The sequence below is a fragment of the Nicotiana tabacum genome, chromosome 19 (assembly GCF_000715075.1).
Source record: "Nicotiana tabacum cultivar K326 chromosome 19, ASM71507v2, whole genome shotgun sequence".
Lineage (NCBI taxonomy): Eukaryota > Viridiplantae > Streptophyta > Magnoliopsida > Solanales > Solanaceae > Nicotiana > Nicotiana tabacum.
In genome coordinates, this window is record NC_134098.1 from 82,172,532 (window position 1) to 82,300,019 (window position 127,488).

General features: G+C 36.1%; 5 protein-coding genes and 1 non-coding gene across 13 annotated transcripts; 4 read left to right on the forward strand and 2 right to left on the reverse strand.

The window, feature by feature from the left end:
* Nucleotides 1–39,451: 39,451 nt before the first annotated feature.
* On the reverse strand, nt 39,452–40,979 carry LOC142173565 (uncharacterized). Its single transcript, XM_075239183.1, has 3 exons — nt 40,315–40,979; nt 40,122–40,182; nt 39,452–40,009 (listed from the first exon to the last, which is right to left on the reverse strand). Exons 1-3 carry the CDS (start codon nt 40,977–40,979, stop codon nt 39,452–39,454), a joined length of 1,284 nt encoding a protein of 427 aa, XP_075095284.1.
* Nucleotides 40,980–43,792: 2,813 nt separating this feature from the next.
* On the forward strand, nt 43,793–47,181 carry LOC107787405 (NADP-dependent D-sorbitol-6-phosphate dehydrogenase). Its single transcript, XM_075238922.1, has 6 exons — nt 43,793–43,992; nt 44,790–44,884; nt 44,969–45,086; nt 45,588–45,720; nt 46,253–46,472; nt 46,603–47,181. The coding sequence occupies exons 1-6, from the start codon at nt 43,860–43,862 to the stop codon at nt 46,831–46,833; spliced, it is 930 nt and encodes a 309-aa protein (XP_075095023.1). The 5' UTR covers nt 43,793–43,859; the 3' UTR covers nt 46,834–47,181.
* A 366-nt stretch (nt 47,182–47,547) lies between these two features.
* LOC107787404 (polyprenal reductase 2) lies at nt 47,548–53,450 on the reverse strand. 3 transcript variants are annotated; one of them, XM_016608970.2, is made up of 7 exons: nt 53,292–53,450; nt 52,964–53,121; nt 50,680–51,026; nt 49,684–49,918; nt 48,154–48,252; nt 47,980–48,051; nt 47,548–47,848 (listed from the first exon to the last, which is right to left on the reverse strand). In XM_016608970.2, the coding sequence occupies exons 2-7, from the start codon at nt 53,117–53,119 to the stop codon at nt 47,744–47,746; spliced, it is 1,014 nt and encodes a 337-aa protein (XP_016464456.1). In that variant the 5' UTR covers nt 53,120–53,121; nt 53,292–53,450; the 3' UTR covers nt 47,548–47,743. The 3 variants fall into 3 exon arrangements, with proteins under 3 accessions (XP_016464456.1, XP_016464457.1, XP_016464455.1); XM_016608971.2 differs by having other exon boundaries at nt 53,265–53,402; XM_016608969.2 differs by having other exon boundaries at nt 53,222–53,358.
* A 14,637-nt stretch (nt 53,451–68,087) lies between these two features.
* On the forward strand, nt 68,088–72,226 carry LOC107801378 (protein BASIC PENTACYSTEINE4-like). Of its 3 annotated transcripts, XM_016624704.2 has the most exons (4): nt 68,088–68,228; nt 70,610–70,781; nt 71,000–71,300; nt 71,397–72,226. In XM_016624704.2, exons 2-4 carry the CDS (start codon nt 70,713–70,715, stop codon nt 71,849–71,851), a joined length of 825 nt encoding a protein of 274 aa, XP_016480190.1. In that variant the 5' UTR covers nt 68,088–68,228; nt 70,610–70,712; the 3' UTR covers nt 71,852–72,226. The 3 variants fall into 3 exon arrangements, with proteins under 3 accessions (XP_016480190.1, XP_016480188.1, XP_016480189.1); XM_016624702.2 differs by having other exon boundaries at nt 71,000–72,226; XM_016624703.2 differs by lacking the exon at nt 68,088–68,228 and adding an exon at nt 68,258–68,691 and having other exon boundaries at nt 71,000–72,226.
* An 11,463-nt stretch (nt 72,227–83,689) lies between these two features.
* LOC107801377 (bZIP transcription factor 29-like) lies at nt 83,690–87,518 on the forward strand. 4 transcript variants are annotated; one of them, XR_001651627.2, is made up of 6 exons: nt 83,692–83,904; nt 84,118–85,505; nt 85,602–85,734; nt 85,818–85,902; nt 86,930–87,241; nt 87,320–87,518. XR_001651627.2 is itself a non-coding variant. In XM_016624699.2 (5 exons), the coding sequence occupies exons 2-5, from the start codon at nt 84,211–84,213 to the stop codon at nt 87,175–87,177; spliced, it is 1,761 nt and encodes a 586-aa protein (XP_016480185.2). In that variant the 5' UTR covers nt 83,690–83,904; nt 84,118–84,210; the 3' UTR covers nt 87,178–87,518. The 4 variants fall into 4 exon arrangements, 2 of the variants coding, with proteins under 2 accessions (XP_016480185.2, XP_016480187.2); XR_012703100.1 differs by having other exon boundaries at nt 83,694–83,904; nt 84,105–85,505; XM_016624699.2 differs by having other exon boundaries at nt 83,690–83,904; nt 86,930–87,518.
* Nucleotides 87,519–89,724: 2,206 nt separating this feature from the next.
* On the forward strand, nt 89,725–89,808 carry TRNAL-CAA (transfer RNA leucine (anticodon CAA)). The gene has a single exon. It is a non-coding gene; the product is annotated as a tRNA-Leu (tRNA).
* Nucleotides 89,809–127,488: the final 37,680 nt, after the last annotated feature.

Consider the following 127,488-nt stretch of genomic DNA (forward strand, 5'->3'; position numbering starts at 1 on the left):
CGTTTTATGTGGCTTTTCATTAACTTGTAACTTTATTTAATATCATTATCAACTACTTTTCTTTAATAATATATAGATAAATATATAATTTTTAATTATAAAATAAATATTTATTTGTTTTAAAATATTGCTCAAAAATGTTAAATTATTTAAAATTTAATATTATTTTTAAGTATTGTATATTTACTTTATTTTATTTTCTAAACTTATGATTTATAAATGTCCTTACATTATCTCTAATTTATTTTTATTTTTCAATATTTTTAGTTTTTGATTTTAGCTATTAGACTTGAGTTATGTGAACTTATATTATGACTTTTCTTATCATAATATAAAAAACTTTCTCATCTCAAATTTAAATAAGTTTTACCCTTTTTCTCTATGATAAAAAATCTTAATTTTTATTTTTTCTCTATTTATTCTTTATTTTTGATTTTATGTTATTCAATACCTAATATTATTACATTGTCATGTGAATTTTTATTAGCTTGTTTGAATTTAATATCTATATTTACTACAATCATTCTAATATAATATAGATAAAAATTAAAAACTTTCTCATCTCAAATTCATATAATTTTTATCATTCTATTTCTTAATTGGACCATATTTTTAAAATATTATGTTATGCTTTCAAACTTAAACTAACTGAACTCAATTCAAATATTAATCATAGAAAAATATTTTCTTAATTGTTTGAACACATTATATCTAAATGTTATAGTAATATTTACGTATAAAATATTCGTTTGCACGATTTATCAATATTAATATGACTTTATTATTCTTGTTATTAAAATATCTTTTACTGATTATTTAATTTTTCTCTTACCTTATAAATAATTTGTATACATATAGATATAGATACAAATATACATATAAATATAGATATATAGATTAGATTTGTCTAAGATCTATTTAGATTATGTATAAGATTCATTAAACTACTTTCATTAATAATGTTTCCATTTATAATTTCTAATTATTAATGTTGTCCTAAAGTTGTCAAGTGTGTTCATTTTAACTTGTTACTTGGCTTGCCACTTGGCTTAACCACAATGCATACTACCCTCCTTTTAATATAATATAAATTTTTATCACACTCATTCTAATATAATATAGATAAAAATTTAAAAACTTTCTCATCTCAAATTCAAATAATTTTTATCATTCTATTTTCTTAATTGGACCGTATTTTTCAAAAATTATGTTATGCTTTCAAACTTAAACTAACTGAACTGAATTCAAATATTAATCATAGAAAAATATTTCCTTAATTGTTTGAACATATTATATCTAAATGTTGTAGTAATATTTACGTATAAAATATTCGTTTGCACGATTTATCAATATTAATATGACTTTATTATTCTTGTTATTAAAATATCTTTTACTGATTATTTAATTTTTCTCTTACCATATAATATATAGATATAAATATAGATATAGATACAAGTATACATATAAATATAGATATATAAATTAGATTTGTCTAAGATCTATTTAGATTATGTATAAGATTCATTAAACTACTTCCATTAATTATGTTTTTATTTATAATTTTTAATTATTAATGTTGTCCTAAAATTGTCAAGTGGCTTTATTTTAGCTTGCCACTTGGCTTAACCACAATGCATACCACCCTCCTTTTAATATATTATAGATATAGATATTTAAGGGTTGTTAAAAACTGAATTAGAAGTATATCAAATCTATATTGCACTTTTTGAGGACTTATTGTCATTTGCTTGGTAAAATATCTGGACGAATAGACTATGGCAAGGCTATAATTTCTACACAAAAACTACAATAGTAACAACCACACCACTTTCCAACCCTTCCCTTCGATAACTAGTATGACCATCCCTCCCACCTCCTTTGTTGTATCTCAACCGTGGATACCACCAAAATAACCTGATTTAACCTCTATGAATCTAGATGAGACAACAACCCAACCTTTTTAAAAAAACAAAAAACTAATTACCCCCTTTTCCTGCACTGTTGGGTCAAGAAACGCGGATACAGTGTTCTGTACCAAAGAGTTGCAGATGGAGAAAGATTCAGGTGACGAACTTAACGATGATAACACCATACCGTTATCTATGGAAGACAAGAACAGACTGTACTTCCCTTGTAAATTTTCAGTTATTATCAAATTATTCGGAAAACGAATGAGCCACCAATATCTTAAATCAAAATTGAAAGATCTGTGGAAGGTTTCAGAAGAGTTATTGTTAATCGATTTAGGATTTTACTACTTCATAGTCAAATTTCTCAAGGAAGAAAGTATGCAAAAAGCACTTCACAACGGGCCTTGATTTATCAATGGTTTCTTTCTGTCAATTAAAAAGTGGCATCCAAATTTTGTTGCCTTTGAGGCAGAAGTCACCTACTCGGCTATTTGGGTCCGTTTACCAAAACTCCCTACTGAGTTCTATGACACAATTATCTTATCTAAGATTGGAAGCAAGTTGGGTCGTCTTCTTAAAATTGATATTTGTGCATCTGCAACTTTAAGGTGCAGATACGCTCTTATCTGTGTTGAGGTCCCAATTGGAATACCAGTCAAAACAAACATCACTATCGGAAGGCACAAACAAAATCTTTTCTACGAAGGAGCAGATATTTTATGTAAAACATGTGGCAAATTAGGGCATATTTAACTTAATTGTGCCTATAAGCCAACAACTTCACCAACGGAGATCGATCAGAAACGAAGCACTAAACCTCAACATGGTAGGGGAACCCAAACCCCACCACTTATTTACAACGAGGATGACACCTGGCAAACTGTTGTTTTCCCCCGACGAAGAAATAGAAGTAGCTCTAACCCACTACCGGTGAGAAAAGAAACGGAACAAGATATAAATGTTAAATTATATCATGTCACCACTGATAAGTATCTTGATTCAAAAACTTTTACTTACAAAGAAAAATCTAATTCTAAATCTTCTTCAAAATCTGTCTCATATGCTCACCTTAATTTGACTGCCGTTGACAATCATGAAAATGGTCTGACTAAGCCGCTAGCAAGCAACAGTTAAGCCGCTAATCAGGGGCAACTTAACTTAGAGTTAATAAAACCCAAGCTACAATCTAGCATAACTCCTTTGATGGCCCCTACTCCCAATCAGTCAATTGGTTTTGATAAAATAGAGAGCGCCCAGATCGCTAACATTCACATTTCTAAAAACACTTCTGTCAATGCTCACAATGATAGCCTTGCACCAACTATTATTGGAGACAAAATCATGGACGAAAATTCTTCTTCTGATGTTTCCAACTCAGTCCAATTTGGGAAGCAACATATAGATGTTCACCAAAGTGAACGTCTAGGTAAATTAACCACTCCCACTGTAATTTCTTTACCTAATATGTTCGACGCTCAACCTGAAACACAAATTCTCACCCCTGAAATAACCAAAGACATTCCCGTACACACTTCACCCAGTTCTTCTATACTAATGAACCAAGAGGATTCCAATGAGAATGATATCAATTCCATAACCATAAAGAATTCTAATCTTACTTTTCAACTTGGTAAATCTACCAATAGTAATGTTGATAAAAGACCCTTGATATCCTATCAAATTACACAACGACAATCCACAAGAAGAAACCTCAAACCTAAGGCTTAAATTGTGGGGCAACCCCCTAACCTTTCATACGAACACCCACTTCTCCACAATCTTGTGACCCACTCTCAATCTAACACAATGTGATGACCGAAAAGGTTATCTTATGATTTAGAACTCGATTCTGCGCTCTTAAGCCTTACAAATCTCATTTTTACCCTCCTTGATTTGTGTGCACAGTCCGGGCGTATTTCCGAAAAACTTTTATTGTGAAAATCGATAAAAATAAAAAAAATTGCCTTTAAAGTTAATTTTAGTTGACTTCGGTCAATATTTTTGATAAACGGGCCCTGATCCGTATTTTGACGATCCCGGTGGGTCCGTATCGATTTATGGGACATGGGCGTATGCCCGGAATCGAATTCGGAGGCCCCTAGCTCGAGTTATGAATTTTTGATAAAAATTAAAAGTCTAAAAATTTAATTATTTTTAGGAATTGGTTAATGTTTGGAATTTTTGATACCAGGTCCTTATTTTGGTTTTGGAGCCCGGTATAGGTCCAATATAATATTTATGACTTATCTGTGAAATTTGGTGAGAAACGGAGTTGGTTTGACGTGACTCGGACGTCCGGTGGTGAAGATAGAAATTTTAAAGTGTTCTTGAGAATTTCATTTGATTTGGTACTAAATTTGTAGTTCTAGGTGTTAGCGATTTGATCACGTGAGAAAGTTCGTATTATATTTTTAGACTTGTGTGCATGTTTGATTTGGAGCCCCGAGGGCTCGGGTGAGTTTCGGATAGGCCACGGAATGTTTGGACTTTGGAAAATCTGGTTTTCTGTAGATTCTGGTGCTTTCGGGTTTCCTTCTTCGCGTTCGCGAAGGCACTCTCGCAAACGCAAAGTAGAAACTGGGATGGCTGATTTTTACTCTACGCGAATGCGAAGTCCTGGTCGCGAACGCGAAGTGATTGGGGATTTACCCTTTGCGAACGCGACCGGCTCATCACGAACGCGAAGCATTTCGAACCTTGGGGGAGGAGTCAGTCTTCCTTCATCGCGAACGCGAGCAATGTGTCGCGAACGCGAAGGGGGACTCGGAAACGCGTAGGCTTCGTAGCTCTGCTCTTCGCGAACGCGACAGTGGCCTCGCGAACGCGATGCACACTGTCGCCCAGTGCATAAAACAGAATCAAAACGGGACTTAAGCCATTTCTTCAACATTTTCAAGAACCAAACGGTTAGAGGCGATTTTCAAGAGTCATTTTCTTCCCCAAAGTGTTGGTAAGTGATTCTAAACCATTTTCTTTCAATTACCCATTACATTTTATGAATTATCAACCTAAAATCTAGAGTTTTCATGGTAGAATTAGGGGCTTTGGGTAGAAACTAGGGATTTCGGAAATTTGGGGATTTAGAACTCAAATTGAGGTCGAATTCCAAAATCAATTATATATCCGGGCTCAGGGGTGAATGAGCAAATGAATTTTCATCTGAACCTTGGGTTTTGACCAAGCGGGCCCGGGGTCGATTTTCGACTTTTTAGAGGAAAATTTGGGAAATTTATATTTATGCAATGTAATTGACTCCTTTAGCAATATTTGATATTATTGAGTCATTTTTGAATAGACATGAGCGATCTGGAGGTGAATTCTAGAGGAAAAGCTGTGATTGATTATTAAGTAGTCTTCGGAGCGAGGTAAGTGTTGTGTCTAACCCTGACTTGAGGGAATTAGGAACCTCGGATTATTTTCTATGTTAAATTCATATGAGCGGCTTATATGTGCGGTGACGAGTACTTATACGTCGCCAATTTACCTGTTTTCCCTGTTTTCTCCCGTTTTTCTTATATTGTCTATTTCCTATGCCTAGTTGTTACGTATTTAGACTAGTGTTGTTAAATGGATCGTTCTTGTCATGTTTACGGATTCTCTGGTGATAATTGAGTATTTATTTCAAGTTGAGATTGATATTGTGGAACCAAATGTTAAAGTAAGGCTAGTGCTGGTTATTCTATCTCCCTGTTGTTATTTATGCATTGCATTATGGTAAGGGGGAGTGTTAATGCACAAAGGGTGATACCGTGCCATATTGTGAGTGTTAATGCATTAAGGGTGATGTCGTGCCATATTGTGAGTGTAAAAGTACGAAAGGTGATGCCGTGCCATATTGGGAGCGTTAATGCACGAAGGGTGATGTCGTGCCATGATATGAGAGTTAATGCACGAAGGGTGATGCCGTGCCGTTTTTATTGATTTTTATGGTGAGGTTGGGAGTAAAAGCACGAAGGGTGATGCTGTGTATTTTTCCTTTACTGTATTCGCCGTTCTTGTTGATTCACGATATATTGGTTGTTCCAGCTATCATTCTGTTGTAGTTCTTTGTCTCGTATTTTTCCCAGCATGTTTCCCCCTCCCGATATTTCCTGTCTAGTTCTTTATTATTGTTATTTGTATATACACTGTTAAATTGTACAGGTTCATTTGTAGGTGCCTTGCCTTAACCTCGTCACTACTTCGTCGAGGTTAGGCTCGACACTTACCTGTACATGGGGTCGGTTGTACAGATACTGCACTCTGCACTCTCTGTGCAGATTTTGGTACCGGCTTAGGTTGATCGAGATTTTAGCTGTTGGACCCGCTATCCGGAGACTCAAGGTAGATCTGTAGGCGTTCACAGACCTTGAAGTCCCCGTCTATCCTTTTGTTTTACTGTTTCTTTCATTCAAACAGTTGTATTTCTTTCAGACTATTACTTGTAGTGAATTCTAGAATGCTCGTGAATTGTGACTCTAGATCCGGGTGGTAGTAATTAATACAGTTTTTATATTATTCAGCCCTTATTATATTTTATCTTAGCTAATTATTATTATTTACTGAATGGAAATAAGGATTTTGTTTAATGATTCTCTAACGTTGGCTTGCCTAACAAGTGAAATGTTTGGCGCCATCACGGTCCCGACGGTGGAAATTCTGGGTCGTGACACACAATAGAGAATCTAGATCAATCTACCAAACCTTCATCTATTGCAGATTCTCCAAGCAGTTCCACTGTCCCAACAAGTAATCTGGAACCATCTCACACTTTCTTTCACTTTATATCCACCAACTCTACATCAATTACTACCAACAGGAGCTCAACTAAGCGTACTAGTGTTGGCGTCCATGTCACAACCACCAACACTAGTAGTGACTAAAAAATGAGAGATAAACATAGGAGTACAACTCACCGAACCCCTCACTTACTGAGTTCAAAGCACTCAAATATTCAGGGGGGGCCAAGGAAAAAAGCTTGTTTGCATCTTGCAAATGAAACCATGTAGGGGTCTATTCCTTGTGAGCCCTGTAAACCTAAACAATCCATTAGCCCCAATGAATAGCCACACTAACTTTGTCATATGGAACTGTAGAGGTTCCAATAATTTTGATTTTAAAAGATATTTTGGATTTATGTTAGACTATTATAATCCTTGCCTAGTTGCTCTCCTAGAGACCAAGATGGAGAATCACCAAACCCTTAGAGATGATTTCCTTTTCACGGATATGATCGAAGTGCTATTGTGCTTCTTTGGTGTAGTAGACTTATCACTGTTGACAGAATCGTCGTTACTAGCCAAGAAATTCATGCAATGGTTAAGGTATATTTCTCAACTCAACCCTGGCTCTTTTCTGTGATTTATGCTAGTAACTTCTTTAATTGTCGCAAAATTCTGTGGGATAATCTTATAGCTCTACGTGAAACTTATAATGGTCCTTGGCTTATTGGTGGTGATTTCAATGAGGTGCTCACTGCCAATGATAAATGGGGTGGTAGACAAGTTAATAATAATAGAGCAGATATTTTTTGGTCATGTATAAACAACTACAACTTATTTGATCTAGGTTTTAAGGGGAGCAAGTACACTTGGTCTAATAAACGAACTCGGAATGATTTGATTCTTGAAAGACTTGACAGATACTTCATTAATGAAATCTCTCTAATAAAATACTTCAATGATATCCTTAGGTTGGAAGAAGAGTTCTGGAAGTTGAATTCTTGTATAAACTGGATTACTGATGGAGATGCACATACTAAATTTTTCACATCTCGACCATTAATCAAAGAAGAAAAATAAATTATATTATCTCTTTTATAGATGATACTGGTAACTTGATTTATGACAAAGCTGATATAGAAGTCCATATTTTCAACTACTTCAAAGCCTTGTATTCCACTATTCATCTTGACGCCGCTAATCACTACAATTATTATCCTTTTCCCATTCTCACAGATTCAGACAAAATATATTTTGGAAAAGACCTCCGCGGCCATGAAATCTTTGAGGCTTTAAAATCTTTTAAGCCTTCAAAGCACCCGGACTAGATGGTTTACACCTTTTTTTCTATAAGAAATACTGAATAGTTGTCGGTCCCTCTGTCCTATCACTCTGCCATAATATTTTCACCATTAGTACCATCCCTTCGGAACTAAACCGTACTTATTTGTGTCTCATCCCAAAAATTGAAAATGCCAATGATTTAGAACTCGATTCTGCGCTCTTAAGCCTTACAAATCTAAGTTTTATCCTTTTCGATTTGCGTGCAAAGTCCGGGCGTATTTCCAGAAAACTTTTATGTTGAAAATCGATAAAAATAAAAAAAATTACCTTAAAAGTTAATTTTAGTTGACTTCGGATAATATTTTTGGTAAATGCGCCTGGATCCATATTTTGATAGTCTTGGTGGGTCCGTATCGATTTATGGGACCTGGACGTATACCCGGAATCGAATTCGGAGGCCCCTAGCTCGAGTTATGAACTTTTGATGAAAATTAAAAGTCTAAAAATTTAATTATTTTTCGGAATTGGTTAATGTTTGGAATTTTTGATACCAGGTCCTTATTTTAGTTCTGGAGCCCGGTATAGGTCCAATATAATATTTATGACTTATCTGTGAAATTTGATGAGAAACAGAGTTGGTTTGACGTGATTCGGACGTCCGGTGGTGAAAAGAGAAATTTTAAAGTGTTCTTGAGAATTTTATTTGATTTGGTGCTAAATTCGTAGTTCTAGGTGTTATTTTGGCGATTTGATCACGTGAGCAAGTTCGTATTATGTTTTTAGACTTGTGTGCATGTTTGGTTTGGAGCCTCGAGGGCTCGGGTGAGTTCCCGATAGGCCACTGGATGTTTGGACTTTGGAAAATCTGGTTTTCTGCAGATTCTGGTGCCATCGGGTTTCCTTCTTCGCGTTCGCGAAGGCACTCTCGCAAACGCAAAGTAGAAACTGGGATGGCTTATTTTTACTCTACGTGAACGCAAAGTCCTGGTCGCGAACGCGAAGTGATTGGGGATTTACCCTTTGCGAACGCGACCGGCTCATCGCGAACGTGAAGCATTTCGGACCTGGGGGAGGAGTCAGTCTTCCTTCATCGCGAATGCGAGCAATGTGTTGCGAACGCGAAGGCCAGGGGTAATAGCATTCGCGAACGCGAAGGGGGACTTGGGAACGTGTAGGCTTCGCAGCTCTGCTCTTCGCGAATGCGACAGTGGCCTCACGAACGCGATGCACACTGTCGCCCAGTGCATAAAACAGAATCAAAACGGGACTTAAGCCATTTCTTCAACATTTTCAAGAACCAAACGATTAGAGGCGATTTTCAAGAGTCATTTTCTTCCCCAAAGTGTTGGTAAGTGATTCTAAACTATTTTCTTTCAATTACCCATTACATTTTAGGAATTATCAACCTAAAATCTAGAGTTTTCATGGTAGAATTAGGGGTTTTGGGTAGAAACTAGGGATTTCGAAAATTTGGGAATTTAGACCTCAAATTGAGGTCGGATTCCAAAACCAATTATATATCCGGGCTCGGGGGTGAATGGGTAAATAAATTTTCGTCTGAACCTCGGGTTTTGACCAAGCGGGCTCGGGGTCGATTTTTGACTTTTTAGAGGAAAATTTGGGAAATTTAAATTTATGCAATGTAATTGATTCCTTTAGCAATATTTGATATTATTGAGTCGGTTTTGAATAGACACGAGCGGTTTGGAGGTGAATTCTAGAGGAAAAGCTGTGATTGATTATTAAGCGGTCTTCGGAGCGAGGTAAGTGTTGTGTCTAACCCTGACTTGAGGGAATTAGGAACCTCGGATTATTTTCTATGTGAAATTCATGTGAGCGGCGTATATGTGCGTTGACGAGTACTTATGCTGCGTTGACGAGTACTTATGCGCCGCCAATTTACCTGTTTTCCCTATTTTCTCCCGTTTTTCTTATATTGTCTCTCTCCTATGCCTAGTTGTTACGTGTTTAGACTAGTGTTGTTAAATGGATCGTTCTTGTCATGTTTACGGATTCTCTGGTGATAATTGAGTATTTATTTCAAAGTTGAGATTGATATTGTGGAACCAAATGTTAAAGTAAGGCTTGTACTTGTTATTCTATCTCCCTGTTGTTCTTTATGCATTGCATTATGGTAAGGGGAGTGTTAATGCACGAAGGGTGATGTCGTGCCATATTGTGAGTGTTAATGCACGAAGGGTGATGTCGTGCCATATTGTGAGTGTAAAAGCACGAAGGGTGATGCCGTTCCATATTGGGAGCGTTAATGCACGAATGGTGATGTCGTGCCATGATATGAGAGTTAATGCACGAAGGGTGATGCCATGCCATTTTTATTAATTTTTATGGTGAGATTGAGAGTAAAAGCACGAAGGGTGATGCTGTGTATTTTTCCTTTACTGTATTCGCCGTTCTTGTTGATTCACGGTATATTGGTTGTTCCAGCTATCATTCTGTTGTAGTTCTTTGTCTCGTATTTTCCTCAGCATGTTTCCCCCTCCCGATATTTCCTGTCTAGTTCTTCATTATTGTTATTTGTTTATACGATGTTAAATTGTACAGGTTCATTTGTAGGTGCCTTGCCTTAGCCTCGTCACTATTTTGTCGAGGTTAGGCTCGACACTTACCTGTACATGGGGTCGGTTGTACTGATACTGCACTCTGTACTCTCTGTGCAAATTTTGGTACCGGCTCGGGTTGATCGAGATTTTAGGTGTTGGACCCGCTATCCGGAGACTCAAGGTAGATCTGTCGGCGTTCACAGACCTTGAAGTCCCCGTCTATCCTTCTGTTTTACTGTTTCTTTCATTCAAACAGTTGTATTTCTTTCAGACTATTACTTGTAGTGAATTCTAGAATGCTCGTGAATCGTGACTCCAGATCTGGGTGGTAGTAATTAATACAGTTTTATATTATTCCGCACTTATTATATTTCATCTTAGCTAATTATTGTTATTTACTGAATGGAAATGCGGATTTGGTTTAATGATTCTCTAATATTGGATTTCCTAAAAAGTGAAATGTTAGGCGCCATCACGGTCCCGACGGTGGGAATTTCGGGTCGTGACAAGTTTGTATCAGAGCACTAAGTTGCCTAGGTCTCATGATTCACGAGCAAGTTTAGTAGAGTCTGGATGATCGGTACGGAAACGTCTGTGCTTTTCTTCTAGAGGCTATGAAGTTTAGGAACAAATTTCACTTCTATTCTTCTCTGTCGTGCGATTTTGGTTCTCAATACTGATTGAACTCTTCTACTCTTATTCTCTCGCAGATGGCGATAGCACGTACCACTTCCTCAGCTGAGCAGTAGCCAGTGCCTCCAGTGGCAGCTCCTACGCGGGGCAGAGGTCGAGGTCGAGGCCGTACCAGAGGCCGAGGTAGGGGCAGGGCTTAGCAGTGGAGCCTCAGATAGAGCTTGACGAGGAGGTTCCAGCCCAGACTGTTCCTGCCGGGCCAGCTCAGGTTTTGGAGGGGTTCATTTCCACCCCAGTACTTCAGGATGCTTTGGTCCGTTTAGTGGGCCTTATGGAGAGTGTAGCCCAGACTGGCGCATTTCCTATGGCACCAGCCGTCTCTCAGGCTGGGGAGGAGCCCAGACTCCCACTACTCCCACTCCGGAGCAGATAGCTCCCCAATATCAGGCACCAGCAGCCCAGCCAGTCAGAGTAGTTCAGTCGGTTGTCGCGGCAGAGGCCGGAGATGGGCCAGCTATGTCTTCTGAGGCTTTGTGGAGATTGGACAGGTTTACCAAGCTCTTCCCAGTTCATTTCAGTGGTGCTACTTCAGAGGATCCCCGGGAATATCTCAACAGTTGTCACGAGGTTCTACGTAACATGGGTATAGTGGAGACCAATGGGGTCGATTTTGCTATATTTTAGATGACTGGTTCTGCCAAGAAATAATAGAGAGATTATTTGTTGACCAAACCAGCTGGGTCGCCTGCTCTTACTTGGGACCAGTTCTCTCAGCACTTCCTAGAGAAGTTTCTGCCTATCACATTGAGAGAGGAGCATCGTCGTCAGTTTGAGCGTCTCCAGTAGGGCAGTATGACTATTACTTAGTATGAGACCCGTTTTGTAGATTTGGCCCGTCATGATATTCTTCTGCTTCCCACCGAGAGAGAGAGAGAGAGAGAGAGAGAGGGTAAGGAGGTTTATTGATGGACTTGCTCAGCCTATCAGATTGCAGATGGATAAGGAGACTGGGAGTGAAATTTCTTTTCAGGCGACTGCTAATGTCGCCAAACGAGTCGAGATGGTTCTTGCTCAGGGAGGTTAGGGGTCTGACAAGAGACCTCGTTATTCCGGTGAGTTCAGCGGTGCCTCATCTAGAGACAGGGGTACTTTTGGTAGGGGCCATCCTCCCAGAACGTTTCATTCAGCACTGCAGGCATCCCACGGTGCCTCAGGTGGTCGTGGCCCTCCGATGCATTATTCCGACCAGCTAGCCTACAGTGCACCACCAGCTCCTATCAGTGCACCTCCACTCCAAAGTTATCAGGGTGGTTACTCAGGTCGACAGGGTCAGTTTCAGGGTCAGCAGTCACTTCAGCCGAGGTTATGTTATACTTGTGGTGATCCGAGGCACATTGCTAGATTTTGCCCTCGGGCAATGGGCAGCTCACAGCATCAGAGTTCTCGTGCCATGGTTCCAGCACCAGTTGCTGCACCACTTGCTCAGCCAGCCAGAGGCAGGGGTCAGACAGCTAGAGGTAGAGGCTAGACTGTTAGAGGTGGAGGTCTGGCTGTTAGAGGTGGAGACCAGCCAGTTAGAGGTCGTCCCAGGGATATAATTCAGGGTGGTGGGGACCAGCCCCGGTGTTATGCTTTCCCAGCCATGCCTGAGGCTGAGTCATCGAACGTTGTTATCACAGGTACTGTTTCAGTTTGCAGTAAAGATGCTTCAGTTCTATTTGATCCGGGGTCTATTTACTCATATGTGTCATCCTATTTTGCTTCATATTTGGCTGTGCCCTGTGATTCTTTGAGTGCTCATGTGTATATATCCACGCCAGTGGGGGATGCTATTATTGTATATTGTGTTTATCATTCGTGTGTGGTTACCATTGGAGTCTTGAGACTCATGTAGACCTTCTACTTCTCGATATGGTTGATTTTGATGTCATACTGGGTATGGATTGGTTGTCACCTTATCATGCTATATTAGATTGTCACGCCAAGACGGTGACCTTAGCCTTACCGGGGTTGCCTCGATTAGAGTGGAGAGGGACTCTTGGCCATTCTGCCAACAGGGTTATCTCTTATGTGAAGGCTCGGCATATGGTCGAGAAGGGGTGTCTAGCTTATTTGGCTTATGTCCGTGATTCTAGTGTAGAGGTTCCTTCCATCGATTCAGTGCCGGTTGTTCATGAGTTTCCAGAGGTGTTTCCTGCAGACCTGTTGGGGATGCCACCCGACAGGGATATTAATTTCTGCATTGATTTGGCTCTGGGCACTCAGCCCATTTCCATTCCGACATACCGCATGTCCCCATCAGAGTTGAAAGAATTGAAAGAACAGTTACAAGATTTACTTGATAAGGGCTTCATTAGACCTAGTGTCTCGCCCTGGGGTGCACCTGTGTTGTTTGTAAAGAAGAAAGATGGATCGATGGGGATGTGTATAGATTATCGGCAGTTGAACAAAGTTACCATCAAGAACAAGTATCCATTATCGAGGATTGATGATTTATTTGATCGGCTTCAGGGTGTCCAGGTATTTTCGAAGATTGACTTGAGATTTGGCTACCATCAGTTGAGAATTAGGGCATCTGATGTCCCTAAGACAGCTTTTCAAACTCGGTATGGGCATTATGAGTTTCTAGTGATGTCATTTGGGCTGACAAATGCCCCAGCAGGATTCATAGATTTGATGAACCGGGTGTTCAAGTCCTACTTGGATTCCTTTGTGATTGTGTTTATTGATGATATCTTGATCTACTCCCACAGCCGAAAGGAGCATGAGCAGCACCTTCAGATCATTCTTCAAACTCTGAGAGACAGCCAGTTATATGCTAAGTTCTAAAAATGTGAGTTTTGGTTGAGTTCGGTTGCTTGTTGGGTCACGTTATGTCAGCAGAGGGTATTCAGGTGGATCCCAAAAAGATTGAGGCAGTTCAGAACTAGCCTAGGCAGTTCAGAACTGGCCTAGACCCACATCAGCTACAGAGATCCGTAGTTTCTTGGGATTGGCAGGTTATTACCGTCGGTTTGTGGAGGGGTTTTCATCCATAGCAGCCCCGTTGACCAGGTTGACCCAGAAGGGTGCCCCGTTCAGGTGGTCAGACGAGTGTGAGGCGAGCTTCCAGAAGCTCAAGACAGCTTTGACTACGGCACCGGTATTGGTGTTACCCACATGTTCAGGATCTTATACAGTATATTATGATGCATCTCGTATTGGTCTGGGTACGGTATTGATGCATGGTGGCAAGGTTATTGCATATGCTTCGCGGCAGCTGAAGGTTCACGAGAAGAATTACCATGTTCATGATCTAGAGCTGGCAGCCATTGTTCACGCACTGAAGATTTGGAGGCACTAGCTTTACGGCGTGCCATGTGAGGTATTCACGGATCATCGGAGCTTGCAGTATTTATTCAAGCAGAAGGAACTCAATTTGAGGTAGAGGAGGTGGTTTGAGCTATTGAAAGACTGATATCACCAAATTGTATCATCCCGAGAAGGCCAATGTGGTGGCCGATGCTTTGAGTAGAAAGTCAGCTAGTATGGGTAGCCTTGCTTATATTCCAGTTGGTGAGATACCGCTTGCATTGGATGTTCAGGCCCTGGCCAACCAGTTCGTGAGGTTGGATATTTTTGAGCCCAGCCGTGTTCTAGCTTATACAGTTGCTCGGTCTTCCTTGTTTGAGCGCATCAGAGATCGGCAGGATGACGATCCTCATTTACTTGTCCTTAGAGACACAGTGCAACACGGCAGTGCCAAGCAGGTTACTATTAGAGATGACTGAGTTTTGAGGATGCAGGGTCGTATTTGTGTGCCTAATGTGGATGGACTTCGTGAGTTGCTTCTTAAGGAGGCCCACAGTTCCCGGTACTCTATTCATTCAGGCACCGCCAAGATGTATCAGGACTTGCGGCAGCATTATTGGTGGAGGAGGATGAAGAAATACATAGTTGCATATGTAGCTCGGCGCCTAAATTGCCAGCAGGTAAAGTGTGAGCATCAGAGACCTCGTGGTTTACTTCAGAGGTTAGAGATTCCTGAGTGGAAGTGGGAGCGTATCACTATGGATTTTTTTGTTGGACTCCCACGGACTCAGAGGAAGTTCGATGCAGTTTGGGCCATTGTGGATAGGCTGACCAAGTCAGCGCACTTCATTCCTGTGGCACTTACCTATTCTTCGAGCGGTTGGTAGAGATTTACATTCGTGAGATCGTCTGTTTTCACGGTGTTCCTGTGTCTATCATTTTTTATCGAGGTACGCAGTTCACCTTGCACTTCTGGAGGGCAATACAACGTGATTTGGGTATGCGGGTTGAGTTAAGCACAGCATTTCATCCTCAGACGGACGAGCAGTCCGAGCGCACTATTCAGATCTTGGAGGATATGCTCTGCGCATGTGTTATAGACTTCAGAGTATCGTGGGATCCGTTCTTGCCCCTTGCAGAGTTTGCCTACAACAACAGCTACCAGTCAAGCATTCAGATGGCTTCCTATGAGGCATTATATGGTCACCGATTGTGTGGTTCGAGCCGGGGGAGGCTCGGTTATTGGGTACAGATTTGGTACATGATGCTTTGGATAAGGTCAAGATTATTTAGGATAGACTTTGCACAACTCAGTCCAGGCAGAAGATTTATGTTGACCGCAGAGTTTGTGATGTTGCATTCATGATCGGGGAGAGAGTGTTACTTCGGGTATCACCCATGAAGGGTGTAATGAGGTTCGGAAAGAAGGGCAAGTTGAGCCCTAGGTATATCGGACCTTTTGAGATTCTGGAGAGAGTGGGAGAGGTGGCTTACAGGCTTGCATTGCCACCTAGTTTAGCAGTTGTTCATCCGGTAGGCGATCCGTCCCATGTGTTAGATTTCAGCTCTGTCCAGTTGGACAAGGATTTGACTTACGAGGAGGAGCCGGTGGCTATTCTAGCCCGGCAAGTTCGCCAGTTGAGATCAAAGAGTTACCCTTCAGTTCAAGTGCAGTGGAGAGGTCAACCTATTGAGGCAGCTACTTGGGAGTCCGAGTCCGATATGCGGAGTAAATATTCCCACCTTTTCACCAGCTCATGTACTTTTCTATGTCCGTTCGAGGACGAACGGCTTTTTTAGATGTGGAGAATGTGATGACCCAAAAGGTCATCTTATATTTTAGAACTCGATTCTGCGCTCTTAAGCCATAAAAATCTCATTTTTACCCTCCTCGATTTGCGTGCACAGTCCGAGCGTATTTTCGGAAAACTTTTATGTGAAAATAAGAATTTTTGCCTTAAAATTAATTTTAGTTGACTTCGCTTAACATTTTTGGTAAATGGGCCTAGATCCGTATTTTGACGATCCTGGTGGGTCCGTATCGAATTATGGGACCTGGACGTATGCCCGGAATCGAATTCGGAGGTCCCTAGCTCGAGTTATGAATTTTTGATGAAACTTAAAAGTCTGAAAATTTAATTATTTTTAGGAATTGGTTAATGTTTGGCATTTTTGATATCGGGTCCGTATTTTGGTTTTGGAGCCCGGTATAGGTCCAATATAATATGTATGACTTATCTGTGAAATTTGGTGAGAAACGGAGTTGGTTTGGCATGATTCGGACATCCGGTGGTGAAGATAGAAATTTTAAAGTGTTCTTGAGAATTTTATTTGATTTGGTGCTAAATTCATAGTTCTAGGTGTTATTTTGGAAATTTAATCGTACGAACAAGTCCGTATGATATTTTTAGACTTGTGTGCATGTTTGATTTGGAGCCCCGAGGGCTCGGGTGAGTTCCTGATAGGCCATGGGATGTTTGGACTTTGGAAAATCTGATTTTATACAGATTCTGGTGCCTTCGGGTTTCCTTCTTCGCGTTCGCGAAGGGCGAAGTAGAAACTGGGATGGCTGATTTTTACTCTACGCGAACGTGAAGGCCTAGTCGTGAATGCGAAGTGATGGGGGATTTACCCTCCGCGAACGCGATCGGCTCATCGCGAACGCGAAGCATTTGGGACCTGGGGGAGGAGTCAGTCTTCTTTCATCACGAACACAAGCAAGGTCTCGCGAACGCGAAGGCCAGGGGGTAGTAGCCATCGCGAATGCAAAGGGGGACTCGCGAACGCATAGGCTTGGCAGTTGTGCTCTTCGCGAACGCGACAGTGGCCACGCGAACGCGATGCACACTGTCTCCCAGTACATAAAACAGAATCAAAATGGGACTTAAGCCATTTCTTCAACATTTTCAAGAACCAAACGGTTAGAAGCGATTTTCAAGAGTCATTTTCTTCCCCAAAGTGTTGGTAAGTGATTCTAAACTATTTTCTTTCAATTACCCATTACATTTTATGAATTATCAACCTAAAATCTAGAGTTTTCATGGTAGAATTAGGGGTTTTGGGTAGAAACTAGGGATTTCGGAAATTTGGGGATTTAGACCTCAAATTGAGGTCTGATTCCAAAACCAATTATATATCTGGGTTCGGAGGTGAATGGGTAAATGGATTTTGGTTCGAACCTCGGGTTTTGACCAAGCGGGCCCGCGGTCGATTTTTGACTTTTTGGAGGAAATTTGGGAAATTTAAATTTATGCAATATAATTGATTCCTCTAGCAAATATTTGATATTATTGAGTCGTTTTTGAATAGACACGAGTGGTTTGGAGGTGAATTCTAGAGAAAAAACTGTGATTGATTATTAAGTGGTCTTCGGAGCGAGGTAAGTGTTGTGTCTAACCCTGACTTGAGAAAATTAGGAACCTCGGATTATTTTCTATGTGAAATTCATGTGAGCGGCGTATATGTGCGGTGATGAGTACTTATGCGCCGCCAATTTACCTGTTTTCCATATTTTCACCCGTTTTTCTTATATTGTCTCTCTCCTATGCCTAGTTGTTACGTGTTTAGACTAGTGTTGTTAAATGGATCGTTCTTGTCATGTTTACGGATTCTCTGGTAATAATTGAGTATTTATTTCAAAGTTGAGATTGATACTGTGGAACCAAATGTTAAAGTAAGGCCTGTACTTGTTATTCTATCTCCCTGTTGTTATTTATGCATTGTATTATGGTAAGGGGGAGTGTTAATGCATGAATGGTGATGTCGTGCCATATTATGAGTGTTAATGCACGAAGGGTGATGTCGTGCCATATTGTGAGTGTAAAAGCACGAAGTGTGATGCCGTGCCATATTGGGAGCATTAATGCACGAAGGGTGATGTCGTGCCATGATATGAGAGTTAATGCACGAAGAGTGATGCCGTGCAGTTTCTATTGATTTTTATGGTGAGGTTGAGAGTAAAAGCACGAAGGGTGATGCTATGCATTTTTTCTTTACTTTATTCGTCCTTCTTGTTAATTTACGGTATATTGGTTATTTCGGCTATCATTCTGTTGTAGTTCTTTGTTTCGTATTTTTCCCGGCATGTTTCCCCCTCCCGATATTTTTTGCCTAGTTCTTCATTATTGTTATTTATATATACACTGTTAAATTGTACAGGTTCATTTGTAGGTGCCTTGCCTTAGCCTCGTCACTAATTAGTCGAGGTTTGGCTCGACACTTACCTGTACTTGGGGTCGGTTGTACTGATACTGCACTCTGCACTCTCTATGCAGATTTTGGTACCGGCTCGGGTTGATCGAGATTTTAGCTGTTGGACCCGCTATCCGAAGACTCAAGGTAGATTTGTCGGCGTTCACAGACCTTGAAGTCCCCGTCTATCCTTTTGTTTTATTGTTTCTTTCATTCAAACAGTTGTATTTCTTTCAGATTATTACTTGTAGTGAATTCTAAAATGCTCATGAATTGTGACTCTAGATCCGGGTGGCAGTAATTAATAAAGTTTTTATATTATTCCGCCCTTATTATATTTTATCTTAGCTAATTATTGTTATTTACTGAATGGAAATAAGGATTTGGTTTAATGATTCTCTAACGTTGGCTTGCCTAACAAGTGAAATGTTAGGCGCCATCACGGTCCCGACAGTGAGAATTTTGGATCGTGACACACAATAGAGAAACTAGATCAATCTACCAAACCTTCATCTATTGCAGATTCTCCAAGCAGTTCCATTGTCCCAACAAGTAATCTGGAACCATCTCACACTTTCTTTCACTTTAAATCCACCAACTCTATATTAATTACTACCAACATGAGCTCAACTAAGCGTACTAGTGTTGGCGTCCATGTCACAACCACCAACACTAGTAGTGACTAAAAAATGAGAGATAAACATAGGAGTACAACTCACCGAACTCCTCACTTACTGAGTTCAAAGCACTCAAATATTCAGGAGGGACCAAGAAAAAAAGCATGTTTTCATTTTGCAAATGAAACCATGTCGGGGCCTATTCCTTGTGAGCCTTGTGAACCTAAACAATCCATTAGCCCCAATGAATAGCCACACAAACTTTGTCATATGGAACTGTAGAGGTTCCAATAATTTTGATTTTAAAAGAAATTTTGGATTTATGTTAGACTATTATAATCCTTGCCTAGTTGCTCTCCTAGAGACCAAGATGGAGAATCACCAAACCCTTAGAGATGATTTTCTTTTCACGGATATGATCGAAGTACTATTGTGCTCCTTTGGTGTAGTAGACTTATCACTGTTGACAGAATCACCGTTACTAACCAAGAAATTCATGCAATGGTTAAGGTATATTCCTCAACTCAACCCTGGCTCTTTTTTGTGATTTATGCTAGTAACTTATTTAATTGTCGCAAAATTATGTGGGATAATCTTATAGCTCTTTGTGAAACTTATAATGGTCCTTGGCTTATTGGTGGTGATTTCAACGAGGTGCTCACTGCCAATGATAAATGGGGTGGTAGACAGGTTAATAATAATAGAGCAGATATTTTTTGGTCATGTATAAACAACTACAACTTATTTGATCTAGGTTTTAAGGGGAGCAAGTATACTTGGTCTAATAAACGAACTCGGAATGATTTGATTCTTGAAAGACTTGACAGATGCTTCATTAATGATGATTGGCTTAATATTTTTCGAGACGCTCATGTTAGTCATCTACCTAAAACTTATTCTGATCGCAACCCTTTTACTGTTAGATCTCCATGGTAATAACATTACTAGTATTAGCAAGCCCTTCATATTTGAAACCATGTGGTACTCGCATCCTGATCTTGTTAATATTATTAATGACTCCTGGAATATTAATCTTGACCTCCTACAAGCTACCTCACTTTTTCAATATAACATTACCTGGTGGTACAGGAATATTTTTGGAAATATTTTTACTAAAAAAAGACTATTTTAGCTAGACTTACTGGTATACAAAATTCTGCCAAGTATACCACTAGCTCATTCCTCCAAAATCTTGAAATCTCTCTAATAAAATACTTCAATGATATCCTTAGGTTGGAAGAAGAGTTCTGGAAGTTGAAATCTTGTATAAACTGGACTACTGATGGAGATGCAAATACTAAAATTTTTCACATCTCGAGCATTAATCAAAGAAGAAGAAGAAACTGTATTATCTCTTTTATAGATGATACTGGTAACTTGATTAATGACAAAGCTGATATAGAAGTCCATATTTTCAACTACTTCAAAGACTTGTGTTCCACTATTCATCTTGGCGCCGCTAATCACTACAATTATTATCCTTTTTCCATTCTCACAGATTCAGACAAAATATATTTAGGTAAAGACCTCCGCGGCCATAAAATCTTAGAGGCTTTAAAATCTTTTAAGCCTTCAAAGCACCCGGACCAGATGGTTTATACCTTTTTTCTATAAGAAATACAGGAAAGTTGTCGGTCCCTCTGTCTTGTCACTCTGCCATAATATTTTCACCACTAGTACCATCACTTCGAAACTTAACCGTACTTATTTGTGTCTCATCCCAAAATTCGAAAATGCCAATAATATAAAGAACTTTAGACCCATTAGCCTTTGCAATACTGCCTATAAACTTGTCACAAAAGTTATTTCAAACCGTATTAAACCTCTTTTAGACAAGCTTATTGGTCCTCATTAAGCTAGTTTCCTGAAGAATAAAAGAGCGGCCGACTGTGCGATCATTGTTCAAGAAGTTGTAAACCACTACCAAAAGATGAAAGGTTCAAAAACTAACATGATTCTTAAAGTCGGCCTTTAAAAAGCTTTTGATCGATTGAAATGGTCTTTCATACATCGTACACTCACTTTTTTTCCAATTCCCTCCAAATCTTATTAAACTTATTATGTCTTGTATTACTTCCTCCACTATGTCTATCCTTATCAATGGAAGTAAAACTGAGTTTTTTCCCCTAGTAGAGGCATCAGACAAGAAGACCCCATGTCTCCCTACATCTTTATACTCTGCTTAGAAATGCTCTCTAGAAATATCTGTCATGAGGTGGATCTAGGTAATTGGAACCCTATAAAAATTAGTATAACTAGTCCCTTGTTATCCCATCTTTTCTTTGCAGATGATCTAACCTTGATGGCCCGCGCGGATAGCAAGAATTGTGACTCTATTTTGAGAACTATGAATTCTTTTTGTGCGTTGTCGGGTCAAAAAATAAACCTTGATAAATCAAAATTCCTTTTGCAAATTGTGATCCCACCATCAGGGAAATTCTCTCTCATGCCCTCCAAGTTAATGAAAGTTCCACTTTCGGTAGATACTTAGGTTTTCCCATTTTTCACCAAAAATCAAAGTCAACAGACTTCCAATTCGTCATTAATAACATGAATAAGAAGCTTACATGTTGGAAGACTAGATCCCTTAATATGGCAGGACATACTATCCTTGCTACCTCTACTCTTAATAGTATTCCAAATAATATTATGCAATACCACAAACTCCCCAAAAATATCAATAGACTCATTGATCGAATCAGTGTAATTTTATATGGGGATCTACTGCTGAAAAATCCAAGCTTCATCTTATTAATTAGCATACCTTGACTGATACTAAGAATAATGGTGGACTAGGTATAGTTAGTGCTAAAAACAAGAATTTAACTCTTCACACGGACCTTGCCTAGCGACTTTTTAAAAATCCTCATTCTCTTTGGGCCCGAGTCCTCATTAATAAATATTGCTCTCATAGAAACTTCCAGTCCCAAACTTATACCCGTCAACGTAGAACTGATTCAATTATTTGGAGCAACATTCTTAAGGGATGATACTTTTGTAACCAAGATATCCGTTGGATCAATGGAAATGGTAAAAGCATTAAGTTTTGGCATACCCAATGGTTACCCAATACTCTCACTCTTAGAGCTACTATAGAGGGTCCTTTAACTACTACTGAACATGCTCTAAAAATTGCAGACCTTAATGATAATGGATCTTGAAACCTCAAAAATATCTCTTTTGACATACCATCCCACTTACTTAACACTATTAATAGTGTTCAGCTACCACTATTCCCAGAATATGAAGATAGGCCAATTTGAAAACTAACAAACACCGGCTGTTTTAGCTCAAAAACTGCTCGGACGCTTATCAAATCTAGCCACCCAAACACTCTTAACTTCTCTTAGATTTGGAAGCTCAAGACACCAAATAAAATAAAATTCTTTATTTGGTTATGTTATCATAATCGTTTACCAACCCTAGTCTACTTAAACTCAATAGGCATTAATATAGATAGACAATGTTCCACCTGTAGATCTTGTGAAGAAATCCTTAATCATATTTTCATTGACTGTGTGGTTGTTAAATCCCTTTGGCAAAGACTTGGTATTACTAGTATTCACACTCTTGGTAATCACCAATACTGGTTGGACAATATTGCAAACCTTCCTCTTACATTACCAAATACAATCTACACATGGAAAGAATTATTTCCCTTTTGTCTTTGGCATATTGGATCACTAGAAATAACAACTTCTACAATAACCTCACAAACTCTGCTTCTTTTGATCTGGTACATATGCGAGCTACAGAGTATGTTGCTCTAGCAAGAAATAACAGCAGCACGAAACCACCTCTAGCTTTCCACGTCAAATGGCATCCTCCTAAACAAAATCACTTCAAACTCAATATTGATGGAGCATTTCAAGATGGAGCAGGAGGTATTGGCAGAGTTTTCCGAAATAGCAAAGAGGATTGGGTGCTAGGCTACTACATGCAGATTCCTCAATTTGATCATACATATAGCGAGCTCATATCACTTCTACATGGTCTAAAATTAGCTTATGCTCATGGCCTTCATCCTCTGGAGGTCGATACAAACTGAACAGAGATTATTAACATGTTCACAACTAACTCCCCACAATATACATCTATCTTACATGATTGCAGGATACTAAGACAACAACTAGGAGATTCGGAATTAAAACACTATTTTCGGGAGCAAAACAAAGTGGCTGACTTGCTAGCTAAGGAAGAACTGAAAATTAAAAAAATTGGTGGTCCTATTATTTTAGTACTACTACCATCTGGTATTTTGCCTAGTCTTATGTTGGATATTTCTGGAGCTACATATCGTAGATCTATCTCTAGTTATGTTTCTAATGTTTTGTCCAACCTTGGCAACTTTGATGCTCAGAGGAGCTTGTCTAGTTGTACGAACAATATTTAAATTTATATATTAGCTTCTCTTTTGACCAAAAATAAAATCACGCCTTATTCCCAAACTTTAACTTTTACTACATGAATCATATAAATCTTCTAAGCTATTAGTTACTTGAAAGATAAATTATACGTTTATTCATTACAAGTGAATTAGTAACCTAAAAATTAAGAGGCAATTTCGCTTTTAGCCGCTCGGCTAAAACCTTTGACAATTTCTAGCCCACAAATCTATTATGCAAGTTAAAATCAAAAATTAATTATAATATCTAGCCAATAAAATAAAAATTTCACTAGTTGCATTCTAACCCATGTCAAGTATTTCAAGTGATTTTTGATCTTAGAAATCTCATTTACAATAAAAAAAAAATATATCTTCAGACCAAAGCAATGTAAAGTATAAAACTATTTCAGTCAAATAAGGTTTTTTCAATCACACAAATAGAACAATTCGGTCAAAAGTCCCAAAGAGCTGGTGAATTCAAAAAAATAAAATATTTTCAAAAGAGAAATTTTTTTAAAAAAATCACCAAATTACAAAAGAGAAACCCAATTGTCTTCTCCACAACCACCAAATTTCTTCCTATTATACACAAATTACAATCCCCTTTTTATCTTTTACAAAAAAAAAATTAAATTTTTAGTGATCCAATCTAGAAAAATATAATACTGCATAAGCAAAAACACCCATGATATAACAAGAAGAGGAAGAAGGCGATGTATAGATCGTACACGTATTATACATATTATACACTAGTATAAGATTGTTTTGCAGGGAAAAAGAGTGAACAATATATATATATATATATATATATATATATATATATATATATATATATATATATATATATATATACAACACGCTCGGAATACACTAAGATTACATTGTCAAACTCAAAATACTGTATATAAAACTTTTAAATACTGTATAACTGTAAATATGCATCTTCTATACACATATAATGCGTTATATAAAATTTTTATACAAAACTACACTTGCACAATATGTATCATTCATGTATAAATTATGTATATTATTTGTATATACTATATATAAATATTATATAGTATACATACACAATATATACATATTGTGTAGTATATTTAGTTAGTGTATACTTTATAAAAACTCAAAGTGTATAAAGATACACAGATTATACAAAAGATACACTAAATATGAATTTATTGTATATGAGATACACTAATTATACATCTCATATACAAAGACCTTTAGAATCCATAGCAGCAATAACTACCTGCACAAATACACTCCACCCTTCACTTCTTCACAGCAAATGCACAAAACTTCATCCCAAAAGAGTCATGGAGTTCACTCCAAAATGGCCAGTAAAACACCATTAAATAACCAACAACATTTAGATTGTATAAATGATGTTTAGAAATTATATAATCGTACATATACACCCTTTATATAAGATATATACATTATACATACATTTGTAAGGTTGCTGCAAAGAAGTCGGAGCCACGAATATGCACTAACGATACATTGGGGATACACTAAAATATAGAGGATACACTTTATATATAAAATTTATACAATGTAATAGTGTATATACAATTTTATACATTTTATAACAGTTTATATATAATTTTTATAATATACACTGAAAAATACAAGATACACTTTTTATGCAAAATTTATACAATGTAATAGTGTATATATAATTTTTATACATTGTAAAACAATCTATATACAATTTTTATAATAATATTATTAAACAGAATGTAATTATATATATATATATATAACGGTGCATATATATATATATATATATATAACGGTGCATATACAACTTTTATACATGTGTATATAAAACTTTATATGAAATTGCATTGTATCTTTCAAACACCGTTAAAATTTTAACTCGTCACCAATACTCACTTCAAAAGATCTGTATTTATTAAATATCATTAGTACCCGAAAAAGAAGATGATGAAGAACAAGCAATCACATAAACAAAAATAAGACGAAGAAGCAAACATTTATACATAATAATAAGAAGAAGCAAAATTATTGTGTTTCTCCATTTTTTTAAGTAACAACTCAAAATTACAAAATGAATCAATAAGAAAAGAAATGAATATAAGGAAAGGGGAAGATGTTAAATAAATTATGCTAGTGAAAAAATGCATGTCCAGATTTAGACAAGTGTCTTTGTAAAAGTCACTTGCTAACTACTTAGTAATCAGAAAAATAAATAAAATATAAATGCAAATGGAAGAGAGAGAAAAGTAAAAGGTGTGGGGAAAAGGAAAAGTTATGGGGAAGAGACTATACCTTGGGTAGAGAAAGATCAGGGGTCAAAGATGAAGAAAATATATGTATTGAGAAAAGTGGCTACAACTTATCAATAAATTGGACCTAAAGACTATTTCGGGTCAATGAGAAAAATATGGGTTAATAAAATTTTTGGAGGGCTATAGAGCATCATTTCCTCAAGAATTAATAAGACAAATAATTCTTTTATAGCAGATTAAATTGTAAAAATTGCATGGGCGCCCTATTTGGTCGCCCCTTTTTAACATGTACCCGCTTTATTTTTCTGTTTGCATCCGTATCCCTTTTTTTTGTTAAAAGCCTTTTAAAAAGATAATTTTGCCCTTCTTTATTAAAATACTACTTTCTCTCCAAATATACTCCAAAAAGACTACGATTTTGCCCTTCTTTATTCAATTTCTGGTTTTTTTGTTTATAGTCATCTTAGTTGAATCGTTTCCCTTTTTTTTTTAATGATAAAATAGTTTTCTAGGTTATACTTTGATTAGTGCATTAGTTTTCTAGGTTTTACTTTTACGATTGTGTTTTTAGGTTTTTTGAAAGCGTGTTTGGGTTTTTTGATGAAAATTCTATAAATTCTTCAGTGATTTTTGGATACTTTGATATTTTTATCAATTTTGAGGGTAAAATAGATGATTCTATTAAAGTGTGAAGTTTATAATACTTCAATGATAACTTAATTCTAGGAGCTGAAGTTTTGTGTTTTTGTTATATTATTTTATGAACTTCATCATTATTTGGAGTTGAATTTGTATTTTGTATTTATAACTTCAGCATTTCTAGGAGCTGAAGTTTTGTTTTGTGTTTGCTGAACTTCCAGTTTTTGATGAAGTTTTTGTTTTGTAACTGTTGAACTTCAACATTATAGTCCTGAAGTTTTTGTTTTTGTGTTTGCTGAATTTCGAATTTATGCTGAAATTTTTGTTTTGTAATTGGTGAACTTTCAGCATTCTAGGAGCTGAAGTTTTATTTTGTATTTGCTGAATTTCAGCATTTAGGAGCTGAAGTTCTTGTTTTATATTTGCTGAACTTAAGCCTTCTTAGACCTGAAGTTTTAACTGGTTTTTTTGATAATGTTCTGGCGTTATTTTTCCTATCTTTTATTATTTTTTAACAGATGGCATCTGTGAATCTTAAAGTACCTAAAGATCCTAAAACACCTAAAGCACGTAGAATACGCAAATCTCCTTCGGTCCCTATTGCTCTACCTACAAAACCAGGGGACAGATATTATGAGTTTAGATATTGGTTTAACTGTCGTGCTTACTGGAAAGGGGAACAACGGATTGAAGCATTATATTGCAACTTTCTTGACTCCTACACAACAGGAGAAGCTGAATAATAGTACATTTCGGTATATTATGGCTATAGAGAATTTCCATTGCAGCATGAAGTTGGTTCATTGTTTGATTCTTTCTCGCGTATTCACCAATCATCGAGACTCCATTAGTTTCAAGATTTTTGGTCATAATATGTCGTTCAGTCTTGAAGACTTTCATATTATGTACGGTTTGAGGATCACAACACATAATGTAGAAAAACCAGTTAAACAAGAGAGCAAGATTCTGAAGCGCTATTTTGGCAAGTATAAGGGTGCGACCTTGAAGGACATTCAAGATTATATGACCCGGAATAAAATTCAAAAGATGATATGAATTTCAAACACGTATGCGAGAGTGATGAAGATGCTGTGAAGCTTATAGATATTCTTGTTATGGAGTCTGTTTTGTTTGGAAAAAAAATGAATCAACTGTGTCGGCGGATTATGCAGCTATTATTGAAGACGATAAGGCTTGTGCTGATTATCCTTGGGGTAATGCGTCTCATGAGAAGCTAATTACCTCAATGAAACATTCTTTGGACAACCAGGACAAAAAGAAACCAACTGAGTATACTGCAGGTGGATTTCCATTTCCACTATGTGTTTGGTTCTATGAGCACTTCCCAGATATTCGGGAGAAGTATTTAAAAGAGGAAGACTTCCTTGATGCTCCTCAGGTTCCCAGGATGTTACGTTATGTATCTTTGGGAGAGCCTAAATATAAAGAACTTTATGAGGATTACTTCAGTAATCATGGTGTAAGTTAATGTTTTTTATTTTTTCGTTTTTCTGTAGTTGTGTTAATATGTTGACGTATTAGTTTTATTTTATTTTTATAATATACTTTTTTGTATTAAACAAAAATATCGGACATATAGGATCGTGGATATAATTCCTACCGAAGAGGAATTGAATTCAATGCCTTTAATTGGACAATTACCATGCAGTCGAATTCGTTCAAAGGTACTAAATCCGATTCCATCAACTGGTGAATCACCACGTAGTCGGAGTCGATCAAAATAAGCCAATCGAACTCCTGTAATTGGTGAATCATCACATAGTCGGAGTCTATCAAAAGAAGCCAATCGAACTCCTTTAATTGGCGAATCACCTCATACCCAGAGTCGTTCTAACCGTTCTACAATGGCGTTTGACAATGATGAATTAGTCAACACAATATGCCGTGTAAGTTTTGAGCTGAAGTTTTTTGTTTTTGTGTTTTGTAAAACTACAGCATGTTTTAGCTGAAATTGTTTGTTCTGTTTGTGATGAACTTCAGCATTCTAGCAGCTCAAGCTTTGTTCTGTATTTGCTGAACTTCAGCATATTTTTAGCTGAACCTTTGTTCTGTATTTTGCCGAACTTCAGCATGTTTTAGCTGAATCTTTGGTCTGTATTTGCTGAACTTCAGCATGTTTTAGCTGAAGTTTTGTTATGTGTTTGCTGAACTTCAGCATTCTTATATATATATACTTTCAAAATAGTGCATATGCATCATCATTTAATTTACAAGCATATACAAGTATTTTCATAATTTTTTATAATTTATAAAGGCTTTAAATCAATTTATTTCCGTATTTTTATTATATAAATACCCATTAATTACCTTACAAATAATTTTTATGATGATTTTATCATCTAAACTCATAATTTACACCCATATTAGGTTTTAAATATTTTTAGTATATTTGTTATAATTACATTTGCATTTTAAGGGCTAAATTACACATTTTGCAATAATAGCCCATATGTACATATAATTACATTATTTATATAAACAATAACTTTTTATATTTTTATAATGTTAAATAATTGTTTTTAATCATTTTCATGCACAAATGATATTTTTGTTATTTATCTATTATTTTTATAAATTATTTATTTGTCAAAATTGAGTATTTAAAATATGGTCGTAATTTCATAACTAATTTCAAACCTAAACTACCCAAACATAACCCAATCACCCCAAGCCCAACACCATTAGCCCAGTCCCTTACCCATTTAATTAAAACCCGACCCAACCCCTGCTTAAATCCCAGCCGTTGATCAAAAATGATCAATGGCTCATAAACGACCCCTCACTTTCCCTATATCACCCATCTCCCAAACCCTAACCCCATTTTCCCCTAATCCGTCGCCTCTCTACTCCCTTCCCTTTGAAGAACCCTAGTCCGCCGCCTCTCAAAAATCCTCCCTTAATCTTATTCCTAATGGGATTTTCTTCCCATTTACTTACCATTTCGACATATTTCCTTTATTGGTTGATTCTTTACGGTATTACTTAGTACTTGCCTAAACATGGCAAGTACCCTACTCTGATTCTGTCCTAATCGATCTTCATCTCTTGAATCTGGGCGATATTAAGTCCAAACACGTTATTTTGCACTGTTTGAGTCCGATTTGTTCGTATCTTGTTGATTCATACTTAACCCTAAGGTTAGGGTTTACAGATTCTCTTTGATTCGAACTGAAATTGGTTCAAGCTTTAATATTAAGTACTATCTCGTCTATATTCGCCTCATTATGTATGAATCTGTCTATTTCTGCCGATTATTTTTACTTGCCCTAAATTAGGGTTTCAGATCCTTTTTATTTGAACCAAATCTGGTTCGGTTCTGTGTTTTGTGAATAATATTCATGTCTATAATCATTTTATACAATATGTGATTCTTTGCCTTTATTTTCTGCCGATTTTGTAGAGTTTACCAAAAAACTAGGGTTTCAAAATTTTTCTTCTTTACTGATTGTTTGGATTAATTATATTTCCATATTTATGTGTTTAGTTTCTACACTATTTAAACCCCTCCCCACTCCCCTTTGGAAGTGGGGGAAAATCCATTAAAAATACTATAAACTAAGGCTGTACATTCTTCATTCTTGAATAAACTTGTTCTGTATTTTTGATTCCTGGCCGGCTGAAAGCCAAGGCCAGAAATTGCTAAGTTCTTGCTTTGTTTGGTGATACTCACAATATTGTTGGATTTCCTTCTTCCTTGCTTCATCTTAACTGGTGAGTTATCATATCTCCGCCATTTCATTTTGATTGTTTGTTTAATGTGCTACTTCAATTAGACTATGTTATCCTAAGTGCTATTACATTTATAGTTTGAGACATGCTTGAATCTACTTTGAGTTTGTTAGTTCGATTCTGCTTAACCTATATGTCACTGATAGCAATCTCTTGAAGTTTAAGTTTGTTATTATCTTACTCTTTGAACATGTTCTCATATCTCCTGGTATAGAATAGTGAACTAGGTATAGATGTCTTCCTTAATAGTATAACAAGTCTATTTCTGAGTGCATCATAATGTGGCCTGTTTGACTTTGTTTCTATTATATTTTGACACCCTTATACATGTCATGATCTGTTGCTAATTGATTTCTTCTTATGACACTAGTTTCTATACTTAACTTAAGTCCTGAAAACTGAATTAAGTCTGCCTAGGTTCAAATGTGTTGCTATTTGTTTGTGTTCTATGTGTGATTTTGTACCCCCTAATCCCATCCTACTCTCCAGAATTCTCACTCTTTGCTGGCTGAAAGCCAAAGCAATTTAGGTTATGTCCCTTGGCCTCCCTAGTGTGAGCACTGCTCGGGGTTCATATGAGACCCTCGTGAACTCTGACACACTAGGATTTGGTCCCTAGTCTTCTTTGAACTATTCTGATCATTCTTCTCTAGCGTGAGCCCTGCCCTGAGTTCTTGAAGCCCTTGGGAACTCTGACACACTAGAGATTTGGGTTATGTATGCTTATCCTTGAGATATGGGTGAATCATTCACTGCTGGTTACTGTGTATCTTTGAACATGGGCTTTTGGAGCTACTGTGAGTTGAAGGCCTGGCATGTCCAGGTGTATTTAGGCCTGTTGCAGGCTTCCTATAGTTTTTATACTTTGTAATTCATTCATTCAATTCTGGTCTGTAATAATTATTTGTAACAACAATTGGGGTATTAGTAAGTTAGGAAACTAGGTTTATTTTAACATTTGCATGAGAATGGGTAGAAATCCTGCCTATAGGTGTTTACTTTGCTCATTCTGCTATTGTATTAGATAACCTTCCTATAGGTGTTTACTTTGCTCATTCTGCTATTGTATGTTAGATAACCTGCCTATAGGTGTTTACTTTATTCAAATACATTCTGCTATTGTATGTTAGATAACCTGCCTATAGGTGTTTATTTTGCTCGAATATGCTCTATAGATAACCTGCCTATAGGTGTTTACTTGCTCGAATAAGCTCTGTGGATAACCTGCCTATTCTGCTTTTTAGATACCATGCCTTTAGGGAATAAAATAACCAAAGTTCAATTTGTGTTGCAGCATATTCATCAGGCATCATGATCATAGGATCATTTATAAATCTGCATTTTTAGAAGTCATGCTCATAGGGTTCTTAATTGATTGATATGCTATTGTCATACTTGCTCATTTAGTATATAAGAATTAAAACAAGTTTCAATCATCAAGGGTAGAAATCATGTCTATAGGGTAATCACTATTTGTGTTAAGCACTAAAATCAGGCTTTAAAACACTGCCTCGTTGAACACCAGTAGAAAGCATGTCTATAGGAACAACTGAGTAATTCTCAATATCTCTCGTGTTTATTACTACTAAATACTGAGTAAATCACCTAGATAGCATGTTTATAGGTTTCAACCGCTTATGCTTATAATCAGTAGACAACTGTGCAGTCACTTAGAAATTACTTTGCATAACTGCTCGCATGATTAAAATCCAGAATCATATAGAAATCATGTCTATAGGGCCTAACGACTTCAATTGTTGAAACTATCAAAACGCCTAATTTGTTTGTGTGCATTTGCTGCCTAAGTGTGGAGGCTAACCTGAGCCCTTATTTGCTTTTACCTGAAAGTCCTAACTGTTTTTGTATGTCGCCTAGTTTTCTCCTTTTGAGCAGCCTAAGTTAAGGTCTAGAACTACCCTGAAATAGAGGTCCAAATGCCTCCTGGACCATAGGCATAGGACGGGTAGTGCACGCATAGGGTACGACTTAGAATCAAGTAGAGCGCTTTAGGTAACAACTTTAATATAGTAATCGAGTAGCAGGAGATGATAGTCTGTGTCCGCTGAATAATATGAGTAACACCCCGTCTTAAAGGAGTTACGAAGTATTATTTATGTTGCACGGGGTGATCCTTTAGGCTAAAAAACTTAGGACCCCCGCCCATTCCTGTTAAAATAGTTCTTTCTTTGTCCAAATTATTTATTTTCTCTTAGACTAATTCACATGATTTGAGTTCGGTCGGGACCCACCGTTGTGGACCACGAGGAGTTCCTAACACCTTCTCCTCGAGTTAATCTGAGCCCTTACCCGATATTTGGTGACGCAAACTAGTAAACCTGAGTCATTTGCAAATAGGTGCCCTATCGCACCTTAATCCATTAGGTGGCGACTCTCTCTTTTAGTAACCCTTCCTTTTTAAAAGAGTTGTCAATGTCGAAATTCGATTTCACGAGAAAGAGGGGCGCGACACGCATGATCGCAAAAAATTTTGTTGAGGAGTTTCAACAGGATGAGCGGTCTTCTATTGTGGATGAGGTTATGATAAAAGTCAAGGTAAGCTTATTTATAGAGAAGTCTTTTTTTCTGCTAATGTTATTCAGATTAATCATTATTAGTAATTTTTTATAGGAATATTTTGATGAGAAGTTTGAAATGTTGTTTAAGATTGTCGATAAATCAAAAGGAATGGACGATGGTGATGCAGATTTTGATTTGATGAACTATCGATAATATGATAGGAGGAACGACTCGTTTGAACCTCTATCGGATATTAATACTGCTCATGATCCACTGCATAAAGTTGCAGATGAAAATATAACATGTGAGGAAGCGGCTCTTGAAGGTGATGTTCAAGTATTCGAGGAAGTTCAACGTGTTGAACAACAAGTAGAAGAGGAATGTACCAGTGTTGATAGACTGAGCAAAGATAGATATGATGAACAGTTATCAACCGAGAATGTAGGAAGCAAGAAAGGTGCAACTCATGAAGTTGTTGATACTAAAGAACATGCACCGAGTTGTGCTTTGGGTAGTGATATTGTACAAGGCAATGTATGTGGCGATGGAGATCATGAACCTATTGGTACTGAAGAACTGACACTGAGTGATGTGTGTACCACTATTGAGAAAGGCAATCCGTTTGCGGACGCAATAGCTATTTGCCAAGAAATTTTAAGTGTCGAGACACAGAAGTTTTCACTACATGTATAAATATTTTCTATATATATATATATATATATATATATATATATATCATTAAACCTCTATTCTTTATGAATATGGAGTGGAAGTTGAAAATAGTGGTGCTTCAATTGATACAACTCAAAAATTCTTTGATGCTGCTGCATTGCACGAAGATAGAGATGAGAAAATCCTTCCAGAGAATACTCAAATGCTCCTCGACGTCATTGCTGCACAATTGAATAAAGCTGGAGCTGTTGAGATTAACACAGGCATGCAGTCTGGCGAAACCGCAGTGGAAGACAAACGTCAAGGTATTCTATAGATCACAAATTTATTACATTTGATCCAATTATATATTTTCAGTTTGAAATTTTATATACTTTCTTTTCCTTTTTTATGCTTTTTGATGATTATTCAGAAAAGCTAAATGCAGCTGAAAAAGAAATTGGTAAGATCATTCGGCTATATGAAAAAGGAGAAATACATCTATTCACGTCTGTTGGCTCACAGACAGGTGTGAAGTGTGTTTGTATTATTTTTAAAATTTAGTCAGTATTATTGAGTATATATTTTTTTTTGCATGAAGATATAGGCGTATCTGAAGGTAATGGAAGTGGATCCGTTGGAATGCAAACACCATCTGTGTCGCAACACTTAGACCAGGTAGTTATTTTCTGCAATTCGATTACAAGGTATTTTTTTGCCTAATGTGTATTTTATATCAGTTGTATTTTATGTATATATTTTTCTTGCTTTTGTAGATCTCATCCGATGCATCACAACTTCTTCCAAATGCTAAGAGAAGGAAGATGTCCAGTTCTCCTAATGTTATGAGTGACACCAGTGATATCCCCAAATTCAAGTTATGTTCATTTTCGCTGGGTAGTACAGAAGGGACTGATTCAGAAGGTAATTCTACTGCTATTGTTGTTGGTGAAGAGAGACAAGAACATTGTGAACAGCAGGGAGTTGGTCAAGTATCTGCCACCATGGCTGTGGATTTTTCCCCTGCTGCTGAACAGCATCAATTAGTTATGACGGAACAGCGGGAAGAGCAAGCAAAAAGAAAACCAGATAAAATAGGGAAAATGATTCGTATGGAGAGTATTTGGTTGAAATATCCTTACGTCATTCCTAAACAAAAGCGAAGGGGGAAAGATTGGAAAGTAAGAAAGACTATACGAAGGTGTCCCTTCCATTATGTTAATCAAGACATTGCATTGATGTAAAGATTTACAGACTGGTTGAAGACGGATGCCAGTGAATATAATTCCAAGCCATTCAGATTAGCTGGAATTGATATTCAAAAGTCATTCTTTACTGAGCTTGTGGATCCTACCTCTTATCTTTCGGATGAAGTAAGTTATTAAGTTTGTTTTTGAATTGGTTTTCAACTGTATTTCCCAAAATTTCAGCTTATTTTTGTTTTAAATTTTATGTGCTATAATTTGGTAAACTTCAGTTTTATGCATGGTAAAACTGCTGAAGTTGTTTAGCTTATTTGCCAAAATTTCAGATTAAACTTGCTGAAATTTTTAACATGCAGTCTCTAGTTTTTTTCTAAACTTTAAATCAAACATGCTGAAGTTTTTTAGGTTATTTCCTAACGCTTCATACAGAATATGCTTAAGTTTTTGTCATGCAATTTATAGTTTTGTAATGCGTTTTTTCTAAACTTCATACTTATGCATGCTGAAGTTTTTTATTTCATATATTTTCTTTTGTTGTTGTTCATTTGCAGCATATTGAAGTGGGCGTATATTTCTTGCGCAAAAAATATTGCTATCACCTTCCAAGTTATCCAAAATCAAGATGTGCAATAACAAATTTAATTTTTGATCAGTATATAACTAAGCTGGCTAGTGTTCATACTTCAGATAAACAGAAGGAGAAAATTAGAATAAGGAACGAAAAGAGAATGGAGGAGAAAAACAAATGAAAGGGAAAAAGAGCAAATCAAAGAGAAAGAGGACTGCCAAAAAACAGGAATGTGAGGATTTTGAAGAAGAAGAGGAGATTGAGGATCTTACCGAGTTTACTTGGCTTATTGAAGAATCAACTGGTGAAAATATGGCCAACTACGTAAGAGGCATTGACCTTTCATGTGGTATCATATGGGCATCTGTCGAAAAAGTATTCTTTCCATTTCGACTTAAGCCAAGGTCGGGCCAGAGATCTACGCATTACTTTTTTGGAATTCTGCACTTTAAAGATAAACTATATATGTGCATGATTCCATGAGCAATACACCATATGAGCGTGCGGTTGAACATGTCCAAAATTATACCCGGTTGATCCCACAATGTCTTAAATGCTTGGACTTTGGCACACACAATAAAATTTATGGAAAAAATCATGTGGAAAAATTTGCAATTAAGTGGATGAACACACCCCTACAGGATAACAAGTACGTGTTTGGCATACGTTTACCATGCATCTTATGCTTATTGTTTATTCTTCTTGTGTTAACTATTCTTCAATTCTTTTTCATGTTCTTTTTGTAGTGTTGATTGTGGTATATTTGCTCTTAAGTTCTTTGATATGCGGTTGAAGCAAGAAGATGTCTTCAAATTCAATCAAATTCATGCGTTGATATTCAGGAGAGAATTGACTGCAAATCTTTGGGCTCATGGAAAGTGAAAACAAGATAGCGGTTATGAAACTCCAGAAGAGCAACTAAGATATGATTATGGAGAATATGAAGACACTCTATGTGAATTTTTTTTGATAGAGAACAACTTGTAAATGAAAAATAATTTTTTTTTCAAGGATGTAAGTGAAAACAAAATTGGATTTGTGAATATACATTAATTTTTGTGAATTATGTGATGTATGTATTTTAAATTTTTGCTCTATTCGCATTAATTAGTCTTTTAGTTGTCTTGGATTGTATCAAATACTTTTGTCTCTTTTATCATGAACTTAAGTATATTTTTGTGAAAATTCAACACACTAAACTTCAGCATGAACTCAATAACTTCTTGTTTAGGCAAAGTTTTGGATAAAAAGTGTCGACTGTAGGACAAAAAGTTCATTAGCATATTTAGCATATTTAGCATATTAGCATATTAGGATATTAGCATGAAGTTTTAAGTTCTGCATGTTTAGTATCAAGTGTTAGGAAATGAACAAAAAAACTTCAGCATGTTCAATCTGAAGTTTTAGCACATGAACTAAATAACTTCAGCATCTTTAGACTGAAATTTTAGCACATGGACTAAATAACTTCAGCATATTAGCACATGAACTAAATATTAGCATATTATCATGAAGTTTTAACTTCTGCATGTTTAGTGTCAAGTGTTAAGAAATGAACAAAAAAAAATTCAGCATATTCAGTCTGAAGTTTTAGCACATGAACTAAATAACTTCAACATCTTTAGACTGAAGTTTTAGCATATGAACTAACTAACTTCAGCCTATTAGCACATGAAATAAATATTAGCATATTAGCATGAAGTTTTAACTTCAGCATGTTCAGTCTGAAGTTTTAGCACATGAACTAAATAACTTCAACATCTGTAGACTGAAGTTTTTATGGGAAACTCATTGCTAACCCTCAAACTTCAGCATTTTTTGGTATTTTTTTAACTTGATACTTATCTTATTTGCATTTACTAGCTACTTTTTTCTCTTTTATTACCTACTTCATCTTACATTTAAATTTGTCTGATAATATAGTAAATGAGCTGAAAAGTTACTTTTGAATTTACAAATAATAAATGAAAACTTTTCCGGCTGAAGGTATTTTTTTAACTATAGAAAAACTGTGGACTTATTAGGCTGAAGTTACATTTCTTTTACCATTTGCCACCTACTTGTTTTCTTTACCACCTACTTATCTTGTTACATTCAATTTCTCCGAACGTAAAACAGTAAATAGACCTGAAAAGTTATCTTTCCATTTATAGATATTAAATTAATTAGGTGCACTCTTTGGCTATATTAACAATCTCTTCACTTGAAAATTTCATAGTCATCCATAAACTTCTATCATATTTCTTTAAATTTATATTCATCCTTAGCCCTTTAGCTTTTTAAAAGAAATAATGTTTGGTGCTAGCGGAAGTAGGAAGGTTACAATGGATGAACTTATGCAGAAATGGGAGAGTTTAAAGTCTGATTGGAATAGTAACATACCAATGGCTAATCTTATGCAGACGTGGGATCAAATAAAGGCTGATTGGAAAAGAATCAGACCACAGTTTTTTGCCGATGAATCATTCCAGAACAGGCTGAACCTCGAACGCAGTTGTGAAGGTTATTCAACCTCATTTGACAAGGTTGTCCAGCAGTTTGATTGTTTTAACTTTCCCATCTGGGACGACTATGCCAAGCTGCAAAACAACTTGAAGAATCTTCCTTATCTTATGGACAGAGTAATAATTGAACAAAGTGAGTTGCGTGATGAATTCAACAAATTGAAGTATGATCTCATTGGACTTTGTGGTCTTCTGCCCGAGTATCCTATAGTTATCTTGATTCGGATAATGATGAGATATATCGAGAAATTGAAGATTACTGTTTTGATGATGGTGATGATGCTTAGTTTTTGTAATCCTTTTTTTATGTTTTTCTTCTGTGTTTTTTGTTAATATTTTTTATGGCTCTTCTTTTTGTTTTGTCAATATTTTGATGATGGTCATGTTTTGTTAATGTTTATGTTGTTATATAAATGAAAATCTTGTTACGTTTTTTTGTATAATTTTTTAAAATTTTGAAGGCTACATTATGATTTTAATGTAATAACATAGTATGTCAACATAAAACTTCATGCCTTATAAGCTAAAGTTAGCAAATATAAGTTAGAAACTTGAACCTTTTTGATCTGAAGTTTATATCTTTTGATAGTCACACTTTATAGGCTGTAGTTTTTTTGCATACATTTTCCCGTTAATAAGCAATCTTTTAAGAGACAGACTTATATACGCAGAATTTTTTTTGTTCATTTCATAAAACGTCACATAAAACATGCTTAAGTTTTATCCAGCAGTCTGCAATTTTTGTAATGATTTTTTCCAAACTTCAGAGAGAATATGCTGAAGTTATTTAGTTCATTTTCTGAAACTTCAGTCTAAATATGATGAAGTTTTGTTGTACATATATTTTTTTTTTGTATGTGTGTTAAAGATATGTATTTCACTTACAGTTTTTTCTCGTTGAAGTCATTGCGTACTTTTTTAAAATGCAACCAAACCTATAAGCCGCGCAACAAAAATGAATGGTTTGTACTTCAAGCAATATATAAAAGAGTATTTTTTCAATCCAAGAGCTTATTTTTTTTATTTCTACGAAAACAATCACATTTCACATATATCATTCAATAATAAAAGTGTAAATTCAGACCAAGGATTATTGAACGTTGGAGTATTTTTCAGCGTGTTTCTTGGAATATGGATGGGGTGCTGGAGAAGACAAGCAAGTTGTTCTGTTATGCCCAATTTGTTTACATCGACTGCATTTGGTAGACTTCAATGGTACTGATTCAGTCGCAGGGATATGCCTCTTCTTTTGTCTTCTTCCTTGTAAAATCTCTACATCGGGAGGTTTTCTGATTTCAAATTCTACATTTTGTGAAATATCCCATGCATTTTGATCTGCCACAGTATTCACATGTCCTTCATATGTTTTGAACCATGTTTCCCTTGAATACCATTTTGAGCAGTAATCAGATTTCTGCAAATATCTCTTATTAATAGCAACAATTGCATATGGACAGGGTAATTCATCAAGTTAAAATTTCAAGCAGTCACAAGTTCTCTTCTTTAAGTCCACAATGAATTTTATTCCTTCACTATTTATTCTAAACAACATTGAATCAAGGTTGAACACCTAAGAAGGAATAAAAAAGTAAAAAAAACTATATTAGTGTATTATTGCTTCAAAAAGAAAAAGTATACAGTTTTTTATATGTAACTAGTAAATCACTGCAACAGATATAAAAAGCTGAAGTGATTATGCATTAGTTAATTACTTCAGAGAAAACACGTTGAAGTAAATTTTGAAGCTACTAAATATACTCACAAACATTTTGCAAGCCAAGTCCATTAGTCCATCTTCTTGTTCATCTCTTCTTCTGCCCATATTGATACTTTGTGAAAAGTTTCATGTGTTTTTTCTCTCCGTTCGTAAAACCATTCTCCCAACTTTTCTTGGATGAAATCTAACATTCTTAAAATAGGCATCTCTCTCGCTTTTAGTAACACGGAATTCATTAATTCTACCATGTTTATTGTCAGCATATCATAAAGTCGTCGTGGGAACCACGATCGAGCCCATCTCTCTGGCGGCTCTTCCATTATGTAATTGTATGTTTTCTTGTCAACACTTTTGATTTTGGACATTAACTGATTAAAATCTTTACGTTTGTATGACCTTGCATCGCTTTGAAAAGGATTTATTACTGTGGCTTTTGCATGTCTTCGTTTTAAATTTTTCTCAAAGTGATAGAGGCAGATACCATGGTGAGCTTCAGGATAAACTTTTCTAATCCCATTTGCGATCGATTGGTTTCTGTCTGATAAGAAAACCAGTTCACGACGGACTTGAATTACTTTTCTCATTTCCCCAAAAGAACCAAATGTATGCATCATTATTTTCTGAATCTGCTACACTAAAATATAGAGGAAAGATTTGATTATTTGCATCCTTTGATACAACAACAAATAGAACGCCATGATATTTAGACTTTAAAAATATTGCATCTAATGCAATCACGGGTCTACAGTAGCACCAATCAGCTAGTGATATCGCAGGAGCAAAGAACATGTGAGCAAATCTGTACAGTGAAACACAAAAAAACAAATCATAAGGTGTGAAGTTTTTCAAATAGGAACATTTGAAACTTCAGGCCGATGGTTAGTATTGTTTTCTTTACCAATTCTGCTCATCTCTTTTTATGCTATTGTACGTCCTTGGGTTTCTATGCACCATCATGTGGAGGTATGAAGGAAGAATATGGTAGTTCTCTTCCGGTGTTCCCCTTATGGAAGCAATAGCTTTTTGAATAGCGCGACATGCCTTGTGATATCCAATGTCAATTCCAAATTTTTTTTTCATTTCACTTTCTACAAAGGCTGGTGTAACCTCAATCTTTTTATCTCGAACATGTTCTAAAATTTGTTCACTTATAAAATTTGATGTAGCATACTTTTGATCTGATTTTCTTGCATCAACCGAGCATTCATGGTTGTTATGATATTTTATCACCCTGAAAAGTAAGGAATTTTTTATTCTGGTAGCACGTACATTCCAACCACATTTTTTCACGATGCATTTCAGCTCGTATCTCTTTGAACATGATCTAACAGCAGTGAATTCAACTTTTTGGTTTATCTCCAAGCTGCAGAAAAATTTAGTCATGTTCTTCTTGTTGTCAAAAATTGATCCTACTCTTACTTCCTCGGGCAATGTATCATGCCTAAGTATTTTACATGTTGGAGATTCTTTCAGCTTTCTCCTCACTTTTTTTCTTGATTTCTTAGAAGCAGTAGAAATTTCAGCAATTTCTTCAATTGTATCTGATGTTATCGGTATAAATTCCCTGCTTTCTTCATCTTCGTTGTTGCTTGTCATTGCAGAAGGTAACAAAAAACTTTGTTGGGTCGTTTGTTGGTTGTCTATTTGCATTATTAGTTGTCCTTCTTCTTTTTGGTCGTCAACAAACTGGTATGAATTTATTGTAGCGACAGGTAATTGTTGCAGCATTTCTTATTCTGAAGCAGCCGTAATGTTAGAAGGTTGTTGCTCGTTGTCTACTTCAATTATTGGTTGTTTTAGTTCATGTTGATAATTAGTAAATTGTTCTGAATCTATTGTATATGCAAGAGATGGTTTGAATGTTGCAGATTCTGAAGTAACTATACTGTCAGAAATGAGTTGTATTTTTTCGACGATAAAATGGCAATTCTTGTAGGCTGAATCAGTTGTTAGCAAATGTATACAGGTTCTAGTTCTTCATTTGAAGCTACAAGCATCCCTTTGCTCGTATTTAGTTTGATATCAAACCATATCTTTAGTGAATATTTGGTTGAATCAATATCTGTAATTTCACTAAATTTTTTTTGGAAAGTATTGAATGATACTTGTTTATTAAGCAGAACAAGTTCTATACCATGATCCAAGTATTTGAAATCAAAAGTCCACCTCCCATTGAAAGTAATAACAAGGCAAATCGAACTCATCCTGCAGAAGCATGTTTAGTGTCAAGTATTAGGAAACTGAACAAAAGAATTTAAGTGTGAAGTTCATAAAAAATTCATTAGAAAATTACATAACATGAGAAAAACTTAAGCACGTTTAAGCTGAAATTTTAGCAAATGTACTAGAATACTTCAGCTTATTTATACTGAAGTTTTCGAAAAAAAGCTCATGAAAAAGCTGTTTAATGCATGACAAAATTTAAGCATGAACTAAATTTAACTTCAACATGCAGGAGAAAATTACATAGTGCAGGAGAAAAACTTCAGCAGGTTTTTCCTGAAATTTTTACAAATGAACTAAACAACTTCAGCATCTTCTGCTGAAATTTCTGAAAAAGCTCATGACAAAACTATTGAATCCAGGACAAAAATTCAGCATATTTAATGCAGAAGTATTAGCAAATGAACTAAAAAACTTCAACTTGTTTATACTGCAAGACAAAGACTTCAGTGTTTTGGTGTGAATGTTTAGCAAATTATGTAAAAACTCAGCTAGTTAAATTCACTAGGAAATTACATAATGCAGGAGAAAAACTTCAGCAGGTTTGTCCTGAAATTTTTACAAATGAACTAAACAACTTCAGCATCTTCTGCTGAAGTTTCGAAAAAAGCTCATGACAAAACTATTGAATCTAGGACAAAACTTCAGCATATTTTAGTGCTGAAGTATTAGCAAATGAACTAAAAACTTCAGCTTGTTTATACTGCAAGACAAAGACTTTAGCGTTTTGGTGTGAAGGTTTAGCAAATTATGTAAAAACTCAGCTAGTTAAATTCACTAGAAAATTACATAGTGCAGGAGGAAAACTTTAGCAGGTTTGTCCAGAAGTTTTTACAAATGAACTAAACAACTTCAGCATCTTCTGCTGAAGTTTCGAAAAAAGCTCATGACAAAAGTATTGAATCTAGGAGAACTTCAGTTTTTTATACTACAAGACAAAGACTTCAGCGTTTTGGTGTGAAGGTTTAGTAAATTATGTAAAAACTGAGTTTGTTTAGTATCATGTTCTAGCAAACAAACCAAAAACTTCAGCATATTTGTCCTCATGACAAAACTGTTGAATGCCTATGTGTCCTGCATTTAACAGTATCCAGAAACAAATTTATTCTATAACTTCATGCAAGTGTGATTAAAATATATGGGTTGATTGAATTAAAACTTATAAAGCATGATGAATTCATGAAGATCAATCAGTTTCAAAAACTAATTTGAATTCTGAAGATGATTTGCAATACTTACAATGTATTTTGTAATTTTGAATTTGAAATTTGAATCTGGTTCAACTTTCTGGTTTCGTGATTATGGCAGATGCGAGAGAAGATCTGAGGAGGGACGGAGTGATGGAGGAGAACCGTAAAGTGATTTATGCGTGATGCATCTTTTATATGTTTTGGTCAGGGGTATAATGGTCATATTATTACGGATGTTTTGTCAACCGGGTACCAAATCAATAATTTTTAAAAATAGGGTACGGATTAAAAGTTGGCACAAATATAGGGTATGGCTGCAAATCCACCGATTAAATTACACTTATAGTGAAAAAATCATATTACGGATGTTAGTGAATGTAAGCTTAGGTCACTACTGAAAGTTTCAAACGGGCTTCTTTTCAATTTGAATCTTTTGGTGGCTGACCAAGATCCAGGTGATCGTCCAAGAAAGAGCTTAATTCATTCTATTTACTTTCGCATTCGGACTTGATGTGGGAAGAATTGGACTAATTGGGCCAACATGGTCTATAAACACGTGGAAATGACACCAGGTAGCCACTTTTAAGTATACTATTTAAATATATTCACATTTTATAATATATTTAAAGATTAGTCAATTCATTCAAACTTTAGGACTCCGTGTCCTAAAGTTCAAAAATTGTGTTCAGAAATTCGAATCTTATGTCCTAAATTTTAAATTAGTAGTTCATAAATTTTAGGATATTTAGTCCTGAATTTTAAATTAGTAGCTCAAAAACTTAGGATACAAAGTCTTTAATTTCAAATTAGCAATTCAGAAATTCAGGGTATTTAGTCTTGAAGTTTGGGTGAGCTGATTAATTTTTAAATATATTATAAATTATGATTATTTTTTAAATAGTAGGCTTAAAAGTGGCTACTGATGCACTTCACTCTTTTGGAGCCTGTAAGTTCAGTTCGGCCCATCAATATAAGTCGAAGCTAAATCTCAATTATTACAGATATACAAGTTCCAAGCAATCAACCAAAGCAAGTCCCAAAAGAAAAGTGAAAAATCGCAGAAATGGCGATTACACTCAACAGCGGCTTCAAGATGCCGATAATCGGACTCGGTGTTTGGCGAATGGAAGGCAAAGATATAAAAGATCTTATCTTTAACGCCATCAAAATTGGTTACCGTCACTTTGATTGTGCTGGTAACACACTCTCCTCTATTACTTTTTTTGCTCTTTTCGCTCTTGATAAAAGAAAAAAGCCCCCCCCCCCCCCCCCATTTAGATTACTAGCTGAATGTGATTTCCAGATTTTTACACATGGTTAGTTCTGGATATGTTCTTTCATAGTGTTATTTATCCATTGAAACAATTCTACTGTCCCTCCCTGAATGTTTTTGATATAGAAGCTTTTGCTTTCTATTAGCAGGATACGCACCCTTTGAGCAGCTGGTTAGGACGTTGAATTATATATATAGTTAAAAAGTTGTTGGTAAAAGATATGTGTTTGGAGTTGCAAATTCAGAATTTTTAAGAGAGCTTCGCGTTGCTTAAGTTGCGCTTCAGTGTAAGGCAAGGCACTAAGGCTTGCGTCTCATTGTCCACGAGTTCTACAAGTGAGGCTTGCTCAGTTGGTAAAAGCACCTCCACCCATGACCGTTATGTCCTGGTTTCGAGTCACACTTTCTTGGTAGGGGTTTTTTAATAATAAAAAAAAATTAAAAAAATCAAGCAGCACTAAAAACCAAATATAATTGAAAATAAGCGTATCAGCTTCTAAGGGAAGCTCTGTGAATGAATTTGTTACTTTATTCTTGAATTACATATATATTTTTATTTATTTTCCTTTATTGCGCCTTTTTTTTTTTTTTTTTTTTTTTTTACTGAAGCCCACACTTTAAGTGCACTTTGCGCTTAAAGCCCCTATATACCTAGAGCGATTTTTAGAGCTTTTCGCCTTTTGCAACACTGGTGATTTGACATTTGGTATTTGCTTGCAGCTGACTATCAAAACGAAGCTGAAGTTGGGGAAGCACTTGCAGAAGCATTTCAAACGGGGCTCGTGAAGAGGGAGGATCTTTTCATTACAACCAAGGTTAGTGTTAGAATGTTAATTTCATTTGTTTACATAGTTTTTAGATTTTGCTGTGAATTGCATATTTACCTCTCCTTTCTGCAGCTTTGGAACTCAGACCATGGTCATGTTCTTGAGGCATGTAAAGACAGCCTTAAGAAGTTACGCCTGGATTACTTAGATCTCTACCTTGTTCACTTCCCCGTAGCCACAAGACATACAGGTGACACTGATAGCCTTTTTTCCTTCAACTTTCTTCAGACTTTAATGTATTTATTCCATGTTTCTGTTTGTTTCGGGTTTTTGATTAAGAGTGAGAGAGGCCAAAACTCATAGCTGATAGGACATTTTACCAATTGCATCTTTATTGTTCATATCCTGACTATTGTTTCAAGTGCACATTTATACTGAAGACTGTTGAACATAACAATGGTATCACAAAAACACCAGTTTCGGACAACTAGCCTGCTGATATCAACTGACACATAATGATCTTTTTACTGAATACCTATGCATAAACTTTTCCGATGTCCAAATATTGATGCCACTGAAAACCTGAATTAACTAGTCAGCAAGATCATACTTTCTTTGATATTTAGTACAATCACATCGCATGAAATAGTTAGTGATCAATGTGCTGTAAATAGTTGCTCGAGTTTGCTTGAAAGCAAGAACCTTGTGTACTTTTGAAATGGCCAAGTTCTGTTGCTTTACATGGATGTAGGAATTGGTACAACAGCTAGTGCATTGGGTGAGGATGGTGTTCTGGATATCGATACTACCATATCATTGGAGACTACTTGGCATGCAATGGAAAATTTAGTCTCCCTCGGCTTGGTTCGCAGCATAGGGATCAGGTATACTACAGCTTAAAAATCTATGCTCCCCTTTATTCAAGCTTTTATTAGGTAGCACGTTCAATTTCGACATCCTTCGTGATGCGATCATGCTACAGATAATTAGTAGCTGATGTCAGGCATTAAAGAGAGGCTCGACTATTTAACTGGAAGTTTATTCCTCGTATTTTGCATAGTTCCTATTAGTTCTCTAACTTCTTTTATAAATGCATTATGATATAACATGTTCTGTAAATAATATGTATATAGGCATTGTTCTGATGGTTCCATGTGCAATGTGTATTCAGACTGCAAAACACATACTTAATTGGTCTGTACTCCGTAGTGCTTGAAATGAGCATCATTTCTTTGAATTTTGAATTCAGTATGCACTAGTTGTGAAATCAGCTCTTCAACCTACTACTTTACAGGCGTACTTTCAAATATGGTGCATCCTTGCATAGAAGAGTATGCTACTTGATAAATCAAGTTTAACTGATTTTTTAATTGACTAGGCTTTATTCTTAATCTTATAACGGAAATTGATGTGCAGCAACTATGACATTTTCCTTACCCGGGATTGCTTAGCATATTCCAAAGTGAAGCCTGCTGTGAATCAAATTGAGACTCATCCTTATTTCCGGCGTGAATCTCTTGTCAAATTCTGCCAAAAGCATGGCATCTGTGTTACAGCCCACACACCTCTTGGTGGTGCTGCCGCTAATACTGAATGGTTTGGTACAGTATCATGCCTAGAGGATCCAGCTCTAAAAGTAAATCCTTGTGCTCTTATATTTTCTATATTTATATTTTGTGAACTGTTCCTGTGGAAGTTTTGCAAAAATTTGATTCATATTGCTGGTTTGTTGTAACATAAGTTATCTTTGCTATTTATTGCATCAGGGTCTAGCTGAGAAATATAAGAAGACTGTGGCCCAGGTTGTTCTGCGCTGGGGCATCCAACGAAACACAGTTGTGATTCCTAAAACATCAAAACTGGAGAGACTGCAGGAGAATTTCAACGTTCTTGACTTCGAGCTCACCAAGGAAGACATGGACCTCGTCAAAAGTTTGGACCGCAAGTATAGGACCAATCAACCTGCAAAGTTCTGGGGCATAGACCTGTATGCTTAAACAGTTTCGTGCTTGATGTCTCGTTAGTGACCAGGAAAAGGGACTGAGCTTCTTAGACCAGCATCCAATTTGAACTTGGCGAAGTGAGATGATGTTAGGTATTAGTTGGATTGTATCTTACAACAACAAACCAGTGTATCTCAAAAGTGGGGGTCTAGGGAGGGTAGTGTATCTTATGTTTCTTTATTTCAAACTTGTATCAAGGATGATGGATAGTCCTGGTGGTTGAGTTTCTGGGAGAGCAGATGCCCTCTTTCTCGGGGAAACGCGTTTCCCATCTAAAGGCGATTAAAACTATCTGTTGAGTTAAACAGACTCAAAATTCAACTGGTTACATAATAGCATAAATGTTGTCTAATGAAATTTACGTGGAGTTTATCATCTGAATTAGATACGTTAGTAACTGAAGTTGGAAAACTAGGAATTTTGAGATCAAGCGATCATAATTGACTGTCTATGTTGCTCAGATACAGGTATCCAACATAGGTGTCAATCTGGAGATTGGAGGGGTTTGGTTGTTGAAAGCTAAGTTATATTTAATATTGACTGAGATATGACTTGCATTTTCTAAGAATCCAACACAAGTACGATGTTTTTGAGGATCCGAGTAACGTCGAGGACAATCTGATCTTATTCATGTAACTTCTGCTGCAACATCCACAATCTTCAATCATTTATGTTGCATGATAGGGAAGCTATAGGAAAAAACAAAAGGGAAAAAACCAATTGCTCCCATTGAGTCACTAAAAAAGTAGGCTAAGATTTTGATCCATAGATCTGTATCCATGGGTAGAACAGAGTAGATCTACCAGCTAACCCAAGAAACAAATCATCACATCTAGCTTACAAAACCTATATACAGTCACAGTTCCGCTCAAAGAAATATATAGCAGTTCTTGGACATTAAGCATTAATAAACAAATGGGAAAATAGCAAAACGATTCCTTGGATAGTTGTCAAACTTATGCAGATACCATCTATGTGTTTCTGCTGCTGCTAAGACAAGATTTGCCACCTGCAATTGCAACATGATGCATCACGTTGCAGAAAACAAGTAAACATCGCATGAAGAAGTGAACATGGGCAAGGAAGAAAATAGGTTTGGAAAGTGGAGGGTGCTTCTCAAGACTATGAACAGAGTCGTACCACAAATACCCAGAGTAGGCATATCGTAAGGTCTGAACATCCACTAGCAACCACGAAGCCAGCATATATAACCTTCAGTACGAGTAAAAAGCAAAAAGAAACGTGTAATTTAGATCTTGACAAAGGTAGGTAACGTAAAATATACAAAACATTAGTAAGAGAAAGAGAAGTTACAATCTCAGCCAAATAGTGAGGAGATGAAACATATTGAAACCAATCACCATGAGGGACTACATAATCATCACTGTGTTCTCTGTTCTCCCTCAATGACCCCTGATTGGCAAAGTAAAGGTGTTATACCACAAAAATGAAGCTACACCTACAGAATTCTACGGTCAACATTAATGGAATAACTAACAAAAGCATACAACAAAAACTACACCTCAATAACCGACACAAACATAACGTAAAAGAATCAGCTGTCAAGTTAAAAGAGAAATACCTTTATTTTAACAGGGCAAATCATATGATAAAATTTTAAGAACCAACAAAATATGAGTAAAAAACAACAGAATGAAGCAACAGATAAAGAAGTTAGCCAAACATCATTAGCACCTGTACTTAGGTTGTAATGAAGTACTTTGCACCTCCGTAAGTTTAAGTAAGATCAGTTTCAACCTCTCACTTCAATTTGCTTCAGTTTATTAATGGAACTGCATTTACAGTCCAGTGTATCAGATTTATTTACATACATTAACAAAAGTGTATAAGCTTGGTTATTCACCTTCACAGGCTACTGATTCAACCATTGGACTATAATCTTATGCTACCAATCAACCTCAACATCTGTTTATCCTTGTATTTACAATATCTTAATGAGAATCAACTACAAGGTCAAACCACACCCCAGTAATAATATCTGGAGCAGCGACTGTTGTCAGAATTCGGAACCCCTTATCTGCTAATCTACCATATGAAGAAAAAAAAAATCTAACTGTAATAGTCTATCTTAGTGGCGGTGAGATCCATTTCCCATGCGCACATATTCACATTTAAAACCTACGAAATAGCTAAATGTCAATCCATATTCCGACCTTGCTACAATCTTTACAAGCATGACACTATTGGCGTGCCTAGTTTTGTCTATTACGTAGAACTTATGATGAATAGATAGAGATTTTCGTTTATCATTTTTTTTTTTTTGATAGGTGTGTAGCCCCAAAAAAAATCACATGGAAGCAAATAAAAGCCAGTTGACTATAACATAAAAAATAGAAGTGCTTTTGCTTCAACTCAATCGGGACATAGCTACCCCAAATATGCCACACTTATTACTACATGTTTTAAGTTCAATTCTTGGAACAAAATAGTATTTTTCAGCTGTTATAGCTCTATCTTCGTATAATTCACATAGCAGGAATAAAGTGTAATTGTGACGTGGAATAGATTGTACTCGAAATTGATGAGGGTGAGCGAGCTCAAGTCAACATGAACGGAGGGCTCAGAGACTGAAAGCAATTTTGTCACCAGAAATGTGATCAGTGCTTTTAGCGATTTTCTTTAGACTAGAACTTAAAACCTTTGTTAGGTTTTTCATGAAAAAGCTCAAAGGTGTTTCTCAAGATAATAAGGCAACTAATAATTTCCCATATAGGAGAGATTAAGCACAAGGATAAGCACGTAACAAATTAACCAAGTGGCTAAAAGACAGTCCTAACTTCAAACACAAATCTGAATCTTTAATCAATAGTACATGGCACTTACAAGAATTGCATGACACCGACATTGATGAATCCAACCCCAACAGAAAATAGCTGCACCAATCCATGTGTACCATCGTAGTTGCACGAGAGGATTCAAAAACCTCCACCAATCAACCTCAGTTGCTAGCATCCTATCTTTTCCTTTAACAATAAACTCTTGAATCAAACTCAACCCGAACTTGTACACCTCTGTAGCATAATTGCAGCAAAGAGAGAGGGGAGCTGCGGTATAGAAGCTTGAATAAAAAATAAAAATAAAAAGTAAAATTCAGAAAGCGTTTTTGTCCATTGGATATCTTGGACTGTATGTGTTATCGAAACTACAAAAAGTCAGGTACTAAAAGAGAATTTACTAATGTTGACAGGAAATAGGGACTAAGATTTCTACACCGTGTGAATCATTTCAGATAATTTACTATACAAAATTACAAATATGATGCCTTTTAGCAAAAATAAAGCCCAGTTGGAAACTCTAAATAGAGATGACGAATTTAAGATCCGAAAAGGGGTGAATACCTAATTCACTAGCACTAGTGAGTGATGGCACCATGATCTTGCTATGTCACGTCAATTATGAGACTTAACATTAATGTAAACAGGAAGGGGCACCTTGACAAAAGAATCAGCCTATTTCTCCCCTGAATAACTCATGATCCGATCGTTGTTTCAGTTTCAGCAAGTGCAAAAAGGTAGTATCTAAATGATAAGACCATTTTACTATTTCTAAATGTGTATCAGGCCAATGAAGTTCTGATCGACATAATAATAGAAAGGGTGGCGAATATTGAAGTTCCTATTAAAGAAAAGAGAATAACACACCAAAAAGAGAACAACAAACACACAGAACAACAGGAGTCGGCTCTAACCTTAGACAGTCTACTAGCTGATATCCACCTTGATTATGGTAAACTATGTTTACTTACCCAGCTAATAAAACACAACAAGAAATATGGAAACATGTTACTAGAAAAAGAAACAAAGTAAGATGCCAACTTACAATAAACCTGTGAGATAGCCGAAAATGTGCATCCTGGCATAAGGACTATATTTAAACACGTATATTGACTCAAAGAGGCGTCGAAGTACTTGAGCTTCCATTAATAAAAGCAGAAAGACTGATAAACCAATCTTGCTTCTATGTTCCTTTGATGTGTGGGATCCTTGTAAAGAGAAGATACGTGATCCTCCAGTCAAGTGGCTAGCAATACTAGAAAAAAGCAATGGTTCTGAGATCTTTGGCATTGTACTGTAAGCATAAAGCCACGTTGCAGCTAACAGAAGTGTTGTCCAAACAAAAGCTAAAACATAGAAGTGAATGAAGAGTTTCTGTGGAACAGAGAGTTTCTGCAATTGAACAAACAGGCCAAAGGGAGTGACAGGTCAATAAAGTTGTTGCATATACTCCCTCCATCCCTTTTTAACTGTCTCTTTAGCTCTTTTCACGCCCATTAAGAAAGCAATAAATACAAGGTATAGTTTACTAAGTTACCCAATTAAATGCTTTTTGAGAATTGAGTAGTATTAAAAAGGAGTACTACTTCTTTAATATTAAGGGTATAGTTGGAAACAATTAACAAATTTAATCTTGAATTCCTAAAATGACAATTATTTGGGACAATTTTTTTGAGCTAAAGCAACAGTTAAAATGGGACGGAGGGAGTACTTTTTTTAACAGTTGCAGAAAATTTCTGTAAAAGCTGTAGTTAGTGAAGAAACAAGAAGATATTAAGAACAAATATAAAAAATACTAGTCAGCATCCGTAACGCAAATATGCATTGCAACTACAGAAGTTATTTTATCCATGGCATATACAAGTCTTACAAATACGACATACAACATAATTTAGCTTGAAACAAGAGACGGCTCACCAAATACTTGATATTGAATTTTATTTCAAACAACAAAATTGTCTTTTTAAAGCTGAATGATAATCGGGTTTTTTGAATTTCTCTCTTCCGGCCTATGTTGTAAGTTAGTTAGTTAGAAATCGAAACTGGACCTGAGAGAGACTAGACTTCTAGTAAGAGTAGGTGCGCCTTAAGTTGAGGAGAGTTGTTCACAAGCAGTGGTTATGAGCTCTTTCTTGTTCCGGTTCAGAAGAGGTTGCGCACCTTCAGTTGCACTATTGGATTGAATAACTTTATTTTTTAGTGCCAACAAAGTGCATGTGTTCTTGGTTAATAAAATCACAAGCATAGGCTGGAGGACTGATACTATAAGTAGGACAAAGGCCTTCGAGGAAGGACAATATGGCATGATAGAAGACACACTAGGATCAAGAAAGGAACAATTATCAGGATTAACACCCTTCTATCAATGCTTCGCAAAATAGAAACCTACCCAAAAGAAAGTGATGTCACTGAAAACCTTATTTTGAACCTCTAAAGATTCTGCAAGTGCATTTTTAAGTACTCACCAACGTATTGGTCAGGAAACTGCCAAAGAGTTGATCAGTACAATACTACATCAATTCTATCCCTGAATCTTCATGGACCATATACAAACTAGATTAGTTTTAGTTGAATTCCCAAAGTACTAATGTATCTCATCTTATCCGCGTCAACCAGAACTATTAGCTCAGAATTCAATCTGATCTAGCTGATTCAATGGAGATAATTATAGATCCTACAGCAGCGGATAAATTTTTCCAACCTACCAATTTCACCCCAAAGTGATGCATTAACATTCGTAACCTGCTCAGATCCCCTTTTAATTTTCTTAGCTCCAGTACCAGCCTTCATTAGATCAGGCACTATAAATGAAGAGACTTCTCCCCTAGAAATGCTACTTAATATTAAGCAATTAGACTCCAGGTCAGTTGACCTCGGATTATACAACACAGAAAAACTATCAAATTCTGAAGTGTCAATATCTTATCAGCACTACTAATGTTTTCTTAGCTTGATTTATTTGATTTCTCACCCCAAGACTGCACGACGACCCAACAATGCACATTGATCAATTTAGAAATAAATTATTAACCAATTGAACTATGCGTGCTAAAATGTTTTGGTAATGTCGAATGACGTTAGCTCATAGTAAGAACGCGAACACGCAAGAACAATGGCGGATGGAGCATGTAAACAACGGGTCTCGCCATTTTCGACACAGAGTCTAGACATATATGCGGAAAATAACCAAATATTTTAAAAATATTGCATTTTGAGCCTATTATTTCAAATGTGTAATGGTTTAAGTGCTGAAAATTTAAAAGTTGAACCGATCAAATTAAAATCCTGGATCCGTGCACAAGAAACAAGTTTTCGAATGGCATACTTACATTTGAGGAAGACTGCATAATTTTGCCACGCTTAGCAAACCCTAACAAGAACTGTTGAAAAGACCTAAGCGTTGAGGAAGGAATCAAAGCAATAACAATTGGCAAAGTTGCAGCAATCCATGCAGCTCTCAGCGGGGTGACCAGCCCTAACTCCATTTCTACAAAAAATAAAAGAAAAAAGGAACTAACAATTTTAGTTCAAATTCACAAATGGGGTTCTCTGATTTCTGCAGATTTTTAAAAAAGAAATACTTTTACCACAATAGAAGGAGTATAAAGATGCAAACTTTACTGAGCTCACGGGGTAAGTATGGGAAGAGAGAGAGACCGTATAAATAGTTGGATTGTTGATTCAGTGACGTGAGGAATTGGATATGCTATGCGTCTAAGTCTCGAAATTCAAGAAAACTTGAATATGAAGTGAAGGTTCCATTGCTTTTTTGCTTCTCGTCGTCGGTGTTGAATTTCAGTGTGCGCTGCGAACTGTGGTGAATTGAATTCACTGTTCTATATGAAATACGACAGGTTGGTCTCTTGTCTGCCCTTGCGACTAGGTGGGCATAAAATCCGAAAAAATTGAATTTCGAACCGAATGGAATTAATTTGTTATTTTATTTTTGGTTTTTTCGGTATTTCGGTATACTTCGATACAGAAATTTCGATATTTCAGTACGGTATTCGGTATTGAGTTTTTGATATTTCGGTATACCGAAATACCGAAATATTTAAATCCAAGCCCACCTATATTTCTATTTTCCAGCCCAATAAGCCTAAACCCAACCCCCAAGTCCCCTAAATCCTAATTCCCTAATCCCTTAGCGGGGCCTAGCAACCTCCTTAGGCTTAGAGACTTACGGACAGTAGTTTGAGAATTTAAAGAATCACTATTTTTGGAGAATATACACCGTCAATTCCATTTCTCTTCTCTGATTTGGCAATCAAAACACTATCACCTAACTAATTATTCTTGAAACAATGGCTTTGAGTTTTCCTTTGAGTGGTTGAATTCTCAGCAGAAGTTAGGCATATGTTAGGCAATAGGCAATTAGGCATAGCATAATCTCGGGAGATTTGAAAGATTTTGGTATAATATCGAAATCGTACCAAACCAAATAAGAAAATACCGAACCGTACCGAACTACTTTGGTACGGTATTTGGTATGCACAATTGATATACCGAATACCGAAATACCAAACCACAATTATTAAATATCGTACCGAAATATCGAACGCCCACACCTACTTGCCACGGGAGACCCGCGTGGAATTTAATTTTGCTTCTTAAAAATCCCAAATCTAATTTAAAAAGCCACATGAATTTATAAAAAAATACCCCCACCCCTCTTGTAATGAACCCCACTATCTTCACTGTTATGTCAAAAAAAACCAAAATTCTCTAGATTTTCGCCATTATTTTTTCATTTTAGCCATTATCACACATCAAATGGAATCTTCTCGAATCGACGATGAAGACGGCGAACTTTTAGCTTCTACTTCCAATACCTCTGCATACGGACGAAAACGAGCTCGTGGTGTATCCTAGCCTCCGACATGGTAAGTCAGGCTCGAAACATGACAATAAAGGACTCAAGATCGACTCCAACTCCCACCGGGCTAGAACCCAGAGACAGGACACCTGCCTTCGAGAATATCGAGGTCATGATCCCGGAATCGGTCATAACCTAAAGCGACTTTGAATAAACATTGTCAGCATAGCCAACTAAAGACCAAAATATCTGTAACCGGCCGGATATTACGGCGGAAATCTCGGCACGTACCGATAAAGAACCGTCAATCAGTAAATCAAAAGATTTTTTTACCTTTTATAGAATTGTACCTAAAGTAGGACTCCTCTACTATATAAAGGGGGTCTGGTAATTCATTGAAGATATTGTAACTCGCATTTCAAAGCAATACATAGTTATTCTATTTAAATTATTATTATTCTGCTTTTGTTCGTCAGTGCTTGTTGTTACGAGCCCAAATCGAGGGCAAATATTTCACTAAGGCTTAAATCGTCTTCCTCGTGTGGTTTGAGCTTACTTCATCTTTATTTATTTAATTGGACTTTATTTACTGCTTTGTGTCAAATAAATCCGTGTATCCTTAAAACCACTTACAAATTTAATTGTTATCCGATTTTGAGGGTAAACTACCTCCACTGTTACAGTGACAAATTCACTTTCAAATCCGATTCCGATTCCGACGACGGCGAAAATGTCAATACACTCGGTGGTTCCGACAGGAAATTTAGCTTAGACGAGACGGAGCGAACTCCAAAATTATTCGACCGGTTCTACGGCACTTCATCTTCCAATGACGAAGAGTTCAGCTCCAGTTCAGGTCAAAACAGCGTCGTTCGTAAATGACTTGGTTATATGATTCAATTCCTCGACCGTAAGGAGGGGCGGCCAAAAGGTAAAGCTACTAAAGTCATTGCCTTAGGCCCCCAAAATTAAAGGGCCCAATTATATTACTAGGAGTATACTATATTATTAAGCATAATATATACTTAAATTTATATAATAATTATTAATATGAGATTTTAAGTAATTAACAACTTATTTATTTATTTGTGGCTATAAAGATGAGTTATAAAATAAGAATAATTTTTTTCTCTTAGAAGTTAGCGTATTTTGTCTTCCTCTTCGGTTTTAATTTTTCCTCCTCTAAGTTCATTCATTTCTTTTATATTTTTGATTATTTTATTTTCTGACTAATTTTGTGTGTTTCATTATTATATGAATTTTACCAAGTCTCGTAATATAGCTTGGCTTTAGGCCACTAAATCTATTGAGCCGCCTCTGACCGTAAGCTTTCTTCGGAAATAGTTGCTGCTTCTTACAATAATACTAACGGCAAGAGCCAGTCGCAAGGTTTATCTGAGTTTGTAGGTAAAGGTGGCAATACTGGCTATGGGCTGGGTCGGAGTGTGGAGTTCGGGGTGGGCCAGGGGGTGCGGTAGGGAAATAAGAGGGGTGAGGGTATTTTTTTTAAATTAGATTTGGGATTTTTAAAAAGCAAAATTAAATTTCACGTGGCTTCATGGGTCTTCCGTTAGTGGAGGAGGACATATATGAGTCCATTTGTAGACGGCAAAGGCAGACAAGGGACCAACTTTTAACGGAGGGCTAGCATATCCTATTTCATATAATCGAGTGGCATTTTAGGACCTCTTCTGTTTTTAGTTTCCTTGTTCTTCCCTCCTCTTACCTTTCATGGTTACCTAATAATACCTAGTCATCTTTTGTTGATTGCTAGTATTACTTGTACTTAGGCACGCTAAGAACAATATATGCCAAATTAACAGAGAAATAGTATTTATAACAGGGAAATTACATGTAATTACAATTCACACGCATACATTGCAACTAAGTGACCTATATTTAAATTTCAAAGCTGTAGCCCAAAAATAATAGGTTAAGATTCAACATTCAACTCCAAATAGGTTCTTGAAATTACTATTCATTTTTTTTTTTAAATGTTGAAGCTTTTGATCTAATTTTCGAATCAATAATTGTGATTCGGATATTAGTCCATCAAACCAAATATATTTGGATAGTGAAAAATTAGATTTTTAAGATAATCTACCATTGTTGAACACGCTTAAATAAGTGAGTTTAAATTTCGAATATGTTTTTGTTAGAAATTTGAAGTGGATGTTACTTAGACTTGTCATAAATATATAAAGAGATTGTATACAAAATTTAAAATTATTTAATAAAAATTTAGACTGGTCCACCATTGTTGAACAAGCTTAAATAAGTTTATTTAAATTTCGAATGTGTTTTTGTGAGAATTTTGGAGTGAGTGCCCGTTGGACTTGTTGGAAATAATATAAGGAATCAGATTGTATACAAAATTTGAAGTCATTTAATACAAAATTTGAAGTCATTTAATGGAGATTTGGAATGGTTTTGAACAAACATTGCAACTGAAAATCGTGGAAGAAGTTCATCTACATACGTTTGTATAAAGGTGTATAATAGTGTATAAGAAGTATTTAATCACCCATATACACTATTATACAATATTATATATTATTATACAAAAATTGACTTCATCTTCTTCCCTGCGTCTTTTCTGAAATTTAACTCAAATCAACTCCAAAACACTTCAAATTTTAATTTTGAACTCCTCTTGATATTTTCAATTAATTAGAACAACACCCAATCGAGACAACTAACAAACTCAAAAAATCTTATTTTTGAAAGTGAATATTTGAATGGCCTTCACCGGTGTACTTCTATTCTTCAATTTTCTTACATCCACGTGCATACATTGCAACTAGGTGATACAATTATAATTTGCCAAAAGATAATAAGCCAAGGTTTTAAACAAATTACTTTTTTTCACACAATCAACCATTATTTTCACACAAAGGTAGCAGAAAATGCAAAGCAGAAGCTCCAAATAACTAAATCGGATAGCTTCCCATAATTTCTTTTCAAATCATGTACACATTGGGCTAAGCCGGGTAAAGATTTGAAATATGGTCCAATTTGCGTTATTTGGTCAAGTAATTCTAAGTGTAATTGTTCCGCTTGCGTTATTTATTTGTTTTTAGTTCCTCTTCTATTGGCCAAGTACTATATTAGAGCTAGTTTAACTTAGCTAAACGAAAAGTAATTAATAAGCATTAAGTATTGACAAAATTATTTGACAAAGTGTACTACTAATATTTATCCTTAAACATCTTAACTATTAACAATCAATTCATTCATTTTTTGGTAAATTAAAGGTAAACTCATTTGGTGAATTGTCCAAACGTCCTTCACAGAGATGAAGGTTTGTTTTCTCATATCCTCTACCCCATTCTCCTCGTACCATTTCCTTATGTGTAATTAAAAGAAATTGAACAAAAACGAGTGAAGTAATAGCCCTATGTTATAAATAGTATTTTATCTATGGTGAATGTCTATATTTTAGAGAGATTTTATGATTGTTACTTGGTGGCTAAGTCACTTTTTTTCTATAAATAGAGGGGTTCTATTTCATTGTAATTCATCCCAAATCAATAAGAATTCCCTCTCCCTACTTTTCTCTGCAATACTCTTCTTCTTCTTTTATTATTTAATAACACGTTATCAGCACGAGACTCTAACCAATTGAGTAGAGACTAAAATGATGAATCATTGGGTTTTGGATTTTGAAGCTAAGTCGTTGGATCGAGAGACTAATTAACAGTTTAGATGTATTTGACTCATCATGTCGTGGAAATTCATTCCGCATGGAAATTAATTTGGTGTAATGAGTTGCATTCTGTGATGATAGCAACGAATTGACAAATCAAGATTTTTCAAATTCGACGGATGAGATATGTTTGATCAGTTGCTTTTGTGCTAATTGCACTAAGTTTGAAAACAAGATTAAATTCTGGATTTAAGGTAAGTATTTTACTTTATTTTTCTCTTTTAAATTTTTAAAATTTTATAATTTGATTTTTAATACAAGTAAAGACAATAAATTTTGATTATAACTCTATTGGAGTTTATAAAAAATTATAACCACCCGAAGTGATAAAATTTCTATGCCATGATCAAATCATATATGATTATGAGCACAAGAAGTGAAAACTTGTCACATTAAATTTGCTTCATTCTCATTCCCTTAAGAGAATATGATAGCAGTATGTGATAAGTTTGAAAGAAAATAAAATTATTTCCATAAAGATATCAATGGATGTGGACGTGGCAATAGACGAAATTATAATCGCCATCATTGTGATAACGAGAATATTAAGAATTCTCAAAATAACCATTCACTCTGTGAAAGTAATATTTGTCATCGATTTGACATGAGATTTTGTAAAGCACATATAGATAATTATGGTTCATTCATGATGTGAATGTGACAACATCTGATTTATGAATACATATTCATTCTTGGAAGAATATGAATGTGCTAGTGGTAGTGAATATATCACACTCACCTCTAGAAGGAGGTTTGAGATGATATAAGAAAATAGTTTCATTATTATGGCATGAATGGTCATTGGTCACGTACCTATTGTAGAGCCAAAATATTTTAGCAATATGATTATTAAAAGACAACAATAATGCAAGAAACATATCTTGCATATAATTTTGACCATGACCATAATGGTATAACTTTCTCCTTAAAAGTTTATTCACCATATAAATGTTGATGAATACGTGATAGTACATAATTAATTGAGAGTTTTGGAAGAGCTAATTATACTATTTTGTATCGTAGTATGTCACGATCCAAAATCTAACCATGGTCGTGATGGCGCCTATCGTGTTACAAAGCAAGCCTATTTCCCAAATATTACTATTAAATCGATTATAAGAATTTAATAAAACAATACCAACATTTAAATTTCTCATAAACTAAATCAACTCTAAATATAATATAGAAAATACGAAAACGAGCCCCCAAATAACAGGGTGTCACTAAGTCATGAGTGTCTAAAACTATAAACTAAGATATATAAACTGTCTAACTGTCCAAAAGAAGAAATGACAAATGAAGTAACAAGGTCCTGCGGACGCTAGCAGCTACCTTGCAATCTTCACATATAGCCGGCCTGAACTCAATGATCGCCGTCTTCTAACTCACCTGGATCTGCACATAAAGTGCAGGGTGTAGTATGAGTACAACCGACTCAGTAGTAACAGAAATAACTAAGGAACTGAGCAGTAGTAACGAGCTAAGCAGAATAATCCAATTATTATTTCCACAATTAAGTACAAACATGAGTAGACAGGTAATTTCATAAATCAGTAAGACTACAAGGAAAATTAACAGGTAAATGCAGCAACAACAAAAGTAAATGCAACCTCACAGCAATGTCACTCTATCACTCAGAACTCGCACTCAGCACTCAACGCTCAACACTCTGCGCTCACTAGGGTGTGTACAGACTCCGGAAGGGCTCCCAAAACCCAAGCGCTAAGCACGGACAACTCACGTGCCATCATATCAATACCTGGATCCGTACGGACAACTCATGCGCTACGCGGACAACTCACGCGCTATGGTATCAATACCTGGACCCGCACAGTCAACTCACGCGCTACGCGGACAACTCATGCGCTATGGTATTAATATCCTCACAACCATGCCCTCGGCCTCACTCGGTCATGTACCTCACTAGCCTCACCATCATCGACAATTAAGGGAACACACCCCACATCAAGTATCACGACATATTAGCAAATAATAGAGACTGAGGTAAATATGTACAATAATTTCTATGACTGAGTACAAATAATGTGAGTATGAATAAAGCCTAAGCACGATCTCTAACATGAAGGCAGACAAATTCAACAACAAGTAACTATGTAAACACAGATGATGGCCATGAGGCCTCACGGGACAGACTAAGTCTCAATCTTTTGAGGTATACACCCACACGCCCGTCACCTAGCGTGGGTATCACCTCCAAACAGTCACACGATATCAAATTCTCCGGGTTTATACCCTCAAAGCCAGAGTTAAAACTGTTACTTACCTTAACAGTGTAAAATCCTACTCCGGAATACCCTCGTCTCTGGACTCGGTCTCCAAAAGCTCCAAATCTAACCATAATCAAATTAATACCATCAACATAGGCTAACGAAACGAATTCCACAATAAAAACTATAAAATATGTCAAAAATCCGAAACAGGCCAAAACCCGACCCCCGGGCCCACGTCTCTAAATTGAAATGACAGAATAATAAACCTCGTCCTCTCCCGAGTCTAAACATATATAATTCATCAAAATCGAACTCCGTTTGATCCCTCAAATCCTCACTTAAACTCTCCAAAACTCAAACTCCAACTCCCTTAATTTTCACTTTGAAATTATCAATCAAATCCCAAAATGAAGATGGATTCATGAAATATAACCAAAATTGAGTAGAGAACACTTACCCCAATCCTTATGGTAAAAATTGCCCCCAAAATCGCCCAAATCCGAGCTCCCCAACTCAAAATATGACCGAATGAACAAACCCTCATTTTATATATTTTTCGGCCAGCTATTCTGCCTCGTTTCTCACGCCAAACGATCCTGAAACTCGCTTTTTATGCTTCCAATGGATTCCTTGTGAAATATTTAGTCAAGTTAGGCTTTTGAATCACTCAATTTGACCTTATAATGAAGGAGATATGTGGGTTTTAATATTTGCAAATAGTGCAAATTTTTAAATACACCGTCAGTGACAATTACGTAATTAATCTGAAAAATCTGGTAACCTAATTCTTAGTAAAATGACCATAAAATCCTCATACGATATCCAAATTTGACGATTCTTTTTGCTACGGGTCTGTAATTATGATACGGATCTAATGCTTCAATTAAAAAAGAAATTGGAGCTCATTTGTTCAATATGATATCATTTATGCTTGAAGAAACGGCGTCGAAACATAAGAAAAACGACGCAACACAACCCAAACCTATCTGAAACTCAGCCGAGGCCCTCGGGACCTCAACCAATAATTCCAACAAGTCGTATATCACTACCCGAACTTAGTCGAACCTTCGGAACACCCAAAACAACAACAAAACACCAAATCAACCTCTGATTCAAGTCTAAGAACTTCTAAACTTCCAACTTTCGCCAATTCAAACCTAATTCTACCACGGACCTCCAAATTATATTCCAGACACACTCCTAATTCTAAAATTACCCAACGAAGCTAATCGAATCATAAAAATTCACATCCAAATTCGTTTACTCATAAGTCAACTTCCGGTTGACTTTTATAACTTAACTTTCTAATTAAGAGACTAAGTGTTCATTTCACTCCAAAACTACTCCAGACCCAAACCTACCAACTCGATACAACTCAACACCACTGAACAACACATAAAGAAGCATGAATAGAGAAACATGGTTATAACTCTCGGAACGACTGGCCGAGTCATTACATCCTCCCCCTCTTAAACAAACGTTCGTCCTCGAACGTGCCAAGAGTTGTTCTCAAAACCATCAAGAACTCTCTCTGAACCCCAATGGCACAAAACTAATCCATCAGGACTGAATCCTTCTAACTCAACCAAGCTACGCAGACTACCAAAAACCCAAGGACATTACCACAAAACACCTGCAGAACTCATTACCTCATACACACCTAAAGAACTAATTATACCCACTACCATGCCGATCCAACCTACTACCAAGATGTCCTATCTATCCGAGTTCCTTCTGAATTACCTTGAAATTGATACTTTGCCCCGCCATAACACCATAATCCTCAACCCAGACTCACCACACGAGACCCAAGCATAAAACCACACCGCCTTAAGGCTCATAAGCCGCTGAATACTCTCTTAAATATCCCCAAAAGTACCACAAGCACGCGCTCACACAATCAACACCTCAGTGCTCAAGCTATAGTAAAAACCCGACCTCATGTCCTCCAGACTGGCCCGACATCAACACACAGAAATCACATCTCGCACCTCATCCAGGGAACCACAAGTCGTCGATGCACAACTGATACCGAGCGCCCATGTGCGCATACGAATGCGTGGAAGGAATTCAAAGAGTTATACTTCAAGCTGAATCAATACCGCACGAAAAGAATTCAAGAATGTGAAATTTTCCTAAAGGTTCTGCAGCCTCTCGAAGATAAGTACAGACGTCTCCGTACCGATCCGCAAGACTCTACTAAACCCGCTAATGACTCGTGAGACCTATGTAACCTAGGCTCTAATACTAACTTGTCACGACCCAAAATCTAACCATGGTCGTATTACAAAGCAAGCCTATTTCCCTAAATATTACTACTAAATCGATTATAAGAATTTAATAAAATAATACAAACATTTAAATTTCTCATAAACTAAATCAAATCTAAATATAATATAGAAAATACGAAAACGAGCCCCAAACATCGAGGTGTCACTAAGTCATGAGCGTCTAAAACTATAAACTAAGATATATAAACTGTCTAACTGTCCAAAAGAAGAAATGACAAAAGGAGTAACAAGGTCCTACGGACGCTAGCAGCTACCTTGCAATCTCCATAGATAGCCGGCCTGAACTCAATGATCGCCGCCTTCTAACTCACCTGGATCTGCATATAAAGTGCAGGGTGTAGTATGAGTACATCTGACTCATTAGTAACAGAAATAACTAAGGAACTGAGGAGTAGTAACGAGCTAAGCAGAATAATCCAATTATTATTTACACAATTAAGTACAAACATGAATAAACAGGTAATTTCATAAATCAGTAAGACTATAAGGAAAATTAACAGGTAAATGCAGCAACAGCAAAAGAAAATGCAACCTCACAGCAATGTCACTCCATCACTCAGCACTCGCACTCAGCACTCAACGCTCAACACTCAACACTCTGCGCTCACTAGGGGTGTGTACAGACTCTGGAGGGGCTCCCAAAGCCCAAGCTCTAAGCATGGATAACTCACGTGCCATCATATCAATACCTGGATCTGCACGGTCAACTCATGTGCTACGCGGACAACTCATGCGCTATGGTATCAATACCTGGACCTGTATGGTCAATTCACGTGCTACGCGGACAACTCACACGCTATGGTATTAATATCCTCATAACCAGGCCCTCGGCCTCACTCAATCATGTACCTCACTAGCCTCACCATCATCAACAAATAAGGAAATACATCCCACATCAAGTATCACAACATATTAGCAAATAATAGAGACTGAGGTAAACATGTACAATAATTTCTATGACTCAGTACAAATAATGTGAGCATGAATAAAGCCTAAGCATGCTCTCTAACATGAAGGCAGATAAGTTCAACAACAAGTAACTACGTAAACACATACGCCCGTTACCTAGCGTGGGTATCACCTCCAAACAGTCACACGATATCAAATTCTCCGGGTTTATACCCTCAAAGCCAGAGTTAAAACTGTTACTTACCTTAACAACGTAAAATCCTACTCCGGGATGCCCTCGTCTCTGGAACCGGTCTCCAAAAGCTCCAAATCTAACTATAATCAAATTAATACCATCAACATAGGCTAACGAAACGAATTCCACAATAAAAACTACAAAATATGCCAAAAATCCGAAACCGGCCAAAACCCGGCCCCCGGGCCCACGTCTCTAAATCAGTCAAAAATGATAGAATAATAAACCTCGTCCTATCCCGAGTCTAACCATATATAATTCATCAAAATCGGACTCCGCTTGGTCCCTCAAATCCTCACTTAAACTCTCCAAGACTCAAACCCTAACTCCCTCAATTTCACTTTGAAATCATCAATCAAATCCCAAAAACGAAGATGGATTCATAAAATATAACCAAAACTGAGTAGAGAACACTTACCCCAATCCTTGTGGTGAAAATCGCCCCTAAAATCGCCCAAATTCGAACTCCCCAACTCAAAATATGACCGAATGAACAAACCCTCGTTTTATATATTTTTCTGCCAACTATTCTGCCTCGTTTCTCATGCCAAACGATCCTGAAACTCGTTTTTTATGTCTCCAATGGATTCCTTGTGAAATATTTAGTCAAGTTAGGCTTTTGAATCACTCAATTTGACCTTATAATGAAGGAGATATGTAGGTTTTAATATTTACAAATAGTGCAGATTTTTAAATACACCGTCAGTGGCAATTTCGTAATTAATCTGAAAAATCTGGCAACCTAATTCTTAGTAAAATGACCATAAAATCCTCATACGATGTCCAAATTCGACGATTCTTTTTACTACGGGTCCATAATTACGATACGGACCTAATGCTTCAATCAAAAAAGAAATCAGAGCTCATTTGTTCAATATGATATCATTTATGCTTGAAGAAACTGCGTCGAAACATAAGAAAAACGAGCGCAACACAACCCAAACCTATCCGAAACTCAGCCGAGGCCCTCGGGACCTCAACCAATAATTCCAACAAGTCATATATCACTACTCGAACTTAGTCGAACCTTCGGAACACCCAAAACAATACCAAAACACCAAATCAACTTCAGATTCAAACCTAAGAACTTCTAAACTTCCAACTTTCGTCAATTCAAGCCTAATTCTACCACGGACCTCCAAATTATATTCCGGACACACTCCTAAGTCTAAAATAACCCAACGAAGCTAATCGAATCATAAAAATCCGCATCCGAATTCGTTTACTCATAAGTCAACTTACGGTTGACTTTTCTAACTTAACTTTCTAACTAAGAGACTAAGTGTTCATTTCACTCCAAAACTACTCCGGACCCAAACCTACCAACTTGATACAACTCAACACCGCTGAACAACACATAAAGAAGCAAGAATGGGGAAACAAGGCTATAACTCTCGGAACGAATGGTCGGGTCGTTACATTGTAAGTCTCAAAGAAACTTATTGAGTTTCTAAAGTATTCGCGAAAGCGGATGGTTATATTGAGACTATAAATAATAAAGATTTAATATCTTTATATTACTACAACTGTAGTGGGATAATATGTATATATGAATACTACCCGCTTTATTGCCTGATTTGTATTACACAAATAAACAATATGGCGAAATTACATGACATAGTAAACTAGATGTTTATTGATATAAAACTCATGTCACAGTAAACTGGAAGTTTAATTAACAATTGTACATATCATGATGTAAACCTGAAGTTTACTAATACAGACAATTTTATCAAGCATGACCTATTGAGCAATCTTGATTTAGATGTGCAAAATAAATGAGAATTAACATGGGTAAGTGTTGAAGAAGTTTCTTTATGAATTCTCTTGTTTTGCTTGCTCTCGCGGTTATTATACCAACTAAAATTAGGATTGAATCCCTTGAATTTTTGAATTTATCAAAGGTGAATATGGGCCCATTCACCTGCCATGTATACCACATAAGATGCATGTATGAGATGGTTACATGTGCGATTATTATTAACCTGCAATCTGGTGTTTGCGAGGTAACTACTCAATAATTTAATTTAGAGCATAATTTTCAGATTTCAAGACAGTTCATCTTGATAAGTTGGTTTACATCACAGTTGGTTTAGCAAAATGATTTACTGAGTGCCTCCACTTAATAGCTAAACTGTTGTTTATGAGAACAAATTATCTATATCAGTTGATATACGTTATATACGAAAGTATATTACATTCTTCTCTCACAAGTGGTTCAGGCTCATGAACCAAATAGTTTCATCTTATTATTATTGATGTGCGGTGTATCTTTTGATTAAAACCACAACGCACAAAGGTGAATCCAAAGTTGTGGAAGCAAGTTAGTTTCTCTATCATGAGGGGGAGACAAGATAAATAATTGAGAAAAAAGTTACGTGGAATGAATTATCATTTGTACATCTAGATCCTCGAATAAGATAATATGAATTTGAAGATCATAAAAAGATAACTTATATGCAATATATTGCAAAGCATGCCAGGCGCATTTGCTGACCCCCAAAAAGTAACTATATTCTCACTACAAATGCTCCTATTAGAATAAGTCCTAAAATGACAAAGACTATGGTACGCTTAAAGCGTATAGACAAATTTATTTCAAGTAAAATTCTTGATAAAGAAGATGAGCAAATGATCAAAATGATCATAATAAAGTGGCAAGTGATTTAGAAGATCACATGACATAACATTTCATAAAATTCAGGAGAGGTTTAGGTACCTGAAAATATGAATGAAGAGATATCTATGTCATGTCTTTATGAAGAAAAAAAAAGATTGTTGGAACCAATATAAAATGTTCGTCGATTACGTCTATGATAACGTTAAATATACATGAGGATCTTAAGTCTGAAAAATAATTCGAGTAGAATTAGTTTCATATGAAGGACACATAGTTTTGGACATGTAGTTCAAACACTTGAAAGTATATAGTCAACAGAGTGTGCAATCACTTTTATCTATCTTATATGTCTAGCATGACATGAAAACTTGATATGCATCTAGAACTCTATTTATATGGCTTATATGACAATATGTGAAAGATTTAAATCGCTTAAAGCATATACAATTCTTGGTCCTGAAGTATCACATCCTAAGTGCAATTTGTGCACAAATGTATATTGCTATAACTATAAGCATGATAATGTGATAGCGAATTTTTTTGCCACTATGGAGATATTAAAAAAGTCATTCCATGACATTATATGAAGATATTATATATCTATCAAGAATGATGATTTCAAGGTGCAATATATTCATTCAAGTTAATATGGCTGATTTGTTTATCAAATCTCTACCAATGATCTTTTGAAGATGGTGCACAAGATTGGAATGCGAAGCTCAAGGATGTAAATTGATAATCTCATCAGGGGAGTTAATACGCGTTGTACTCTTTTTTCCTTATAAGGTTTTATCCCACTGGGTTTTCCTTACAAGGTTTTTAACAAGGCAACCAAAAGACGTATTGTTGGATATATGTACTCTTTTTCCTTCACTAAAATCTTTCCCCATTGAGTCTTATTTTAGTTAAGGTTTTAACGAGTCACATTATCTATTGAATAGACATTCAAGGGGGGAGGGGGTGTTATAAATAATATTTTATTTATGGTGAATGTCTATATTTTAGAGAAATTTTAGGGTTTTAAGTCACTTTTCTCCTATAAATAGAGGGGTTCTATTTCATTGTAATTCATCCCAACTCAATAAGAATTCTATCTTCCTACTTTTCTCTGCAATACTCTTTTTTCTTTTATTATTTCATAACACCCTCAAAGTTGATGATTTTAAATTTTTGTATATGCGGAATAACTTAAAGTTTAACGAGTGTTGTTCCTCGCTTGACTTACGGACAATACTTTTAACCTTTGACCTTAAAATTTAGCCGACCGGACAAACGACCGTCAAAAGTTAAAGACTTCCACAAAAAGTGTTATATTTCTTTATTTTTTCGAATAAAGACATTTTAATTAGGCCCACATTTAATAGTTGGCTCATGTCTGGTGCAAAAACAATTCAGTTGGCTTTGGAACCAACTTCAAAAGATCATACAATACTACTTTGTTTTACATAATAAACGTATTGATTTTTAGAAAATAAAGTGTTTTTTATTTTGGAATAAAACCCTATAAAATTACTATTGTTTCTCTATGTTACACGACAAATCTATTGAGAAGTTATATTTTTTAAATAAATAAAAAAGAAAAAATAGAGGACAATGGCATTTGATCTGAAAACATGTTTATCTTTCAAAAACTAAACCAATTTTTTTTTTAAATAAAAAAAAATGTAACTAAGTTATATTTAGAAAAAAGAATTAAACCCACTAGTTCCACTCCAGGTGTTGAGAAAAGGGTTTTCACTCACCGGCGATGCGCTATTGTTCATAAATTCTCTCGCCGATTCCCCCTGTAAGTTTCTTTCTACAATCTTCATCTTTCTCGCCTCATTTTCTGCATTCAGTTTCTCACTCTAATTAACTCCCTCTCTCTTTCATCACAGCATATTACTAGTTTTTTTTAATAACTGCGTCTGTTTGTTTTTCTGCGTGCGTGAAAGTTGAAACCCTAGTTTATCTGTTTTGCTCATATTTTGCCTCCCTATGCTCTCTCAATTGTCAGTTCATAGGTTTTTAATCTACAACACAGAGAAGGAAAAATATATTACCTTTCGTGTTTTGGTGTGCTGGGAAATTAATGGTATAGTGATCTTTGTTTAAGAAGGGTTTTATTTCATTATTTGTGCTGCACATTGATGTGCTAGAGAAGTATTTTAATTGGTTTTAGTTAGATGAATTCTCGCTAACTCATTGTGAATTACTAAATTGTGCACTGGAATTTATGGATTTCCTAGAGGCAAGGGGAAAAAAGACAGGTATTTTTTTGAGAAGAAAAAGTTGGATTTACTTCTCCTTTTTCTTATAGTTTGCTTGTTATGTAGTTCTGTGTTTTCATTGTGTTCCTTCTTCCTATTAAGTATGTATTCACGTACTTCCCCTAAACAGTATTTGACCTGAAAAAGAAAAAACAAATTGAATGTTATTTGAGATCGACGAATATTCTACTAGTACTATTGACAACTTGAGACGTGTGACTAGGAGGGAACTTCAGGCAGTTCTTTGCTGTTTTCTTAATATTAAACAGTTTAGATTTCTGTATCAATTTGAGCAGGAAAAGCAAGTCGGCTAAGAGCTAGAAAAGTTAAACAATGAAACATGATCCATTTTTTCTTAACTGACAAGGTATCTCCCGTGTCCAAAGGGTGTTGACAACCAACTAAGCATAGGATTGCAAGATTTCATATTTGAGGACTGTTTCATGTTGCTTCATCTCCTGGTCCTTCTTTTAGCCTACCGCCTATCGGTACTGAAGAAGGCAAAAGAAGAAAGCAAAAAAGTCGAGTTGTGAGCGTAGGTTGTGATGTATGGGTTAGGTGTACCGGAGAAGGGTAGAGGGACAGGCCTATGTATGCTAGATAGATACATACAGAGTTTCTTGTATACATACATGTCATGGCTTTCATATGTTTTCCTGTCATTGTCTCTGCTAGCACAAGCAACTTCGATTCATTGTCAACTCTAGTTCAGCAATTAGACGTTTATATTGGCAGCAACTAAGTTGGCAATAAAACATGAACCAACTGGCCAGGCAGAAGTACTTATGCAAATCAACATTTACAAATCTAAGCATTTCTTTAACATAGCCCTGTGGGCTTGAGTTTAGCAATAACATGTTCCAGAGAGATAGGGGAGAGAGACGGTGTAGATTTGCTGTATTTATGTTTCTGTTTATTTTCATGGACATATTGTCATATTGATATCATGACCAACATTATGTGCTCCATGTGATGTAAGGTTATGAAGATTTTATTTGAACAGATGATGAATATCATAAATGACTGCTCAATGACAACATGTTCCTGTTACTGTAAAGTGATCTCTCTTCATTTGTGCAATTTCGGAGAACAGAAATTTTTCTTTTTTTCCAGCAAGTCTTCTTCTTCTATATACCTTTCCTCCTGCATTATCGTGGAGGAGGAAAAACCTGGTAAATTGAGATACTTAGCAGGATAAGCCTATCACTTTGGCTTGGCATTATGATGTATGGAAAGATGCTTCTTTCTCAAGCACTAGAAGACAGCCCTTTCTCATGTCTACTTCTTAGATACACCTTCCCCTGCTATATTGTCAAATTATCTGTCTCAAAGGGAAGTAAGAGCTTTATTCACAAGTTGCTAAACCATTGTATGACCTCCTAGGCACCCTATTACAGTTGAGATTTTTGCTTCAAGAAGGTGGAACTACTCTGCTAGTTGCTGTTTTGGGGGATATTTGTCCAAATACCTGACATCCTATTAGTTGTCCCGTCTTTGCTATCTGGCGATGTTATAAAAGCATCATTAGCATGTAATTCATTAAGATTACTGGACATTTGACCTACTATTTTCTTGGAGGCGGGTCGTACCTTGAGGTTTGAGCACCGCTTGAGGTTCCTCTGTGTTTGGGGATAATTTGTTTTCAAAAGGCTTGATGCACTATTTATTTGGCCGTTGTTGCTACTGGATCGTATCCTTAACATCTCTCTCTCTCTGGCTCTATTACGTAGCCATAACTCCTCTTTAAAGAACATGACATTTGTGCTCTGTGTTATGCACTTATGCCATTTTTTTTTGTATATTTGGACAATTAATTGGAACTCTTATCTGCTTACTAATGGCTGATTTATTTTATCTTACCTGCATTGCAGTAGCTAGTCTGGACTTCTTATTTCCTTCCCTCTATTATTTACTGCAGGATGAGTGTTGAGTGAAGAGCCAGACAGCCAATTGATATTTGATCCAGAAAATACTGTATAGAGGGAGATACAAATCTGCTCCTCATCAAGCACGCATATAAGATGGACGATGGGGGTCGACGAGAAAGTAGGAGACACAGAATGGATTGCTCCAAAGGAGGTCATGCGCCGGTAAGAGAAGTGTTTTATTATGAAAGGAATCACAAGCTAGTTGGGAATTTACTCAATTAATCACAAAAATTTACTGACTAAAATGAATCGTCCAATAACAAGGATGCATTATCATAGTACCGAGCAGAATCTTGGAACTAATCTATTTTATTCTGTTCCGAATATCTCGACATATGATCAGTAGTAATGTAGTTCCACTACCATTACTTTCACTGCAGTGGAACGTGGTACCTCCTTACCAGATGAAGGACCAAGAGGCTTTCATCATGAATACGAAAATCAGAATGCTCTGCGCTGAACGAGACGCTGCTGTTGAAGAACGGGATAGAGCAGTGATTGAAAAGAATACAGTATTAGCAGAGCGAGATTTGGCAATCCAGCAGCGAGATACAGCAATTGCTGAGCGAGATACTGCCATAAAAGAAAGGGACAATGCAATTGCTGCCCTCCTCTTTCAGGAAAGTACCATGAATGGAACATTGGGTTGTAGGACACGTGGAACAAAGCGCCCTAATCAAAGTAAAAATCATTGCGACAATAGCACTGATTCTATTTGTATCAATAGGGATGTGCCCTTAACTGATGCTTTTCCTATATCTGCCATTTCATCTGAAGTTGCCAAGGCACTCCAAGTAAAACGAACAAAGGGAAACAAAGGCATGTCAAGGAAGACAAAGAAAGTGAATGAAGATTTGAATCGACATCTTACAACGGATGGATCTAAAGCTGAATGGGATGCTCAGGATCTTGGGTCAATAAACCAGATCAAGTTTGACGAATCTTCCATGCCAATACCTGTTTGCACGTGTACCGGAATACCAAGGCAGTGTTACAAATGGGGAAGTGGGGGCTGGCAGTCATCTTGCTGCACTACATATCTGTCAGAGTATCCACTACCGCAATTGCCAAACAAACGCCATGCCCGTATTGGTGGTAGGAAAATGAGTGGAAGCGTATTTAGCAGATTGCTTACAAGGCTTGCAGCAGTTGGCCATGATCTGTCTTTGCCCATTGATCTCAAGACTTATTGGGCCAAACATGGTACGAATCGCTACATTACCATCAAGTGATACATAAATGTTTGGTTGGGCGAGGAGTTGCCTTTTGTGGGGGGTACATATTAGGTCTGGACACTAAAGATGCTTGATTGGTATCGGAAGAAGGGAAAAAAAGCTTGACTATTATCAAAAGCCCTTTTGAGATGTTCTCGATGACCTTGTGCTGTGATAAAATACCATGCAATTTACTTTTGGATCAGTGATTAGCAGCACTATGTTTGGTATTTTGTTGGCAATCTAAGTTTTGCACTTAACCTTGTACAAAGGTGTTTCTAGGAATGGCAGATCTACTATTTTGAGCTTCCCTTTATCATAACCAATAAGGAGGCTTCTACATTGTTTCATGTTTATCATCTTAAATCGAAGCTTAGCGAGTTAGCGTGTTCATTAACTTATTGCAGCTTCTATTTCTCTACTCTAATCCAAGTACTTGCTAGTGTCACTGAAATTTCTCTTTGTAGCAACCTTGTCTTGCTGATTTTGTTTTTTCATCTTGAAAAAGATTGCTTACTAAGACAGATTAAGCTGTCGTGTTTCTTGCTAAGAAACGATTAATCTCTTAAAGACAACGTAGGAGGTCACTAATGAACTTGGTTTTATAACACAAAGGAGTCCGGGCATGATCCTGTGTAGATGATGCCCCATCTCACGAAACAGTCTTTTTGGCAAGGAGCTTTGGATGGGCCCAAGTAAGTGCTGGCAAAAACAGCCCAAACTCATATAACCCGCTCAACCCGTCCAATGTTTAACGGGTTGGGTATGAAACATTTTTCCTGGTGGGCTGATTTGGGCATAGCCCATCCTGTCCCATGACAAAAGTTAGCCCAAAGTCATCCCATGAGACAACTAAATAGCACAGGCTAGTCAGTTTTCGGACTGGTAATTGAAAAATAGTCAGCGTTTGCAAAGTCATTGAAAAATAACCACTAAGTTTCAGTATAATATACCGGAGATTGGTGCACATGTGTATGAACTTCCAGCATATTATGTTGGAACTCTAGCACACGGAAAGTTCCAGCATAATATACTGGAGATTGAAGCACTTGTGTATGAACTTCCAGCACACGCAAAGTTCCAACATAATATACTGGACTATATTATGATGGAAGTTCACATGTAAAAAACTTGAACTCTGGTATATTATGCTGGAATATTTTTCGGATTTGAACAGTGTTTTCGTTCAGATTTATCTTTATATGAAAAATGGCTAAATTTTGATTATTTTTAAAATTGTGACTATTTTTCAATTATCACTTGTTAATCCGGCTATTTTTGAATTTCACTTGAGAAAACCCAAACTCAACCCGTCGCCACTCAAACTTTATCAGTGATGGCTTACCCATTTCCTATTTGAAACAATCTATAGTACACGAAATATAGGTTGACCTTTTAGTATTTTAGATTTTCAGTCATAAATTAGCGATGCTCTCATTTGAATTTCGTTCAACTGATTCTGCTCATATTTATTTAGCAATAAATGCTATTTATTCTTTGTAGTTTCTGTTCTCACTCTTTCTTTATCTTATTTTCCTCTTAGTTTGTGGGGTCTATAAATCACCCTTACTTCATAAAATAAGATATGGATAGTTGTGATAAGACCTTCAATTAGTTTTATATTTTCAGATTTTTTAGCAAAGGTAGTTGTGAAATAAAATCTTTAATTAATTTAATAATTGTGGTGAAATATTATTTGTATTTAAATATTCACTTAATATGCATAATTAATTTACATAGAACTCGATAAGCTGTTTTTTTTAGAATACAAAACTTATAAACTTAAAATTCTAGTTCCATCTTTGATGATACGTTCAATATTTTAAGAGAATTTAATTTTTTACAGCAAAAAAAATTATATTTAACTTGTTATGACAATTTGTACAAATTAGGAATATTGTTTTTGGGTTGTTTGTTTATCTTCACACCAGTTATCATTTCTCAAAATTTATTATGAAAAGAGTAAAATAAGAGAGGTAATTATAATACGTGGAATTAGAACTTGTTTGCATAAATTTGTTAATTTTTTATAATATGCATGAAAACTTGTTTGTGAGTATTTGGTTGAAATGTTAATTGATATCTCCAAAAAGAAAGAAGAAGAGTTTTTTACATTGTTGGTCTCTTATAAAATAGTATTCAAATTAATACCACAATTTTTGGTTTATTATAATAACAACACATTTTATAACAAACGTAGCATATTTTAACTGTTAATTCCTAACTCTTTCCCATAATTAGGGGTACCTTTAGATTCTTATTACGTATCTTATTTATCTTTCTCTCTCATCCATAAATCATATTTCTCTTTCCTATTCAAAATCCTAGGAAAAAATTTTAGCGCTTTTTCTATCTTATTTAATGATCTGGTAAAAAAATCTCAGCTTCTCCTATTTTCTTTCTCTCTCATAAAATTAATTAAAAAAATAAAAAAGCAACCCTTTCTAATTTCTAAATAGACCAAAAATATTTTCTAAATAAAATACGAAGATAAACATATAAGCATATACATTATACAATTATTATACATGTTATATAATTAAACATTTTCTAACTAAATTTACAATGTACTAGAATTATTTCATAAATATTTAACGTGTGTGTATATATATATATATATATATAATCTTACACATTTTGTTTACCTATTCTGTAAATATACTAGGATTTTTTTTTAAATAATGTGGATAAATATGCACATATACAATGTATAACCACATATTTTTTAAATTAAATTTTATATTCTGTTACATTTGAATATAACAGTTGCAGATTCATGGTATCTTTCAAGAATAAGTTTAAAAATTTATGTTATAATTTAGTATAAATTTTTCATAATAAATTTAAAAATACTTTAAGCCATGATTTTCTCTTCCTTTTCACTATTTTCTCTCCCTTCCATAAAATTAACCCCTAAAGAAATGAAAGGCTTTATCGAAAGTGAAGCATTCATGAATCATTTCTATACTTTATATATAATAGTAATATTATATTGTAATATTTTACACAACTATAATGTGCCCTAAATATATAATATTTATGCAATAAATATATGGTATATTTTATATTATAAAATTTAATATCCCAAAAATACGTCGTGTATATTTATCATATTGAAAAAAATATTTATATTATAGAATATATATCCGAATAACTCTCCTGCTATAATTCCTTCAGTTTCCATGGTATTACCAGTTGATGCTATAGAAATGTCATCTGGGATTTCTATTTCAAAATTTTTTATTAAATCTTTTCTTACTTCTTGCATGTAAGAAGCCAGCATTTATGATTTCGTTATTGATCCTTTCTTCATTTGTAGCTGTCTGGCTAATTGTTTGAAAGGACTCAAATCTTCTATAATTCTTGTATTATCTTCCTTTTGAATATTATATTCTTCCAATGTTTGTTGGATATTATCCAAAATATCTTGGCCATATAATCTGCCTTGGGGATCCTTTTGGAGCAGTTTGGTCCAGAATTTTGTATAAAAAACTTTGTTTAAGCAAGAAAATCCTTATGTGGTGTTATTAACTTCTATGAGGAACTCGAGAGTCGAGGTGGGGATAAGAGGTTTTTCAGGTTAGCCAAGGCGCGAGAAAGGAAGGCGCGTGACTTGGACCAAGTAAAGTGCATCAACGACGGAGAAGGTAAAGTTTTGTTAGATGAGGGGCTTATCCGTCAGAGATGGCAGACTTACTTCCATAGTCTCTTGAACGAGGAGGGGGACAAGAGGATTGTACTGGGTGATTTAGAACTATACGGGAGTCGTTGTGACTTTGGGTATTGTAGGCGTATTAGAGTTGATGAAGTTGAGGGGGCTATGCGTAAGTTGAGCAGGGGCAAAGCGACCGGGCCGGATGAAATTCCGATGGAGCTTTGGAAGAGTGCGGGTAAGGCAGGTTTGGAGTGGCTCATCGGGATATTTAATGTCATTTTAAGAACGAAGAAGATGCCCGAAGAGTGGAGGTGGAGCACGATGGTTCCTGTATACAAGAACAAGGGTGATATCCAAAATTTCAATAACTATCGGGGTACCAAGCTGCTTAGCCATACTATGAAAGTTTGGGAGAGAGTGGTAGAGCTAAGGGTGAGGAAGAGTGTGTCTATTTTCGAGAACCAGTTTGGATTTATAACGGGACGTTTGACAAAAGAAGCCATCTACCTTGTTAGGAGATTGATGGAGCAGTATAGAGAGAGAAAGAAGGACTTGCATATGGTGTTCATCGACTTAGAAAAGGCGTACGATAAAGTTCCGAGGGAGGTTTTGTGTAGATGTTTGTAAGCTAGAGGTGTTCCTATTGCCTACGTTAGGTTGATTAAGGACATGTATGATGGAGTAAAGACCCGAATGAGAATGGTGGGTGGGGACTCAGACCATTTTTTGGTTATGATGGGGTTGCATCAGGGGTCGGCACTCAGCCTTTTTTTGTTTGCTCTGGTGATGGATGTACTGGCGCGCCACATCTAAGGGGAGGTATCGTGGTGCATTTTATTTGTAGATGATATTGTATTGATTGACGAGAAGCGAGACAGTGTGAACGCGTAATTAGAGGTTTGGAGGCAGACCTTGGAATCTAAAGATTTCAAGTGAGCAGGACCAAGACAAAATACTTGGAGTGTAAGTTCAGTGGTGAGACTCAAGGAGGGGAAGGAGAGGTGAGGCTGGACTCGCAGGTCATCCATAGGAGAGGGAGTTTTAAGTACTTTAGGTCTATTATTCAGGGGGATAGGGAGATTGATGAAGATGTCACACATCGTATTGGGGCGGGATGGATGAAATTGAGACTCGCTTCCGGTATTTTGTGTGACAAGAAGGTACCACCGAAACTTAAAGTTAAGTTCTACAGAGTGGTGGTCAGACCAACGATGTTATATGGGAATGAGTGTTGGCCAGTCAAGATCGCTCATGTCCGGAAGATGAAGGTAGCACAGATGAGGATGTTGAGATGGATGTGTGGGCACACCAGGTTAGATAGGATCAGAAATGAGGTTATTCGCGATAAAGTAGTTGTGGCCCTTATTGAGGAAGCGGGAAGCGCGACTTAGGTGGTTTGGTCATGTGAGGAGGAAGAGCACAGATACCCCGGTAAGGAGGTGTGAGAGGTTGACACTGGAGGGCCTACGGAGAGGTAGAGGTAGGCCAAAGAAGAGATGGGGAGAGGTGATTAGTCAAGACATGTCGCAACTTAAGCTGACCGAGGACACGACCCTTGATAGGAAGGTGTGAAAATCGAGGATTAGGGTAGTAGAGTAGGTAGTCTAGAGTGTTCATAACAATAGTATGAGCATGCAGTCTCACTTTCTGTTGGTAGTAGGTTTCTGTTATTTTCTTTTATTGTTAACCACCTTACTATCTTGTTGTTTTATCCTGCTTTTATATGACTTTTTGGTACTGTCCCTTCTTGTATTTATTTCATTAATATGGTTCTTATACTTTCCGGAGCCGAGGGTCTATTGGAAATAATCTCTCTATCCTCACAAAGTAGGGCCTGCGTACACACTACCCTCCCCAGACCCCACGGTGTGGGATAATATTAGGTATGTTGTTGTTGTTGTTGTTGTCTATCCTCACAAAGTAGGGCCTGCGTACACACTACCCTCCCCAGACCCCACGGTGTGGGATAATATTAGGTATGTTGTTGTTGTTGTTGTTGTTGTATATATATATATATATATATATATATATATATATATATATCATAAATATCCTTATTGGTCGAAGTATGCACTATTATACAAGCATTCACATTTTACCAATAAAATATGGTTATACCACCAAATAAAATGTTATCATAATTGAAAGAGCCAACAAAATCATAATTAACGACAAATTCCATTTTTAGAAGAGAGATAGAAGATAACAATCATTTGTTGGTTTTATTTTTAAGGAAATGAACATTGTGGATGCGTGATTTTAGGGACATCGTTTAAAATTTTCTGCTAGGAATATAATTATTTAGTTGCCTTGTCTGTAAAATATCTATTACTGCTAAGTTTGTGGAAAATTTTCTTAAATTTTGTCTATATATGTTTTTTGCTCAAAGAAGAAAAGTTGGGTCAAGTTGGGCTATGACCCCTTTTTAACCCATCTTGACCCAGTCCATCTTAACTCATGTAACATTTGGGCACGGTTGGGTATTGACCCATTTAGCGATTCCGCCCATCTTAATCCGCCCAGCTTCAACCCAAACCGCCTATTTACCACCCCTGAGTGTTTTAAATAAATCTACTAAAGTAGAAGTTTCGTAGAAGCTGAGTATAACATAGATGATTGTGAGTCAATTTACTGGTAAATATCACTTATAGCTTATTTGGCCAAGCTTTTAAAATCAGTTTTTTTGAGAAATACTATTTCTCAAAAGCAATTTAGGTGAGAAGCAGTTTGTGTTTGACTAATTAATTTGAAAAGTACTTTTTAACAACAATTAGTATTTGGCCAAACTTTTAAAAAGTGTCTCTAAGTGTAATTTTCTTAAAAGTATTTTTTAGAAAAATACTTTTGAGAAGAAGCTACTTTTTCTGCTTTTGAAAAACTGTTTATACTTTTACTCCTAGACGCTTTTTTTTCCCCTGAAAGTTTGGCCAAACACTTGACTCCGGTGGAAAAAAGTACATTTTGTTTTAAAAAAAATATATTTTTGGTATTGGATAAGCTTGGCCAATAAGAATCTATACTATATTAAAATCATGAATGCCTTAGCGAAATGTCATTCGTCTTTTTTACCATTTTAGAATATAGTTCACACTAAACAAAATAGTCATTTGATTATTCTCCTAGCTAATATTTAAGAGTTTGAAATTGAATCAAATTTTATTTATTTAACCTTTCCTTATTTGAATTAAGTGAGAATATTATATTTAGAACTTTAAAATCATTAATATTTTACCTTATATAAATCCTAGAATTAAAGTAATAAAACTGGAATCTTATGCCTATAATTGTCTCTAATTAAACGTTATTAAGCTCAAAAGAGATTGTTTAATTCTGTTAAATTTTAGGTGAGCAATTATCATGTAAACAAAATAAAATAAAGAAAAGACTAAAGAAAGAAGAAACATTTTGCTTGGTCGTTTATCCCAATTCGTAATTAAATTGTAAGTGCTCTAAGTAGTCTATGTGAGATTGGTCTACTGACTATTAATTTTATTCCTCGATTAATAATTTGTTTAGATATAAATATTATTGTATATTTTAAAACATAATTAAATATATAATTACAAAAATATTTAATAATAGCAAAGAAAAAGAGAAAAAAAAGTTATTGACAAAAGTTATTTACTTTAAACAAACATAAAGTACAAAAATTCGAATATTTATCATTTAAAAATAATTTTTTGTGTGGATAAAAGCTGTTATAAGTAAATATTTAATATATGGTTTTAAATATTTTTAAAGAATAATTAATTATTTAAATTAACTAATTATCAAAATAATCCAATTTTATTCTTCCCAAATTCATCATATAGGTAAAATAATTTTTCAAGTTTACACAATCCTAGAAGATAAAAATTATTTATCATAAAAAGATATTGGCGATAAAAGAAATCAGAAAATAAAATAAATTTAGTTATAGTTCTAAGAATTAAATTGGTTAAAATGCAAACTTAAAGAAATGAGGAATATTATAAGATATGTATAATTATAAAATAATGTACAATTAATTAAACTTCATCATCTTTGCATAGTTAGAAGATACTAAATTCAACTATTGTGTCAATGTGATAATCAACATTTACTTTCATTATTTATACAAATATTGTAGTTTATTTTAACGTCAATGTATATAGTTTTAATTGAATGACGCTACACACACGTGCCACGCACGTATACTAAAATTAGTATTAGTAAAAAAGGTCTATTAAAGGCAAATAGGGGACGGGTTGAGACTTGCATCTATGCTTTTCAACTCCAGAAGCTAGAAGCAAACACAATATTGTCCCCACGAAAGTATCAATTTCAATGAGAGATTTTATCCAACAATTATGCACAAAAAAGTTAGGTCTCCAAACTAACCAATCTTTCAGCATTTTCACGTATTTTCACGTTTTGGTCATGAACAGGAAATCCTTAGATATTGGTCAAATTAGGCCAAACATTTTCTACTTTCTATCAAAATCTCAGGAATTTCTGGAATTCATAGCCGGTAATGTTGACTAATGTTCCTCTCTCTATTTGGAATTTGTGCAAGGAAAAAAAGTGGAATCGAAGTTAGGGTGGTCGAAAATTAGGGTTGAAGGTTAGTAGATCGTCGAGTTTAGGACTTCGTATATGCTATGTTTGTTTTGTTTGTTTGTTTTTTTATTTTACATAGCAGAACTACTGAACTAGTATTATTATTCCTGGGCTGAAGGTTTATCGGGAATAACCTCTCTGCCTTCTTAAAAGTATGGGTAAAGACTGCGTACACTCTACCCTCTCCATACCCCACTTGTGATAATGCACTGGGTATGTTATTGTTGTTGTTACACTAGTATTATCATTTTAGTGTTTTCTTATTCATGGTGTCCAGTAGTTTGCTTGGTTATATTAATGCTTTATTTTTTGTTATTAATGTTCTTATTTTCAGTATTTCCGACATGACCTTCTTATTACTGTTCTCCTGTTCAAATCCGTTGAAAATTATTTTCTTGAGCCGAGGGTCTTTCGGAAATAACATATCTATCTCCACAAGATAGAGTAAGATCTGCATACAATTTACCCTCCCCAAACCCCACAATGTGAGATTACACTGGGTATATTGTTATTGTTATTGTAAAAAAAAGTGGGATCGAATGTATGTACTTTTTATTTTATTTTATGTTTGTACTTTTTTCAAAAAGTTCTCCAATTTAGTTCTTAGAATGCAATTTTTCTTAGAAGAGCAGTGCATTAGGGTGGTTTTGCACACATATTGTTGAGAATCTTAAAAAGAAAAACCTTATGCAACATATATAATGATCAGTTGAAGTTCAAGGATTGTGATCTAGTGATGGGTACAAACTTTGGAGATCGGCGTTTAAATTCTAATAAAAAAGAAATACTAGACGATTTTTTTTTATCTGTTTAATCTCAGTAGGAGGCTTAAAATCCTTAAGATTATAATTGTACTAATCTAACTCTACATATGAGTTGTGGGTTACTTTGCAACCACTACTTCAAATTCTGAATCTATTTTTATTTAAAGGAGCTAATAAGAAAAATGAAATGGGTGTCAGTCAAAAGACTACATAATTTCTTACCAAACTAGAAAATTTCCTATCCATCAAATTATGAGTTGCATGAGATGTTGACATGAAAATCTAACACCATGTAAGTTGGTCCAGGATTGTTCATCCTATTGCCGACATGCATGGGCGGATCCAGTGCATTAGTTACGGGTTCTTGTCTAGATCTTATATTTGTACTGAAAAATTTATTAAATGTATAAGAATATTGAACTTGGAACCCAATCTGTTAATCCAGTTATTATTGTATATTGACTTGAGATTTCTATAAAAACCCATAAACTTAAAATCTTAGATCCGCACAACACCTACATTTCTTCATGTTAACATGACATCAATTTCTGTTACAATACATACCTATTCATATAATTCATATTTTCCACACTATTTGTTTCTTAGTGTCATGCTCCTAATACAAGTTTGTTGATAAAGAATGAAGTCGACACTGATCAAAGGCGAATTCAGAATTATTAACTTGATTGGTTTCTATCAAATCGACGTAGAATCATATCCATTAACTTATATGTGGCCAATTTCAATTTTTTTTATTAAGTTCGATCAAATCGACTTAGAATCTTGATAGATGGATCAATCATCCAGAGAGCAAAGCTAAACGTTTGTGTCACTTAACATTTATCTAATCAAAATCATTATTGAACGAACCGAGACGGGTCCAATTCAACTAACATTAAGGAAAGAAAGCCTTAAATATGTGTTTAGTGGAATAAATTGTTGGACATAGATGTTTTGCAGATTAAATTGTTAAACTGTCAATAATTTAAGCTATCGTTGGACATATATATATATATATATATATATATATATATATATATATATATATATATATATATATATATATATATATATTTTCCTTTTCACAGAAAAAACTGAAAATATTGTTTGTTAATGGAATTTGATAATTTTTTGACAAAAAAATTTGAAGAAAAAATTTCAAGTTCCAAAAAACTGGTTTGGGCCTGTTTTTAAAAGTAAATACGTGCCCAAATTCAACTTTCAAAAAAATTATATTTAATATAATTTTAATTTTTTTGTTTAAGCTTTAACTAAAATTATGTTCAACCGCTAGGTAAGTTATTTTTAGTTTAGACGGAATTCTAAAAATGGCTTTAGAATTCCAGATTAAAGGAAAGGAAAAGTCAAATCTTGCCGAAACTATGTGGCCCATCTCAACCTTTTTATATAAAAAATGGATAAATTTCTATATTATTCAATAGATCTAAGATTTAAACACGTGTGTATCCCACACAAGTGGGCCCATCAGTCCCCCAATATCAATGGTCAAAGTCAACTAAATGCCGTCACGATAATGCGTGCCAATAATTTAGGTATGATCACTCCTTTGTTGTTTATTTCGTTTTGCATGGACACATCAATAAGAATGGGTGAATCGCTAACTCTGGAATATTCCTATACACAACAATTATTTTACTGTTTGATTAATTAGTTTCTTGTTAGAATTATTATTTAGTATAATTATATTTTTGAACTCTGATTGACTCGACTTAATAATAATTCAGGTGAGACTAGTGGATAGTTAACACAAGTCTTTATGAGTTCGACACTCAATTTATTACTTTATTACTTGTATGATCACGTATACTTACATGTCGGTTTGAGAGTTAGTTTTTATCACTATTCATTTGAAGAAAACAATGAGAGGTTTCATCGTCACACATTAATTTATGGTATGCATCGTTGTCTTTTTGACGATATTGCGCACAATGTCAACTAACTTTTGACATTGAATTACTCAACTTAATTTTACTCTCACAACAATTCTCGGTTTATCTAATATTGACCCCCCTTGTTATTTTTCTTTACACAATATCAAAAACTTGGACCTAATATTACATATTAACGCTTCAAATATCCACTGCTAGGCGTGTTTGCACTTTTACACCGTCTTATATATGATTAGATAGTGAATTGGTATTTTCTTATATAATCTTAAATAATTCTTATATCATCAATAATAAGCTTTTAGGTATGAGTTAAATCTGCGATTCATTTTCTTAACCTAACAAGATATTGCTGAAAAACGGTATATAAGATAATCGGAAAAAAAATATAACACTTCAAAATTGTGTTTAATACATGAAAAAATAATAATCAAAATTGGGACATGTAAATAGTATGGAAATTCTTTAAAATGTAAATAGTTTATCTTTTCAGTATCTATATATTGTCAATCTAATAAAATCTCTAAAAAGGAGTAAAATTTCAATATAATTTTTCTCCTTGATTTTGTTTTATTTTCAGCTAAAGGACAAAGAAAATGATCATTTGAGTTTAAGCCACACTTTCAATAAGCAATTGCAAATCAATCTCCAAACAAAGAAATACTTTGAATATCGGACAAGGAGCGTACTCCACACGCTCTTGAAAAGAGATTGTAATAAATACTTCATTGGTCTATACACAAAAAAAGGCAAAAAATCCTTTCTTTTAGACCCAAAAAGGAAAATAAATAAATAAAAGAAGATAGGGAAGAGATTCATTGCTACATAATCTGCGGTGATAGAGGGCGAAAAAAAAAAAGATTCGATAAATGCAGTCGGAATGAAATGCAAATGCGCCCCAAATTCAAATGAAACTGAAATTCATATTAAATTCACGCGTCTGAAGTAGAAAGTATAGTAAGTCTTGTCATGAAATCCGTGTAATAATAGTAGTTGTAAGAAGTCATCGTCGTTGATACAGTGTGTAGAGAGAGAAAGAGAGAGAAACAAGAAAAGATAACCAAACAAATATAGAAAAAAAGGAGAAAACATAGAGAAATAGAGGAGCCTCTTCAACTTTAACTTGGGCTTTGTTCTATCCGTCTAAAATGGTGGATTCACACTTAGGTACTGTTCAAGACTCAATTTTTTTCACACCCAATTCATTTTCTTGATTTTTAGATGCACACCCATTTCTTTGTTTCTAATTATTTATCTATTTTTGTGTGTGTGTGTGTGTGTGTGTTTTTGCTTAAAGATTGGTCCATATTTTGGTTCTTGTTTTGTGGTTTTATGCCATTGATGAGCTTGTATTGAGAATTTTTTAGCTTTGAAATTCAGGTGTAACAAAATTGTAAAGCTAGGATTTGGTAAAGTTGAAGGCTTTTTAGTAGTAGTTGACTATTAGAGTTGAAATTTGGAGAAAAAAATCAAATGGGTGGTGACAATGAGGAAGGAAATAGTGATATGGTGCAAAGACTTCAATCATCATTTGGTACATCATCTTCTTCACTCCCTAAACAACACCAATCTTTATTATCAATGAACCAATTAGACATACCCCAATTGACTAGTACTTCCCAATTTCGTTGTCAAATGAGGCAATTTTCACCCAACTTTAGTGTTGAAAATAGTACTACTAAAAGAGTAGGCATACCGCCTTCTCACCCACAAATGCCCCCTATTTCACCTTACTCTCAGATCCCTGTGACAAGGCCTGTGAATCAGCAAATGGGAATGCAGAATTTTACTAGTCCAGGGCCATCGCATTCGCGATCTTTATCACAACCGTCGTTTTTCTCATTGGATTCTTTGCCACCCTTGAGCCCTTCACCGTATAGGGAATCCTCGTCGACGTCCATGTCTGACCCTATATCAGCTGATGTGTCAATGGGTGATCAGGATGGCAATTCACATTCTTTATTGCCCCCCTCGCCTTTCACGAGGTGTAATTCGTCGAGGGCGGGAGAGAGTCTTCCTCCTCGTAAGGCTCATAGACGGTCAAATAGTGATATCCCGTTTGGCTTTTCTGCAATGATGCAGTCCTCACCACCTCTTGTTCCGTTAAGGAGCCCTGGTTCTCTTGAAAGGTCAGTTCCTTCAAGGGAAAAACCAATTCAGTTGGTTAAACGGGAAGCTATGTGGGATAAAGGAAATGATAGCAATGCTGAAGGGATGGGTGAGAGGAAATCTGAAGGAGAAGTTGTGGATGACCTGTTTTCCGCGTATATGAACTTGGACAACATTGATGCATTAAACTCTTCCGGGACTGATGACAAGCTGGGCAATGAGAACCGTGAAGATTTAGATAGTAGAGCGAGTGGTACAAAGACGAATGGTGGTGATAGCAGTGATAATGAAGCTACAAGCAGTGTGAATGACAGTGGCAGCAGTATGCAGAGGTTAGGGATATCTTCTTCTGTTGAGAAGAAGGAAGGGATCAAAAGGAGTGCTGTGGGAGATATCGCTCCGACCACAAGGCACTACAGGAGTGTTTCGATGGATAGTTTTATGGGGAAGTTAAACTTCGTTGATGATTCACCAAAGTTGCCTCCGTCTCCTGGACCGCGCCCAGGCCAACTCTCACCGACCAGTTCGCTTGATGCAAATTCAAACAGCTTCAGTATGGAATTTGGAAATGGTGAATTTAGTGGAGCTGAATTGAAGAAAATTATGGCAAATGAGAAACTTGCAGAGATAGCCTTAGCAGATCCAAAGCGGGCCAAAAGGTTGTTTCCCCTATAAAGTGATGCAATGTATTTGCCTTTTCTTTCCTCTTCGTTATGCAGCTGACCTGCCCTATTTTTTGTTGTTTATTATTGTAGGATTTTAGCCAACCGTCAATCTGCTGCTCGTTCAAAAGAGCGAAAGATGAGATACATTGCGGAGTTAGAACACAAGGTGCAAACACTGCAGACTGAAGCCACCACATTGTCTGCTCAACTGACACTGTTGCAGGTGATAGCCTTTTCAATATTGTCCTGTTAATGCTTCTACGTATCCTATTGCATTATTTAAACATATCCTGTACTTGCATTCAGAGAGATTCTGCTGGGCTAACGAGCCAAAACCACGAGCTGAAGTTTCGTTTGCAAGCCATGGAGCAGCAAGCTCAACTCCGTGATGGTATACACCTTTCTTCTGTGATCCAGGACTTCTTGTATTTTCTCAGATCGTGTTTCACTTGTTCAGTACCCATGTGTTAACTTTATCTGTTTTTTGCTTTGCATCTTGCATTACTTATGCATATGTGTTGCAAGTTTAGACTGCATTAACAGTATATGACATATTTAATTATGTTACGGACTGCCAGGGAGTTCTTTTTAGTTTATATTTACTATTCCCTAGTTGACCAAAATCCCAGTGTCGCGTCCCCAAGGCCTTGGTCTAGTGGTAAGAACGCAGCCTGTGATGTGTGGGTTAGGCACACGTCATGGATTCAAACCCTGCCATATCCAAAAGTCATAGTTTTAAAGGAAGAATGGGAGAGAGGCAAGCCCATTATCCACCAAACTTCGAATCGTGCCCCACCGCCTCTAGAATTATCGATTATCCAAAAAAATCCCCAAGTTGCATATAATTTGTTACTAATATATCTTTTTGTAGAAATGAATTGCCTCACTCGGGAATTTTAAGAATGAGATGATCCTTAAATGTGAACTTTGCGCATAATATTTGCCATGTGACTATGTGATGGTCTTATAAATTGTATCTTAGAATTTGTGTATTTATCATAATAAATTCAATAGGTGCTAAAACACAATCTCCGAATCCTATGCCAATAGACTTATAAAAAAACTCATCTTAGAAATTTAAACTAGAGGAATCTCTGGTAACCAACGGTCTTGTTACGGTGGGTAGGAGCAGTTGCTACTTGCTAATGTAGGTGTAGCATCCAGTGTCTGCTTCAGTTTATTTTCCATTTTCTGCCACATCCTTTCTCTCTCTCTCTCTCTCCATATATATATATTTTTGTTTTTTTTTTCTTTTTGGTTGGGGGGGGGGTTGGTGATGTTAAGCTTCAATTTTGTCTTCTGTTTCCGTCAATGCTACGAGTAAACAGGCGAATACTTTGTATATTTTAATGCCTGTTGAGGTTTTTTGGTGTTTTAGAAGTCAAATATGAAACCTTAAAAGCATTTTCGCATGACAGCTCTAAATGAAGCATTAACTGCTGAAGTACAACGGTTGAAGCTTGCAACCGCTGAGATAAGTGCAGACGCTGCCAAGTTTCAGCAGCTTTCTCTCAATCCTCAGATGTTCCAGTTGCAGCAACAGCAGTCAACTCAGCTAAACATGCATCACTTGCAGCAGCAGCAACAACAACAATCGTCTCAGCCTCCACAACATGCACAGCAGCAACTTAACAGCTCTACACCTTCAAAGAATGAATCGAAGTAGCAGCTTTTGGGAATTTCTGGTCTTCGTAATATTTATATTAGTTTCTTGATAGATGTTGCAAGAGGTACTGTCATTCAATTGCATTCATTCATTAGTTCTGCATTACTAGAAAACACGCTAAAGACATCGTATTTATCTATAGGACATGCATGTTCGTTGGAGTAACTAAGTCACGGAGAATCTTTTGATGTATACAGTTCGTTTTTTGTTCAACAAGGATATTGAATTCAAGGTCATGATAACTCATTTTGTTGTTACGTAAGTTAAATGAAATTGAACTGGCCTGCTTTTTGTTCAACAAGGATATTGAATTGAAAATGAAATTGGCCTGCTTTTTGTTCCTTCGAGTTACAATGTTGACTAGTAATTCTTCTGTTTCTCTTTTTCTTCGAGTTACAATTGTAGCAGCGTGTATGTATCACTGGAGAGAACATTATCTTCAGTTTACAGTCAACATAATTCTTGTACAAGTATTGAAGTAAGTATAATTCATCTGGAGAAAGTTCGACGTTTGAAATGTATACACATAATGAGATTACATTCATTCTGAAATTAGTATACTTTAGATTCTTGACTCATGACCTACTTTTGGAAGGTGCTATGTTTAGTAACAACTAAAATGTTCTCTATCTTTTTGTCACATTATAACTTGAAATGTTATATTGTATTTAATAGCTCAGAATGAAGATAAAATGTAGAAAACATTAGGTAAGAAAATAAAAAATAATTGGTCGGATAGTCGATTTTAGCTATGTAAGTCAAAGCAGCCGAATGCCGTCCATGCTAACTAAGGACTTGAGCTAAAGGTTAAGCCTAAGAATATACATCGAACAAACTAGAGTTTTTGGCCAAAATTATCCCTTATCTTTAAGGGCAAGTTTAACTTTGTCCTTCAAATATAACCTTGAGCCCAAATTGTCCTCTAAGTTTGCAAAAGTTGAGCGCTTTTAGTCCAAGTAACAAATTGTGCTCATATATGGAAGCACTTCTTCTAGCTCTTAAAGAGTTGAGAAAAGAGCAAGCCTCGTGCCGTCGTCGTCGATCGCTCGGCTCGGCTTCGGCTTCGGTCAATTGATTGATTGATAATTTTTTGGACCAAGTTTATTTTCCTTTTTCGCCATTTAATATATTTTTTCCTAATATTTTTGCACGGAAAATATTAATTTCCAACAGTCAAATTCACGACCGAATATTCCATTTTAAGCTTGGAAAGTTGTTGATTTCACTGGGTGGAGTGGTGGTTTATTGGTTGAGTGTAAGATGGGGAGGAATAGTTAAGAACGACATTGCTCTAAATGTCGAATTCAAGAAGTGCTTCTAACCATGTCGTCGGAGCTAAACGGAACAAGGTCCCTTGCCTCCGGCATCGACATTTTCTATGTTGCATTGGTAAATTTTTTCTATTATTTTTCTGACATTTGGTGTTTTCTTCTTCAAGTGAATATAGTAATGCTTTTCAAAATGCAAGCAGATGAGAGAAAATCAAAATCTAGGAAATTTATATAGTGATACTTAAATGTAGCAATCGCAGATATAAAATTTTTTTTAATGAGTTGACCCCCATTATACATACTCCTAATTGACCTTCCCAATTAGGGGTATAGCTGGGTGCGAGCACCATAGTTATCCGATCATGTTGTTTTGAGTTTGAATTTTAAGCATTGTTCTGTTGAAGCTATTATGCTATCTGGGTCTTGCCCGCGATCTGGGTCTTGTTTGAATACAACGGAACTGTGTAAATTGTAATTTTCAGCCGTACAATTTTGGAAAGAAAAGCGCGATGAAACTGATTTGGAGGTGAAAAGTATCACGTGCAGATCGCATGTTGCTGTTAGTTTTCTAACGAGTATTGTGTTTCTGTTACTTGGACTAAAGGCGCTCAACTTTTCCAAACTTAGAGGACAACTGGTGCTCAAGGTTATATTTGGAGGACAAAGCTAAACTTACCCTTAAAGATAAGGGATAATTTTGACCAAAAACTCGAACAAACTACAAAGAAAGATAAAAATAGAGCAATTCCCTTAAAAAATTAGAGCTGACTAATGCTAAGTCAAAGAGCGACACTTTTCATTTGTAAAATAAGTCAACGCATAATAGTCAACAACAACAACAAACTCAGTTAATTTTACAAGTGAGATTTAGGGAGGGTAGGATGTACGCAGCCTTACTCCTATGCTGGAAGGGAAAAGATGTTTCCGATAGATTCTCAGTTAAAGAAAAGATAGAAACATAACAATGGCAACAAGTAGTAACAATAACAACATGTAAAAGAAGTCAGATGTATAGTAGTGTTTTTTTGGGTTCAGTATGTAAATTTAAATTTTTATTTCCGATCATGTCCCGATTTTGTTCCTAGACAATACACCTATCAATATCTAGCAAGTTATTCGATATGATAGGAAATGAGAAAAGAATAGCTAGAATAAAGTATCCTGTACTGTTTTGCATCTTGTTGGCGCATATGTTCTTGTAATCACGTTTGAATATATATTACCATTCCAAATGAAAATGATGCTAAAATAATTTATCCCTTATAAATAACAAAATGTCAGGATGGCCGAGTGGTCTAAGGCGCCAGACTCAAGTTCTGGTCTTCGAAAGAGGGCGTGGGTTCAAATCCCACTTCTGACATAATAAATTTTATGCCTTGCATTTTGTCCGTCTTCCTTTAGTGCTTCATCTTCTTTTCCCCTTTCACTTAACATCAACTGATTAATGTAGATTGCAAAATGCCATTAACATATTAAAATGGCAAATAGAAAGAATGGAATTTAAGAAATCGTTATCTACTATGTCTAATAAATTTTATACTCAACATTATTTTACAAAAATTGCTAAGTTTTCATTTTATGATTGGGACTAATCAATTTGAACATATTTTTTCCTTCCTATACAATATTTGAAACTTGTTTACTAAAATTGTCCTAATTTTATATATTACCCGCTCTAAACAAGGATTACTTACAAATTATATACCTTCCACCTTAAAAGGCTCCCAATCCATTATTAATTCTTAAATTAGGTGATTCTTTGCATGGAAAAGGCATAACTAAAGGGAACAGTGGTATTAACCACGTTTGAGTATCTGATGGTGGCAATAGCAGCTCCCGTCATTGGAAAAGTGTAGGCCCGAAGTATACAATCCTAGATCGTGCTGAGTTGTTGGAATAGCTTGAGTGATTGGCAAAATTGGCTTTGAATATCAAGTGGGTTATGAGCCTCGGAACGATAAACTTTGGCTACAAAATGCCTAAACTAGTCACAAATTAAATTTGGTATTGAACTCTTTGAAGGTGATTGGCTTTTCCATTGAATGGCTATGTTGAAGCATTGTACTACTGTCCTAATTTTGTATATTACCCGCTCTAAACAAGGATTACTTACAAATTATATACATTCCACCTTAAAAGGCACTCAATCCATTATTAATTCTTAAATTAGGTGATTCTTTGCTTGAAAAAGGCATAACTAAAGGGAACAGTGATGTTAACCACGTTTGAGTATCTGATGGTGGCAATAGCAGCTCCCGTCATCGGAAAAGTGTAGGCCCGAAGTACAATCCTAGATCGTGCTGAGTTATTGGAATAACTTGAGTGATTGGCAAAATTGGCTTTGAACATCAAGTGGGTTATGAGCCTCGGAACGATAAACTTTGGCTGCAAAATGCCTAAACCAGTCACAAATTAAATTTGGTATTGAACTCTTTGAAGGTGATTGGTTTTTCCATTGAATGGCTATGTTGAAGCATTGTACTACTGTCCAATGTTGGAAGAAATGAGTTGGATGAAAATCCCCCTCGACGATGAGCAGTAAAGAGTTTTTTGTATTCAGGTGTTTGACTCTCCACCATTGACAGCTATTAAAAAGCTTTGAATTCAAATTTGGGTTTTCAAAAACTATTATTTATTTGGATTGGGTGTTGTTGCAAACAATTGGGAATATTGTTTGGAGTTTATATCTCAATTTTGAAGGTGTTTGGTAAAGATTAGACTTGATTTTGGCTGAATTTCAGATTGAAACTCGAAGAAGAACACATGACATACAATATACTTATGAAATTGTAGTAAAATTATAGTATAATTGTATGTAAATTGTATTCTGTTATAGTTATATATATTTTTTATTTGAATGTTGTATGAAAGTTGAAAAATAGTTGTATAATGTATGAATCGTTGTATAAAATTTGTATTTAAGTTATCAATACTATCTTTTTACATAAAGTTGTTGATATGTATCAAAATTTGTCCAAAGATTTTACGAGGTTAATAACTATCGTGCAGGGCAAGTAAAGTATTCTGCTTCACTTGATTGGTTAACTTACCCAATACACTAATCTATCACAAATTAACGAAACCTATTTAAATCAGCACTAAAATGGATGCATTGTACTTATAATTAATATTATACAATTTGATGGTACAACGACATACAAATTTAAAAATAAATTTCGTACAAATTTAATACAAATTGATATATCTACAATAGATCCGGGTATTTAGAAGTCAGTTGATCATTAGCTAGCTGTACGGATTGTTGCTGTGGAGACTCAAGGTAAATCTGCTGCTGCGTTCGCAGGCTTCAGAGTCACCTTCCTATTTTGTATTCACACTGTTTTACCTATTTTCAAACAGTTGTATTTAAAAATTTGTAGCAATCTCTGTAGATCTTATGACTTTTTCAGTAAAATCGAAGAGCCACTTTCCAGTTGCTAGGCAACTTGTCTTCATTCTGGTTCTCCAACTCGTATGAATCTTTCCCAGTGAAAGCTGAAATCCGGTAGGGACCTTCCCACATTGGACCTAGCTTCCTCGCGTTGATCTCCCGGGTATTTTGGGTTACTTTTCTCAGAATCAAGTCTCCTACTTTGAAATAACGGAAGTTGGCTCTTCGATTATAATATCGCTCCATTCTTTGCTTTTTGAGCTGCCATTCTTAGATGCGCCAAGTCTCTACGTTCTTCGAGCAATTCTAAGTTTATTAACATCGCTTTGTTGTTCGATTCTTCATCTGCACGAAAATATCTCAAAGTGGGCTCACCTACTTCCATCGGGATTAGGGCTTCAACATCGTACACAAGGGAAAAAGGAGTTTCTCCTATACTCGATTTGGCCCTTGTTCAGTAGGCCCATAGAACTTCGGGCAATTCTTCGGGCTAATTGCCTTTTGCTGCTTCCAACCTTTTCTTGAGGTTTTGAATAATCACTTTGTTTGTTGACTCCGCTTGACCGTTTGCGCTTGGATGATAAGGAGAAGATATGATCCTCTTTATCCTCAAATCTTCGAGGAATATTGTAACTTTTGCACCGATAAATTGAGGCCCATTGTCACATGCTATCTCTTTTGGTATTCCGAACTTGCAAATTATATTTTTCCATAGAAAATCGACCACTTCGCGTTCTCCAATCTTCTGATAAGGACTTGCCTCCATCCATTTAGAAAAATAGTCAGTCAAAATTAAAAGAAACCTTACCTTTCCAGGAGCCGGTGGTAGCGGTCCGACGATGTCCATCTCTAATTTCATGAACGGTCATGGGGACAGAACCAAATATAAGGGTTCTGTTGGTTGATGTACTAGTGGTGCGTAGCGTTGGCACTTATCACATTTTCGTACGAAGTTTTTGGCGTCTTATTTCATGCGAGGCCAGTAATATCCTGCCCGTACCAACTTCAGCAGTAAATAATCTGTGCCCGAGTGATTGCCGCATATCCCTTCATGGACTTCTGTCATGATAGAATTAGCTTATGACACTCCTAAGCATCGGGCCAACGACCTTGGAAGGATTTTCTATACAATTGGCCTCTCTTGAAGTTATAACGTGCGGCTTTGGCGCGTAACGCCTGTGATGCTTTGGCGTCTTCGGGCAACTTCCCGTGCTCGAGATAGTTGATTATTTCATTTTTGCAGTCCCAGGCCAGACTAGTCGAATTTACCTCATAATAACCATCCGTATCCAGAACTGAGCTCATCAGTTGTACTACCGTCCCGAATTTCGATTCCTTTATTTCTGTCGATGATCCTAAGTTTGTTAATGCATCTGCTTTTGCGTTATCCTTCCTCAGGATGTGAGTAATTTACCACTCCCGGAATCGCGCCAAAAGAGTCTGGACCTTTACTACGCATTAACGCCCCGTTCATGCGCAAGTCCGCCAGTCACAGTTCTGTCAAGTCTAACCAGGCGACATACAAGTCAACTAGAAAAGTATCTAAAGTAATAATAAAAATAGAAAAAGGAAAGGAGAATAAGCTACATTGAAGAAATCTTAATCTCATGGAAGGTAAGTGTCACGACCCAATTTCACCTATAGGTCGTGATGACACCCAACACTACAGCTAGGCAAGCCAACTAATAAATTAAACGTATATTGATTAAACTTTTAATCCAAAAAAATAATCAAATACCAAATTCTACCAATGTGTATGCTAAGACCTGGTATCACAAGTGTATGAGCATCTAGTAGATTATACAAAACCTCAAATACTGTCTGAAATAAAAATAGACAGAATGAAAAAGAATACAAGGAGAGACACTGGTAGCTGCAGAATGACTCAGAAAGGTAGCTCACCACTATGCCCCTGGATAACGTGGGTGTAAGACGGTAGGTCCCCCACTAGTACTTGCCTTAGGTCCTGCACAAAAAGTGCAACAAGTGTAGTATGAGTACGTAAAAACATGTACCCAGTAAGTATCAAGCCTAATCTCGAAGTAGTAGAGACGAGATGACCGACTTTGACACTCACTACGGGTAAATAATAATAATTGAAATAAAACTAGAATATATAATTCAGCATGATTCACAGAATATAACAATAATTTATTTAACCAGCAGAAATAATTAAATTCCTTCAAATGCAACAATTCTCAGTATATTAACTAAATTCCTTCAATTTCAATAAGTTTTCAGTTTATCAATTAATCTCATTTATAGGAATAACTATAATTCCTTAGCTAACAGGGATAATAATCCTTAAATTTCAAAAAATTTCAAATTTATCAATTAGCTTCACAAGCTACAATAAACTATCAAAGTATCGTATAATTATTATTATTAAGCACGATTTCTGCCGAGGTCGTTCGGCTCGATCCAGAATATTGTGTACACTGCCGAGACGTGCGGCACGATCCATAGATGCATCTATCCTGCCGAGGCGTTCGTCCCGATCCACAAGAAAGGAGGACATTTTCTTATGTACCTCCGGAATAAGAGTATTTATTGTAAAATTTATTCGAGAGGATAACAATTTATTTCAACAATTAATTAATCTAAACAAAAATTAAGCATATGAAAATTTCATATTTTTCTACCTTTCATAACAATTCACAATGTATACATCAAATATTTTAATTAATAAAGAATATAATTTATACAAGTAATTCATGCTTTGAGTCCTAAACTACCCGAACTTTAGCATTAATAGTAGCTACATACGGACTCTCGTCATCTTGTGCGTACGTAGCCCCCGCAATTAGCAATAATTATTTTATTTAATTACCTATGGGGTAAATTTTTCCCTCACAAGATTAGACAAGAGACTTACCTCAATTTGCTCCAATTTAATCCACTAGAAGGCTCTTTCCTCAATTATCCAACTTTGATTGGCTCGAATCTAACCATAAATAATTCGATACAATCACTAAAATTTATAAGAATCAATTCTATAAGAAATTCTATCTTTTCAATAAAAATTTCGAAATTAATTAAACATTCGTCTGTGGGGCCCACATCTCGAAATCCTGTGAAAGTTATGAAATCCGATAACCCATTCAATTACGAGTCCAACCATACTAGTTTCACTCAAATCCGACTCCGAATCGATACCGAAATCTCAAAAATTCGTTTCTATGAGATTTCTAAAAATTTTCAAATTTCAATCTCAAAACACTAATTAAATGGTGAAAACAATGATATATTTGTGTATATAGACCAAATCCGAGTTGGAATCACTTACCCCAAATATTTTTCCTTGAAAATCTATCAAAAGTCGCCTCTGCTCAAGCTCAAGTTTGTCAGAAATGGAAAATGGGTCGAATGCCTCTGTTTTTATAACTTACAGATTTGTCCAGTCCGATCAGGGAGCTCGATCTTGGGAGCTCGATCAGGGAGTTCGATCATAGGAGCTCGATCAGGGAGTTCGATCATGGGGGCTCGATCTTGGGAGCTCGATCAGGGAGTTCGATCATGGGAACTCGATCTTGGGAGCTCGATTTTGGGAGCTCGATTTTGGGACTCGATCTTGGGCTCAATCTTGGGCTCGATCACACCCCAGAGTTTCCAGCAGAAGAGAAAAATTGCAGCAACTATTTAAGTCCAATTTTTGATCCGTTAACCATCCGAAACTCACCCGAGGCCCTCGGGACCTCAACCAAATATACCAACAAGTCCTAAAACATCATACGAACTTAGTCGAACCTCTAAATCACATCAAACAACGCTAAAACCACGAATCATACCCCAATTCAAGCTTAATAAAACTAAGAATTTTCAACTTCTACATTCGATACCGGAACCTATCAAATCAAGTCCGATTGACCTTAAATTTTGCACACAAGTCATAAATGATATAACAGAGCTGTGAAAATTTTTAGAACTGGATTCCGACCCCGATATCAAAAAGTCAACCCCCCGGTCAAACTTTCAAACTTTAAATTCCTATTTTAGCCATTTCAAGCCTAATTTCACTACGGACTTCCAAATAAAATTTCGACCATGCTCCTAAGTCCAAAATCATCATACAGAGCTGTTGGAATCATCAAAATTCTATTCCAGGGTCGTTTGCATAGAATTCGACATCTGGTCACTATTTGAACTTAAACTTTAATTTCTTTTTATCAAAATTCTATATCTCGGGCTAGGGACCTCGGAATTTGATTCCGGGCATACGTACAAGTCCCAAATCACGATACAGACCTACCGGAACTGTCAAAACACTGATTTGAGTCCGTTTGCTCAAAATATTGACCAAAGTTAACTCAATTGAGTTTTAAAGCTCTAATTCATATTTTAATCCATTTTTCACATAAAAACTTTTTCGGAAAATTTTACGAACTGCACACGCAAGTCGAGGAATGATAAATAGTGCCTTTTGAGGTCTTAGAACATAAAATTAATTATTAAATTTTAAGAAGACATTTTGGGTCATCACAGTAAGATAAACTAAAAGCAACTAGATAAAATACCTATTAGCTAAAATGAAGGAAAATATTTTATAGTTTTCATTTTACGAGAAAATAGAGCTAAAAGGTCAAAAATAGGCAAAGTAACAATATTAGAACTAAAAAAATATCTAACCACTAAAATGATGTAACATTTCGGGGAGGGTCAAAAGTTACATGTCTACAAGAGTATTATTGTCACGACCCAAAATCTCACCTGTCGTGATGGCGCCTATATCGATACTAGGAAAGCCGACAATCTCAATAAACCACCATATCTTTTAAGTTTGAAAACATAATAATTAAATTCAGCGAAAAATATCTCACAAATACATATATAAACAGTCCCAAAATCCGGTGTCACTGAGTACATGAGCATCTAAATGAATACAAAGTCTGACTGATAATCACTGTCTGAAAATATAGAATAATACAATAACTAAAAAGGAATGGAGTCAAAGTCTGCGGATGCCAAGCAGCTATCTTGATAGTCTCCAACAGAATAAACTCTGAAATCTAGCAGCCGCCGTATCCGGGAGCACCTGGATCTACATACGAGGTGCAGAGTGTAGTATGAGTACAACCAACTCAATAAGTAACCAGACTAACCTTTGGGCTGAAAGTAGTGACGAGCTCAGCAGGTACTGTCCAGTATAGAAATAACAATACAAAAATGTAGGCATGCTTTCAAGTTCAACAGTTACTCCCACTACAAATAAAATAGATCAATTATGAACAATATGAGGAATATGACATCTCTGTATCTACATGTCAATGTACATACTGTATGTGATGCACCTTAGTGAAAACTCTGTGTACTCATAATCTAAAATACTCAATCACTCAGTACTGTATATGTCCAATCCAGCCCAGGGAAGATCTATCCCAAATATATATATATATCCATCAGCTGACAGTCAGTCACTCAGTATTGTATAAGGCCAATCCAGCCCAGGGGAAGATCCATCCCCGAATATCAATGATTCGGACAAGATCCATGTCCAGGGAAAATCCATCCCTAAATATAAATGCTTCGGGCAAGATCCATGCCTAGGGAAGATCCATCCCTCAATATATATCTATGGCAAGATCCATGCCGAGGGAAGATCCATCCCAGATATATATATATATCAACTACTCTCACTGTGGGCGTGCAGACTCCGGAGGGGCTCTTTCTTCCCAAACGCTATAATAGCCAAATCCAGGCATAAATAAATAAACATAACTATCACTCAGAATCTCCAGTCTCTCGGGCTCTCAATAACATGAAGAATCAATCTGACATGATGATATAAAATATCAATGAATGACAACAGAGACTGAGATATGGTATGCAAGTGATAGATGTGACTGAGTACAAAAATTATAATTTAAACAATGATTCAACAATAATACTACCCATGTGGGTCCCAAAATATATCGGTGTGTAGCCTAAACATGATCTTTAATATGAGTCTCAGCTCAATTTATCTAACACGTGGAGGATATGCGGATAATGTCATTTATTTAATTATGCAACTCCACGGAATCAATTTAAGTCACAATTTCCATGATGCACGCCCACACGCCCGTCACCTAGCATGTGCGTCATCTCCAAACAATTCATACAACACGAAATTCAGGGATTTATACCCTCAAAACCAAGTTTAGAAGTGTTACTTACCTCAAAACCGCATAATTTCTTACTTCGCTATGCCCTTGCCTCGTGAATTGGTCTCCAAACGTCCCGAATCTAGCCACAAGTAGTACAGTACAATCAATATAGGCTAAAGGAATCAATTCCACAAGAAAATACGAAATTATAGCCAAAAATCCGAAATCGGATCAAACCCCGCCCCCGGGCTCACGTCTCAAAATCCGACAAAAGTCACAAAATCCGAAAGCCCATTCACTCACGAGTATAACCATACTAAATATACTCAAATCCGATAACAAAATCCCATTCAAAACCTCAAAATTCTAGCCCAAGAACTCTTCCTCATTTTCTCTAAATTTTCATCTCAAAACACTAATTAAATGATGAAAACAAAGATATATTCGTGTATATTGACCAAATCCGAGTTAGAATCACTTACCCCGATGTTTTTCAAGCTCCAATTTGTCAAAAATAGAAAATGGGATGAAGCCCCCTTTTTATAACTTAAAGTTTCTGTCCCCTCGATCGCTGCCCCCTCGCTGCCCTCAATCGCTGCCCCCGATTTCTGCCCTCGATTTCTGCTCCCGATTTCTGCAGAAAAATTCCAGCAGCTGTTTAAGTCCAAATTTTGATCCGTTAACCATCCGAAACTCATCCGAGGCCCTCGGGACCTCAACCAAATACACCAACAAGTCCTAAAACATCATACGAACTTAGTCGAAACCTCAAATCACATAAAACAATGCTAAAATCATGAATCATACCCCAATTCAAGCTTAAAGAACTTAAAAATTTCCAACTTTTACATTCGATGCCGAAACCTATAAAATCAATTCCAATTGACCTCAAATATTGCACACAATTCATAAATAACATAACAGAGCTATGAAAATATAACGACCCGACCGGTCATTTTGAGCATTTACGTTCCTTTCAACTATTTGAAGTCTTGAATAACTTCCTACGAGATCTTATGACTTGTGTGAATTGTCGGTTTTAGTTTTAAGGTATTTCAGAGTTAGCTTGGAAGAATGAATTTTCATGTTAGAAGCTTAAGTTGAAATAATTGATCGGATATTGACTTATGTGTAAACGACCTCGGAATTTAATTCTGATGATTCCAATAGCTCCGTATGGTGATTTTGGACTTAGGAGCATGTCCGGAAAATTATTTGGAGGTCCGTAGTGGAACTAGGCTTGAAATGCCGAAAGTTGAATTTTGAAAAGTTTGATCGGGGGGTTGGCTTTTTGATATCGAGATCGGAATCCGATTCTGAAAATTTGAGTATCTCCGTTATGTCATTTATGACTTGTGCGCAATATTTGAGGTAAATCGGACGTGATTTGATAGGTTCCGAAGTCATTTGTAGAAATTAGCAATTTCAAAGTTCATTAGGTTTGAATTGAGGTGTAATTCATGGTTTTAGCATTGTTTGAGGTGATTTGAGGGTTCGACTAAGTCCGTATGATATTTTAGGACTTGTTGGTATATTTGGTTGAGGTCCCGAGGGGTTCGGGGTGAGTTTTAGATGGTTAACGGATCAAAAATTTGGACTTGAACAAATGTTTTCCTTCTACGCGATCGCGTGAATGCGTCTGCGATCGCATAGGCTTAGTTGGTCAGTGGGGTTTTTTATTCTACGCGATAGCGTGGGGATATATACGATCGTGTAAGGTTAATGTGAGGCAGTGGCATTTTGTGCTTCGCGATCGCGTGAAGCGGGACGCGATCGCGTAGTTCTGGGATTTTGTGACTCGCGAACGCGTGAAGAAGGCCGCGTTCGCGTAGAGTAAGTGGAGCAGAAATAGAAGTCACGCGTTTTGTGCTTCGCGATAGCGTGGACGAGTCCACGATCATGTAGGCCTGTGATGTTGTGCTTCACGATCGCATGGGAAAGTCCGCGATCGCGTAGTGTAAAATCTGGGCGATGGAAAATTGTTCTTCGCGATCGCGTAGAGAAATGTCTGGGCAGAGAGTTTAAGTTCTGAAAATTTCAGTTTTTGATGGATTTGAGCTCGGGAAGAGGCGATTTTCGGGAGTTTTTCAAGGAAAACAATGGGGTAAGTGTTCTTAACTTAATATTGGTTAAATTACCCGAATACATGGTTGTTTTTATCATTTAATTGGTGAATTAAGTTGGAAATGTTTGAAAACCCTCTTAGTTTAAATTAAAGATTTGAGGGTCGAGTTGAGGTCAGATTTTGATAAAATTGGTATGGTTAGACTCGTGGTTGAATATGCTTCCGGATTTTCTAACTTTTGTCGAGTTCCGAGATGTGGGCCCCACATGCGAATTTTGAGCTAAAATTCGGATTTTTATGGGAAATTAGCATTTTCTTATGGAATTAATTCCAATAAATTTTATTGACTGAAACGAATTATTTGTAACTAGATTCGAAGCATTCGTAGGCCGATTTGCGAGGCAAAGGCATAACAGAGTAAAGAATTTCACGCTCTGAGGTAAGTAACAGTTTTAAATCTGGTCCTGAGGGTATGAAACCCCGGAATTTTGTGTCATGTGATTATTTTGGAGGTAACGCACATGCTAGATGACGAACGTGTGAGCGTGCACCGAGGGGATTGTGACTTGGTCCATCCCGTGAAACTGTAAAGTTGAATAATTTATTGTTAGCTATATGCTTTCTATGTGTTGAAGAAATTTGACTATAAATCATGTTAGAAATCATGATTAGGCTATGTGATAGTACTGTTGGGACCCACCGAGGTCGCGTACTTGTTGAATTATTTGCTAATTGATGTCTTGTACTCAGTCATGATTTTTCTTGCATATTATACCTCAGGCTTTTCTGGATATTTGTTGATACACTATGTTATCTTTGTTTGGGCTGATCTTTGTGATTTCTGAGAGCCTGAGAGACTAGAGAGGTTGAGTACTGAGTAAGGCCGAGGGCTTCTCGGTGAGGTAAGGATATTATGGCACGTGAGTTGTCCGTGCATGATATTATAGTACATGAGTTGTCCGTGCAGCACGCGAGTTATCCGTGCAGCACGTGAGTTGTCCGTGCAGATTATGGCGCTTGGGCTGTAGGAGCCCCTCCGGAGTCTGTACACCCCCAGTGAGCGCGGGTACCCATTGAGTATGAGTGCTGAGGGCTGAGTGCTGTTGTGATGAGTTGAGTGACTGTTGCCTGAGAGGCTGTACTTGCTTTGCATTTGTTGTTGCACTTGGTTGCTATATGTCATTGTTGTGAAATCTCTAAAAGATTTTATATTCGGATTACATGAACTTGAACTGTATAAAATTGATTTGACTTAAACTGCCAGATTTAAAAGCATGTCTATTCTTTGCGGGAATTACTGAAAGTGAACTATAACTGTGTAGCTCGTCATTATCTTCAGTTCCTTAGTTATTATTATTACTTGCTGAGTTGGTTGTACTCATACTACACCCTGCACTTCGTGTGCAGATCCAGGTGTTCCCGGACATAGCGGGTGTTGATCCTTTCGTGCAGTTAATTTTCAGGAGATTTTGAGGTAGCTGCCATGTTTCGTAGACCTTATCTCTCCTTCTCTATCTCCTTGTTTACTGTATTTGGTCTCAGATGATTATAGACCGTATTTTCCAGACTTGTATTATATTAGATGCTCATGTACTCAGAAATACCAGGTTTTGGGGAGTGTTCGTGTCAGTATTTATGGGATTTTGTACAACAACAACAACAACAAATCCAGTTTGATCCCAACAGGTGGGGTATGGGGAGGGTAGTCTGTAAGGAGACCTTACCCCTACCTAATGCAGGTAGAGCAGCTATTTCCAATAGACTCTTGGCTCAGGAAGGGCAAGAAGAAGAAGACGAAAGCAAGGAAGGAAGAAAGATGGAAGATAATAGAAAAGTGAGAGATAAAGGATAAGTAGTACCAAATAATAGCAACAGAGAATACAATATCTGAGGCGAACAAAACCACACAACGTAATAAAAATCTAAGAATTTGAAGGGACATGAATGCTACTAAGACTATCGGTGAACAACTATAAACTACCTACTAACCTTCTACCTTAATCCTCGACCTCCACACCCTCCTATCAAGGGTCATGTCCTCAGTGAGCTGAAGCAGCGCCATGTCCTGCCTAATCACCTCTCCCCAGTACTTCTTATGCCTACCTCGACCTCTTCTCAAACTCTCCATGGCCAACCTCTCACACCTCCTGACAGGAGCATCAATGCTTCTTTTCTTAACATATCCGAACCATCTCAGCCTCGACTCCCGCATCTTGTCCTCCACGGAGGCTACTACCACTCTGTACCGTATAGTTTCATTCTTAATCCTATCTCTCCTGGTACACCCACACATCCATCTCAACATCCTCATCTATGCTACTTTCATCTCCTGCACGTGGGAGTTCTTGACTGGCCAACACTCAGCCCCATACATCATAGCCGGTCGAACCACCACTCGATAAAACTTACACTTAAGTCTTAACGGCACATTCCTATCACACAAAATACCGGAAGCGGGCCTCCACTTCATCCATCTCGCTCCGATGCGATGTGCGACATCTTCGTCAATCTCCTCGGTACCCTGGATAATAGACCTGAGATACTTAAAACTCGCTATCTTGGGGATAACTTGAGCATCAAGCTTAACCTCTACGTCTGCATCATGGGTCCCGTCACTGAATTTGCACTCCAAGTAATATGTCTTGGTTCTACTCAGTTTGAAACCTTTAGACTCTAAGGTCTGTCTCCAAACCTCTAACCTCGCATTAACTCCGCTACGTATCTCGTCAATCAATACTATATCATCGGCAAATAGCATGCACCAAGGCACCTCCCCTTGGATGTGACGCGACAGTACATCCATCGCCAAGGCAAATAAAAATGGGCTAAGAGCCGATCCCTGGTGCAACCCCATCACCACAGGGAAGTGCTCCGAGTCACCACCCACAGTCCTCACCTGAGTCATAGCATCATCATTCATATCCTTAATCACCCTAATGTATGCTATCGAAACGCCGCTAACCTCCAAACACCTTCATAGGACCTCCCTCAGAACTTTATCGTATGTCTTCTCAAGGTCAATAAACACCATATGCAAATCCTTCTTCCTTTCCTTGTATTGCTCCACTAATCTCCTTACCAGATGAATCATTTCCGTAGTCGAACGCCCCGGCATGAGTCCAAACTGATTCTCGGAAATAGACACGCACCTCCTCACCCTGGCCTCCACCGCCCTCTCCCAAACCTTCATAATATGACTCAACAACTTTATACCCCTATAATTGTTACAATTTTGAATATCACCCTTATTCTTGTAAAGCGGAACCATCGTACTCCACCTCCATTCTTTGGGCATCTTTTTTGTCTTAAAAATAACATTAAACAACCCAGTGAGCCACTCCAAACCTGCCCGCCCCGCGCTCTTCCAGAATTCCACCGGGATTTCATCTGGCCCCGTCACTCTGCCCCTACACATCTTACGCGTTGCCCCTTCCAGAACTCCAATTTATGGGATTTTGTATTGTATTAAATTATTATATTTTCAAACTTAAGAGAAATTATGGTTTATCGAGATTATCAGCTTGCCTAGTATCGAGATAGGCGCCATCACGACAGGTTGGGATTTTGGGTCGTGACAGTTGGTATTAGAGCTCTAGGTAACGTAGGTCTCACGAGTCATGAGCAGGTTTAGTAGAGTCTTGCGGATCGATACGGAGACATCTGTACTTATCTTCGAGAGGCTGCCTAACCCTTAGAAAAATTTCACTTTCTTGTATTCTATCGTGTAGAATTGTTTCAGCTTGAAACATAACTCTTTGAATTCCTTCCACGCATTCGTATGCGTACATGAGCGCTCGGTATCAGCTGTGCATCACCGGCTAGTGATTCTATGAACGAGGTTCAAGATATGTATTTTATGTTTTAGTGATGGGCTAGTCTGGAGGACTTGAGGCCAGGTTTAGACCGCAACTTAGGCTCGATAGCTTCAGTTGTAACCTGTACATTTGGACTCATATGTCCGGTAATATCCCTACGAGTGGAATTTATGGCTCGATGAGCGGTGGAATGGTTTTGTGATGAGTATGATGTAACTGCGGGATGTGTTAAGACGATTTGAATGTGACGAGAAATGTTTCCTTAAAATGTAAAGGAAGGCCATTGGTTGCTTTATTTTCATTTTGATGTGACATACAATCTCGAGTGTGAATGTTTTGAAAGATCTTTCACGTTGTTAAATTTTGGGGCAAATTAAATTCTTGTGTCTGCTTAATGAGTTTGAACTCAGAAAGATTAAGTGATTCCATAGTAATTGTGGCTGTGAAAGGGTATAACAAGATGCCAATTTGAGACTAAGCAGGTGGGTTATCTCCTGCACAGTAATCTATGTAGGTGTGTTCCTTATGATGTGAATAGAGAGTTTCTTTTCTACCAACGGGGCATATGTGTTGAGATTTGAATTTGAATCGAGTTGATAAAATTTGACTTGATTATCGCGAGAATAAATGCTAACTTAGCGGGTGATTGAGGTATTTTATGGTGGGTGTTGCATAAGCTTGAGAAGCATTTTCGTTGAACTAACTACAGTATTATGGCAGTAATGAAGTATGGGTATTATGAGTTATCGAGTGTTTTGTTCTATGGCTTTGCGCCAAGTGGGGGAGTCTGCTATTGACAATTCAATTTCATAGATATATGTTAAATTTTAGTTTTGGTTTGAGGTATACTTATGGGTTAGTTATGACTTACAGAGGTGGAGATCGAGGATGACTATGGTAAGTAAATTCCTGGATACGAGTTACATTGAACTTTATGAAAATATAAAAATTATGGAATGATTAAGTTGTTAATTTGAAGGATGTAGTGCGCACGAAGTATGAATTCGATTGGTCGTGTTAAGGCATGGTTACTTCTTTGAGTGTTGATCGTGCTAAAGGAGCACATATCTTTTGGCCCGTTTGGGGCGGAGTAAATTAAATTTGAACAGAGTGGATGACTCTCGAGAGGGTTTTAATAGATTCAAAATGTATATGTGGAAATTAAAATTTTTTTGAATTTGTATATCACTAGAATCAGTTACTTACATTGAATGGTATCGGGACGTGCGGTAATTCTGTTTGACTATGGATTCTACATTTTAGTATAAGAAAGGAAAGAGGAACAATTTTAAATTTGCATAAGGTATTTTCAGAGTGAGTGTTACAATTGTGGTATTTATGGAGGTGCTTAAGAAGAATACATTGTCTTATGGGCCTTAGGACGGTGTAGCTTTATGTTAGGATGTCTTGTAGTGAGCTTTGGGTAAAGTAGTGGTGTTCTGACAAGGATAAATGGCAACTTGAGGATAATCCAGAAGAAACTCGGAGAAAATAGGATAAATGGGTAACATGCTGGATCAATATGGTAATGGTATGCTTGGTTCTTTTAGTTCTTATGATGAGGTGAGGCTTTACAGGTGTTTTGTGTCAATACTCTCGGATTTGGCAATTTGTGTGGCTTGGTGGAGTTATAGGGATTTAGTTCTGATAGCTTGGTTATGTGAATGGATTTCAAAGTGTTCTTAATGGTTTCTACCATGGGTTGAACCGGATATATTCTACCGGTGTAGGGAACGTGTTGTGTATTATGAATTCCTCCTGGAAGGAAGCAAGATGAAGGTTACTGAATGACCGGGTATGTAATTTGCTGGTTACCCAAAGTTGATAATGAGATTCTCGTGCTTGTCACATGATGACATGATAGATGTGATGTGTGGCGCGAGATTAAGATTTACATGTACAAGGTGGCAGTTCATTCTTGAAAGGAAGATCACGAATTTTTGACAGAATGGTCAATTTCAGATAATTAGATGAATGTTATAACTGCTCGGTAATCCCTGAGAAGGGTGCGCATTTCAAAAGGCGCATTATGTTTTGACTTACGGATGTTCATTGGTAATACAGTACTCACCTGGTTGATAGACTGCTGATATTCAAATTATTGCTATGTGGCACGGAAGAATTATGAAAGTATTCCTTATGGGAAGATCGTGAATGGAAGATGTGTTAGTCATTCTAGTGCTGGAGTTGAGATCAGTTACGGTGATTCATGTGTTTGATGAATTTGGAGACTGGGAGTTCTCAGAAGTATATTGTTTCGGGTTGCGGCCTGTTTGAGATGAGTATTTTCTTTAAACTCAATGGAGGCATTAGTTGCGTTAATTGTTTGTGATATCTACGCGCTATAAGTGTGCATATATGTGAGGTTTGAGCCAATGTGCGAGCATCAGGGCATGTATTCATACTCGAAAGAATGCTTAGGCTATGATATGCCTAGAGTTGACTGTTAAGCGTAAAGTTATAACGTTTCTCATGTTCATACCTTTGTTGAAAACTATCTGGGCTACATTTGAGGTTATAAAGAGGCTAATTTCCTTGAACAAACGGGGTAGTTACTATTTCTGCGTTAAATTGCTGATTTGAAGTGTGATAGTAGAATTTGCACATGCTTATACTATGGCGTGTTATTTATACCAGTCCAGGAGCATGGGAATCTTATTTCATTATCATATACAAGTGTACTTGTTTAATTGCTCCTGTATGATATGCTGGGACTGGAGACCTGTGACCATGCCAGGCGATTCATATTATTGGCATGTGAGTCGTCCGTGCCGTGTGTGGGAATTTTATTTCGATGATACTTTATCTGATTCATTAATTTCCTTCCTCTACAATTGTGCACATGCTCCTACGACTTCACGAAATTTGAGGAGTTGGTTGTAACATTGCGGTTGTGGTAGTGCTTGTTGAACTTGCAATACGATTCTCTTCTTTGAGACATCTCCCATATTTGGGTACACGGATTGCGCAGTTGTGGCTTGAGTTATATTGATGTGGCGTGTCTGTGGGATTGTTGTGTTTAATTATATAAGGTCATTGGACCTATAATGGCTACTATCAGGTTTGATTAGGGTATATTCGGGAGGATAATATTGAAAGTCGGCTTAGAAAGTGATTATGGTTCTGGTTGGGGCGAAAGAGCTCCATGACTTGTTGCTCTGATAAGGGGTCATGAGAGTTTTTCATGTTTCTTTTATTATCAGCAGTGTACGAAGGTTTTGGAACGAGGTTTGGCTTGATATGAGGTTTAATACTTGCACTTGGTTAGTTTGGAGTAATTACTGTAATCGGGAATAGTGCTGCGAGCATGTGAGTTGTGTAGTATGCAATGTGATTATATCTGGGGTTATAGCTATGGCTTGATACAGCTTGTTCAGGCTTATACAGTGTGTAGATGTGAGATTCGGGTCTTGAAAAAAATTCTGGATGTTAGAAATTTGGCACCAAGGTTTTTGGGCTAATGTTAAATTAATGATTTTCAGTTATGTTGTGTGGTTAGGCCTATATAGAATAGGGTGACATGAGATCACCCCCGGGTATGTGCGTGGTAAGGTGGAATAGAGATTTGAAGGTAAGAATAACTTTTGGCACGTTCGAGGACGAACATATGTTTAACTGGGGGAGATTGTAACGACCCGATCGGCCGTTTTGAGCATTTACGTTCTTTTCAACTATTTAAAGTCTTGAATAACTTTCTACGAGGTATTATGACTTGTGTGAATTGTCGGTTTTGGTTTTATGGTATTTTGGAGTTAGCTTGGAAGAATGAATTTTCATGTTGGAAGCTTAAGTTGAAATAGTTGATCGGATATTGACTTATGTGTAAACGACCTTTGAATTTAATTCTGATAATTCAAATAGCTCCGTATGGTAATTTTGGACTTAGGAGCGTGTCCGAAAAATTATTTGGAGGTCGGTAGTGGAATTAGGCTTGAAATGCCGAAAGTTAAATTTTGGGAAGTTTGACCGGGGGGTTGACTTTTTGATATCAAGGTCGGAATCCGATTTTGAAAATTTGAGTATCTCTGTTATGTCATTTATGACTTGTCCGCCAAATTTGAGGTAAATCGGATGTGATTTGATAGGTTTCGGAGTCGTTTGTAGAAATTAGAAATTTCAAAGTTCATTAGGCTTGAATTGAGGTGTAATTCATGGTTTAGCGTTGCTTGAGGTGATTTGAGGGTTCAACTAAGTCCGTATGATGATTTAGGACTTTTTGATATATTTGGTTGAGGTCCCGAGGGGCTCAGGTGAGTTTTGGATGGTTAACGGATAAAAAATTTGGACTTGAACAGCTGCTTGAATTTTCTGATATCTGATGATGTTTTCCTTCTACGCGATCACGTGAATGCGTCTGCGATCACGTACGCTTAGTTGGTCAATGGAGGTTTTTGTTCTACGCGATCGCGTGGGGATATATGCGATTGCATAGGGTTAATGTGAGGCAGTGGCATTTTGTGCTTTGCGATCGCATGAAGCGGGACGCGATCACGTAGCTCTGGGATTTTGTGACTCGCGAACGCGTGAAGAAGGTCGCGTTCGCGTAGAGTAAGTGGAGAGGAAATAGAAGTCACGCGTTTTGCGCTTCGCTATCGCGTTGATGAGTCCGCGATCGCGTAGGTCTGTGATGTTGTGCTTCGCGATCGCGTGTAAAAGTCAGCGATCGCATAGAGTAAAATCTGGGTGATGGTAAATTGTTCTTCGCGATCGCGTGGGAATGTTCGTGATCGCGTAGAGCAAATGTCTGGGCAGAGAGTTTAAGTTCTGAAAATGGGAGTTTTTGATGGATTTGAGCTCGGGAAGAGGCGATTTTCGGGAGTGTTTCAAGGAAAACAACGGGGTAAGTGTTCTTAACTCAATATTGGTTAAATTACCCGAATCCATGGTTGTTTTTATCATTTAATTGGTGATTTAATTTAGAAAAGTTTGAAAACCCTCTTAGTTTAAATTGAAGATTTGAGGGTCGAGTTGGGATCGGATTTTGATAAAATTGGTATGGTTAGACTCGTGGTTGAATGGTATTCCGAATTTTGTAACTTTTGTAAAGTTTCGAGATGAGGGCCCCACATGCGATTTTTGAGCTAAAATTCGGAATTTTATGGAAAATTAGCATTTTCTTATGGTATTAATTCCAATAAATTTTATTGACTGAAACGAATTATTTGTGACTAGATTCGAGGCATTCCGAGGCCGATTTGTGAGGCAAAGTCATAGCAAAGTAAAGAATTTCACGCTCTGAGATAAGTAACAGTTTTAAATCTGGTCCTGAGGGTATGAAACCCCGAAATTTTGTATCATGTGATTATTTTGGAGGTGATGCATATGCTAGGTGACGGATGTGTGAGAGTGCACCGAGGGCATTGTGACTTGGTCCGTCCCGTGATAGTACTATTGGGACCCACCGATGTCGCATACTTGTTGAATTATTTGCTAATTGCTGTCTTATACTCAGTCATAATTTTTCTTGCGTATTATACCTTAGTCTTTTCTGGATATTTGTTGATACACTATGTTATCTTTTTTTGGGCTGATCTTTGTGATTTTTGAGAGCCCGAGAGACTAGAGAGGTTGAGGACTGAGTAAGGCCGAGGGCCTGTCGGTGAGGTAAGGATATTATGGCACGTGAGTTGTCCGTGCAGGATATTATAACACGTGAGTTGTTCGTGCAGCACGTGAGTTCTCCGTGCAGATTATGGCGCTTGGGCTGTAGGAGCCCCTCCGGAGTCTGTGCATCCCAGTGAGTGCAGGTACCCATTGAGTGTGGGTGCTGAGGGCTGAGAGCCGAGTGATAAGTTGAGTGACTATTGCCTGAGAGGCTGTACTTGCTTTGCATTTGTTGTTGCATTTGGTTGCTATATGCCATTGTTGTGAAATATCTGAAAGATTTTTTATCCAGATTACATGAACTTGAACTGTATAAAATTTATTTGACTTAAACTGTCGGATTTAAAAGCATGTCTATTCTTTGCGGGAATTACTGAAAGTGAATTATAACTGTGTAGCTCGTCATTATCTTCAGTTCCTTATTTATTTTCTGTTACTTGCTGAGTTGGTTGTTTCCGATAGACCCTCGGCTAAGAAAAGATGGAAGAAGCACTGATAGCAAATAATAATCATACAAGATATATATTTAGAAAACTAAATCCAAGAATGCAAAAGAGAAGATGACAGGAGTACTGGTGGAAAATAATAACAGTACAAGATATGTCGTGATAACAAACTAAGGGAGTACTGATGGCAAGTAATAACAATACAAGATATGTGGTAATAACAGACTAACGATAAAAGGGATACCATACCAACGGTAATACTATTGAACAAATAAAGACAAAGGGGAACGCTCGACTACCTACTAACCTTCTACCCTTAATTCTCGACCTCCACACCTTCCTGTCAAGGGTCATGTCCTCGGTTAGCTCAAGTTGCGCCATGTCCCTCCCGATCACCTGTCCACAAGACTTCTTTGGCCTTTCTCTACCCTTCCTCACACCCCCAAGGTCAACCTCTCACACCTCTTGACTGGGGCATCTGCGCTTCTCCTTTTAACATGCCCGAACCATCTTAGCCTCGCCTCTCGCATTTTTTCCTCCACAGGGACTACTCCCACCTTATCCCCAATAACTTTATTCCTAATTCTATCTAACCAAATATGCTCACACATCCATCTCAACATCCTCATTTCAACTACTTTCATGATCTGTTGGACATGGGAGTTCTTGACTGGCGAGCACTCTGCCCTATACAATATAGTCGGTCTAATCACTACCTTGTAGAACTTACCTTTAAGTCTCAATGGCACATTCTTATCGCACAAGATATCGAAAGCGAGCCTTCACTTCGTCCACCCTACTCCGATACGATGTGTGACATCCTCATCAATCTCTCCATCACTCTGAATAACAGACCCAAAATACTTGAAACTCTCCCTCTTAGGAATGAGTTGCATATCAAGCCTCACATCCCCGTCCCCTTCCTGGGTAACACCGCTGAACTTGCACTCCAAGTATTCTGTCTTGGTCCTGCTCAACTTGAAACTTTTAGACTCAAGGGTAAGCCTCCAGACCTCCAGCCCCTCGTTAATACCACCTCGCGTCTCATCAATCAGAACTATGTCGTTTGCAAATAACATAAACCAAGGCACCTCCCCTTGAATTATATTAAGTTCATCTGAAATAAAGGAAAGTCCTTTTTTGAATTTCTACAATACATTTTATTACTTATATTTTGATGTTATTACTCTTTCCATGGGCTAAGAATATGTTTTAATTATTATTTTCACAAATGCCTCTGATTAGTGTTTTATCCCTTAATGTGGGTGGGATGTTCCGGCACCAATCCAAATTTAGCCGGGCTAATGCGGATACTAGAAAGTGGATAGAAAAAAAAGGTTTAATTTGGAGGAGTTGAGATACTCTCTAATACCTTGAATATTTATCTAAGAATATTTGAAATATATTTGGTCAAATAATTACTTTGGTAGTTAAAGATTTATTATACTATCAATATATAGATTTAAAACCGATTATTTAGAAATTAATATGCCTCATAATTTCTCTTATACAACATTAGTTTTCATGTAAAGATGATGGAAGAGCACACGCCTTGCAGAAAAGTTACCATTTTCAAGGGATAGACTGGTGGAGGCTTTATTTTTTGCAGTGGGGGTAATATTTGAGCCTCAGCACAGCTACTGCCGAAGAACGTTGACAAAAGTCATTGCTTTTGTTGCGGTCATAGATGATATTTATGATGTTTATGGCATACCTGATGAGTTGGAGGTCTTCACTAATGCTATTGAAAGGTAAACTTTAGGGAAGCAGTAAATTTGATATATTCATTAAATTGATTCGCTGTAACGGAAGACACGTGCCTTTAATTACGACTTTTATAAAGAAATTGGAGAAATTACTTTGTTACTGGTTTTCTAATTAAATATAAATTCAGATGGGAGACATAAGCAATGGAACAACTTCCAGATTATATGAAAGTATGTTATCTTGAGCTTTTCAATACTACCAATGAAATTGTTTATGAGGTTCTCAGTAAGCAAGGGATCAACGTTTTACCCTACCTTATAAAATCTGTAAAATTCATTCTACTTAAGAGTTTTTCCTTCTTTCAGTTCCTAATTTCTTCATTCTCTTTCTCGTTTCCTGAACCAATTGTATTTTTAAAAATTATGGGTTAATCAGAATTTGTTGTTCGTTGAAAATTTCACATTTATGTTTACGTTTTATGTCAAAAATGATAGATTTAGTTGAACCTATTAATTAAACTCATGCTACATCTTTTATTTGAGACAAGCTATTAATTAGTAGGCAGATTTATGCAAATCTTACCTACAAGAAGCAAGGTGGTACTATACACCAACTCTGGAAGAATACATGGATAATGCATGGATCTCAGTTGCAGTTCCTATGGTTTTAGTCCATGCTTTCCCCCTTGTTACCAATCCAATTCCCAAAGAGGCATTTGAATCCTTAAGCAAATATCCTGACATAATTCGTTGTTCTGCTATAATTTTTTGTTTCGCCGATGATTTGAGGACATCATTAGTATGCTTGTATATCTTTCTCTCAGATAAAACTTACGAGTACTTATATTTGACTCTTGAATTGACATTACTTTATGATATATTTGAATGGAGACATTGTGATTGAAGAGGAGATTTCTAATTTATAAACTTTATGTTTGAAGAATTAACCCAAATAGCCGCCCACCCAATTACTTAAACTAAAAATAGCAGGTGAAAGTATAATACAATATGCATAATTTATGAATTATATATGTATGATTTTGTATAATCAATATATAATTGATATATATGTCTAGAAAAAATAAAAAATGAATATGACCGGCTATTAGTGTAAAGACCCCCTTTTAATAATTTTCAAAATCGAGTGTACCTTTAGCAAAAGAGCCCTTATTTATCTTGTGGGGCAAAATGGGGGAAAAAAATCAGAAATAACCAGATTTATAACTGATAATTGAAAAATAGCCACAGTTTCAAAAGTAATAGAAATTTAGTCACTTTTTCATGTAAAGATAAAATCTGAACAAAAACACTCTTAAAAGTTCGGAAAAATTCCGGTATAATATGATGAAGTTCGAATTTTTTTACATATGAGATTCCAGCATAATGTGCTGGAGTTCCAACATAATATGTTAGAATACGCAGGAGCTCCATAATCCAGGATATTATGCTGGAACTTTTCGTATGCTGTAGTTCCAACATAATATACTAAAGTTTATACGCAGGAGATCCATAATACAGCATATTATGCTAGAGCTTTCTGTGTTTTCAGCAAAATAGTGACTAATTTTCAATGACTTTACAAACGCTGCTATTTTTCAATTACCAGTCCTAAAACTATCTAGCCCGTGCTATTTTCAAGGGCAAAAGTATACATATGAATCTCGTACAACGCTGAAATTGTTTGGCCTTCAAAATAAATATAATAAATAGATGTAACAAATTCTATATGTCTCGATTCATTTAATTTATCTATTTCCTATAATTAATTCAGGAAGAATTGAGGAGGGGTGACGTTCCCAAGTCAATTCAGTGTTACATGAACGAAAAGGGAGCTTCAGAAGAAGAGGCAAGAAAACACATAAGACTTCGTATAAAGGAGACATGGAAACTCCTGATAAACACAGCTCAAAGGGAGAACTCATTATTTTCTGAGACATTCATTGGATGTGCAATAAATGTTGCAAGAACGGGTCAAATTATTTACCAGCATGGAGACGGGCATGGAATTCAAAATTTTGAGATTAAAAATCGCATTTCCAAATTATTTTTTGAGCCCATCAGAACTTCAATTCGATGAAGTCCTATCCTAATTTTGGTTTTTATATCTTTAAACAAAAAGTTAGTCATATTCATTGTTTACTTTTTTAAAGTTATATACATAAATTTTACATTGATTATACACTATTATACACATATAATACATAATTTATGCATATATTATACTTTCACTGGCTACTTTTTGATTGGGTGGATGGTTATTTGGGTTAATTCTTTTATGCATTTCTTATCAAGAAAGATCACTGTGAAAAAAAAAAAGGAGGACAAAAAACACTACGTATCTAAATTATTATGAATGGAAGGGCCAAAACAGCTGTATTTTGGGTAGCTGGATGGCATTGACAAGTGTGTCTATGTTATGAGAAATGTGACTGCAAATAAAGCGCGGCTTAAAGAAATGAAGACGTGATTTATGTTAAGAGAAACGAAGACATGATTTAACATGACTTGATACGTAACACGTCCACTATAGAGAAAATCAGTAAGAAATATTGAAAGGAGTAAGTGTAACAAGCCCATTAATTCTTAACCTCAGTTTAATTCTTGATGAGACTGTTTCTACATGTCTCGCCTCTTAAATCTAAGTCTCTTCATCAGAAACAAATTCTATTTCAGTCATTAGGATCTAAGGGCCCTTGAGTACTTTAATTGAGCCAACTTTGTATCCACAAAATGGATTCAAGAATTCTCTAATTTTCTCTAGCTAGGCTAGCCGCTAGCTATTTGAGTACTTGAAAACGAAATGCAAAAGAAATTATAACAAAATTAGGAAAACTTCCTAGAGGAACATGATATGACGAACTAGTCCAATTTGATTTCGCCCTTTACCCGCATCGGGATTGACCAATTTAGACTTATGCCGGAAAGTCTTACATTGGGGATTAAATGCTCCTTAACAAATGCACTCGATATATGTAGGACTAGAACTTGAGACGAGGAAAAGTACTTACCACTCTAACACAAACCTAAAATCCTAAATTCATCACTGTTGAATGTACATTTATTCCTTTATTGAATTTTTTTGCCAAATTTATATGGCTCTCGGTGAATTTATATCTTTATGTATGTGGCTCACGAAAAATAAGACGTGCTATATGTCTACTATATTGAATTAAGATTTAGGGTCATGCATATATATACATGGTCATGAACTGTAACGACCTGACTTGTCGTTTTAAGAATTTAAGCCCCGCCTGGCGGCATAAGGCCCTGAGCAGCTTCTTATTATGTGTATTGACTTGCGTGCGTGGTTGAATTCAGTTACCGGATGATTTGGAGTGATTTGGGACACTAGGTCCCCAAAACGGAAGCTTAAGTCTTAGGATTTTTACCGTAGTTGGAACTGTGTGAAGACGACTCCGGAATGGAATTTTGATGATGTTAATAGCTCCGTATGGTGATTATGGACTTAGGAGCATGTCCGAAAAATTATTTGGAGGTCCGTAGAGGAATTTGGCTTGAAATGGCGAAAGATGAATTTTTGGAAAGTTTGACCGGGGGTTGACTTTTTGATATCGGGGCCGAAATCCGATTCTGAAAATTAGAATAGCTTCGTTATGTCAATTATGATTTGTGTGCAAAATTTGAAGTCATTTCAGATTGATTTGATGTGTTTCGGCACAAGATATAAAATTTGAAATTTCAAAGTTCATTAGGCTTGAATCGGGGTATGATTCATGGCTTTGATGTTGTTTGATGTGATTTGAGGCCTCGAGCAGGTTCGTGTTATGTATTGGGACTGGTTGGTACGATTGGACAGGGTCCCGGGGGCCTCAGGTTTGATTCGGGGTGGTTCCGGACGAAGTTTGGGTGTTTTGATGCTGCTGGTTGCTGGTTCTGTTGTTGTTCTTCGAGTTCGCGAGGAGCCTCTTGCATTCGCGAAGAAGGATTTTGCTGTCAGGACTTTGTTCTTCGCGTTCGCGAAGAGGTTCTCGCATTCGCAAAGAAGGAAATTTTGCTGTTCGTCATCTGACTTTAGAGGCTCATATCTCGCAATCTATAAGAAATTTGGAGATGATTTAAAAATAAAAGTTGTAGACCTTTGTGTCTAGTTTTCAGAAAGATAAACTATTTATTATTTAGAGTTGTGTACAAAAGGTTATGATAGATACACTATAGGCTATCCGGGAAGAGTTTGGAAATCTTTGTTGCATAGGGCTGATTTTGAAAGTTTATATCTCGTAATCTATAAGGAACCGAGAGATGAGCAACACATGCAAGTTATAGCTCTTGGAGTCTAGTTTTCAGAAAGTCAAACCATTTATCATTTGGAATTTTGTACAAAAAGTTATGACTATTATACTAAAGGCTGTCTGAGAAGAGTTTGAAAATGACTTTTGAAGAATTTGTTCATCGCGAACGCGAGGGGAGTCTCGCGAACGTAAAGAACAAATCCCTGGGCAGCAGAATAAAGTCCAAATTCATGTCATTCTTCCATTTTTGGACCAAGGAAGCTCGGGTGAGGCGATTTTTCGAGAGTTTTTCAAGGAAAACATTGGGGGTAAGAATTTCTAACTTGATTTTGGTTAAATTACATGAATCTATTATTGTTTTTATCACTAAATTAGTGAATTGGGTTGAAAATTTTAGAAAACCCTCTTGGTTTAAATTTAAGATTTGGAGGTCGATTTGTTATTGGAATTCGATAAAATTGGTATGGTTGAACTCGTATCGGAATGGGTGTTCGAATTTCATGAAAATTATGCCGGGTTCCGAGAGGCGGGTCCTGCGTTGACTTTTGTTGAATATTTGGAATAAAATTTTAAGTCGACGTATTATTATCCAGAATTATTTTCGATGAATTTTAATGAAGTTATACAATTAATTTGGATAGATTTGAGCTGTCCGGAGGTCAATTCAAGCAAGAAAACTATTTTGGAATATCAGCATAACTCCAAAAAGGTAAGTATCTTGCCTAACCTTGAGTGGGAAAATTACCCCTTAGGCATCGAGTCTTATGTGCCATTTGTGAAATGTGAAAAGTCGTGTACGCGAGGTGACGAGTACGTACTCGGCTTATATGTGTAAATTTTATTGAGTTAAAGTCCTTAGCATATTGTGTGATAAATTGGGTAATTGTTGGTATATATTTAATCATCTATTTGTTGTGCCTAAATCCTTGTTGTTGTTAAATCTGTTGTTATATGACAATTTGATGTGAATGTTACTTGACTATTTATGTAATTCCGTGAATTTGTTGGTTTGATAATTATTGGAATTTAATTTCATTATGGATTTTTCCTCTGCAAATAATTAATTAAATGAGCTTAAGAAGAGGTGTTTATATAATTATTAAAAATTTAAATTTAATGAATACTTTTCTTTATGTTGAGTAATTTCTATCTCTATTGATTGTTTTTGGGTGTTGTACACATTGTGTAGAGCTTTTGGCTATTTGTTGTGAAATTAATTGACTTGGTTGTAGCTTTGGAATTTGGTTGTGGCCATTGGGCAAATTGTGATATGAATTGATTTTGTTATGTTGCTGTGATAATTTTTCGTGTAAATTGTTGTGTTGTGTGAGTTGTTATTTTGGGGAGATAAGGGTGGCATTTCACCGTTGATATTATGTGGTTATAAGGGTGGCATTTCACTGTTGTGTTTGTTGGAATATTTTCTGGGCGGAGCGATAAGGGTGGATATAGGAGCGATAAGGGTGGCAATAAGCGATAAGAGTGGCTATTGGTATTGTCTGGGCAGAGCGATAAAGGTGGCTATAGGAGTGATAAGGGTGGCAATAGGAGCGATAATGGTGGCTATTGTCAGGAACGATATGTGATGATGTGGGGTTGTGGTGTTGATAATTTTCATGTGATGTTGTGATTTTCTTGTGTTTACTTTTATACCTTGTGCAATTTGTCTTGTTGTTGGAAAATTGATAACAATGTGATTTATGTTGAAATTGAGAGCTTGTGGCTATTGCCAGGCGGTTTATAAAATGAAATGTGGGCACGAGGTGCCGTGAGTAAATAATAAGGATATTTGGCACGTGAATTGTCCATGCAGTTGTGATATGAAATGTGGGCACGAGGTGCTGTGATGAAATGATAATGATAATTGGCACGTGAATTGTCCGTCCAGTTGTGATATGAAATGAGGGCACGAGGTGCCAGAGAAATATGAAAAAGGGCCGAGGCCCGTATTTTTATGATTATGAAATGAGGTGTCACATGGTGACTTTTTAATTGAAAGAATTATATTCACAATATTTATTTGGAAGGATTTTTACTTAGAAAGTATTATATGAAAGAATTGTATTTGAAAGATATTTATTTGAGGAAATTATATTTGAAAAGATTTATTGAAAGAATTATATTTGAAAAATAATTATTTGAGAAAATTATATTTGAAAGAGAGTTATCTGGAAGAATTATATGTGAAAGACATTTATTTGAAGGACTTGATTTAATTGGGTGTAATTGTGTTTATTAATTGTTGAGTGATATTAATGGTATTCTTGTTGTCTGTTGTGCATATCACTGGTTGTTTTATCCTGCCCTTATTATTATTATTATTTATTTCTTATTATTTTGTATATTATATTGCACAGGTTATTAGACTAGTGAGTGTCTTGACTGTACCTCGTCTCTACTCCATTGAGGTTAGTCTTGATACTTACTGGGTACCGACCGTGGTGTACTCATACTACACTTCTGCACATTTTTGTGCAGAGCCAGGTATTGGAGACATCGGACTTGAGAAGAGTTAAGATCGTAAGGATTCAAGGTAGAGGCGTTTGGTCGTCACAGTCCCTTGGAGTCTTTTCATTTCATTCTACTGTTAATTTTAATCAAACAGTATTGTATATTCGGTCCTCGTAATCATTCCATGTATTTAGTTAGAGTTTGTGACTCATTACTACTAGTCTTGGGAGGTTGTACATTTATATTTGTTCCGCTGTTAGTTTTGGTTACTTATTTAATTAAAAAAAATGGCTCCAAAAATATAATTGAAATCGGCTTACCTAGTTTTAGAGACTAGGTACTATCATGACGCCTGTGGTGGGATTTTGGGTCGTGACATGAACTTAGAGAAATAGATATACTATATGCATATATAAATATCTACACAGTTGGAAATTGGGTCCAACCATCTAGGAAACCTCTGGACAATCAAAAGTTTTAATTGATCAATTAATGGAGGACAAATAATAATTTCACTAACTAAGAGCCTGTTTGGCCAAGTTTTTGGAAGATCAAAAATATTATTTTTTTTGGGTCAAAAATATACTTTTTGAAAATTTAAGGTGTTTGGCCATAAATGAAAAAGTGTAACGACCCGGCCGGTCGTTTTGAGAACTTAAGTCTCGTTCGGCGGCATAAGTCCTTGAGAAGCTTCATATTATGTGTATTGACTTACGTACGTAGTTGAATTCAGTTACCGGATGAATCAGAGTGATTTGGGACACTTAGTCCCTAAAACGGAAGCTTAAGTCTTACGATTTTGATCGTAGTCAGAACTATGTGAAGACGACCCCGGAATGGAGTTCTGTCGGTTCCATTAGCTCCGTAGGGTGATTTTGGACTTAAGAGCATGTCCGGACTGTAAATCCGAGGTCTGTAGCTGATTTAGGCTTGAAATGGCGAAAGTCGAATTTTTGGAGATTTGGACCGGAAGTGGACTTTTTGATATCGGGGTCGGAATGCGATTCCGAGAGTTGGAACAACTCCGTTATGTTATTTGGGACTTTCCTGCAAAATTTGATGTCATTCCGGGTTGATTTGATAGGTTTCGGCACGGGTTTTAGAAGTTGAAAGATTTGAAATTTATAAGTTCGATTCATGGTGCGATTCGTAGTTTCGATGTTGTTTGATGAGATTTGAGACCTCGAGCGAGTCCGTATTAGGTTATGGGACTTGTTGGTATGATTAAACGGGGTCCCCGCCTTGGGTAAGTTTCGGATGGGCTACGGGTCTTTTCCCATTATTTTTGAACTGCTGTTATCTGTCATCTGGTTTCCTTCATCGCGTTCATGTCCTTGCCTTCGCGTTCGTGTAGTGTTATTTTGGAGGGTGAAATAATTCCTCTTTGCGTTCGCAGTCACCCTCTCACGTTCGCGAAGTTCTGCCACCCCCTTCTTCGCGTTCGCATTCCCTATCTCGCGTTCGCGAAGTGCAAACCAGGCCCTGGGCACTGGTGATCATTTTCCTCTTCGCGTTCGCCTATCACTTACGCGCTCGCGTAGCTATTGAAGTAGTACGCGAACGCGAAGAGCAGTCGTTGGGCTATCATATTTTTTCTCTTCGCGTTCGCGAAAGTGTTGTCGCGTTCGCGAAGAACAACTGGGCAGCTTTGTTTCTCTTCTTCGCGAACGCGTCCCTTCCTCCGCGTTCGCGATACACAAAACCCCTGGGCAGAATATAAAGTCCTCTATTTCAAGGGTTTGCCATTTTTACCATTTTTGGAGTTCTAGAGCTCGATTTTGAGCGTTTCCTTGTGGATTTTTCATGCAAATCGATTGGGTAAGTGTTCTTCAGCTAGAATTTATTTATTTCCATGATTCTATCTTTATTTTTATCATTTAATTTGTGTTTTGAGTTGAGGAAAATTGTGGTTTTTGAAAGAAAAATTCAAAATAAAAAATCATGATTTGAGGGACGAAATGGTATCGGAATTTGATGATTTTTATATGGTTAGACTCGTGAGTGAATGAGTGTTCGTATTTTGTGACTCTTACCCGATTCCGAGACATGGGCCCGGGTCGACCTTTAGGGCGTATTTCAGAATTTTTATTAAAGTATTGATTTTATTAATTAGATGAGTCTATTATGGTTGTATTCATGTTATGCAATTGTGTTTGGCTAGATTTGGGCCATTCGGAGTCGGATAATTGAAAAAAAGGCATTCTTACAGACTGATTGAGCTTGGTTTGAGGTAAGTATCTTGCTTAACCTTGTGTGGGGGATTTTTCCCTTAGGATTGAGTCTTCTATGTTGATAGTAGTCCATGCACGCGAGGTGACGAGTGCGTACTCAGACTTATTTGTGAAAAGTTGGCCTTTTAGGATTCTTAGGTCCTTATATTCACTGAGTATGAAGTTGTTCTTGATATGATTAAGTTCCTATTTACTAGTTTCACCTCTACATGCTTTAATTAGAATTAATTGCTTTCAGGATTCACTCTTATTGCCTATTTGACTCTTATTTGAGTTAACTGAAGATTTTACCTCCTCTATTGTCATGCTATCTTTTTATAACTACTTATCTTTATTTGAAATTATTATTATATTATCTTATAATTTGTTCAGTCTTAATTGAGGTTATGATTATCTTTCCGCTGCTTATCCTTAACTAAATTGTTGAAAATCCTTAGTAATTCCTCAACCTTAAAAGAAGTTTTAGATATCCTATATCTTAGACGACTTGTTTTATTTGGAATTATTTGACTCATGTTAGTTTTCCTGTTGTTGAAATGTATATTGTGGGATCGTTGATACATATTAGTTTTCCTTTGTTGAGTTGTTCCCTTTACGCCTAGCATTATTTATTATGGTTATTCCTTGTGAATTGGTTATATCGTTTTTTTGTGAATTAAAGTTCTTGAGTTAATTTACTTGTCGTACTTTATATTATTGTCATTGTTGCTGTGGTACTTGCTGTGGTGATGCACGAGGTTTCTGCGGTGCAGTTGTTATTATTATGATGCATGAGGTTTTTGCCGTGCGGTTGTTACTATGGGGTTGCACGAGGTTTCTGTCGTGCTATTGTTACCATTGATGTTTGCACATGCGGCGTGACAATGCGGGATATGTATATATATTTATGGGTTGCGCATGTGGCGAGAGAAGGTGGAAACATTATTATGTACGTGTGGCGAGAAAAGGCGAGCATTTATGTTACTATTGCACACGTGGCGAGACAAGGTGGGCTGTGTCAGGGATTGATTTGTGATAATTTATGACCCGGGGGCATTCTTGTTGTTGATTTTTGTGTAGTAGTATGCGTACCTATATGAGCTTTATCTTGTGAAAGCTGTGAGAAAATATTCTACGTGATGTCCGTTCTTCTTCTTCCTTATGCTTATTTGCTGGTATGGACTATGTTAGGACACTTGCACAAGCATACACGTAGTTAAGCACTTTTATCGGATAAGAGGTGTTTTTGATATTGTTGAGCATAGATGCTCACCATTGTTTACTTGTCTTCTATGTGAGAATGGCAGAATTGGCACGTGAGTCGTCAGTGTGGTTATAAGGTGTTATGAGGGCATAAGATGCCCAGTGTTAGGGTTCAGGTATTGAGACCCGTGAGTTGTGAATTGTCCGAGGTTCGGTACCTCGTGGAGTTGTTGACTAAAAACTGAGGTAAAAGCGGTTGTAATTACTGAGTTATTACTTGTCCTTGCTGTATTCGTGATTCCGGATTTAGGTTGTGTTCCATTCACTTTGTCTGTGTCATTTTCATGATATTCCACTAATACTTGTGGTTTCTTGCTTTAATGCCATTACTGTATTGTGAGCCATATTGCATAGTTTTTATGTAGACATCATACTTTTATTATTCATGTACTTATATCTGTTCGATTTATTAGACCAGTGGGTGTCTTGACTGTTTCTCGTCACTACTCCACTGAGGTTAGTCTTGATACTTACTGAGCACCGCTGTGGTGTGCTCATGCTACTCTTTTGCATATTTTTGTGCAGATCCAGGTACTTGTTCGTTAGCTAGCTGTATGGACTGTTGCTGTGGAGACTCAAGGTAAACCTGCTGTTGCGTTCGCAGGTTTCGGAGTCACCTTCCAGTTTTCGTTTTGCACTATTTATCCTCATTTCTGGATAGTTGTATTTAGAAGTTTTCTAGCAAACACTTTGCAGAGCTTATGACTTATACTACCGGTTTTGGAAATTTTAAGAGATTCTATTTAAATAATGTTGCTATTTTAATTATTGTTAGGCTTACCTAGTCTCTAAGACTAGGTGCCATCACGATACCCAACGGAGGGAAAATTGGGTCGTGACAAAAAGTACTTTTGAGCAGCAACAAAAGCAGTTTTCTGCTTTTGGGGAGAAGCTACAAATTCTAACTTCTTCCAAAAAGTAAAAGCAGAAGCAAAAAATTAATTTATTCAAGACAAAAATAACCTTACAATAAATTTATATTTTAATTTTTCTGCTTTTGGGGAGAAGTTACAAACTTTAGCTTGTTCCAAAGAGTAGAAGCAGAAGCAAAAAATTAATTTATTCAAGACAAAAATAACCTTACAATAAATTTATATTTTTCAAATTATCCCTCATTAATTAATCATTTTTCTTTTTCTTTTTCTTTTTCTTTTCCTTTTCCTTTTATTTATACTATACATTTCTTCTCTTTTTTATTTTAATCATAGTTTTATTCTCTATTTTAAATTATATTTAATGATGTATTTTGACACATTTAAATTATCGTGTAAACATAAGTAATACCAAACACTCAATGTTATTGCTTTGGAATAACTATATTTTATGATTGAAAATTTTAATTTATATTTTTACTTAACGTTTTACATTTTAATTGAATTCTTTTATAATAAATATTTAAATTTATTTTTATTTTCTGAATGATACTAATGGTAAATTAAGCTCCCACCGTCCCTTTTCATAATTTGATACTTAAAAGTATTTTTTTAAAGATTGACCAAATATAATGAACTTATAAAAAGCATTACTCAAACGAATAAGCCAAACACAAACTACTATGCAAAAGTCCTTTTTCAATGAGTACTTTTAAACAAAAACACTTTTCAAAATAAGCAATTTTTGACAGCTTGGTCAAACGAGCTCTAAGATTGGTACCCATGCCAACCCTTAAACTACATGTTTTCCTCTTTCAACAGCAGAAAGCCATCACTTTCAATCAAAAGCCGACATCTTTACACTAGAGTCACATTTAGGATTTGAATATTATGAGTTCGAATTTAAGATTCTATTATAATACATTTGTACTTATCTAGTGGATTTTCAACAAATATACAAAATTTATGCAGAAAACTTCTAGATTTGGGGTGTGTTTGGTACGAAGGAAAATATTTTTAGGAAAATGTTATCCAATTTTTTATGTTTGGTTGGCTTAAATGTTTTGGAAAATATTTTCCCCATAAACTCATTTTGTTTTCCCTAACAAAAGAAGGAAAAATATTTTCCAAAACTCTTTTTCAACCTTCTTCACTCTATTCCTCATCCTCACCAACGCCCACCCACCCCACCCCCAACCCTCTACCCTCTACCCCCCCACCACACCCACCCACCTCTTTCATTTCAACAAAACGATACTCTTTTTAATGATGTAAAATTAGTATTTTCTTTTATTTTAACAAAATGGGTATTTTTTTTTCATGATGTAGAAAAAATATTTTCTTTCATTTAAACAAAACAAGTACTTTCTTTTTATAATGTAAAAAAATTAGTTTTATTTATTTCAACAAACTAAGTATTTTCTTTTCCTGTAATAGAAAAAGTATTTTTTTTCAACAAAATAAATACTTTCTTTCAAGATGTATAAAAAATATTTTCTTTTACTTCAACAAAACAAGTACTTTCTTTTCATGATTTAGAAAAATAGTCTCTTTCATTCAACAAACTAAGTATTTTCTTTTTCTAAAATAGAAGAATTTTTTTTCCAACAAAATAAGTACTTTCCTTCAAGATGTAGAAAAAATATTTTCTTTCATTTCAACAAAACGAGTACTTTCTTTTTATGATATAGAAAAAAAAATATTTTTTCATTTCAACAAGCTAAGTATTTTCTTCCTGAAATAGAAACAATATTTTTTTTCCCGACAAATTGAGTGTTTTCTTTTCGTGATTTAGAAAAAATATTTTCATTCATTTAAAAAAATGTACTTTCTTTTTATGATGTAGAAAAGTATTTTCTTTCATTTTAACAAACTGAGTATTTTGTTTTAGTTTTCATGACGTAGAAAAAGTATTTTTTTTTCATTCAACAAAATAAGTAATTTCTTTTCATGTTGTAGAAAGGATACTCTTTCAACAAAATAAAGTATTTTCTTTTTAGTTATCGAGCTCAAATCTCAACATTGTTCTTGTGTAAAAAACTAAAGTATCACATTAGTTCCTTTAGGTTTGTGTGAATTGAAAAGAATAATTAAATTATTGAAGAAAATAGAGTCGAGGGAGGATGCGGAGGAGTACAGGAAACATGAGAATTTTGGGGAAGGTGGGTTGAGGAGAGTAGCATAAAAAATTATTTTCCTAAAAATATTTTATACTCTCTAATCAAACGCTAGAAACTATTTTCCGGAAAAAGTTTTTCACTCAGCAACCAAACAAAGGAAAACAAGTGATAAAACCACTCATTTTTCATGAAAAATATTTTCTACCAAACACACCCTTGATGAACCCATAAGTTCTAGATTGTATCCCCATTGGCTGGCCGGTGGAAAAAAAAAAAAAAACCTCGGGTTCACTCTACTATTTCCAGAAAGCTTTCATATATTTTTATGGCGATAGTGCACATCAATTTTAATGTACCACAACTACTTCACTGAGTATTTATTACCTCTTATCAACATATGTATCGAGAAACTGTATTCATTAATGCTACTATGTGTGATTTTGGTTTTATTTCGTCCATAAAAAAAAATGAATATATGGTAAATTTGTTTTGCAGACAATCTTTTATAATTGTTTCTGCAATTCAAAGATCTGAAGTTGAGAACAATATAGTTAGTGTTTGGATATAGATTTAGTTCAAACTTTTAAAAAAAAGAGTTTTTAAAAGTTGATCGAATTTGTGTGTTGGACATACATTTTACTTGAAAAAATATTGAAATTTTAGGAATGGAAGACAAATTTTCACCCAATAACTTTTTTGAAACTTTGAAAAATTTTCTCATAGTTTTTTTCAAATACCACAAACAAATAATATTTTCAAATTTGTTTTGAAAAAAATAGCCAAATTCTATATCCAAAAGGGAGATAATTTGACGATTCAGAATTGGGCTCAACAACTTGGTAATCTCACCGAGGTACCGGATCTATAACCACAAACGTCTTACCCATCGAACATCAACCATGATAGCTATTATCGTGTCGGGTCTAGCCATGATGCCTTAACACAATTTTTTTATTAGTTCATTCCAAAAAGAATAGTATATTTTATATTTAAAAATAATTTTATTTTAAACTTTCTATTTTATCTATTTTATACTTAATGAGAAATTTATATTGCCATATAAATTGAAAAACTTACAAAAGTTCTTACCACTTAAACTTTTAATACCATACGTTTCAAAAGTATTTCTTTTATTTCTTAAACATTATGCCGCGTCAAACTATATCCTTTAAAGGATTATAAAAAGAAATAGTTTCAGAGACCTTCCCTCAAGTTTGACTTGATCACGTTATTCTTCTAATGATTTACGATATTACGCTTACTTTCCTTATTTGATTTTATTTTATTTTTATAATTCTTTTAACTTATTAATTCTAAAAAATTATAATATGACTACGTTGTTACCCTTCCTAATATTGCAAACAAACGTTCTGAAGAAAGAAAAAAAATAGAATAAAAGCCACGGTCTCTGTTCCTCTCTCTAAAAAGCTGGTTGGAAATTAACTGCCAGTATATTTGTCTCCAATCTCCATCTTGAGGATTCTGATGACCTGCTCCAAGGCTTTCTAAATGAAGCAACCACAATATTTTTTAGTCTAGGAACTGATGACTCGCACACAAAAGTTCTTTGCTCTAAAACTAAAGTTTAACTGAAAAGCACTGTTGATTTAACTACGGTGTAAAAACAAAAACAAAACTCAAGTATAATTAATTTATTAGACCGCCGTTTGTCCACTGTGGATATAGTTAGTAAAATAGGGATGACATTCTAGTAGAAGTCTTACTCATAGGAATGAATTGACCAGTCCATCGCCCATTTACCAATATTCAAAGTGAAATTATTTTAGTTGAATTCAAAGTCTACTGTAATAATTGCTAATGGCGGTGTTATGCTTAACATTCACAACCTTTTGCTGCCTAAGAAGACCGACGCCTCCTCAAAGCCCTCTGCTGATGAGGATTAATTAGATTGGAGCGATTTGGAATCGAGCTATATGCTTCCTATCATTAGTCTTGTATACAGTCAAAATCGAGTTTGCCCTTCGTATGACTAATCGAGATTGGAACATAATAGAACAAGGTTCGGCCTCGTGTGGAATCGAGCCATAATGCGAAGTTGGGTCGCCGAGTTTGTGATCCAGAGACCAATCAAGATCGACATCGGCCAAAATAGAGACCGGTCACGATCGAGATCGAACAAGCTAAAGACCGATCAAAATCGAGATCGGCCAAAATTGAGGAGAGCTTATCGAGCCAAAAAAAATAGAAAACCGGACTATCCGCAATTGGGCGAGAATCTCAGCAGAAATCCCGATGTATATCAAGGAGAGACCAATTAATTAATCTATCATGGGATTCCTTACTGTATTTAGAAATTATATTAAGAATATGACTTCCCTTCTATATAAATGAGGTTTGATCATTTGTAGGGGGCATTCATTCATAGAATAAAAAAAGCAATATACTGCCTTTCTTCTTCTGGCTTTGATATTGAGTCACTTTGTTCTTGTATTCGTTACTTTCCATTCAGTTTGAGGGTGATCAAACTTGAGGGTATAGGCTAATTAATTTATTCGATTTGCATTTATCTCTTTTACAGTTAATTTCGATATTCATTTGTATATTTTCGCAATTTATACCAAGTTATACTACGTATCCTTAGAACCGCATATAAATTCAATTGTTATCCGTTTTTCGAGTAAACAAGTCCATATAGAGTCAATTTTATCCGCTATGAATCTTTTAATAGTCAAAATTTAAGTTAGCTTAAAGTCTTAAGTGTGATGACCCAAAATATCATCTTTAAATTTAGTAAGTAATTATG

What these genes read in the sequence shown, in the direction of transcription:
- LOC142173565 (XM_075239183.1), bottom strand. Translation starts at nt 40,979, where the DNA reads ATGACAAGCAACAACGAAGATGAAGAAAGCAGGGAATTTATACCGATA. An exon ending in GTGCATAGAAACCCAAGGAC is followed by an intron (nt 40,183 to 40,314) that starts GTACAATAGCAT and finishes TTCACTGTACAG; the next exon opens with ATTTGCTCACATGTTCTTTG. An exon ending in ATTGGTGCTACTGTAGACCC is followed by an intron (nt 40,010 to 40,121) that starts GTGATTGCATTA and finishes TTAGTGTAGCAG; the next exon opens with ATTCAGAAAATAATGATGCA.
- LOC107787405 (XM_075238922.1), top strand. Translation starts at nt 43,860, where the DNA reads ATGGCGATTACACTCAACAGCGGCTTCAAGATGCCGATAATCGGACTC. An exon ending in CCGTCACTTTGATTGTGCTG is followed by an intron (nt 43,993 to 44,789) that starts GTAACACACTCT and finishes ATTTGCTTGCAG; the next exon opens with CTGACTATCAAAACGAAGCT. An exon ending in TAGAGGATCCAGCTCTAAAA is followed by an intron (nt 46,473 to 46,602) that starts GTAAATCCTTGT and finishes TTATTGCATCAG; the next exon opens with GGTCTAGCTGAGAAATATAA.
- LOC107787404 (XM_016608970.2), bottom strand. Translation starts at nt 53,119, where the DNA reads ATGGAGTTAGGGCTGGTCACCCCGCTGAGAGCTGCATGGATTGCTGCA. An exon ending in GGCTATCTCACAGGTTTATT is followed by an intron (nt 49,919 to 50,679) that starts GTAAGTTGGCAT and finishes TTTTTATTCAAG; the next exon opens with CTTCTATACCGCAGCTCCCC. An exon ending in CTCACTATTTGGCTGAGATT is followed by an intron (nt 48,052 to 48,153) that starts GTAACTTCTCTT and finishes CTCGTACTGAAG; the next exon opens with GTTATATATGCTGGCTTCGT.
- LOC107801378 (XM_016624702.2), top strand. Translation starts at nt 70,713, where the DNA reads ATGGACGATGGGGGTCGACGAGAAAGTAGGAGACACAGAATGGATTGC. An exon ending in CCAAAGGAGGTCATGCGCCG is followed by an intron (nt 70,782 to 70,999) that starts GTAAGAGAAGTG and finishes CTTTCACTGCAG; the next exon opens with TGGAACGTGGTACCTCCTTA.
- LOC107801377 (XM_016624699.2), top strand. Translation starts at nt 84,211, where the DNA reads ATGGGTGGTGACAATGAGGAAGGAAATAGTGATATGGTGCAAAGACTT. An exon ending in GATCCAAAGCGGGCCAAAAG is followed by an intron (nt 85,506 to 85,601) that starts GTTGTTTCCCCT and finishes TTATTATTGTAG; the next exon opens with GATTTTAGCCAACCGTCAAT. An exon ending in CTCAACTGACACTGTTGCAG is followed by an intron (nt 85,735 to 85,817) that starts GTGATAGCCTTT and finishes ACTTGCATTCAG; the next exon opens with AGAGATTCTGCTGGGCTAAC.